General features: G+C 40.9%; 2 protein-coding genes across 5 annotated transcripts in view; both read right to left on the bottom strand.

The window, feature by feature from the left end:
* The window catches only part of dnah9l (dynein, axonemal, heavy polypeptide 9 like), a 317,674-nt gene extending 246,826 nt beyond the window's left edge, over positions 1–70,848 (bottom strand). The window contains 16 exon segments of the mRNA XM_063052593.1: positions 2,490–2,516; positions 4,605–4,771; positions 15,907–16,152; positions 24,925–25,257; positions 26,722–27,111; positions 33,201–33,305; positions 33,416–33,608; positions 33,713–33,860; positions 48,960–49,101; positions 51,382–51,498; positions 52,018–52,185; positions 54,961–55,194; positions 58,626–58,837; positions 61,153–61,252; positions 67,087–67,276; positions 70,735–70,848. Coding sequence (XP_062908663.1) covers positions 2,490–2,516; positions 4,605–4,771; positions 15,907–16,152; positions 24,925–25,257; positions 26,722–27,111; positions 33,201–33,305; positions 33,416–33,608; positions 33,713–33,860; positions 48,960–49,101; positions 51,382–51,498; positions 52,018–52,185; positions 54,961–55,194; positions 58,626–58,837; positions 61,153–61,252; positions 67,087–67,276; positions 70,735–70,802 — 2,840 coding nt within the window. The 5' untranslated portion in view covers positions 70,803–70,848.
* An 11,825-nt stretch (positions 70,849–82,673) lies between these two features.
* Positions 82,674–142,695, bottom strand: sp3a (sp3a transcription factor). Of its 4 annotated transcripts, none has more exons than XM_063052156.1 (7): positions 142,404–142,695; positions 142,158–142,249; positions 141,853–141,948; positions 124,812–126,273; positions 97,092–97,314; positions 93,031–93,230; positions 82,674–84,855 (listed from the first exon to the last, which is right to left on the bottom strand). In XM_063052156.1, exons 1-7 carry the CDS (start codon positions 142,408–142,410, stop codon positions 84,527–84,529), a joined length of 2,409 nt encoding a protein of 802 aa, XP_062908226.1. In that variant the 5' UTR covers positions 142,411–142,695; the 3' UTR covers positions 82,674–84,526. The 4 variants fall into 4 exon arrangements, with proteins under 4 accessions (XP_062908226.1, XP_062908225.1, XP_062908227.1 ...); XM_063052155.1 differs by having other exon boundaries at positions 141,853–141,957; positions 142,404–142,694; XM_063052157.1 differs by lacking the exon at positions 141,853–141,948.
* Positions 142,696–144,179: the final 1,484 nt, after the last annotated feature.

Below are 144,179 nucleotides of genomic sequence, written 5' to 3'. Positions count from 1 at the left end.
GGCTGCCAAAATGACCCAGACCTTTGCTGTCCAGTGGCTTTATACCAACTTTCAAAGGTTCACAGGTTCATTTATTCTCAAAGTATGTACACAGTATGCAACTCTGAGGCTCGTCTTCTCCAGACAACCAAGAAACAAACAAAAACCATGCGGTCACTGAAAGACATCAACCCCGTCCCCACCACCCCCCCCGCACAAAAGAAGAAATAAAAACTCGCAAACCTGAAACCCCCAAACCTTTCCCTCACATAAAAAAAACTAACATATCACCCACATGTTAAAACAGCAACAGGCAGATTCCATGTTATGGCTGAACTCATTTGGGGATCCCAAATAGCTGAAACAGTACAATGGAGGAGTCCTGGTCCTGAAATTTCAAACCACTTTGAAAGCTAGCAAACTCAACCTCTAGCTTTGCCAGTTGACAAAGTTGTGGGGAGTTTTAAAATATTTCTGAATTATTAGTAAATGCAGGAACATAAAAGTTAATATATTTTAGGAAACTTTTTTTAAATAATCAATTAAACAATTAAATATTTGAGCATTGATATAACCTTCTTTCTTCCCTAGAGCTCCATAACCCTAGTGAAACGAGTAAGTTTTCATATCTTATGCCAGGATCAAACTGGATCAAGATATAAGAGCCATTTCCCCAGCACAAATGTGTGGTACCTCAACAGCTCTCTCTGGAGAGAAGCAATGAAGCACACTTGATTACTGGTGATTAAGTCATCTGCAAAGACAAGTGTGGAAATCCCAAATTTATTTCTACTTAGATAAATACCAACAAAATCCATGTCAATTTGCCACTCTACAAATCTTTAATGAAAGATATGCACTTCAGGTTCAAAGCCACCTCATTTCCAATTGGAGCAGCTGATCTTGATTGATACTATATCTTATCATTTTTAATCTAAAATTACCAGGTATGCGATTCTAGTCCAAAAGCAGAAAACCTAATTGATCAAGTAGGTTAAATGTTAAATGCTAACAAGATTTAAAATTCTGATCTTTATATTCAGGCCACGTTGGAAATGTAACTTTTTAAAATTTTGGGTAATAACATCTCCAGTTATTTATGGCATATTTGTATATAATGGAACTGATTTATATGGTCAGAGGACATGGTGACATCATCTACCACACAGTGTATGCCTTATTAACAGAGTTAGTATTAATACACTGGTTCAAAGCCTTATATCCTGCAATTGTTATTTAAGAACATATCTGCACTCCAGCAGAGTCCAAAGTCCAACTTAGGATGCATTATGATTGCTTTGAGGATCAGAAAAGTTAAGAACAATAAGAAAATTAGCAGCATGTCATTAACAGAAGTGAGATGCCCTAATGATTCTGTGGAAACTCTATGTGACAAGTGAAAATGGCAAAAAAAATAGTTGCCATGAAGAATTTCTTGACAACGAGCTCAGTGAGTTCACCTGTACAGTGTTAAGCACCTGACCAAAGGAAGAAAGGCAGAACTCCAGGCAGCTTCATTTGCTTGTTTTGCTTATGGAATTTATAGATGCAGCATTCAGTTTTGAAGGCACAGAAGCCAGGAAGTCAGTTTAAGTCTGGAACATGCTACATACAGAGTACAAAAGTGACACTGGAGGCTTGAGTTCAGCAACAACCTTTTGGTGGAAAAAAGAAAATACAGGTTAACAAGTCTCACTTAGCAGTTGTAGTGTGTAGTGTCCATTGGTGGGTCCTCGGGGGTCTATGGACACCGATCTGGATGCACACATTCCGATGCAGTGTGGACAAGAGTAAAGTAGTGCCTGTGGTTAGTGGTTGGGTCTGTTGGTTGGTCAGTCCCTCCCTTTGCAGTTGCCTCTTGTTTTCTGCAGCTGAATGCAAGCCTCACTTATGGAGCGTGCAACAAAGAAATGAAACATTCACATATTACAGATCATGGAAGCAGATGTTGCTCACGACCAATAATAATCTAGAGTTGGAAAACAGCGCTAAAGATGTACAGGATTTGGATGCTGCGTAGAGGGATCACAAAAGAACTGCATTCAAACTCACCAACTTAGTAGCCCCTTAAAAAACTACAAGTACCTCATCTGCAGTGTTAGTTGGGGTGTTGGTAGAAAGTACCAATATGAAATAATGGCAGGTTCTAAAATTGAGACAAATATTCAAAGACTGATAGAAACTGAATGATCACTTTGTCACACTTAAGACTCAATTTTAACTGAAGTGTTTTTGGATCATATTTTCAGATGTGCATTAATGTGTGGCCTGGAAGATGAAAGGATTCAATACAAGCTGTTAAACACAGTACAACTGATTTCCATGGGAGATGTCAGCTAGTAATACAGTCTAATAATGGTAGGATATGGTAGGATGCAAAGCAATGTTGATAATCGGAGAGATTTGGGGATCCAAGTCCAGATAGATAGGGTGGGTGAAGAAAGCTATTGGTGGGCTTGCTTAGACAGGTCATGACATAGAAGATAAAAGTCGGGATGTTACAGCGAAACTTAAGAAAATGCTGGATAGACCCCACACTTGGAGTATTGTGTGCAGTTCTAGTCATCATACTGCAGGGAAGGATGTGCTGAAGGGAGTGCAAAGGAAATTCACAAGGTTTTGTACAGATTGAAGGATTTTTGTAATGGAGAGTGGTAGGATAGGCTGGGATTATTTTACCTAGAGGAAAGGAGGTATAACAGACAAGCAGTTTCAGTCATCTAACTTAATAAGGAATAAGGTTATTCTTAAGATTTACAAGTCAAGTTTTGAAATGGGCTGATGCAGTGCAAGTAATGCTACAAGTACTGTAAGTACCTCATGGACATATTATGGAAAGGAGATACTGGTTAACGTGCCTGGAAATTTTTATTTGGCAGGTCTGTTGTTCAAAATAATGCACTACTGAGATTACCATACAAATCATCTGAAATTAGAAGTGAAAAGTCAATTTCAGCCTGAGTACAATGCTTCCTCTCAACAAGAACAAAGGAAATGCAGAACAATTTCCAAAACAACAGTGCACAGCACAAATCTCTTTAAAGCATTACAGTCCTGTTTTCTGACTGGTGGACCAAAAGCGCCATAACAAATCTGTGTCGGGTAATACTAAGTTAGGCACCAGTATATTGATTTTTCCATATACTTATCTCCCTGCTTCCAGTGGGGCATATAGCTAAAAAAAATGTTGAATAAGTGTAGCAAGGTTATTCTAGCTTCATAATCAATTATCCACTAACTTCCTGATTAAATACCATACAACTCCACATTCTACCACTGGTCTTACTCCAGTGAAGCTGTTAATGAATTGTCATTTACACACACAATTGAGCTTGGTACAGCCTAACGCAGTGAGGAGAGAGGCAGTAATTGAAGCAAAGTGCCACATTTCAAGGAAAATAAAAGCAATTATGACTTTCTGAGAGAGTTAGAGTGATCAGGCCAATGAGCAATGGGACCTTGGTGAGCTTATCTAAATCTGTAGCCCAAGAAGATATTTAATGTGTATCATAAATCACGTCAGAAATGTTCATGTAGGTCAAATAATAGCAAAGAGATCAACCTGTAGATGCTGAAGTAATTCAAGGCAATAAATCTATTCCAGACATCAACACAGAGTGAACTACTGTCAAAAGTCACAACAGCAGTGAGTCAGGTCAAGAAGCTACACTTTCCTCGGTAATGAACAGGTACAATGTCAGAAACAAGGACACATCGGAGAAGATCAAACTGATTTAGGAGGCCAGTAAATGGACAGTTTGTAGTGTGCAGTGTATACTGCTGAAAGTATTTTCATGTGTTTTTTTTCCAAGAGGAAGCAGTTTAATGCAATTTATCTACAATTATGTTAAAAGGTCCTGTAGTCAGAAAACAAGGATTCTATTCCATGGATAATTTATGTACAATACAAACATAATGCAGAGAGTCTCTTACTATTTGGGTGATAATAAATATCCCAGCTTGTGAATTTTGTGTCTTGTAACGCTAACAATATCCAAAATCTACCTCAGGCTGTTTTACATCGTGCTCGATGTCATCCTCTGACAGCAAATAGACGTGGCTGCCAGGGACAGAGCCTTGAGGATCTCTGGAGGCAAGAGTGCCTGAGTGGAAGAGAAACCATTACTGTATTTGTACTGGGTGCAATCAGATCAAGAGGACTGGGACCATAAAAAAAAACCTCTCAAATAACCTGAACAATAGAGGCACAGAGGAAGGTGGGAATAATCAACCATGTTAAAAACTAATAAGAGGTAAAGTAGAACAGTTAATCATAAACACTTAAAGGATGCCCCATTTGTGACTACTGTTATAGGGACTTCAGTGCCATGACTGAGTTGAAGGAAAAATAGATCTGGACTTGAGAAATAACCTATTCAAGGACATTAAAGACAAAATGGAAATTGTCATAAAAATGCTTTGGCAACACCCATGAAGTAGAATCAATGTTACCAAGAAATATGATTGACTAAATAAAATTATGATGAAATTTCGAGCTCTAATATTGACAGTAATCTTGGTTTAAATAAGTCAGAAATTGCAGTTCTCTTCTGTATTGCCTTGCCAATATTGATATTTTTAACTGGGACAAAATTATACGTTTGGGAGTGGTACAATTTTTTTACCTGTTAATCACATGGTTCAAAAGATGCTCCTTCAACATCCAGCTCCATCTTTTTATTGTACTTAACAAAGATGATTTGAAGGGTTTAATAGATACTTGAAACCATCCAAAGCTATGGGTATCTTTAAGTGCATTAACTTGGATATATAATGTTTCATAGAAACTGATCTAGAAAGAGAAAAGTATGTTCTTACAGAATTCTAGTTTGCACAGTATATTCCTTTGATTACATCCCCCCCACCCAATAGTATCTCAGAAAAATATTGAATCCCAGTACAATTATCCAACAATGTCTTAAAACAGTGATCTATAAAGTGGGTTAGGTTTACTGAACAACATGATGGATTAAAAAGGCTTTAAATATTTGATTGTGTAACTCTCTGTACTATAAACACAAAGAATATTGATTAATAATGAATTGTACACTTAACTTATGTTTATTAATAATGCATGGCAACTGTTATAAATTTAAGACCTTGTCTAAGATTTTCTCTCAGCTACAGATAACTTTGCTGTGGTAAAAGCATTCATTCTCTTTCATTTAGACATGTGCATTGCCAGTCAACATGTAACCGCATGATAATTCCTTGCTATTCAAACTGGGTGTGTCTTTCAGATATTTCCATCATTTTAAAATTGAAGATGAGTTTTTAAACTACATTTATCAAAGTTTGAAAAACTGTACAATTGTGATTTCTTAAATTAAATCAGTGCAACTTTACATTGTAGCACAAAATAATCATACACACCAATTTATACAGTGCCAATTCAAAATCAGGTTACAACAGGTCAAGAAACGCAAAGGGCAGAAAGAGAGAGGAGAGCCTTAAACAGGTCAGAAGGCAATAGATATTCAGTAACAAAAGGGATGATGACACAGGTGAAAGGATTTCTGAAAAATTCAATCCCCCCAAAATACTTATAAAGATCCTGATATTACACAGTCAGTGTCTGGAAGGCTGCAACATACTAATCAAAATGATGAAATACTGTTTCTTTAGCTTACACACAGGCTCTCAGAAATAGGGTACAAGGTGAAGGACAAGATCAGTGAAGATGTGAAACAGTAAATTAATATAATAGGAAACAAAAGTTCTTGCTTGTGCTTCTGGACTCAATGAAAGTGTTTCACATAACAATATTCACCCATTCAATCAGTGCTGGTCTCCCACTGTAGAAGAGGCCACTCCTTCAACATCCAGCTCCACTGTATGAGCAGAAAATACAACAGACCACACTCAGTCAACACACATAAAAGTTGCTGGTGAACGCAGCAGGTCAGGCAGCATCTCTAGGAAGAGGTACAGTCGACGTTTCGGGCCGAGACCCTTCGTCAGGACTAACTGAAGGGCGAGCTAGTAAGAGATTTGAAAGTGGGAGGGGGAGATCCAAAATGATAGGAGAAGACAGGAGGGGGAGGGATGGAGCCAAGAGCTGGACAGTTGATTGGCAAAAGGGATATGAGAGGATCATGGGACAGGAGGCCTAGGGAGAAAGAAAAGGGGAAGGGGGAAGCCCAGAGGATGGGCAAGGGGTATAGTGAGAGGGACAGAGGGAGAAAAAGGAGAGAGAGAAAAAGACTGTGTGTATATAAATAAATAAATAAATAATGGATGGGTACGAGGGGGAGGTGGGGCATTAGCGGATGTTTGAGAAGTCAATGTTCATGCCATCAGGTTGGAGGCTACCCAGACGGAATATAAGGTGTTGTTCCTCCATCCTGAGTGTGGCTTCATCTTTACAGTAGAGGAGGCCGTGGATAGACATGTCAGAATGGGAATGGGATGTGGAATTAAAGTGTGTGGCCACTGGGAGATCCTGCTTTCTCTGGTGGACAGAGCGTAGGTGTTCAGCGAAACGATCTCCCAGTCTGCGTCAGGTGTCGCCAATATATAGAAGGCCGAACCCCATCCCATGCATTATTTATTTATTTACACACTTTCTTTTTCTGTCTCTCCTTTTCCTCCCTCTGTCCCTCTGAATATACCCCTTGCCCATCTTCTGGGCTTTTTACCCCCCTCCCCCTTTTCTTTCTCCCTAGGCCTCCTGTCCCCATGATTCTCTCATACCCCTTTTGCCAATCAACTGTCCAGCTCTTGGTTCCATCCCTCCCCCTCCTGTTTTCTCCTATCATTTCGGATCTCCTCCTCCCCCTCCTCCTCCCACTTCCAAATCTCTTACTAGCCCTTCCTTCAGTTAGTCCTGACGAATGGACTCGGCCCGAAACGTCGACTGTACCTCTTCCTAGAGATACTGCCTGGCCTGCTGCGTTCACCAGCAACTTTGATATGTGTTGCTTGAATTTCCAGCATCTGCAGAATTCCTCGTTTGCATTTTTAAAGAGACTACACTCAGTAGCCACTTTATTAGGTACACTTCGAAACTTGAAGGGGATGGGCTACGGCAGTTGAAGACCACAAACGTACACTCAATGGCTAGCTTATTTAGGTATAGGAGGTACCTAATAAAGTGGCCGTTGAGTGTATATTGAAGAAAGGACCAGCACTGAGAAGTATATTGTGGACTGGTATGTTATGTAGGACTAGATGTTAATATCCCTTATGTGCACTCCTGAGACCTGCTGCCTAGACTCTGTGGGGTGGCCAAGTGAGTGGTGGCATCTTCTGGGTTTTCAAGTGGGCGCCCTCTTTCCTCGGTGTTTCGCTGATAGGCCCACGACACCTCCGGAGGGTTCAGCAGTGAATCCCGGCATCCTGGGCTCACCCCCTAGATGCCTTTCACTCACTTGGGGGCCCAGATGGAACCAATTCTCTTCATCCAGAGCCACTGACTACCCTTTTCAGCAGATCTGGAGAGGTCTGTGACTGCTTGTCGGTGTGTCTTCCCTCGCACTCCCAACTCCTGGAGTAGCCTTGATGTTGATGTGGCTACAAATCCTCTGCAGCCTCCTTCGACCGGTCCGACCCTTGCTTTCCAGTCAGGTTGTTGCACATTGGCTACAAGCTCAGCATACCTCAGCTTCTTGCACTCGTAGGCCTCCTCCACTGCATCCTCCCAGGGCACTGTAAGCTCGATGATGCAAACGAGATGGAGTGAGGCCGACCACAGCACAAGATCTGGTCTGAGGTTGGTTTTCGCAATTTCAGTTGGGAAGCAGAGCCTCTGGTCTCAGTGGCAGCATCAGAGATTTTTTCTTGCTGGTGCCACAGTGGGGCTGAATTATTCAGTGATGGTGCTGAGGGATGTACTGTATGGTAATGTGTATTCGCAAGGCCAGACACATGGCATTCAAAAGTCAGTTTCAAGCATTATGTGCCTACTATAAATGCCTCTGTTGATTCACAAGCAACAGCAATTGATAAATATAATATAGAAGTGAACTGTGACAGTGTCAACAGCATTGGAGACAACCCAGGCTACACAGAGCATAAACAAACAAACCAACAGAGCATCCGACCCACAGCGCATGTGAATCACGCACAAATCCCGCAATCAGTGTCAAATGCGTGTTTTTCAACTGAAAAACACAACACTAACCCACAATGTCCGCTGCTATTCACATTACATAGACAGACATTGGCAAAAGATATACCGTTACTGAAGTCAAATAAGACAACAGATGCAAGGCTCTACCAGGAGATGGACAAATCGTACTCGGACCATGAAATACCTCAATTAATTTGGCTACTGAATTTAAAACAAAAATCAACAGAATCACTGCTCGGAAGTCTAAGCAAAACCAGTAGGCTTAATAGCAGTAAATGTAATATTTTAGGATTCTCAGTATCCACCACAAAATAATAATAATAATCAGCATTAGTCTTGGCCCAAATTTTTAAAAAATCATTGATGTTTTCAGAGAAGCACAATCCGTCTGTTGTTGTGATTGGTGGCGAAAGCATCAATGATTTTCTGGCTGTCAAGTGCTTTATTCCTCCGGCTGTTTATGGCCAACAGGGTCAAGTTGCTGTTCTGAGCATCGCCACTGCTATTCCTCAGGTAGTTTTTGAGGCATCTAAGGCAAGAGAAACTCAGTTCGCATGAGGCAGATATCACAGGTAGAGTCAGCAATATGCAGATTAGTTTGTATAAATCTATAAATGCAACGTGGTCAGGTCTCATTAGAGCTAGAAATTCCACCGTGTCATTCACTGTCTGTCCTTGCTTTTGTTTTGTTTCCAGCAGACGCCGAACCTGATGTAGCTCTGCAGTCAGGTTCACTTCAGTCCCTCCATAGTATTGGGCCATTGGCCAAAGACAATTCTTGTCTAGGAAGAGCTTGTGTTTGGGACTCAATGCTGAGACTCCAGTCAGAACACCCCCAGTTTCAACTGAGAACCGTCTTTTCATTTCAGTCAGAAGTCTGTCTATAACCGGATAGAAACAGTGCTTGCAAAGGTCAGAGGATGTGCCAGGTGTGCGTTCAGTTTGGGCCTCAACAACAAAATCATGTAGGCAGCGGGGTGGCTGGGCCTGTCTCCTTTCATGTGGTCTGCTCTGTATACCGGCCTTGACGCACAGGTCCCCAGCTCTTGTCTGAATTTCACTCCATGATTCCTCTCCCCGTTTTGCTGAGAGTGATTCGATAACAGACTGAGCCAAGTCCACAGTGGATGAAAGCTCCAAACTGGGAGATTGTAGCTGGTCTGACATGAACTTGGTGACTCGGAATAAATCCTCAAACAGAGTGAGAAGTAAAGCAAACTGCTCGTCAATCAGTCCATTTACAGCTCTGGCCTCCATTTTCCTCTGTGCATTTGGTTGACCCATAATATCCTGTAGTGTAGCTAGAATGGCAGGGAGTGATTTCCTTATAGCCCACAAGGCTGTATACTGCCATGCCCAGCGTGTATCTGACAATTTCTTCAACTCCACGGGCTGTGCAGTTGATTCCAGTTCGCTCTGTTTCTTCATGAAAAGATCGTGGGCAGCAGAGTTTGAAAAGAAGTTGTAAAGCAGCTGCATAGTTTCAAAAAACTCACCCACTTGTTGTACATTGCTCACAACATCCACTAAAACAAGGTTAAGTCTGTGAGCATGGCAGTGTATATATAATGCCTGTGGGACCTCTTTCCTGAACCTCTTTTGTACCCCGTTATTGCACCCAGGCATCACTGCCACCCCATCATAACACTGACCTATACACGCGTTCTTATCAATAAAACACTGGGCGAGTGTCTGTTCAATGCTTTTAAGAAGTGACTCTGCATCCAACCCTTCTGCTGGAGTGAAGTGCAAGAATTCTTCAAGCACTGTTTTGTTATTCAAATACCGCACCACCACTGATATTTGCTCCTTTTTACTCAAATCTTTACTTTCACCCACCATGATGGCAAAATGTCCAGCCTCTTTGATTTCTGCACTTATTTGACGTCTGACCATATCTGCCATAATACCCATAATTTCATTCTGGATATCGTGATGGGTGTTTTTTTACATTTCCAGGATTGTCCTCTTTTTTTTTTAGTTACAGTCTTATCAAACTGCCCAATTACACTGAGCAACTCAACAAAGTTTCCCCTATTGCCAGATCCATTATCCTCCCGGTGTCCTCACTGGGCAATGCCTTGGCACGTAGTACAGCGTAGAGACTCAACCACTGCTCTCATATACTCACGATTTTCTTGGACAATCTTTGCACGTCCTTTGTCAAGCATATTTCCCAATCTTGAACCGTCTTGTTTTCTCAATCTGAATTTGGCCCATGCCTCCATAGCAAGCTTATGAGCTGCACTTACATGGTGGGTTTTGAAAGCTGTTGTAGCTCTCCGCCAGTTGCAGTAACTGGTGACAGTGAAGGTAGACTCAGAATGGAACCCATGTCCTCCACACAGGAAATGCCTGCATGCGAAGCAGAATGTAGCATCTTTTGTGATTGAATATTCCAGCCAGGAGTACAGGTCAAACCAGCCGCGAATAAAACTCCTTTGCTGGTTGCCAAACTGTTGCAAGCAGCAAAGGGTACTTTTTCAATGCTGGCCGACGGGGTCCTTCCTCAGGCTGCTGGCTAACATTGCTAACAGTATTCCCACAAGCACTAAGAGCAGGTTCATCCACGTTCTCTTTCGAATCCCGCTCCATTTCTTGTTCCTCTACTTCACCTTCACACTCCTTCGATGAACTGCTGTTGTCCTCATCCCCACTTACATCTTTCTGCATGTCACTTTCAATTAAGACAGGCTCAGGCTGAGACACCACTGATTCCCCTGGGTGAGGTCGTTTTCTCACTAAAAATCGATCTATTTTTCACGCCGGCCAAAATAATGCACGTACCAGGCCCACGCTAGCACAGTGTGTGTGTGTGTGTGTGTGTGTGTGTGTGTGTGTGTGTGTGTGTGTGTGTGTGTGTGTGTGAGTGAGATCCATTAGTCTCGCGAGACCATGGATCTGCGCCTGGATCCTGCACAATGTATGTATACCATCAATCTCTCGCGTGAGTGAGAGTGAGTGATATCACCACCTTAACTGACCTTAGATCAGCTTAACTGATCTGAGGATGGCAACGGCAAGGCATTGACAACAAACGAGTAAGCAGAAGTGTGGAGTGGATCTGACCTTAGACCAGCACAGTGTTTATAACTTTATTGCTGCATGGGTGCTATGGTAATTGGGGGCACTGTTTCACTAGATCATCTGGAGAAACAATCTGTATTCAAAACTATACAGAGAAAGCAAAGCAGCTGCAATTTGTATGTCAAATTTCAGTTAATTTCTTGGTGCTGCTATGGTGGTGCTATTGTAATTTCAAGTCGTCACTTTTTATTGTCATTTGGACCATAACTGCTAGTACAGTACACAACAAAAATGAGACAATGTTTTTCAGGACCAAGTGGCTACGTGAACAATACAAAAGCTACACTGAACTACGTAAAACAACACAAAACTACACTAGACTACAGACCTACCCAGGTCTGCATAAAGTACACAGAACAGTGCAGGCATTACAATAAATAATAAACAAGACAATAGGCACAGCGGAGGGCAGTAGGTTGGTAGCCCGATGGCTTGGGGGGAAAACTGTTACATAGATAAACAGCTGAATGGCGGCGTCCAGGATCACGTCCGTTCCTGTACTCCCGCCGAGTATTTGGTTGGAGTCGGATGTAGTCCAATTTAATGTCCATTGGACAGCAGAATGGACGGGAGAGCTGGCCGGCTAGGGCTTGTTTTTTTCCTGGTATGGACTCCTGCCCGCTTGCCTCGCTTCCACTTCCTCGCACACCGCTTACGACGTTCCCACCTCCGGCCACTGGCATCAGGCAACTCCGAGGACTGCGGGCCCGATTGTCTCAGCAAGTCGAGGTCGCGCAATTTATCCAGCAGATCTTCATGAAGGGTTGTTTTTGGGTGACCTCTGTATTGTAGCAGTATCTGGCGATGGCAGATAGTCACTCTGTTATCCATTGCCCTAAACCCTAATTGTGCCTTAAAATTAAATTTAAAAACTAAATTAAAGTAGCACCAAATCCGAAAGGCCGCTGCTGCCGTGCCGCGCCACCTGCTGAATCCTGAGATTTCTGCTGGTGCTAGCACCACCTCAGCGCTGCCCCTGTCTGGCCTAAGTCTGCCACCATCTTCCAATCACGTGCCCTGCCTAGCCGCCCGGTGTCTGCTCTGGATGTGTCAAATATGGCTTGACCCTCACCTTCCTGGATAAATGCTGTTAACGGCCATCGGGATGAAGGGGAGGGAGAGCGTTGACGCTCATCCGCCGACTTTCCAGCACTGCTGCAAGACACCGTAACACCTGGTTGTGCCACCAGGTGTATCGGCCTTGAGTAGGGCTGGTCTTGCAGCCCACCAGAGTGTGTTTCAGTGTTGCTGAAGTTGGGCAGAGGGAGCATGTGGGGTCCTCTCCATACCACTGGCTGAGATTCATGGGAAACGGCAAGACATCGTAGGCAGTCCTGATGGTGAAGCTCGCTCTGAATGTCCCCATCTCCCACAGCTCTTTCCAGGAGATCTTTCTTTTCTCCACTCCCTCCCATCTCATCCATTGCCCTTGCCTTGCCTGAGCAACGGCCTTTTTGCACATTGCCGCCTCCTCCTGCCGACGTATCTCCTGCGTCACAAGCCCGCATCTCTGAGACGGAGCAGCATTGTTCCAGGCTGGTGTACTGTCCCCAAGGCCGAGACCACTCCTCCCTTGCTGCACTCGGTCCACCATGTCCCTGTGCTTGAGTGCGGCCTTTGCTTGCTCGGTTGCTTCTGATGGAGTCCATTTCCTCCCAGTATCCAGGATGTGGGCAGCTTGTGCCACAAATGGATCACTCGCCTCTGTTAACATCATCTCCCGTCTCACTCTGGCACTCTTGTACTCCTCTGAAAGACTGGAACTGGGTCGCTCTAGGACTCCTTTGTCATAGAGCCCTATGCTGCTGAGGCACCTGGGAAGGCCAGGTCACTTCCTTACGTATGAGCTGATCAGTCTCTCCAGCTTTTCCACCTTCGAGATTGAAACTTCATACACGGTTACTGGCCACATGAGGCGTGGAAGGAGCCCAAATTACATACACCAGATTTTCAACTGTCCAGGGAGTGTGGTTCTGTCGATGCTCTCAAGGCCACTGACGGCATCCTTCCTGAGCTGACCTACCTGCTCTGTGTCTTTGAGGGATGGGTTATACCACCGACCTAGGCTCTTCACAGAATTCTCGAAGACTGTTGGAATCGTCTCATCGCCCATGTAGAAGCGTTGGTCTACCAGCTTCCCCTTGACGATAGAGATGCTACTGGACTTGCTCAGCTTGATCTTCAGCCGAACCTGCTCGATGTTCTCTTGAAGCTTTCTCAACAGGCGTACAGTACAAGCCTTGGTCATGGTGAGTGTTGTGAGATCGCCCATGCATGCTCTGATAGGCGGCAACCTCAGGCCAGGTCTTCTGCGCTGTCCTCCAACCACCCATGGAGATGCTCTAATGGTCACCTCCATGGCCATGGTGAAGGCTAGCAGGGAGATGGTACAACCGGCCATGATTCCCACTTCCAGATGTTGCCACACTGTGGTGTAATCTGCTGTTGTCAAACATAGCCACACATTCTGGAAGTAGGCCTTAACAAGGCTTGTGAGGGCCAATGGCACCCTGAAGAAGTCGAAAGCAGTCCAGAGGAGGTTATGATGGACCGAGCCGAAGGCATTGGCAAGCTCCAGGAACACCACGTGAAGATCAGTTCCCTCCTTCTTGGCGACCTGGATCTGATGCCAGATGGTGCAAGCCTGTTCCAGACAGCCAGAGAAGCCCGAAATCCCTGCTTTCTGGATTAATGTATCATTCAGACGGTTTCTTTGCAGATAGCTTGACAGCCTATGAGCCACCACACTAAAGAAGATTTTGCCCTCGACGTTTAGGAGACTGATCTGGCGGAATTGGCCGATTTCTGATGAACCTTTTTCCTTTGAGATCAGGATTCCTCCAGCTCTCTGCCAGGATGTTGGTATCTCTTGCTTACGCCATACCACCTTCATGAGCCTCCAGAGGAACTGCAGGACACCTAGTGCATTTTTGTAGAGCCTGTATGGCACTCCATTGGGACCTGGGGCTGATGCGACCCTTGCTCTATGCACAATGTTCTCCACCTCACTCCATCTAGTTGGTGTTCCAGTGGATGGATTGGTGGCATGTCAGGTGGGAGGGTGATCTTTTTGTGGCGTCGGTTGACTGTGTATAATTTTTCCAGGTGCTTTTCCAGTTCTGCCTTTGACACTGAGAGACTTCCACTTTTCTCCCCTGTGAAGAGACCCTTCACAAACTTGAAGGGATCTTTATAGAAGCTTGTTCTTGTCCGCTCCTTCTTCCTGCGCTTCCTTACCAGGTTCTCGGCTCTCCTCAGTGTCGTGAGCCTGCTCTGGATGTCTGCTTGCAACAGGTTTATGCCTTCCTTCTCCTCCTCTGTGGCCTTCCTCCATTGTTTTTTCAGCTGCCTCCTCTCTCTGACTAGACGATCTATTTCCTTCTGCCTCCTGGACTTAGTGGGGATTGTTGATGTAGTTTTCTTCCTCTCTAGCACTCCAAAGCGTTCCGCTCCATAGCTGTAGATTAATTCCCCCATTCTTTCCAGCTTCTTCATGGTGGTGCCTCTGAGCGTCTCTAAGATATTGGAGAGGTCAGCATTGACCTCCTCCCACATTGTCTTCTCGCAGGATTTTGGCCACTTGATCAACCGTTTTCGCCCCTGGAACTTCTTTTCCGTTGCAGGTTGTAATGGGCTGGGTTCAGGTTGCTCTCCTGTGCCCTGCTCTTCCTCCGCTGGGACAGGGGTATTGATGTCCTGCAGACTTTGGGTTTTGTCCTGCTGCTGAACTTCAGTCGACTAAATCAACCTGCTTCTCAAAAAAGTAGCTGTCGACACAAGGTCCTTGTTAGGTACAGGAGGTACCTAATAAAGTGGCCATTGAGTGTGTATTGAAGAAAGGACCAGCACTGAGAAGTATATTGTGGACAATTATATGGAACAAGAGGAAGATAAAAGATAGAACTACATCCAGAATGGCGAGTCCGTTGACATTTAAGTCACATTTGATTTGAAACTACCAATATTTTAAAAAGTTCAAAAGTCAAAGGAAAGTCAGCAGTAAGAGAATTTCCACTGGTTTTGAATCAATGTCAGCAATAAGCATTTATATTTTGCAAGTTAGTGGGGCTAGACATTGCTTCTTATACTCAATAATACTGGTGAACTTTATAAGGGGTCATGCATGAAGAATGGCAACTGGATATGGATTGAAGAGATGACACAGATAACCAACTCCAGTCAGACTACACACACTCAGAGGATGTCTAAATTGTAAGAGAAAACTCAGTACCACATCAGAGCCTGACGTTTCCAGATTACTTACCAGGAGGCTCCGACACAACCTCTTGGCAGCTTTGACAATCTCAAGAAGAATGTTGAAAAAGTACTGTAGGTCACGAGTCTAACAATTACTTTCTTCTAGCTTCAGCTGTACATCAGAAACGTGTGTTTATAAGACAAAGCTAATTACTGTGTGAAAAATGCTACTAGTTGGAAATAAATATGTTACATTCATTTCAGTATGTTCTTCAACAGCACACTGACTGTGTAACATTAGAATCTCAAAGGGTATTATGAATTAATGATAAAGAACTGAATCGCTTTCCTCATCTTTAATTATCACCGGTCCTAGTAAATAGGCAAGTCACTGTACTATTTTTATGCTTTAATCTCCCTTTTAAGCTTCATTTGTTACATTTTGATTCCCTTGATGAAATATACCATGCTCCATCTGAAAGAATTTAGAAGTTATCTCTTCACTTTGGAGACAGGCCATCCATAGCTATTTGCATCTTGGGATCATCACTTATTTAGTTGAGTTATCCCACCTGTTCCCTATACTGATCCAGCTGTGCAGGACATTTTGGTAATCCATAGTCCATTTGAATCTTCAGTTCCTCAGAAGAAAGAGAGCGATCAAAATGCCTTATGAATTCTAGTTTATCATTCATCCATAGATAACTGTAACTGTTAAATAAAGATCTGTATTCTTTTGCTTTATCAATAAGACTTTTCACTCTGTCCATGATCCTTTGACGCATCTCGGTCAGATCACTCATTTTGTTCAATTCATGCTGCAAGAAAAAAATTAAATATAATCAATCTTTTGCAACAATGTGAAAAGGGAAGTTTCTTTCTGAGCTATGCAACTTTTCTGAAAGTAGACTTCACCAATCATAAAGGTTCACAAGTTAAATATTAGATAAATGTAATGAAATATTTACCAAACATTGAGCAATCTTTCAACAACAAGAACATATGACAAATTCAGTTTCCATTGTTCAGCTATAAATAAAACTGTGCTCAATGCCATCGAAATGTTCCATTGAGACTTAAAGCTTGATAGTAACAGCTTCCTTTGTCTATGAATGTTAATGACAAAGTTGGGTTTTACTTCCAAGAGGACCACAATTTTGCCGTGGTTTGGAGGCTTGTGTGCCTCAGAGACCTTGAGAGTTATGCTGGCTGGAGTCAGGGCTTTATGCTTTGGCTCTTGGTAGGATCACCCATGCCAAACAGGTCAAAGAGTAGAGGCCAGACTAAAGGTGGTCCACTAAACTTCCAAGTTTGGGGGTTCAACTCAGGGCTTACAACCCTGACTGGTAAAACAAAATTGTTACAGAAACAGCAATGAAGAATCCTTCTGCATCTGAGTGCAACGGTATTCCTGACTCTCCGCCTGGGAATTGCATATTTGACAATAGTGAAAACCGAGACGAAGCTACTGACACGATGAAGGAAGCCCTGAACTCTGTCAGAGATGGAAGACCTTCAACGCCAGCAGCAGAACAGGTAGCAAGTAAGTGGGAGTTTCAGAAGTACTGTTTTGAGCTTTTTTTGGGTGCCTTACAAACTGATGTGAACTGGTGACCTTGAACTGATAGCTACTGCACCAAAGGCACTATCGCTCCTCATAGCATAAGATATAGGAGCAGAAGTACCCCATTCAGCCCATCAAGCTGCTCCATCATTCAATCATGGACTGATCCAATTCTTCTAGTCATCCCCATTCCCCTGCCTTCTCCCCATACCCTTTGATGTCCTGGCTAACCAAGGACTTATCTATCTCTTCCTTAAATGCACCCAATGACTTGGCCTCCACAGCCGCTCGTGGCAACAAATTCCACAGATTTACCACCTTCTGACTAAAGTAATTTCTCCGCATCTCTATTCTAAATAGACGTCCTTCAATCCTGAAGTCATGCCCTCTTGTCCTAGAATCCCCTACCACGGGAAATAACTTTGCCATATCTAATCTGTTCAGGCCTTTTAACATTCGGAATGTTTCCATGAGATCCCCCCTCATTCTCCTGAACTCCTGGGAATACAGCCCAAGAGCTGCCAGACGTTCCTCATACAGTAACCCCTTCATTCCTGGAATCATTCTTGTGAATCTTCTCTGAACCCTCTCCGATGTCAGTAGCCTCACAATAAAATCTGAGCTCACCCACTGCTCACAACAATCCACACTTTTGTTCTAATGTTGTCACTGTGGTGCAACTAGGTACCAGGTGCAGCCCAATTATGAATAAGGGAACTGCAGCAAAATCCCTGAAGCCCTGAAAATAACTGATTTGACAATCTACTCTACATTCAGCTTTGTTGGCCTCAAATGTCTTTTGGTTAGAAATCAATTAACTCTCAGTGATCTTTGATTACACTTTCTAAGAGCTAACTTGAGTAAATGTGGCTAATTTTCTTAAAGTTGTATTATATTTATGGATAATGAATTTATTTTACCACTGAAGACGACCTTGGATGTCTCATTTGAACTTCATGAACTTGTCATAATCCAAAAAAAAATGTAACCACTTTGAAATTCAATATTTATTTCTAACTGAAACAGGAACAATCCCAGAAAAGAGCACAGTCTGCATCATATCCTCCACTTCATGCCAACTACCATTGTGATGACTAGCCTTAATTACCATAACTAGTTAAATATAGATTTTGAATAATCAAGATACTCAGCATATATCGTCTGGCATAGATCACTAAATCAAAAGATAATGGGCATTATATATTTCAGTCCATACAAATGCAACACCCTTCTAACCTGGTTGCAAGAAGAGATTCTTTTAATTTTTTTTGTGTAATGTGGTTAGGTTATTCAATTTGTAGTCACCTTCTTCTCCTTCTGGAACAAAGATATTATTGCCCATTTCTAGTCTGCTAAACTAGTCCACTGTATTCAGATGTTTTCTCAAAACAGTACCTGCATCTGAAATCTCTACCTTTGTCTAAGTATTGTGCAGTGTCAATATCTCTGCTTCTGCACTTTAATCCATACATACATAAGTTTCGCTTTGCTAATCCAGCATTCTGGACCCACACAATGAAGGTTTTAAAATTGAATAATCGGCCTATTCTTCCTTTCTTTTCCCTGGTGGATTCAGGGAAAATTCAGTCTTGAATATTGAAAGGCCTACAGTGGATGTGGAGAGGATGTTCCCTATAGTGGGAGAGTCCAGGATCAGAGGGCATAGCCTCAGAATAGAGGGATGTCCATTTAGATCAGAGATGAGGAGGAATTTCTTTAGCTAAGGGTGGAAAATCTTTGGAATTCATTGCCACAGACAGCTGTGCAGGTCAAGTCTTTGGATATATTTAAAGCGGAGGTTGACATGTTCTTGATTAGTCAGACTGTCAAAAGTTAGGGAGAGAAGGCAGGAGAATGGGATTGAGAGGGACAATAAATCAGCCATGATGGTGTGGCGGAGCAGACACGATGTGCCAAAAGGCCTAATTCTGCTCCTATGTCTCATAGTCAAAACACAGATGCTGGAATTTCTATTAACATTCCATTAGAACTTCATTACACATTGTCATCAGATTTTCTTTTTATACCATCTATGGTTAAACAAAACAAAAAGAATCTGTACAGAAAAGGTGCTGCTGGTTGTCAGTTGGCATAAAATGCTTGGAAATAAATTTAAGATCACGTACCTATTCTATTGCAACTCCTACAAAATCAACTTACGAACTAGTTCCAATTAAGTAATCTCTTCAAGTTCAATTGTCCTTCAACCATGCACAGGAATACAGATAAATGAAATAGCATTCCGCTGGGACAAAGATGCAATACATAGTACCAATAGTCACACACTGCACATATAATTATTTTAGCAGTAAAACACAGTGATGTGTACTTAATATTTAAGAAATGTTTGCGTAATCTTGTATACATATAATAGGTTGATTCAGCATTCTTGTTCATTTAAATAATTCACTGTGGGTTATATGTATAAATACATGAATTTCATACATCATCACACGACCAAATGATGCATATATGCCTTGTTTAAAGTAAACACAAAGTTGGACCTGCATTCCTGGACTCCCATGTCTTCCTTTGAATTAGTTTAATGGTTCAAAGTTACAAAACATAACATTGGCAAAGAGGTTTTTTTTGAAAAAAAACCCAAGACAGCTGCCAACCCGTTGAAACACAGCGAAACATTCGAACTTAAAAAAAAACATCTCAGTAAGTGCAGAGACTGTCGAGTTAAAATGGGTAGTAAGTGAAAGAATTCACAGGTTTGTAAAGAGTGACAACAATCATAATCATAAAAACAAATCAGAACTGGTTGGATACATTGGAAAGATTGACACATTGATTCATCATACTGGCAACTGGCTCATGTATACTAAGCTAATTCAACAATATTTTGAAGCAAGTTAATAGCCAATGAGAAACAAGTACCAATTTTTGGGTTTAAAAGCATGCAGTTTGCTCTGCAGTTTAATTGCTGTATCCAAAATTAGCTTTGTTGCTATTGCCAAAGTAATGCAAACATTTAGAACCAAAGCCATTGATTGCTGAACACTTTAGGTTTCATAAGTGGAATCAAAAGGAAAGGGAGTCCATTTCAGCAGACATGGTTGAATTGAAGAAGTAACCTGTGCACCATCATTTCAATGATGGTCTTAAAGACAAGAGATTATTTAGTTTGTGGAATCTTACAAGGAAGCATTCAAAAATGTCTCCTAACTGGACCGCAGCTTACATTTAAAAGGGCAGTTGAAATCATTGTTTCAATGGAAACCACAGATAGAGACACAATTGATTTGCAGCCAGGAATGAAAGTGATTGTGAACAAATTTGCAACATCTGAACAGAATACCAGCCTGGTAATACAAATTGTGTTACCATAGTGGCAGGGGCTCACATTCACCAATCAAATACAGGTTTAAAGGCGAAACTTACAGAAAATGTTACAAAGTAGGACACATACAAAGAGCATATTAGATTAGATTAGATTATGAGGACATGCAGTCCTCTTTTATTGTCATTTAGTAATGCATGCCTTAAGAAATGATACAATGTTCCTCCAGTGTGATATCACAGAAACACAAGACAGACCAAGACGGAAAAACTGACAAAAACCACATAATTATAACATACAGTTACAACAGTGCAAAGCAATACCGTAATTTGATAGAAGAACAGACCATGGGCACAGTAAAAAATGTCTCAAAGTCTCTTGAAAGTCCCAACATCTCACACAGATGGTAGAAGGAAGAAAACTCTCCCTGCCATGAGCTTCCAGCACCTCAAACTTGCTGATACAGCATCGTGGAAGCACCCGACCAGAAAAATGGACTGCTCAGGTGGGAGAAAAAGCTAAAACGTCAAGATGCAGTTTCAAAAAGAGCACTACTCTGCGTGCTGTTGATAAAAAATCTGATAATGATAAAAATGGACTGTATAGCCTTGAGGTTTACAATGTGAAAACTAGCAATAGACAAGCAATATGGCTTATGCCAGAGGAGAACAGCAAATTAGTTAAAATGCAATTGGACACTGGTTTCGCTGTTTCAGTCAGTCCACAAAATGAGTTTGAATGGCTTTTCAAAGATACTGTGCTAAAGCCTGCAGATATCCAACTAAGAACCTATACTGGAGAGAAGATAACTCCTGTGGGAATGACATTTGTAACAGTGAAATACAACAACCAACAACCCAAATTGAGCTTGTATATGGTAAGAACAGGAGGACCAGCATTGTAGGTACGTGACTGGCTGAGAGAAATACAACTTGATTGAAGATCCATCCACCACTTGCATGCCACATTCCCTGCAACAGAATCAACTGAAAGCAAATTAGAAAAGATACTGGATGTACACAACTGTCTACATGCTGTACACCATGAACCATTGCCCATCAGAGGACAAAGAGGTATTGATGCCAACCTCTGTGCCTCTGGGTGGAAAGCATAGTGGACCAGGGAAGGACTGCGCTGCTCAGAGGAATCATAAATGTGATGAAAGCTGTGGTCTGACTACAATAGCTTTTATAGGCAACATATCTGAGAAAGCTTCTCATATATTAATCAGGCAGTTAGTTGTGAAATGCACCTTGGTTTTAAGCTGTCAGAGAGTTCAAGGACATTCGGGAAAGTTGCAAGCATTCAGCTTCTGTGAGTATAAAGAACCAGAATCTACTCTGTGTTCATTAAGGTTATTGCATGAACTTCAAGTGGGAGACAAAAAGCTGCCTTTAAAAGTAGATGCAAAGACCAAAGCCCAGCTGGATGAATGGAAGGCCAAAAAGAAAGGAGTTAATTGAGATACGAAAACAGAAGATTCACCAGATGATGTTGTGGTTGAGAAAACCAAGAGAGATCAGATCGTAAAGGGAGAAACAGAAGAATTAATAAGAGAATACTCCAGTGAATTAGATGCACCTTCCCAAGATCAAGATGCACAAACTAGAAGAAAGGTGTCTAGAGCTGTCAGAACCACTTTTTGCAGTCTCAGAATCAACTCCTACAATGGTCACAGTAGAGGCCCCAGAGCCTGAGGTTGTTTTCACAGCCATGAGTCTCACCTGTCAAGCAGAGTGACCTCCCTTGTCAAGAAAGACATTATGCCTCAAGAGGAAGAAATCCTCCTCAGTGATTAAATCTTTAGGCCAAAATGGAACATCTTAAAATCCACTATATTGTGAATATGTGTGTGTGTGTGTGTGTGTGTGTGATATATATATAGATATATATATACACACACACACACACACACACGATACTTGCATGTCTCACTTAAAGTAAACATCTGCATTATTCCAGGACTCCCATGAATTCCTTTGAAATAGTTTAATGGTTTGAAGTTACATAACATAGCACAGTTACAAAAAATATATTAAAAAATATAATATAGTCCAAGTCCCTGAGGGTGATTGATGGTGCACAGATATTATCCTGGAGCTATGTTTCTGCAAGAACAAGCCACAGCAGTTCCTCATTTCACGCATGTACAACCGGAATTGAACGCAATCCAGTTTGCCTTCCACAGAGTGAACACTGGGGGCGGGTGGCACTGACGGGGGTGGGGGGGTGGCACTGATGGGGAGTGGGGGGGCAGCACTGACGAGGGGGTGGTGGGCAGAAGTGACGTGGGGTAGGGGGTGGCACTGAGAGGGTGTAGGGGGTGGCACTGACGGGGGTGGGGGGCGGCACTGACGGGGGTGGGGGGGCGGCACCCTCCAACCCAGCACAGAAATCAGCAGCACACAGCCGGATCCCGCATCTCCTTCACTGGTGACTGCAACAGGTGAAGCAGATACATGAGGACCAATCAAGGCAACACAGCTCCCCTACCATCAGCTTTGTCAATGAACCAATGAATCTGAGTCACAGTATTCTACATTACCAATGTCCAACAGGGTCTTGTGATCACATGAAAAACATCCAAGACAATTATTTCCACTGTTAGTTGGATCGCGTACCACCTGAGTGTCAACACAGTGCGCAACAAGTCCGGCTCCATTGCCATCCAGCAATTTGCTGGTGGGGCAGACCTGCTCTACTTGATGTCCTTACTATCTAGCAGCGTCTTGTGAGCATGAAAAAGACACAAAGGACAAACAATTACATCTTTGTTTGGACCCAGAGTCCAAGTGCTCTGCCATCTTACCAGAAACCCCTTTCTTTTATGGCATTTATTAATTAAACACAAAATATACATTTTTATCAATTAGGAATAGTCACTACCTATTACTCTAAAGAGAAAGAACTCTCAACATAACTTGAGAAGGATGGGCATATCAACCACAATGGGTATCTGGCACTCACTGAGTTACCCAGCCACTGTTCTCTCAATTTCTCACCTGAATGAAGTAGTCCCATCTCCTTCTGCCTCAACTATTCATCAGCAATTTTCCTTCATGATTTCATTACCTCTAGATTTACCCCCTGTGCTGTACTGTCCTACATCTTCTGGATTTACCACCTGTGCTATACTGTCCTGTGTCCTCTGGATTTACCCCCTGTGCTATACTGTCCTGTGTCCTCTGGATTTACCCCCTGTGCTATACTGTCCTATGTCCTCTGGATTTACCCCCTGTGCGGTACTGTCCCATGTCCTCTGCATTTACCCCATGCTGTACTGTACCATGTCCTCTGGATTTACCCCTTGTGCTGTACTGTACTGTGTCCTCTGGATTTACCCTGTGCTGTACTGAGCCACGTCCTCTGGATTTACCCCCCGTACTGTACCGTCCTACGTCCTCTGGATTTACCTCCTGTGCTGTACTGTCCCATGTCCTCTGGATTTTATTGCTCCAGTGCTCTACTGGTCAAAATTCTTTGCTTAAGCCCCTGTAAAACTGAGGGCACAATCGCTCTGCTACTTGTGTATCAACTCGCACTGCCACCCACAATGTCAGCATTTATGAACATATATTGGCTTGTGTTTAATTAACTCCTCAATTTTTGAAGTTCTCATCCTTTTTTTTCTTAAAATCCTTCATATTTCTGTAAACCTCTCCAGCTCTTCAAATTGTCAGTGCAACCTTTAGTTTCAGCCATCTGGTCATCCTCAGACTAACTTTCTGCAAAAGGAGCTGCAGGGTTTTTCAGTTATTAGGGCCATTAACTCCAGAATTCCTTTTCTGAACTTCTCTGCCTCTTCTTCTACAAAGTACCTAAAAAATTAACTCAAATATTCTGACACCTCACTTCAGTGATAAATTTGATTTGCAAATTCTTTTTCCTGCTACGTTAAAGCTATATCTACAAAAATACAAAATCTTACTACTTCTCATCTTGTGAGGCGTTGGAAACACTGCACGATCTGCTTATCTTGTCAGTTTCAAAAGAAATCGCTACGATACTCAGCATCCGTGTACCGGACTCCTTTAAGGTTACATTAGGGGATTAATAAGAGCCATTTGTATACTGTCATAGATAAAGTGGCTACATTTTTTTTCCTTTTCTAATAAAGTAATCAAAAAGGCAGAAGTTGGAAGTGAGTTACAGAAACAGGTACGGGGCGGCACGGTGACGTAGCGGTTACAACGCCAGTGAACCAAGCTCAATGATGCCTTCCCTATGAAAACACGAGTTTCCTCTGGGTGCTCCTGTTTCCTCCTCCATTCCAAATACCAACAGGTTGGTTGGGTAATTTGCCACAAACATAATTGGGCGGTGCAGGCTCACTGGGGGAGGAGGACCTGTTACTTCGCTCTATCTCCAAACAAGTACAGAAAATGCAGCAGCTCAGGCAACAACGATGGAAAAGGAAATGGTCTTAATATTTCACATCAAAGACCTTACCAGAACTCTCTTAAAATCAATTTGGTCAACAGGATGAACTTTGAACGAATGTCAGTATTTCTCCATAGTGTAAGGTGCAAATGATTGCACCTGCATCACCATCCATGTACCCTTGACCAAGATTTATCTTTGACAGATAATTGCTTCACTTCTTCAGTGTCCAGCTGAATAAGTAAAAGAATTATCTGTCAGTGTATTTTCTTTAAGAGCGTATTAGGGATTCCTGTGTTCTTAAGTTCATAGCTACACGTTTCGTTTTTATAACTGACATTAACAGAGAAATAGAGTTACCTGATAGGTTTCAGTATTCAGATGTTTCGCCACTCTTTGCATTTCAGAGGCCATTTTGTAAACATCATTTATTAACTCTTCCATGAGATCATAGAAATTATTGCTCATTTCCAGATCTAAAGGAGGACTGAATGACAATTCACAGCCATTAAGAACCAGCTGCACTTCAATCTGTGGTGATGATTTTGGCAAAGTTTCTGTGCATTCAATTAGATACTGGAGGAAAGATTTGATAGCAATGTAGAATCCATCTAAAACGATGTGGTCAATTGACTCAGTGTACACCTTCCATTCATCAGCTTGTGGATTTGCACTGAACAGGCGAAGATTTTCCTGTAAAGTGGGAGAAGTACCAAATTAATTTATTACAAAAAGTAATGATTAGAGATAAATGAAGATGAAGATTTGAGAGGTAAAGAAAATATACAGGTACTTTGGTGTTTGTAACCGACAAAAATAGAGATCACTGCTAATAGTTTGCCTAGTTATTCAAGTCTATGGTTCTATTTAGTCCTTGGAGCGTAGAAGAATGAGGGGAGATTTGATAGAGGTATATAGAATTATGATGGGTATAGATAGAGTGAATGCAAGCAGGCTTTTTCCACTGAGGCAAGGGGAGAAAAAAAACCAGAGGACATGGGTTTAGGGTGAGGGGGGAAAAGTTTAAAGGGAACATTAGGGGGACTTCTTCACACAGAGAGTGGTGGGAGTATGGAATGAGCTGCCAGGTGAGGTGGTAAATGTGGGTTCTTTTTTAACATTTAAGAATAAATTGGACAGATACATGGATGGGAGGTGTATGGAGGGATATGGTCCGTGTGCAGGTCACTGGGACTAGGCAGAAAATGGTTCGGCACAGCCAAGGAGGGCCAAAAGGCCTGTTTCTGTGCTGTAGTTTCTATGATTCTATGGTTCTAAGTCCCATTGACTTAAATGTTTCAATAGCTGAATATTAGGCAAGTTTAATTTCGAAGATCAACTCAGATTGCAGTTTGGGGAAGTACTTCAGCTAAGTCATAAAGTGACAAGGATGACTTACGCCTGTGGTATAAATACCATATTATTTTAAATAGGAAAATAATTTTCAATTTGGGAGGCAGGAACATAATAAATGTATCTCAGTGCATTAAACAACAACAAATATAATCTAAAAATTCATCAAATACTGTATTCAAGTTGAGACATGCTGCAGACAAAATTCAAAAAGTTATATCAATGAATGTCATTAAATTTAAATTTAATTTACAAAGAAATTTCCAATCCTTAAATAGTCCCAGGCAAGATTCACAAAGACATAGCCGGGGAACAGTTCAGTGCTTTCTAATGCATAGTTTTTAGTGCATTGTCCATGTTGTGAGCAATCATCCTGTCTGTGTTAGCACGTCGCAGAATTAATCTGGAAACACGCGTTATAGCAGAATTTTATATATATATCTTTATGTATATATTTCTGAATCATTAGATCGCAGACCAAACAGATATCCTGCAAAAAATATGCATTTACTATCTTTACTAACCAAAGTTTTCTTTTCAAATTATCATTTTTCCCTCCACTTCCTACAACTGGAATGTGGCTTTTATATTTTTTGTTAATAATGAGATGATTTCAAAAGCTAATGATGCAAGGACAAAATAAAAATTCTTTACCATTGAATGGGCAGTGAGAACTTTCCCTTTGTCTGCTTGTCAATCCAAAACCAGGTCACCTATGCCACAGAGCATTATGCATTCCAAGCTTTCTTCAATTAACTACATCAAAATGCACATTTATAGAATATGATGCATAACAACTCTGACCTCGACTAATTGGTGAATAGTCTTCCCTCCATCTTCAACTAATTTATAGTATTTTACCATCATTTTCCTTCCATCAAGACAGAGTGAAGCAATTTCACATTTTCTTTGCCAAGATGACAACATTTCATTCCAGTCACGCACTATAGCATGTATTGTCTCCACGTTATACTTAATTTTCTGCATCCTGCTGTTCAGGTCTTGGATCAGATCTTTAGTCTGCTGAACATATGATCCGGGGTCCTCAGCCTCCCATGTCAGGGATGCTGTAGCTGGTTTCAACTGCTGGTTTATTTTCTCCAGTTCACCTTCAATGAGTGGATATTCTACCTCCAGTACTGTGGTATGCAGCTTGTTGTACAACTCGGCTATGATCTTCCAGTTTCCAAAGGACTACCAAAGAAAAACACTGAAAATTGAAAAAAATCTGCAGATACCAGAAACCTCAGAGTAAGTTCTGAAAATATTCAGCATGAAATGTAAATTCTGTTCCTCTTTGCACAGATGCTGCCTGACCTGCTGAGTATTTCCAGTATTATCTTTTTTTCTAAGATAAATTCTTGCTAGTTTGACAAATAAAGCAAAATTTTTTCTTAAATTATTTAATGATTAATTGTGAATTTTCCTTGCTAACATTTAAATTTAAAACTTAAAAGGGATTCACACTAATAGTACCATTTACATTTGTCTTATCATTAATCTAAAAATTTACTTCTGGATTACATATAAAAGGAGAGGTAAGTGTGCTAATCCATTATTTTTCTTTCCATTATTCAGTTAAATTAACCATTAAGGTCATAAGATAAATACAATTTACCTCATCTATAAAATGCTATTTCTTAAAGTCAAATGGTTCTTTTGCTAAACAAACTTAACAGCAACCCTAAATTGGAACAACCCTGTTAGGGATTAGGGGGACAGATAAGAGGTTCTGGGGGACAGATAAGAGGTTCTGTGGGAGAGATCGAGAATCCCGGATGGTCTGTTGCCTCCCTGGTGCCAGGGTCCGTGATATCTCGGATCGAGTTCTCGGATTCTCAGGAGAGAGAGTGAGCAGCCAGATGTCGTGGTCCACATGGGTACCAAAGACATAGATAGGAGTAGGGATAAGGTCCTGAAGAAGGAATCTAGGTAGTTAGGAAAGAAGTTAAAAAGCAGAACCTCAAGGGTTGCTGCCTGTGCCATGAGACAGAGAGGGTAGGAACAGGAAGTTATGGCAGATGAATGCGTGGCTAAAGAGTTGGTGCAGGGACAGGGGTTCAGATTTCTGGATCATTGGGATCTCTTCTGGGGAAGGTCTGACCTGTACAAAAAGGACGGGCTTCACCTGAACTGGAAAAGGACCAATATCCTGGCGGGCAGGTTTGCTAGAGTTGTTGGGGAGGGTTTAAACTAGCTTGGCAGGGGGGTGGGAATCAGAATGTGAGTGCAGAGATTAGGGTAGAAGGACAAGGGCATGATGCTATGTGTTCTGAGTTGGCGAGAATGGACAGGTAGGGGACAAAACATAAATGTAGCCAGTTAGAGAGGTTGAAATGTGTCTACTTCAAGGCTAGGAGTATTAGGAATAAAGGGGATGAACTTAGAGCATGGATCAGTACGTGGACCTACGAAGTTGTGGCCATTACTGAAACTTGGCTGGAGGAAGGGCAGGATTGGCTGATGCAGGTACCAAGATTTAGGTGTTTTAAAAGGAATAGGACGGGAGGTAGAAAAGTGGGGGAGTAGCATTACTGGTCAGGGATAGTATCACGGCTATAGGAAGGGAGGACACTGCAGAGGGAGTGTCCACTGAGTCGGTGTGTGTGGAAGTCAGAAATAGGAAGGGATCAATCACTGTGCTGGGAGTAGTCTATAGGCCCCCAAATAGCCCTCGGGACACCGAGGAGCAGATAAGCAGGCAGATTTTAGAATGGTGCAGGAAATACAGGGTTGTAGTTATGGGTGATTTCAACTTCCCTCATATTGACTGGCACCTCCTGACTGCAAGGGGGATAGATGGGGCTGAATTTGTCAGGTGTGTTCAAGGAGGATTCCTGACACAGTATGGGGACCGTCCTACGCGAGGAGAGCCTATACTGGATCTAGTTCTGGGTAATGAACCTGGTCAGGTGGCAGACCTCTTGGTGGGGGAGCATTTTGGTGAGAGTGACCACGACTCCCTTAGCTATGGAAAAGGATAAAAACAGACAAAATGGGAAAGTGCTTATCTGGGGAAGGGCTAACTATGAAGGGATGAGGCAGGAACTAGCGAGAGTAAATTGGAAACAAATGTTCAAGGGTGAAAGCACAGAAGTAAAGTGGAGGAAGTTTAGGGGCCACTTGTGCTGGGTTCAGGATAGGTTTGTCCCACTGAGACAAGGAAAAACTGGTAGGAAAAGGGAACCATGGCTGACGAAACACGTGAGGCAACTCGTCAAGAGGAAGAAGGAAGCATATGTTAGATATAAGAAGCAGGAAGCAGGAGGGGTTCCTGAGAAATATAGGGTAGCCAGGAAGGAGCTTAAGAAAGGATTTAGGAGAGCTTGAAGGGGGCATGAGAAGGCTCTGGTATGTGGGATTGAGGAGAACCCCAAGGCGTTCTATGTATATGTGAAGAGCAGAAGGATGACAAGAATGAAGGTGGGGCCGCTAAAGAATAAAGGCGGCAGCATGTGCCTGGAGGCGGAGGAGGTTGGGGAGGTCCTAAATGAATACTTTGCTTCAGTATTCACAAGTGAAAAGGATCAAGGGATCAGGGTGAGGTCGAAATAGAACAGGCCTGTGTGCTGGACAATGGGGAGATTAAGGAAGAAGTAGTGTTGGATCTTCTTAAAAATATCAAGATTGGTAAGTTCCCAGGGCCGGACGTGATATACCCCAGGTTGCCGTGGGAAGTGAGAGAAGAGATCGTTGGAGCAGTAGCTATAATCTTTGAATCCTCTTTGGCTGCAGGGGAGGTGCTGGAGGATTGGAGAATGGCAAATGTACTTTGTAGTTCCCTTGTTTAAAAAAGATAATAGGGAGAATCCTGAGAACTATAGACTGGTGAGTCTTACATCAGTGGTCTGCAAACTATTGGAAAGGATTCTTAAGGATAGGATCTACGAGTATTTGGAGAAATACAGTCTACTCAAGGATAGTCAACATGGCTTTGTGAAGGGAAGGTCATGTCTCACAAGCCTAATTGAGTTTTTTGAAGAGGTAACAAAAGAAATTGTTGAGGGTAAGGTGGTAGATGTGGTCTACATGGATCTTAGCAAGGCATTTGACAAGGTCCCCCACGAGAGACTCATTCAGAAAGTCATGAGGCATGGGATCAGTGAAACCTTGGCTGTATGGATAAAAAATTGGCTTACAGGAAGAAAGCAGAGGGTAGTAGTGGAAGGAAAGTATTCTGCCTGTAGGTCGGTCACCAACTGGTGGGGTGCCACAAGGATCTGCCCTAGGACCCCTGCTCTTTGTGATTTTTATAAATGACCTGGATGAAGAGGCGGAAGGATGGGTGAGGAAGTTTTCAGATGACATGAAGATTGGAGGAGTTGTGGACGGAGTTGTAGGTTGTCGAAGGTTACAAGAGGATATAGACAGGATGAAGAGTTGGGCAAAAAAGTGGCAGATGGAGTTCAATCCAGATAAGTGTGAGGTGATGCATTTTGGAAGGACAAACCAGAAGGCTGAGTACAGGGTTAATGGTTGGTTACTTAAGAGTGTGGATGAAAAGAAGAACTTGGGGTTCAAATCCATACATCCCTCAAGGTCGCTGCACAGGTTGATAGGATAGTTAAGGAGGCCTATGGGATGCTAGGCTTCATTAATAGAGGGATTGAGTTCAGGAGTAGAGAGGTCACTTTGCAACTCTGCAAATCTCTGGTGAGACCACACTTAGAGTATTGTGTTCAGTTCTGGTCACCTCATTATAGGAAGTATGTGGAAGCTATGGACAGGGTGCAGAGGAGATTTACCAGGATGTTGCCTGGATTGGAAAACAAGTCTTATGAAGCAAGGTTAGCAGAGCTGGGACTTTTCTCTTTGGAGCGTAGAAGGATGAGAGGGGACTTGATAGAGGTCTACAAGATTATGAGAGGCATAGATAGGGTGGCTAGCCAGTACCTGTTTCCCAGGGCACGAATAGCAAACACCAGAGGGCATATGTACAAAGTTAAGGGAGGGAAGTTTAGGGGAGACATCAGGGGTAAGTTTTTTTTTTTTGTTTTTTTTTACACAGAGGGCTGTGGGTGCCTGGAATGACTTGCCAGGGATGGTGGTGGAGGCTAAAACATTAGGGGTATTTAAGAGCCTCTTGGACAGGCACATGGATGAAAGAAAAATTGAGGATTACGGGGTAGTGTGGGATTAGTACTTTTTTTTAGGAATATATGGGTTGGCACAACATTGAGGGCCAAAGGGCCTGTACTGTGCTGTAGCATTCTAGTTCTAAGCCCACTTTGATCATGTTGCCTTTTTCAAATGACAATGGTTTCACATTAAATATCAATCGCAATCCCAAAGGAAACAATACCAATCTTACATTATAACTAATATCTGCCAGTCCTGGAAACATTTTGATTGAACACTTGTCTAGGATTATTCCATTGTTTCTCTAATTAGGTGACTAAAGCCAGCATTTTAAGCAGGTCCAACTTGACCAAATCAAACTACTTTTTCAATCTGTCAACGTTTGTCCATTCCTTTTCAATTCAAGAAAGGTTTATTAGCTAAATTCCCTAGAATTCATCTCCCAGAATACACCACACGCGTGGCCATAGATTGAATTCCACTGACATTTTTCTATCCCCTGACCAGTCTTCCTGTAGTCTACAGTTTAGATTCTATTAACCACATAGGCTATTTTTCTATCTTCTTTCGAAGTTCATAACCACAGGTTTCTGAATTATCTTATAACACTTACCAGGGCTGAAGACCGAATGCGACATTCTTTGATACTCTCAAAGCCACAATCTATACCTTGTACAATACCTCAGGTGTGGAGTGCACATCATGAATACACACTAAAGTGATGTAATCATCATCGTATGTCTGCACTGTTACATGTGTGGTACATGCAGACCATGGATCACCCTGTGATTGGATCTTTCTATCTTTAGACGTGGTGACCTAAATGTGACTCAAGTGATACCCTCTGGAAATTTATAATCCTTATACAACAATGTCAATGGCTGTTCATCTCCACATCTGATACTGCTGTCTGGAGAGAGGGTTATTGGCAGCATTTTAGAGCTTACAGCATTTTGTTTCATTCAGTGAGTCACAGATGCTCTTCAAAAGAACGGGATATTTCTCCACTGTCAAAAGGCGCTGCCAGTGCATGCACGAACACTCATAAGGATTGCAAGTTTCCAGATGGCACCACTAAAGGTAATTTAGGACACCAAAACTAAAGAGAGAATGATCTGATCACAAGGAGATCCATTAGCTGAACGTACAACACATGCAAACATACAATGTTGATTATGTTTGCTGTGCATTCTGATGTGCTCTTCACAGTTGAGCTATCACACCAAACATAGAATCGTAGATCCAAGCTATAAATAGCACCCACATGAACATGACAACTGCACTTTAGTTACTTTTGACTTTACACCTCCTTCAATAATTAAATAGCTTAATTATGAATTCATTTAGGTCAAAGCAATTAATAAATATTCATTTGGTGTACCCATATTTCACATCTCATGTTTCATTTTTTTTTAAGCAGATCAGTTAAGTGACTTTAAAAGTTACTATAACCCCTAACCAAAAGGAATTTTCAACAGGTGACCCATATCCCTGTGTAACCAGCACAATTGTTTCAGCTGCCGCCACACACAAATTCACACATGCTGCAGTAGATGATAGCTAATTGATCATTTCTTCATAAATGTATAACTGAAAACAACCGTGTTGCATTGAAACAGTACTTGGGCTTTTGGTGCGAACCTCCATGTAGACAACATCACACTGACAATCAAAATTACTTCAGAGCTGCTCATGCAAACGTGAACATACTAAGTAGCCTGGAGGTCCTCACAGCTGACAGCACTCCAACAGTTGGGAAACTAGCAGCTGATTGCAAGCTTCTTGGATTTTCTCAGCAGCTGCTGTAAACTGATGCTGTACCTAGTGCAAATTCAACAGTTCTATTCACGGAAAGGAGCAGTTACAAAGGATGGAGCATGTTTCAGATAATTTTATTTTCTTTTTACTTAATTCATTTAATTGTTTAAAAGAGCTGGCTTCATTGTTGAGCTTTATTTAAAATAATGTCACATATTAGCAATTATCATCATATACATAACTTCCTTGAATTTTTAAAATAAATATCACATACATTACCAAGTTCTCTGTAGGCCGCCTGTTAACTAGTTTACTCATTCATATTTAAGTTTTCAGAAAGAATATGTAATCCAGTTAGAATTCCTGTAAAAATCACATCAGCATTTCTCTGCCACAAGAAATTATATATTAGTAACCAGATAAAAATACAGTCTATATATACTTACCCTATGAAGAATCTCTCTTTTCATATATAAATTTAGTGCTGTGTCTGATATGTTAAATCCTTTCAGTAATCCAAGGTATTTGACCTCTCGAAGTATAGATGAAAGCTGAAAGGAAGTTATGAAATGTTTTAGCAATGTAATTGCCTTTTACATATTAGAAAATACCTGTAACATGATCACGTACAAGATAACTCCATCCTCTGGCCAGAAGTTACCTCAGGAGTAAGATTCACGAAGTATAAACCAGATTCTTTGTTCCAACGAAGAAATGGCTGAGTCAAGTTTGACTGGCAAATAACATCTAAATTTTCTGTCCACAATGTGTAGATTTCTTCTTCATAACGATCAATCACTGTCAACAATCTGTCACATTTCTGGAAAACCAGGTTTGCTTCCTTTGTTTGAAGACTTCTAAAAATATTACACAATATTAACTATATTAGACAATCTTATTATAATTACAAAAATAATTTGTTGAAATAATGGTTTCTTAATTTAAAAGCAGTGTTTACTGATGAATGTGTTGAAATTCTTTCCTCTGACTTAATATTCTTTCGCGAAGCTCTTGAGACCACTTCAGGTTGCCTGCTATCACTGGCATGTTCTTATGCAATACATTATTCCTCTTTACCTGTTGAAAGGGTATTGTTAAACCAAAAGCTGTTGAATGATGTAAGGTCAAACAAATGCACAGGACATGTACTTTTATTACCAGAAATAAACAGAAAACCAATGAAATATTGAAGTATTGAAGCAAACACTGAATACCAATTAATTACTGATTAAAATTTATTTTCAATTGTTTAACTTTTTTTCCCCCCACATTCAAGTGTTATGTTCAATATCTGAGAAATGTTTATCATGGCCTGGACTTGACCCAGGAAGGTAAAAGCAGATTAGTAATAGCTATATGCACAAAATGCTGGAGGAACTCAGAAGGTCATCCACCATCAATGGGAATGAAAAAACAATTGACGTTTCAGGCTGAGACCCTTCATCAGGACTCATGATGCTATTGACAAATACATTTCAGGTTAGTTAAGAGATGCTGCATATTTCAGCAGCAAAAAATAAGCAAGCCAAAAATAAGTGTCTACATAGGGTAGAGCCTATGGGATACATGTATAATTCAAAGTAGGAGAGTCATTGCTAAAAGGACAGAAAGTTAAAGCATTTCCTTATGATACATACAGAGAGCGTTTGCTAGACAACATTTGGAAGTCATTTTACTCTAAAATTCTGGAATCAGCAGAGAAAGTACAAAAGATTTAATAAAATGTTACCAGAACCTGATTACATCCATCAGGAATTCAGGATCTCCTTTCTCCAGAAACTGAGGTAACCTTTAGAAACAACACCAAACTGGCATCTAGCCCACTGAGCCACTGATAGAACAATAATCCCTGCTACTTTCCCCCAATAATCCTGTTAATTATTCTCTCTCAGCTGCCTGTCAACCTTTCAAAGATGTCAGTTATTTCTGTGCCTGCCGTCAGCTGCTCTTGGTTTAACAGATCATTTTCATCATCATCAAATTTTCATCTTGCAGCTTCTTCCCAAATTTTAACCCATTTCCCTTATCCTTAAAAGCAATTCAATAATGGGATCAAGATCCCTCTCTATCAACATGATTTTGTACCCATCTATCAATCCTGGGTTCTCCAGTCCAAAGTTACAGATGAAATCTCTTGTTTTAGGAGCCATGCTAGTAATTTTAGTAATTTTCTCTTTACATGTAAACACTCTGTCTAGGACAGTGTTTATATACAAACTGAAACTACCAAAATTAGACACATTACTCCACTTTGCACAACTTCAGCACGATTTCCATTTCTTTAATTGACACAATTTGTTCTCGAATCCATCGTGATTTACAATCTACTTTTTCAGTGGTTTATGGACAAATGTGCACACAAGCACAGGCCCCTGTTCTAACACATCCTTTGGAGCAGTGCCATTTAGCCTGAATTGTCACTTCAATCGTTCAACATTACATTTAGACCATAAGACATAGGAGTAGAAATGGGCCGTTTGGCCCCTCGAGGTTTTCCCCTCCTCAACCCCATTCCCCGGCCTCCTCCCCATAACTTTTGATGCCATGTCCAACCAAGAACCTATCAATCTCTGCCTTAAATACACCCAGTGATGGCCTCCATAATTGCCTGTGGTAATAATTTCCACAAATTCACCACCCTTTGCTAATGAATTTTTTCTGCATCTCTGTTTTAAGTTGATGCCCCTCAATCCTGAGTCTGTGCCTTTTTTTCCGAGACTCCCCCACCGTGGGAAACATCCTTTCCAAATCTACTCTGTCTAGGTCTTTCAACATTCAAAAGGTTTCCAAATTCCATCTTTCTAAATTCCAGTGAGTACAGACCCAGAGCCCTCAAACATTCCTTGTATGACAACCCTTTCATTCCCAGAATCATCCTTGTGAACCTCCTCTAGAATCTCTCCAATGCCAGCCCATCTTTTCTCAGATAAGGAGCCCAAAACTGTTCACAATACTCAAGATGAGGCCTCACCATTGCCTTTTAAAGCCTCAACACCAATCCCTGCTCTTGTATTCAAGCCCCCTTGAAATGAATCCTAGTATTACATTTGCCTTCCTCACCATCAACTCTACTTGCAAGTTAACCTTTAGGGTGTTAACCCTGTGAAGACCCTTCAGAATTTTGTAATCTGGAGAGAAGTCACTGTTTAAAAATAAGGGACATCAGGGTTTAGAATCCTTTTCTTCATTGGGCATCAGAGCAGATTTTGTTGAATACTAAAACATAGATTTTTGATGCAAGGACTTGAAAGGTTACTGAGACAACAATGTGGAGTTAAAGTTGTGGCTGCCCTGTTGTGGGGCAGCACTACAGGCCTGAAGATCTGAATGGTCTGCTCTTGCTCCTTATATACTTGTGGGAGACAGACTTCAGCCAACAAAGGTTAAATAAAACAGAACACGATAAAACAGTCCACGACTGTAACTCAGTCCCCTAATGCTTTAATTTTATGGGGTTGATTCATTAACAATAATTTTATGTGCAGGTAAAGACCAGAGAAAACTTACATGAAAGAAAATTAAGCCACTGTAGAAAGCATTCTGTAGTTCAATAAAATACATTGATCAAAATCTTCACAATTTTGAAAGTTATGAAATTGATAATTAAATGAACAGTTAGATCCATAATCTAATTGTACCAGCGCCCAAGAACATAGTGACCTGCCTCAATGACTACTGCCCAGTGGCAATTATATCCACAGTGATGAAGAGTTTTGAGAGATTGGTGATGAGACATATCAACTCCTGCTTCAGAAGCACCTTTGATCTGCTCCAATTTGCCTATTGAAGCAACAGGTCCGCAGCAGATGCCATTTCATTAGCTCTTCACTCAACCCTGAAACATCTGGACAACAAAGGTGCATACATCCAGATTCTCCTTATCGACTACAGCTCAGTATTCAATACCGTCATTCCCTCAAAACTAATCAATATTGGCCTCAATAGCTCCTTATGCAATTGTACCCTCTATTTCCTCACTTGCAGACCTCAGTCAATTCAGATTGGCAACGACATCTCCTCTACAAGACTGTATGCTTAGTCCCATGCTCTACTCACTTCACACTTAGGACTGTGTGGCTAAGCACAGCTCCAATGCAATATTCAAGTTTGCTGAGCAAATCAAAGGGTGATAAATCAGCATTTAGAAGGGAGATTGAACATCTGGTTGAGTGGTGCCAAAACAACAACCTCTCACTCAATGCCAGCAAGACCAAGGAGCTGATCATTGACTTCAAGAGAAGGAAACCAGTGGTTCATGAGCCAGTCCTCATCAATGGATCAGAGGTGGAGAGGGTCAGCAACTTTAAGTTCCTCAGTGTTATTATTTTGGAGGCCTGGCTGGACTCTTCACATGAGTGTAATTACAAAGAAAGCACAGCAGAACCTCTGTTTCCTTTGGAGTTTGTGAAGATTCAGTATAACACCTGAAACATTGATAAACATCTATAGGTGTTTAGTGGAGAGTATACCGACTGGCTGCATCACAGCCTGGTTAGGAAACACCAATGTCCTTGAACGGAAAATCCTACAAAAAAAATATAGTGTATATGGTCCAGTCTATCATGGGTATAGCCCTCTCCACCATTGAGCACATCTATAAGGAGTGTTGTCACAGGAAAGCAGCATCCATCATCAGGGACCCCACCGCCCAGCTCATGCCATCAGGACAGAGGTACAGCAGCCTCAGGACTCTCACCACCAGGTTCAAGAACAGTTCCTGCCCCTCAACCATCAGGCTCTTGAAGTGAAGGGGATAACTCTATTCCACTTGCCCCATCACTGAAATGTCCCACAACCTATGGACTCACTTTCGAGGACTCTTCATCTCATGTTCCTGATATTTATTGCTTATTTATTATTTTTGTATTTGTACAGTTTGTCTTCTGCACACCAGATAAATGCCCAAGTTGTGTGATCTTTCATTAATTCTGTTGTGGTTATTATTCAATAGATTTATTGAGAATGCCTGTAAGAAAATGAATCTCAGAGTTGTGTATGGTGAGATACATGTAATTTGACAATAAATTTACTTTGAACTTTAATATTTGTACTTCATTTGATCCCAGACAGGGATTCCACAGCAAACTAAGTCTTCAAGGCTAGGGATAGTAGCTGCTGAGTACATAGGTGAAAAATCTTTAATACAATCATGGTTGTGCTCGTGTGATCACACACAATAAATGAAAAAGTGTAGCCCTCAGGTAAAAATAGTTGAGATGACAACCAGAAACATAATTGAAAAAAGCATGAAACACTTTAAAATTCAGTTTAATAGCACAGATATTGCCCTTATTTTTTACTTTTGTTATATCTTTATAGTTATATCTTCATCTAGATAAACAAGCTTAAACTTGGGCAGGCAACTGGTTTGCAGCTTTCAGGCAGTCATTAATCCAAGCCACACATGCATCAGTCACTCTGGATGTTCCTCATTTGTGCCGCTATCACCTCTCCCTCAAGTGTACAGAACAGAGAGGATGAACGCAAGACGGAGCAACAATATAAAAATTTAGATAAAGGAATTGGTAGAAATATCTAGACGGACTTAATGGAATTGACCAATTATTTTTATTAAAGGCAGAAGTTTGAAATACACATCTGTTAGTTCATTTCTGCACAAATCTGGTTCAAATTTATACAAAGAATGATCCTTTCCAACTCCCACCACCTTCTCAACTATCCCACCATGAAGGACAGAAATAAAAATTCAGAGAAAAATATGGGAAAGAATAATATGTTCTCAGTACAGATCAGAGAAGAAATATACAACTTCTTCAGAAAAATTAAAATGCACCCAAAATTGCTAAATAGAATTATTTAATACTCAAACTCTGGCTGTCTTGAAATTATGCATCATTTAGCTAATTTTAGCATGCAAGTGAAAAATGGAAGAAAAATAAGCAACACGTGTTTATGAACCACATCTGGCAACAGCATCTTTTCATACATTTCCATTGTTGAAATAATAATCTAGATGAAGTTCAAGTTTAAATGTCATTCAACCACACATGAATACAGTCAAACAAAACAGCAAAACACAGTATCAACAATCACCCACAGCACACGGCACATATAACACATATAAGGTGGAAAGCACACAAGATATCAGTAAAATATAGTCAAGAAATCCAAGGCCAAGTCCATGAATGTTGCAGCAATCTTCAATCGAACACAATACCAAGTGACCGCCGAGGAAAGCACTGTCTCCAGTGTGGATGCCACAACACACTGACTCCGTTGGCGTGCACAGACTCCATAGCCTCCCTCTTGGACGGCTGTAAACAGACGACACCGCGACTCGAGGGCTAGTCCTGGCTAAAACCGAGCCCACACAGCTTCACCACTGTCTGCCAATAAATCAGTGAATGGCCGTTCCACATTAGCAACATCCAATGGGTTCTTGCAATCAAGGAAAGTGACTTGGATGAGTACTCACTGTTAGACTGCATACCACCTTCAACTTTCTAACACAGGCAGCAGCATGATCCGCTCCTTCAGTTTCTCTGCCAATGAGTAATTCACTGATGGGTAGACCTGCAGTACTTTAAGCTCTTAATATCCAGCAGGGTCGTGTGATCGTGAAAAATACATTTAAGGAAGATAACATCACCTTTGGTTGACCCTGTAGAAGCCGCTGCAATTGTACATGCCACCATCTTACTGGAAGATATACAAATCTAGATATGGATCTCCTCCCATAAAATATGATGAGGGAGGAGTTAAATATGGAAAACTGATGACTCCAACCAGTCTTCCATGCATTTGTCTTCTGAATATCAAGCTATGTAGTTTCAAATCAGCCCAGTATGTGCTACTCAAATTAGTCCTTTTTTCTTTTATATTATCAACACCAGCTCCATAGCAAAGAAAGCCCAGCAGCATCTCTACTTTCTGCAAAGACTGAGAAATGTCCATCTCCCATCCCCCAACCTCACCACATTCTACAGAGGTTGTATTGAGACCATCCTGAGCAGCTGCATCACGGCCTGGTTTGGAAATTGTACTATCTCGGATTGCAAGACACTGCAGCGGATAATGAGGTCAGCTGAGAAGATCATCGGGGTCTCTCTTCCCGCCATCACAGACATTTACACCACACGCTGCAGCCGCAAAGCAAACAGCATTATGAAAGACCCCACACACCCCTCATATAAACTCTTCTCCCTCCTGCCATCTGGAAAAAGGCACCGAAGCATTCGGGCTCTCACGACCAGACTGTGTAACAGTTTCTTTCCCCAAGGCATCAGACTCCTCAATACCCAGAGCCTGGACTGACACCAACCTACTGCCCTCTACTGTGCCTATTGTCTTGTTTATTATTTATTATTTACTGTAGTGCCTGCACTGTTTTGTGCACTTTATGCAGTCCTGGACAGGTCTGTAGTCTAGTGTAGTTTTTGTGTTTTTTCTTATGTAGTTCAGTGTAGTTTTTGTATTGTTTCATGTAGCACCATGGTCCTGGAAAACACTGTCTCATTTTTACTATGTTCTGTACCAGCAGTTATGGTTGAAATGACAATAAAAAGTGACTTGACTTGACTTGAATGAGCCTCTCCTGATCAGAATGACCAATATGAGCAGAGGTGCCACATAGGAAATGTTTCTACGGGAGTCCACATGAATCCCAAAGGAGGAGACATGCTCCACCAATCTCTCAAGGACGCAATGTATCTGCCCCTGGTCTTCCTCTCTCCTGCTGCAATCATCTCTCTTCCTCCACCAATGAACTTGCTGCACCATACACTCCCCTCTCCACCCATACACTCCCCTCTCCACCCATCCTACTTCTCTAGGCTTTTGCCTTCTAACACAAACTGGCAGTCTGATTGCCTGCCAAGGAGGAAACAAACAGACTGGTCCTCTGATTTAAATTCAGCACAGCCCCTGCAAGCCAAGTTCCTCAGCTGTTTTCTATTTCCCTATGGCTTCTCCAACCCGCCTGTAAATACTGGGACCCATACATTTAACTCATAATAAATATAAACAGGAGATTTTGCAGGAATTAAGAGGAATAAATGGATTCAGGATTAGATTAAGAAGTCTAAAGATACCAAAAGAGCAAGAGTTTGCTTTGTCACATGAATAAGGAGGATGAACTGGTGCGGAGACCAATTTTCTTATGGATAACAAAAAGATGATTAAATCAAATCATAAAATACCATTTGTTCATTTAAAAACCTACACAATTCCATGAAGTCCAATGAAGAGCATGAAAAATATAGATTTTATCCTGGTCGTTCTTAAAGTTTCTCTTAAACTACTCCTGGATCTTCAAAGGAAACTAATTAAAACAATATTAATAACTGATTTCCACTCTAAAACAGCCTGTCAGCGATACATTGCATTGCTCCAGTGGAATACACTGGGTAAATTAATATCATGAGCGGGTTGAATTTATAACATCCTCAGCAAGGGATGACTAAAATCAATGTTTCTGCAGAGAAGAATAGATTGACCTACAGGTATGATGTTAACCACTAGATTGTCACATTTCAGAATCAGGTTTATCACCACTGACATATCAGGAAATTGTTGTTTTGCAGCAACAGTTCAATGGAATACATAAAATAACCTGTGGATTGCAAGCAACACACATCAAAGTTGCTGGTGAACGCAGCAGGCCAAGCAGCATCTATAGGAAGAGGCGCAGTCGACGTTTCAGGCCGAGACCCTTCGTCAGGACTAACTGAAGGAAGAGTGAGTAAGGGATTTGAAAGCTGGAGGGGGAGGGGGAGATGCAAAATAATAGGAGAAGACAGGAGGGGGAGGGATAGAGCCGAGAGCTGGACAGGTGATAGGCAAAAGGGGATACGAGAGGATCATGGGACAGGAGGTCCGGGAAGAAAGACGGGGGGGGGGTGACCCAGAGGATGGGCAAGAGGTATATTCAGAGGGACAGAGGGAGAAAAAGGAGAGTGAGAGGAAGAATGTGTGCATAAAAATGAGTAACAGATGGGGTACGAGGGGGAGGTGGGGCCTAGCGGAAGTTAGAGAAGTCAATGTTCATGCCATCAGGTTGGAGGCTACCCAGACGGAATATAAGGTGTTGTTCCTCCAACCTGAGTGTGGCTTCATCTTTACAGTAGAGGAGGCCGTGGATAGACATGTCAGAATGGGAATGGGATGTGGAATTAAAATGTGTGGCCACTGGGAGATCCTGCTTTCTCTGGCGGACAGAGCGTAGATGTTCAGCAAAGCGGTCTCCCAGTCTGCGTCGGGTCTCACCAATATATAAAAGGCCACATCGGGAGCACCGGACGCAGTATATCACCCCAGTCGACTCACAGGTGAAGTGATGCCTCACCTGGAAGGACTGTTTGGAGCCCTGAATGGTGGTAAGGGAGGAAGTGTAAGGGCATGTGTAGCACTTGTTCCGCTTACACGGATAAGTGCCAGGAGGGAGATCAGTGGGGAGGGATGGGGGGGACGAATGGACAAGGGAGTTGTGTAGGGAGCGATCCCTGCGGAATGCAGAGAGAGGGGGGGAGGGAAAGATGTGCTTAGTGGTGGGATCCCGTTGGAGGTGGCGGAAGTTACGGAGAATAATATGTTGGACCCGGAGGCTGGTGAGGTGGTAGGTGAGGACCAGGGGAACCCTATTCCTAGTGGGGTGGTGGGAGGATGGAGTGAGAGCAGATGTACGTGAAATGGGGGAGATGCGTTTAAGAGCAGAGTTGATAGTGGAGGAAGGGAAGCCCCTTTCTTTAAAAAATGAAGACATCTCCCTCGTCCTAGAATGGAAAGCCTCATCCTGAGAGCAGATGCGGCGGAGACGGAGGAATTGCGAGAAGGGGATGGCGTTTTTGCAAGAGACAGGGTGAGAAGAGGAATAGTCCAGATAGCTGTGAGAGTCAGTAGGCTTATAGTAGACATCAGTGGATAAGCTGTCTCCAGAGACAGAGACAGAAAGATCTAGAAAGGGGAGGGAGGTGTCGGAAATGGACCAGGTAAACTTGAGGGCAGGGTGAAAGTTGGAGGCAAAGTTAATAAAGTCAACGAGTTCTGCATGCGTGCAGGAAGCATTTTTTAAAGAAAGGGGCTTCCCTTCCTCCACTATCAACTCTGCTCTTAAACGCATCTCCCCCATTTCACGTACATCTGCTCTCACTCCATCCTCCCACCACCCCACTAGGAATAGGGTTCCCCTGGTCCTCACCTACCACCCCACCAGCCTCCGGGTCCAACATATTATTCTCCGTAACTTCCGCCACCTCCAACGGGATCCCACCACTAAGCACATCTTTCCCTCCCCCCCCCCTGCATTCCGCAGGGATCGCTCCCTACACAACTCCCTTGTCCATTCGTCCCCCCCATCCCTCCCCACTGATCTCCCTCCTGGCACTTATCCGTGTAAGCGGAACAAGTGCTACACATGCCCTTACACTTCCTCCCTTACCACCATTCAGGGCTCCAAACAGTCCTTCCAGGTGAGGCATCACTTCACCTGTGAGTCGACTGGGGTGATATACTGCGTCCGGTGCTCCCGATGTGGCCTTTTATATATTGGTGAGACCCGACGCAGACTGGGAGACCGCTTTGCTGAACATCTACGCTCTGTCCGCCAGAGAAAGCAGGATCTCCCAGTGGCCACACATTTTAATTCCACATCCCATTCCCATTCTGACATATCTATCCACGGCCTCCTCTACTGTAAAGATGAAGCCACACTCAGGTTGGAGGAACAACACCTTATATTCCGTCTGGGTAGCCTCCAACCTGATGGCATGAACATTGACTTCTCTAACTTCCGCTAGGCCCCACCTCCCCCTCGTACCCCATCTGTTACTCATTTTTATGCACACATTCTTTCTCTCACTCTCCTTTTTCTCCCTCTGTCCCTCTGAATATACCTCTTGCCCATCCTCTGGGTCACCCCCCCCGTCTTTCTTCCCGGACCTCCTGTCCCATGATCCTCTCGTATCCCCTTTTGCCTATCACCTGTCCAGCTCTCGGCTCTATCCCTCCCCCTCCTGTCTTCTCCTATCATTTTGCATCTCCCCCTCCCCCTCCAGCTTTCAAATCCCTTACTCACTCTTCCTTCAGTTAGTCCTGACGAAGGGTCTCAGCCTGAAACGTCGACTGCGCCTCTTCCTATAGATGCTGCCTGGCCTGCTGCGTTCACCAGCAACTTTGATGTGTGTTGCTTGAATTTCCAGCATCTGCAGAATTCCTGTTGTTTGTGAATTGCAATATATACAGTATATTAAAAAATAAATTAGTGCAGAGAGAGATTAGTTCAGAGAGAGATAAAAATAGTGAGATAATGTCCATGGGTTTATTGACCATTCAAAAATCTGATAGTGGAGAAGTAGTGTTTTTAAAATGTTGAGTGTCTTCAGGTTCCTGTACCTCCTTTCTGATGGTAGTTGTTATGTGAATGAAATTGCCAGAGAAAATTACTGGTAAATACAAAGCCGCTTCTTTATTCGACAAAACAAGGTACAGCAGGCAACATATGGAGACGCTTTCGGTGGAAAGGTCTGCTGGCCCAATGTGGGACTCAATATTTATTTGCTAAACACAAAGGACAATTCCATATTTACAAAGTATAGACAATGTTTTCTTTTGAAACTACAAAATTCACACCTTCTGATTTGCATCCATCCCACAGATGCCAGCATCGTCTGGACTGGGATTCACAGCTTTTAGGAATCCATTGTTCCAAATTAAATCCCGGATACGTTGTCAGGGAAAAGAAGACTGGTAGCCAAAGCCATTTACTAAATGTAAGTGACCCTAAACCCAAAAGTCACTAACAGTAGCAGAGAGAAAAGAGATCATTGTTCTGGGTGGCATAGATGCCACCTTTTGAAAACGTCCTCAATGGTGGGGAAGTTTGTGTCCATGATGAATCGGGCTGAGTTTATAACCCTCTGCAACTTCTTCTGATCCTGAGCAGTAGCCCCTCCATACCAGATGACAATACAACCAGTCAGAATGCTCTCTGCAGAAAGTCTGTAAAAATCTGCCAGTCACAGACTGTCAAACCAAATCTGGACTGATGCATCTTCCCTCAACTTCCCCATCCTGAAGTCTGAAATCAATTATTTGGTCTTACTGACATTGAGTGCAAGATTGTTGCAATACCACTCAAATAGCTGATCTCACTCATTTACGCCTCCTCATCACGATCTGAGATTTTGGTGACATTTTTTTGTCATCAGCAGATTTATAGATGGTGATTGTGCTGTGTCTAGCCACAAAGTCGTGGGTGTAGAGAGAGAGCTGAGCAGCAGACTAAGCATGTATTCTTGAGGTGCAGCTGATCAGAAAGATGTTATTTCTGATCTGTACTGAGTGTGGTCTCCTCACAAGGAAGTCAAGGATCCAGTTGCAGAGGGAGGTACAGAGGCCAGACTGAGCTTATCCTATGACTAGGCAAAGCTAGTAACTTTTACAGCTGAATCCTTGCAGGCTGGTTTTTAACTAGCAGTTTCAGACGAGCAAGTATACAAGGTACCTTAAGTGTGGACCTCCCTTTCGAATTGTAGATGTGACATTTTGAATAGAGTTTAGCTGTCTAAACAGATGTTTGATTGGAAGAGCCACATTTTGGACAGCAGATTATGTACCTCCCTTCTGTACCTCCAGAAGTTTTGAAGCTTATTGATTAATTCTGAGGTGATGACAGTGTTGAATGCTGAGCTGCAATTAATAAACACTAGCCTAATAAGTATTGCTATTGTCCACGCCATCCGAAACCCTGTGGAGAACCAGTAAGATTGCATCTACTGTAAACCTATTGTGGTTGTAGACAAATTGCAGTGGGTCAAGAGTTTGTTCAGGCAAGAGTTAATTCTAGCACGATCAACCTCTCAAAGTACTTCATAGTAGATATGAGTGCAACTGGGCAATAGTCAATGCAAAGATACACACTCATCCACACAATCATTGAAGTTGCTCAATCTGCTTTTCTTGGGCAACTGTAAGATTGATAATAAAATTACATTGAATGTTGAATTTTACTTCTCAAAATACATATACAGTATACCATATAATACCCTGAGTTTCATTTTCTTGTAGGCATTCACAGTGGAACAAAGAAGTACAATAGTATCAATGAAAAACTACACAGACTGACAAGCAACTACTACGCAAAGACAAGCTGTACAAATACAAAACAATAATAAGTAAATAAATACTGAGAACAAGCAGGTGGGAGCTTCAACTGCAGCAGTGAGAAATTGAAGCTGTCCTCAAAACACTCCAGCTGGTTAGTTGGCACAGGTTTTCAATGCCCTACCACACTATCTGATGTTTTTGCGCAAGTCCACCCTCTTGAAAGATATTCTGACATTGGCCTCAGAGTTATAACCAGATCGCCAGATACTGCAGGGAGTTGCGCAGGTATAATTTTACTCTCCCTTTCAATGTGTATAAAAGGTGTTGAGCTCATCCATGAGTGAAGCATCATAGCCAGGTCACTGGTCTCCAACACCACAGATCTTTGCCCTTGGCAAACTGTGAACCTCAGGTTCACCACAGCTTCTGGTTTGGGTACGTCTGGCATGTTCTCAAAGGCACACACTCACCCTGACAAGGTCTTGAAGAAGTTGTCAAGGTCATACTGGTCTGTATATCTTGCTATTTTAAATGTATTGTCTCTGGTTACTGCTGTTACCAGTTAATTACTTCTTAAAATATTCATTAGAAATCCCACCATTTATCAATTTGTTTTTTGCCATTGACAGATACATTTAAATAGTTGGTCTTCAATAGTGAATATCATGTCGCTATGTAGCAAATGATAATTCATTTTATCCAGCCTTTATGAAATTTCAGTTACTGTCTTTCAAGAAGGCATCCTATTACAAATGAGGGAATTAGTGATGAAACTATTTACGATATTCTTCCGTCCCATTGAATTGAACTTTTCCTCTCGGCATGAATATTCAGCTTACCTCTGTTTATTTAGTTCTGGATTGAATATCATTCCACTTGACAGTGAATTTCAATGAACCGAAGTCAAGTCTACCACATTACAGCATGGTGAACTTTTGCAGAAGACCAGTCTGACATATTACAAGCTTGGCACTGGGCAGGAAGCTCTGTAGTCTTACGTCAGTCACCTGCAATGGCCTGTTTAGGGAGATTCACCCTCTCTTATTCCTTCACTTCCGGTTTTCAATCTTCATTTTCGGAACCGACAAGTCCTCGTGGTGATCATTAAATTTTATAAGATGTTCAATTGCTAGACAACAGATACAGCGGCTCTCGCCCAGAGAGAAAAAACTTCCTTTTCCTCAATTCCTGATTATATATTTTCTGCTTCCTAGAAAGCTGACATTAACTACAGGGAAACAACAGGAATTCTGCAGATGCTGGAAGTTCAAGCAACACACATCAAGGTTGCTGGTGAAGGCAGCAGGCCAGGCAGCATCTCTAGGAAGAGGTACAGTCGATGTTTCAGGCCAAGAAACGTTGACTGTACCTCTTCCTAGAGGTACTGCCTGGCCTGCTGCCTTCACCAGCAACCTTGATGTGTGTTGCATTAACTACAGGGCATCTTTTTCAAACATTTACCAGGAGCAACTACACAAGGTCTACTTATAGAAAATGTTCCCTCTAATTTTTTTTTAAATATACAGCTTCAGGGACCAACCATTGCTCTAGGAGGAGGAAATTTTTTTAAATGGTTTAATTTTTATTTTTACACAGCCTGAAAACTGGGTGGCATATTATATAAAAAAAATTGCAGCTGCGCGCCAAAGGCAATGTGCGTGGAAGCATTTCAGTTACCGCATGGCCACAGCTTAGAGGAAACGGTGCTTCTGGATCAACATGACCACATCCCTGGCGATTAATAACCTGCTGAAAGCTTTCTGCAGAAAAATATGGCCACTTCTCCGTTTTTACACAAAGGGCTAAAATAGCCTTGTTCTGTAATTGCTTCAGACAAACAAGCTTTTGAATGTACAACATCCCTAAAGTTAATACTATTGTTGTTAGCATTGAGCAGAAAAGAGGTCGAGTGGATTAGGAAGCAGAGTAACTGCAATATGATTTGGTACAGTAGATCCTGGAGTAAGGATTTTGGTGAGTGAGGAGTATGTATTATATTACTGCACTTATCCAATGACTAGGCAAGCTAGTAACTTTTACATCTGAATCCTGGCAGACTGTTTTTTTAGCCAAAGCTAGCAGTTTCAGATGAGCAAGTACACAACGTACCTCTCTTTCCAGTTGCAGTTGTGACGTTTTGAAATGAGTTTAGCTGTCTAAACAAGAGATGTTTGATTGGAAGAGCATCGTTTTGGACAGCAGATTCAAGTGCAATGGCACAGTGTGGGTTTTGGTAAGTACTATCAGCTGAGTAGTTCTACCACTCTTGTTTTAATTCTCAAAGTAAAATTGAGGGGCTTTGGCTCGTTGTGGGTGTGCCCCAAACAGAGGTAGTTATTTCCCCTTAGGGTACTAAAATAATTCAATGGTAATTCATAGCAAGAGCATCTGGCCCCTGCTGTGTGTTCCTCCTGTATGATGAGGGAAATCTGGGACACTTCTCAAAGTGCAAAGTATATCTATTATCAATAAATTATACAACCTTGATATTCATCTGCTTACAGGCAGCAACAAAGCAAGAAACCCGAAAGAATCCAATTTTAAAAAAAGACCAACACCCAATGCGCAGAGAAAGAAAAAAAACACACAAATCATGCAAACAATAAAAGCAAGCAACAGCATTCAGAAGGAAAGCGAGCCCATAGACTCAGAGCCCAGAGCATCCAGAGTACGCCCATAGCTTCAGTTTATCACACAGCAGTGCAAATTGCCAGAAAACTCACAGACACACAGCGTGTAGCAGCTGGAGCAGATTCACTGCCTCAGCACAGGGGCAAGAGGAGTAAACATCACGGTAAGGTGAGCAGAGTTGGCCTGATTCTCGCCTCAGTGACCAACTGCAGGTGCTGAATGACTATGCCGGAGTGGGAGATGGCAGGCACAGGCAATCTCACACTATGTAGAGTATCCAGATGACGACTTGCATCACCAAGATTATGAACACCATGCAGGCAGATGGTATTCATGGTCAGGTATGTGTATTGTGGACTGAGGAACTGTTCCTATGCCTTCGTGATTGTAAAATCTGACAAAATTAACCCAAGCTATTTCATACATTAAGTAGTATTAGATGATAGTTCACTTTACCTGCAGAAATTTGGCAGTATGCACTAACAGTTATATTTCACAATTAAAATGAAAACATTGCTTTACCTTTGTTTGATCAAGTATTTGTTTGCAGCTATTAAGTTCCTCTTCAAACATTGAGAGAAGGTTGGAATAATTTGAAGCAGTAATATTGGCTATCACCGGCCTTTCCAGTAATGCACCAAATATTGACAGAAGCTGCAGAGAAATAACTAATTATAAATCACAACTCAGTACCTTGGCATTTAACAAAGTATTATGAACAAACTTTTGCTGCTTTTTTTTTAAACATTATCGCTTCACCATTTCTTTACATAAACATGGCATCACAGAGAGATTTGCTATTAATGTCCCTTTTGATTGATTTACCTAAAGGCATGTGGATAAAGCAGTAAAACCAAAATATTTTAGATACAGGAATATAGCATAGCAGATGATCTGGTGGAGCAAAGCATTTAGACGTCCATCCAAACAAATCAATAAAATACATGCAATACTATGAAAATTAATCTAAAACGTTACAGAAATATTGGACAGACTCAAAGAGGAAGTGTTAGCCACATTGTTCAAACCCTATCAGGAATAGAGTTCAATTTTGATAACAAAATTTCAAGATATATTGACTTATGAGACAAATGACTGAAGATTTATCAGAAATCATGAGGTTAACCTCAACTTGCCTCATTTCCTCCACTGTGGAAAATCAAGGAACAATCTGTTTGAAGTGTTTAAAGATTAAATAAATACAATAGGTTAGGGAAGGAAATTATTTCCTCCAGTGGGAAACAAAATGCAGGGAGCCAATCTTAATGTTGGAGCAAACTATGAATGTTTCCCGCCGCCCCCTCCCCAAAAAATACACAAATAGTGGTCGAAACATGAAACTCCTAAAATATCATTGGAGAACTGAAGTTTTTCCAAGATACCTGTGTGTTGTTCGTCAGCATTATCAAGGGATACAGAACGAAAAGTGGAAATGGACACGAGATACCAGTCAGATGTAAACTAATTGATCAGAATGTTTAATTTTTCTCATGGAATTCCCAGATCTCACTTTGTGGAAGTAATTTTTCCTCCCAATGTGGATCTCCAGAGGAGGAAATACAGCAAACAAACCATCCCAATAGTCAAGCAGCAAATGTAGATGTGAGAAATCTGCAATAAAAGCAGGAAGCGCTGGAAATATAGAGCGTGTCTGGCAACATCCAACAAGAAATAGACAATCATTTGGGTTAATCTTCCATCAGGAGGAGGAAAATTTAGAAATTAAATGTGAAGGACTGTAGAGGAGGGAAATGATCTAATTTCAGATATAGCGTGAGGCAGGTGTGATGAAAGATCAGCAACCCGGAACGTTACCTGTCCATTTCAGATTTCCAGCAAGTGTTGTGTGTCCAGCACTTTTCCCCACCCCATGCACCATCCTGGCCATCTACCTCCTTTAATTTGCATCTCAACCAGACTGTTCATTTGCAATTAATAAGCTTTTACCACCGTTTCTCAGCCAGCCCTCTTATTTGCATCTTTTTCTCTTGTCCACACAATACCACAAACAATCTGTTTGTTCTGCCCTCCCACTTCTCCACAACTCCTAGCTTTGCCTAAATCCTGGTCAGTTAACCATTTCCCTCTCCCTGGTCTGCCAGGTATTTGCAGTATGATTTATGTTTTTCATAATATTCTTTGATTGAGATGCAGTGCTACAGTGTTCAAAATATTTAATTTCACCTTAAGTAACCATGGTATCTTTCTCTATCAGTGCCTTGAAAAAGTATTTTATTCATCAACATAAATTGATTATCTTTAATTATCAAGTCTACAGGATCTGAAACAAAATAACTAACTTGAATATTTTCTATTGTTTCAGAATAAGCTCAAAAAGACTACAAATGGCTGGACTGAACTGATGCTCAGTTTGCAGTTCATTGCCCCTCACACACCCATACTTGCATGATGTACAGGACTGATTGAGCAAGGAGGCATTTTTCATTGCTGTCTAATCCTTGTGTTACCTCAAGTACACTACAGGCAGTCAGCTGTCTGGTATGCTCTGACAGCCTCTGACAGGAGTCAAGGCAGTTCGTGCAGCCTTGCCTCATGTCTTCAAATAATTAAGTGTTAAAATAAAATTAGGTGAACTTACCCTAGCTATATTTTTCAATGTTCTCTACAAGACAGGGAATCAGCATTCGAGTGAATGGTTATACCTGTGCGGATTTGGCCGGTTTAGGATTGACAAAGCTAATTACTGAGCGCTTGGGCTCCATGGCCAAACTCCAGGTGACACAGCAGAGTGACAGGCACACCACTTCAGTAGCTGAAGGCTATTGTTCTTCATTTTCCTATTGCACGCTTTAAACTAAAATGAAAACCCTGATTTTAAATCCTACCTAATAGACCACAGCGTAGGCAATTCAAAGGAGCTTGGAAATGGGCTCAGTTTTCTACGCCAACTTAAACATGAAATTCTATAAATACCTTAAAAGCTGACTCCAGACTTCCACAATCATGAAATGCAAGGTTCAGCAATGAGCCCAAGCGTTGGTCAAAGTCATATATACAAGCCATGTATCTGCAGCGGTTAGACAAAAATTCCTGCACAGTGCATTGAATATATTTAGATTTGTGATTAAGGTAGCTTAGTTAATTTATTTTTAAAACATACTTTTATACTGAATGAATATGAACACATAACAAAATTCTTCAGTGTTTAAATTGGTATGCAGCCTATTACAATGTTCAAAAAATTAATTTTAGAAGGCAGATAATGCAAAATGCAAGTATATCTGACATTAAACGACAGGAATTCTGCAGATGCTGGAAATTCAAGCAACACACATAAGAGTTGCTGGTGAACGCAGCAGGCCAGGCAGCATCTCTAGGAAGAGGTGCAGTCGACGTTTCAGGCCGAGACCCTTCGTCAGGACTAACTGAAGGAAGAGTGAAACTTTCAAATCCCTTACTCACTCTTCCTTCAGTTAGTCCTGACGAAGGGTCTCGGCCTGAAACGTCGACTGCATCTCTTCCTACAGATGCTGCCTGGCCTGCTGCGTTCACCAGCAACTTTGATGTATATCTGACATTAACACACTTCGGGAAAAAAAAGAGCAGTACCATATTGTTGCAATCCAATGGATCATACTTGCTATCTCCAAACACTCGTCAACATTCCTGAAACTCCTCATGGATATCACCGATCCTTTCAGTGAGATCTTTCCCTCTGCAACCTCCTATTACAATTTTTTCCAATTTATGAAACTCAGTTGCAGTGATGAAGAGTTCCTGAAAGCAAACTTACAATGAGCAACTAACCTTAGCAACATGAACATGGAAACTTATGAATTTTATTTCATAGAATCATCAACTACCACAGTACAGGACATATTATTTTGCCTTCGTATCTGTGCCTGCCCTTTGGTAGTCCAAACAGTCCCATTTCCCAGCATGATTCCAGGAACAAAAGGGTTACCGTATGAGGAACGCCTGGCAGCTCTTGGGCTGTATTCCCTGGAGTTCAGGAGAATGGGGTTGGGGGGGTGGAGGATCTTATAGAAATATTCCAAATGTTGGAGGGTATGAACAGATTAGAGATGGCAAAGTTATTTCCCATGGTAAGGGATTCTAGGACAAGAGGACACAACTTCAGGATTGAAGGATGTCCTTTTGGAACTGAGATGCAGAGAAATTACTTTAGTCAGAGGGTGGTAAATCTGTGGAATTTGTTACCACGAGCGGCTGTGGAGGCCAAGTCATTGGGTGTATTTAAGGCAGAGATAGATTGGTTCTTGATTAGCCAGGGCATCAAAGGGTATGGGGAGAAGGCAGGGGAGTGGGGATAACTGGAAGAATTGGATCAGCCCATGACTGAATGGCAGAGCAGACTCGACGTGCCGAATGGCCTATTTCTGCTCCTATACCTTATGGTCTTATAACACAGACATTTTGCCCTCAAAAATTACATCAAAATTCTCTTTATAAAGTTATTTTCAAATCTGCCTCAGATTACAAGAGCATGGTTTATAAAAAGGATTATTATATCATTTCCTATTCCTTTGGGAATCACCATTAATCCAGTTTGCCGACCCCAAGGCTAATTGTAACTATTAGATTCTGCACAACCATCTTTCTGATTTTAAATTGCTCTGATTTCCTCCCTTCTATTGAAACAGTCCAAGCTACTGTTGTCCCTCGACCCAAATACCTCTCAACCTTAATCACAATCTAGTATACCACCAAGGTTTTTTCATTTTTCTCAACATGGTATCAAGAGCTGATATCAATATCTTGATTGAGGATTGCCTCTTTTAATGTTTGCACTTTTTTGTACCCTAGGTATCTATTACCAAAGCCACACTTATCTTTCATTTTTACAAATAAGCAGGGAGTAACAATTGGAATATTTGTATAATACCAAGATACAGTAAAATACCTGTGTGTAATTAACATGCAGTGCGTTCTGAAAGTATTCAGCCCCCACAACTATTTTCACATTTTACTGTCACATTTTCTAAATTTAAAATATATTGAAGTAGGATTTTTGTGCTAATCAACAAAACATTGTGCATGTCAAATTGAAACAAAAATTGCCAACAATTTACTCAAGATCAAAAACCAAAATTATGAAGCTAATGAAGTATTCCCCTGTAATTATTGTACTAACTTTCCTCAGGTGCAATACTATACATTACCTTACCATCTCACCCAATTTGATGAAGTGGAAAATTGGAGAATCACCTGCTTTCGTTGAATTCATGATAAATATCCCCTCTCTCTGAAAAGTCTAACAGTATGGTAGATTTTCAACAGGCCAAATCAAAATGAAGACAAAAGAGCATTCAAGACAAGTCATGGAATTGTCAATGGAGAGGCACAAATCCAGGGAAGGGTACAAGCATCTCAAAGTCACTGAACATATCCTGGAGCTCTGTGCAGTCCATCGTGAAAAAGTAGAAAAATATGAAACCTTGGTCAGTCCACTCCTCTAAATTTAATCACCGAAGAATAGCACTTGTAAGAAAGGCTTCTGAGATGCTAACAGTCACTCTGGGTGAGTCGCTGAAGTCGGTAGCTGCAACTGGAGATGAAGTTCATGGCTCCACAATCTCTAAGGCCTTGAACAAGTTACAAGGGCATTTATGGAAGAGTGGCAAGGAAGAAGCCCTGACTAAATATAAAGCACATCCTTGCCTGTAAAGACTTTATAAAGCATCACTTAGAAGCTACTACAGAATAAAGACGTGAAAGAAGGTCTTGTGGTCAGATGGGACTAAAGTGGAACTCTTGACCTCAACACTAAGTGGTATTTGTGGCACAAATCTAATACTGTGCATCACCCAGGTAACACTATCCCTATTGTAAAGTATGGCGGAGGTGGCATTATGCTATGGGGATGCTTTTCAGTAGCAGAGACTGGAAATCTACTCAGGATTGATGGGAAGATGAATACTGCTAAATACAGAGGTCCTGGATAAAAATTCATGCTAGCCTCTACCTCCGGGACAGAAGCTCTTCTTTCAGCAGGACAACAACCCAAAGCACACTGCCAGAGCAACCATGGAGTGGCTTCAAAATGAAGAAAATTGATGTGCTGGAGTGGTCCAGTCAGTCCTGACCTTACCCGATCAAACATCTCTGGCAGGATCACAAGAATGCTGCCCAGCGCCACTCCCCAACTAGCCTGGCACAGCTTGAGCAATTTTGTAAGGGGGAATGGGCAAATCTTCTCCATCTCATTGTGCAAAGCAGATAGAGATGTACTCAAAAAGACTACTGAATGTAATAGCTGAGAGGGGTGGTCAAACTAAGTACTGAGCGGTGGGGGGGGGTGAATACTCTTGAATTGCTGACATTTCAACTTTTTGAGTTTTTAGTGCTTTACAATTTTCCCTGTTTTGGGGGGGGGGGAAAGCAGCATGTGATTCACAAACAAAAAAATTCTCAGTTAAATTGGTTAAAACCTTCAGTTGTAATACTCATTTATGTGAACAAAAGGTTGGGGGCCGAATACTTTAACAACGTATTACTTTTGTCTATACATGTATAACAAAGTTTACTCACCTCAGTTTTCAACAATCTGTCAAGAAACATATCAAAATGAGCAAACACCATTTGTGATGGAAAGTCCCAGAGCTTCACTTCTATTGTGCTATTGTAATAGCAGGAAATCTTTAATCTGTGTTCATGAAAACTATTCTTGAAGGCTTTCAATATACGTATGGCAACTTGTACCTTCTCCAGTGCCTCTTCTATCTCAACTTTGAAAATCTCTTCTAGAACAAGATAGTTCGAAGCCTATTGAAAAAACAAGACAACGCTTCTCAGCTGAAATTCTGTTATTGTTAAAAGAGCAGATTTTTTTTCATAAAAGTTGCTTGAATTTCCAGCATCTGCAGAATTCCTGTTGTTTGAGATTTTTTTTCATGACCATTTAATTTTTTACTCAGCTGCTGAAGGAAAAAAGTTTTTGTAATAATAAGTTCAAAAATTACACATTTCAATTCGTGAAAAAAAATGTCACAGGACACATTCAAGAATGTCCTGAAACATAATTTACAGTAAAAGATAGCTGTAAATTGCTTTAAAAACTTTAAAGATTTTATCAAATATTAACAAATCCATAAAGGTATATAGAATACAGTAGGAATATTATTAAAGATCAACTGTGCCCACATTTCACAGCTTACAATATTTATACAGTGAAAACATTTCAAATTCAGATTCTTTTATTTATCGCATGTAGATCTAAAATACAGTGAAATAAGTCATTTGCATTAACAACCAACACAATGTGCTGAGGGCAGCCTCCCACACGTATTCTACTGAAATTCAACACCTTCCTTTACAGAAACACTGGTATTACAATTCATCATTGTTTTAATAAGCAAATAGTGTTTCAAGATTCAAGATTAATTATCAAAAATTGTATACATTATACAACCTCGAGGTTTACTTACTCACGGAAGCCCCAAAGCTAGAATCCAAAAAGAACCCAATCAAAAAAATAATAAAAACAAAAGAACACAATGCATAGAATTGAATTGAAAATACACGTGGACTAAGATGTTAACTGTCCTGTGCTATCACCAGTGGGATCATCAGTTGATCTGCGACCTGTCTTCAGGGGTTTCGGCTCGCTTATGATCAAGACTCCCTCGAGGTGGTAGGCCAGCAGTGCTAAAGCACCACCTCCCACTGGTGAGCTTAAAAACTTGGCATCTGCCTCTATCAGAGTTGTTGGTCGCTTCCATCCAACAGATAGTCTACTCTTCAGGTGTCTATGCAACTACTGAAGGGTTTGCAAAAAGATGGATACACTGTCTATCTGCCCCTCTGGACGTACTTGGTCCACACCCATGCTGATCCTGTCTCTGCTGCCTCAGCTACAGCCCTGCTGGTTAACTTGATCGTTCTTCAAGTGAAGCCAAGGTCACGCAGCCACTTCTGGAAAGTGAACGCAATAAACCCATGGCAGCCTACTTCGAATGGATAGCATGAGACCGTCCACCACACAGATCATGCGAACTATTGAAGCAAACAACAACATTCCAAACCACAACTGAGTCCTCAGATCTGAACCCTAGAGCAGCCTGGAGCAGGCCCAAAGCCTCACTTGTCAGTCCATCGTGTTGGTGGGCAGAGAGCAGAGCAGCCGAAGCAGTCTCGATAGAAACTCACGAAGAGAAGAGTACCATTGCAGACAGCCTATGAAATCAGCTCTCACACCAGATCCTGACACCCTGTCTTGTCAGACTATTTGGGCTGGTGTTTAAATTGAACAAACTACAGACAGCAAAAGGCTCTGGTGCCCAGAAGAGAGAAGTGACCATCATGGAGAGTGAGTGAAATCGGCTCTCGCCTCCTATCTGGGCTGGTGCTTAAAATGTCTAAACAGTATATCGTACTTCACATTGGGACTCAGCTACTGTGAAGGTCTCAGGGCCTGTATCACACTGCCCAGCAACTCACTCCTGGCCCAGTCGCCACCCTCAGGCTCTTCAAATCAGCTCGAGGCCCAAAGAAATCCACCTTTGCCCCTGGGTCAGTTATATGAGCATCAGATCTCCTCTGCCCAGGCCCCAACTTCTCTCGATGCCCAGAGTGATCAGATCTCCCACCCAGGCCATTTGCATGAGCATCAGATCTCCATCTGCAACACACCATCTCAGCTCATCCCCTGAACTCACCTTGCCATCGCTTGCTCCTTCACTTGCAGTGATAATTCAGCACAATTTACCTCAGAAAAGGAATTTTTGGTGATACTTTTAGTCGGATTTCTTATCCTTTTAGCTACCAGAGTACTGTCGCATGTGTTCTGTAGTGCCAACTCGATGGGCCAAATGGCCCAATCCTGCTCCTATATCTTGGTCTTACCTGGCTGCACTGAATTTGTTTCACTGCGACTATGGAATGTCTGCCATTCTAACAACTTGTATTTAAATCTGACTTGACCAAAAAATCTGACACTCTTGAACAACATTAGAAAAGCCAAATTTTTTGTTACACATTTTAAGTAATTTTTAAAATTATGTATATAGTTACATTAAGAAGGTGTTAACATGCTACGTTAACAAGGTATGTCAATTCATGAGGGGCACAGAGAGCATTCTTTTCCCCAGGTGAGATAGTCTGTAACTAGACAGCAGAGAGGAAAAATTTAAAAGGGACCAAAGGAGTAAATTTACTCACAGATATATTGAACAAACTGAGAAAGCTGAAGAAGTAGGCACAATAACAATGTTTAAAATACTTTTGGACAGGTGGTAAAGAAAGACAGACAGATTGAGAGAATGGGCAAAGAAATGGCAAATGGAATATACTGTAGGGAAGTTTAGGGTCATGCACTTTGGTAGAAGGAATAAAGGCATAACTATTTTCAAAATGGGGGGAAAATTCAAAAACCAGACATGCACAGGGACTTGGGAGTCCTTGTGCAGGGTTTCCTAAAGGTCAACTTGCAGGGTGACTCATTGATAAGGAAGGCAAATGCAATGTTAGCATTTGCTTCAAGAGGACTAGAATACAAAAGCAAGGATGTAATGCTGAGGCTTTTTAAGGCACTGGTCAAACTGCGTTTGGAGTATTGTGGGCAGTTTTGGGCCCCTTATCTAAGAAGAGATGTGCAGGCATTGGGGAGTGTCGAGGGGAGGGAAGATCCCAGCAATGAGGGGGTTGACATTAAAGGAGTGTTTGATTGCTCAGGACCTGTACTTATTTACATAATTCATGGGAGTTATTTGTAACAGTATGTAAGTGACATACACCATTACGCCACCATGTCATATGTGTGCGCCTCACTTAAAGTAAAAACGAAGTCAGGCTTGCATTCTGGACTCCATTCCAATTAGTTTTCTGTTTTGGAGTTACAAAACGTAACAGTGGTGACAAAGAAGCTTTAAATAAACCCGAGATGACGATCTACCTGTTGAAGCACAGCGAAATGTTGAGTTTCAAAAAAAAACAGCAAGATGTTACAGTTCTTTTTTAAAAATCAGTTATCATTGCTCATTATCATTGTAGTATTCTGTAGAAACATTATATTCATTAAAAGTAGTCTGGAAACTTTCTCCATTCTTGTCAGAAGAGCTATTCATAACTTGTTGCCACAATGGGAACTGCATAGGAAATATAATATAGTCACAAATTTTCCTAAATTGTAACTTTTCCAAGCTATTAATTAAGGATTTACTAAGGACAAGATACTCTCACTTGCATTATATTCTTACCTGGTTGATGATTAAATTGCAGAATTCTTGTAGCAAGACAATAATTCTTGATGGGAAACAATAATATCTGGAGTGGCTCCATATTAAGCAGATAGTGTGGAATAGGGGAGTAATTAGTCGCTCAATTTCAGGGAAGTTTGATTCTTCCAGTTGGGAAAGGTGATGTTTCAAAGGTCGAAGATGCAATTCAATGTCCTGAGCCTCTGAGACAGCTGCAAACATTTGAGGACTAATAATTATCTTGGTGATTGACTAACATCTCTAAGAAAACATTTAGATTTATTTAGATTCAACTTTATTGTCATTGTGCCGAGTACAGATACAAAGCCAATGAAATGCAGTTAGCATCTGACCAGAAATGCAAAGAATAGTGTTATTTACAAAATAACTGCGAATAAAAAGTAAGTGCTACAGCACACAAATATAAAAGTACTGAGACAGTACAATATGGGTGCAATACTGCTTAGTGCTGTGATAAGAGGTTCAGCAGTGTCACAGCCTCAGGGAGGAAGCTCTTCCTGTGCCTGCTGGTGCGGGAGCGGAGGCTCCTGTAGCGCCTACTGGATGGGAGGAGAGTAAGAAATCCGTGGTTAGGGTGAGATGCATCCCTGATTTAGAGGACATAAGCATGACATGTGAAACTTGTGATGAAAATGAATGGAATTGATTGCGGGCTTCAGGAAGGGAAGTCGAGCGAACACACCAGTCTGCATTGAGCAGTGGAAAGGGCAAGACGTGCCTGGGTGGCAACATCTCTAAAGATCTATCGTGGGCCCAACATATTGACCCAATAACAAAGGCGGCATGATAGTGGATACACTTCGTTAGGAATTTGAGGAGGCTTGGTATGTCACCAAAAGACTCTCACAAATTTCTATAGATGTACCATGGAGAGGATTCTAACTCGTTACACTACTATCTGGTATGGAGGGCACTGCACGGGATCAGAAAAAGCTGCAGAAGGTTGCAACCTCAGCCAGCTTCATCATGGATACTCGTCTCCCCAGCAGCCAGGACATCTTCAAAAGGCAATGTGTCAAAAAGGCAGTACGTCATTAAGAAGCCCCATCACCCAGGACATGCTCTCTTCTCATTGCTACCATCATGGTGGTGGTACAGGAGCCTGAAGGCACACACTTAACGTTTTAGGAAGAGCTTCTTTCATTCTGCCATGAGATTTCTGAATGGACAACTAACCCATTTACACTACCTCTTTTCGCTCCCCACTTTTTATTTGCACTAATTTGATAAAGCTATAAGGTATGTGTATATAAAACTATAAATTGCAATCTACTTTATTGCATTTCATAGTTTTTTTTTAAATTTTGTATTGCAATGTACTGCTGCCACAGAACATTTCACAGCATATGCCAATGATATTAAATCTGATTGTGGTAAAATTACTGTGTGCTGTAGGATAGGTAAAACAACCCCCCAGTTATTTTTATTACCATTTCATACCCGTGTAAGAGCAAAACAGACAAACAAAACTCACAAATTGTAAAGTGAATCTAGAGCAACATAGAAAAGTTGTACTTTTTTTTAGGGTGGTGGAAGCTTATTAAAGAAAATCCAAGGATTTACATAAATGCTTTAAAAACTTCAAATCACCACACTTAAAAAAGACAAATCCCAGTTAACATGTAATTTGTTAGTAATGATTACAGAATTTTGTATCCATTTTTCTAGGAATTATTTCATTTTGTCGGCCCTGCCTGGAGGGCTGATTATGAAACGTAGGCAAACAAACTCTATGAATAATATTTTTACAATACAAATTCCTACAGCATGTAACAAAATGCTGGAAATATATAACAAGTTAAATACTCTTAGACAGCATCAGATAATTTACATTTTGTCTGGGCTAAATTAGAAAAAAATTAACAAATTTATGATTAGAGATCAAGAGAAATAGATACTGTACTTGAGATTTGTTTGGGTGGGGGGGGGGGAGAGACAATAAATATTTAATTGACATCCTGAAAGTAAACATGGTCATCTAACAAAGAAACTACGTGGGAATAAATGTATCACACAGGAAATATGGTACTTGGATCTGAGGAGAGAAACTGGGTTAATATTTCAGAGCAATTCTTTTTAAATCAGAAACTCTTTCGACTGTTGAGTATTTCCAACATTTTGCTTTTAAGTTTCCAGTAGCAACAGCAAGTTTTTTTTTGCTTAGGAATAGTTTGGGCACAAGAAAATCAATAACTTGCCATAGTTCATCAATTTACTAATGCTGCCATCACCAGGCATCTGTCCAAATCTCAACATCTAACCTTTCAGTTGTTTTCCCTCAATACCAGTTGAAGTTATCCTCAATACTTCACACGTACTGCATTAACAATGCCAATAAATCTAAAAGTTACTTTAGATTCATCACTTGCATTTGTTTCAAAAAAGCTAAAATAAAGTTGTTTGCCTAAATATCAGAAAACCTTTTGTTTTAACATATCCAAGTCCCTGGTGATTTTTATCTTGCAATGTATACATTACATATTGAAATGTTATGGCAGCAAATTACCTTCTCTTAATTTCAAGATAATGCTTTTGAATGTAGTGTAGTAGCTGCTTTTTGTCATTTTCAGAATATCAGCTATTTTGCGAACCTTGGGATGCTGGAGCTTTAGAAACAATTGTAGAGTTATTATTAAAATTATATAGCAAAACAAGTCAATTCTTTCTGATCTGAAATGATTACATAATACCTCTTACCTTTAAGTACATATACAGTACACAGAGGCCAAATTTTGAGTAAAATTACTGGCACGATGCAATGCCAGCATTTCCTTATGCATTTGCCAACAAGGTTAGTGGTTCTAGTTATGCAAGCACAAGTGTACAAATTGTAAGTCAATTTACTGAGAATATTATCATGCTGGAGTCATGGATACTGGTCATACAGTAAAGTTGCATCAATTTCCCAAGGCTTACCCCGGTGAATACTACATCTGGGCTTACCTGTTATACAAGGTAACTGGAAACCACTTGACAACTGCTATTTGCAAATAAAAGAGGAAACAAAATCATTTCCAATATCGGAGCTTTTTGGCAAGAAACCATGGCAAACATAAATGGATCATTTCTGTCATAGTATCGGGATCCTGGAGATAGAAACATAGAAACATAGAAAATAGGTGCAGGAGTAGGCCATTCGGCCCTTCGAGCCTGCACCACCATTTATTATGATCATGGCTGATCATCCAACTCAGAACCCCGCCCCAGCCTTCCCTCCATCCCCTCTGACCCCCGTAGCCACAAGGGCCATATCTAACTCCCTCTTAAATATAGCCAATGAACTGGCCTCAACAGTTTCCTGTGGCAGAGAATTCCACAGATTCACCACTCTCTGTGTGAAGAAGTTTTCCTAATCTCGGTCCTAAAAGGCTTCCCCTCTATCCTCAAACTGTGACCCCTCGTTCTGGACTTCCCCAACATCGGGAACAATCTTCCTGCATCTAGCCTGTCCAATCCCTTTAGGATCTTATACGTTTCAATCAGATCCCCCCTCAATCTTCTAAATTCCAACGAGTACAAGCCCAGTTCATCCAGTCTTTCTTCATATGAAAGTCCTGCCATCCCAGGAATCAATCTGGTGAACCTTCTTTGTACTCCCTCTATGGCAAAGATGTCTTTCCTCAGATTAGGGGACCAAAACTGCACACAATACTCCAGGTGTGGTCTCACCAAGGCCTTGTACAACTGCAGTAGTACCTCCCTGCTCCTGTACTCGAATCCTCTCGCTATAAATGCCAGCATACCATTCGCCTTTTTCACCGCCTGCTGTACCTGCATGCCCACTTTCAATGACTGGTGTATAATGACACCCAGGTCTCGTAGCACCTCCCCTTTTCCTAATCGGCTACCATTCAGATAATAATCTGTTTTTCTATTTTTGCCACCAAAGTGGATAACTTCACATTTATCCACATTAAATTGCATCTGCCATGAATTTGCCCACTCACCCAACCTATCCAAGTCACCCTGCATCCTCCTCACTGCTAACACTGCCACCCAGCTTCTTGTCATCCGCAAACTTGGAGATGCTGCATTTAATTCCCTCATCCAAGTCATTAATATATATTGTAAACAACTGGGGTCCCAGCACTGAGCCTTGCGGTACCCCACTAATCACCGCCTGCCATTCTGAAAAGGTCCCGTTTATTCCCACTCTTTGCTTCCTGTCTGCTAACCAATTCTCCACCCACACCAATACCTTACCCCCAATACCGTGTGCTTTAAGTTTGCACACTAATCTCCTGTGTGGGACCTTGTCAAAAGCCTTTTGAAAATCCAAATATACCACATCCACTGGTTCTCCCCTATCCACTCTACTAGTTACATCCTCAAAAAATTCTATGAGATTCGTCAGACATGATTTTCCTTTCACAAATCCATGCTGACTTTGTCCGATCATTTCACCACTTTCCAAATGTGCTGTTATCACATCCTTGATAACTGACTCCAGCAGTTTCCCCACCACCGACATTAGGCTAACCGGTCTATAATTCCCTGGTTTCTCTCTCCCTCCTTTTTTAAAAAGTGGGGTTACATTAGCCACCCTCCAATCCTCAGGAACTAGCCCAGAATCTAACGAGTTTTGAAAAATTATCACTAATGCATCCACTATTTCTTGGGCTACTTCCTTAAGCACTCTAGGATGCAGACCATCTGGCCCTGGGGATTTATCTGCCTTCAATCCCTTCAATTTACCTAACACCACTTCCCTACTAACGTGTATTTCGCTCAGTTCCTCCATCTCACTGGACCCTCTGTCCCTTACTATTTCTGGAAGATTATTTATGTCCTCCTTAGTGAAGACAGAACCAAAGTAATTATTCAAATGGTCTTCTATGTCCTTGCTCCCCATAATCAATTCACCTGTTTCTGTCTGCAGGGGACCTACATTTGTCTTTACCAGTCTTTTCCTTTTTACATATCTATAAAAGCTTTTACAGTCCGTTTTTATGTTCCCTGCCAGTGTTCTCTTATAATCTTTTTTCCCCTTCCTAATTAAGCCCTTTGTCCTCCTCTGCTGAACTCTGAATTTCTCCCAGTCCTCAGGTGAGCCACTTTCTCTCGCTAATTTGTATGCTTCTTCTTCGGAATCGATACTATCCCTAATTTCTCTTGTCAGCCACGGGTGCACTACCTTCCTTGATTTATTCTTTTGCCAAACTGGGATGAACAATTGTTGTAGTTCATCCATGCAACCTTTAAATGCTTGCCATTGCATATCCACCGTCAATCCTTTAAGTGTCATTTGCCAGTCTATCTTAGCTAATTCACGTCTCATACCTTCAAAGTTACCCCTCTAAGTTCAGAACCCTTGTTTCTGAATTAACTATGTCACTCTCCATCTTAATGAAGAATTCCACCATATTATGGTCACTCTTACCCAAGGGGCCTCTCACGACAAGATCGCTAATTAACCCTTCCTCATTGCTCAAAACCCAGTCCAGAATAGCCTGCTCTCTAGTTGGTTCCTCGACATGTTGGTTCAAAAAAACCATCCTGCATACATTCCAAGAAATCCTCTTCCTCAGCATCTTTACCAATTTGGGTCACCCAATCTACATGTAGATTGAAGTCACCCATTATAACTGCTGTTCCTTTATTGCACACATTTCTAATTTCCTGTTTAATACCATCTCCGACTTCACTACTACTGTTAGGTGGCCTGTACACAACTCCCACCAGTGTCTTCTGTCCCTTAGTGTTACGCAGCTCTACCCATATCGATTGCACATCTTCCCGGCTTATGTCCTTCCTTTCTATTGCGTTAATCTCTTCTTTAACCAGCAACGCCACCCCACCTCCCCTTCCTTCATGTCTATCCCTCCTGAATATTGAATATCCCTGAACATTGAGCTCCCATCCCTGGTCACCCTGGAGCCATGTCTCTGTGATCCCAACTATATCATAATCATTAATAACAATCTGCACTTTCAATTCATCCACCTTATTACGAATGCTCCTTGCATTGACACACAAAGCCTTCAGGCGCTCTTTTACAACTCTCTTAGCCCTTATACAATTATGTTGAAAAGTAGCCCTTTTTAATGCTTGCCCTGGATTTGTCCGCCTGCCACTTTTACTTTTCTCCTTTGTACTTTTTGCGTCTACCCTCACTTTACACCCCTCTGTCTCTCTGCACTGGTTCCCATCCCTCTGTTGTGAACTAACCTCCTCACGCCTAGCCTCTTTAATTTGATTCCCACCCCCCAACCATTCTAGTTTAAAGTCACCTCAGTAGCCCCCGCTATCTCCCTGCCAGGATATTGGTCCCCCTAGGATTCAAGTGTAACCCGTCCTTTTTGTACAGGTCACGCCTGCGCCAAAAGAGGTCCCAATGATCCAAAAACTTGAATCCCTGCCCCCTGCTCCAATCCCTCAGCCACGCATTTATCCTCCACCTCATCGCATTCCTACTCTCACTGTCGCATGGCACAGGCAGTAATCCCGAGATTACTACCTTTGCGGTCCTTTTTCTCAGCTCCCTTCCTAGCTCCCTATATTCTCCTTTCAGGACCTCATCCCTTTTCCTACCTATGTCATTGGTACCTATATGTACCACGACCTCTGGCTCCTCACCCTCCCACTTCAGGATATCTTGGACTGAGGTATCAACTAACAACAAGAACATTGATGAAGAAACACAGTCTAGTATTTCTAGATTCCCTGGTGGTATTAAGCTGTTTGAGTTATAGTAAGGACAACAAAAGGGATAAAGTTAAATGATTGACATGACAGGACAAAGATAGGACAAAAGTTATGCAGTGCAAACCTGCCACTTTAAAAAATATGGGGAGGAAAAGTGAAAATAACTGAGGTAATTGTTGAGTAACTATTGGCATGGTACTGAGAGATGCCTGGACACAGATCTCAAAATAATAATATATAGGTAGAGCAATTAATTAACATGGTACTGTATATGGTAAGTCAGTCTTTACTGCAAGGAAGTTGGAGGGAAGTGTTGCAGAAATTATATACTAATGAGATCAGAAATTGAGTAATGTATAGCTTTGGTCTCAGTGCCTGTTATTGTTGGAACAAAATAGAGTTTCTTGAGATTAATATCCATTAGTGAGAAAATACTACTCTTTGAGCAGAATGTACTGTTCCTTAAGTTCCAAAGAATGTAGTTTAAAATGCTCTTAACGGTAGATTTCGAGAGGCTTTGCACTTTTTCCACTGGTTAGACAGTAAAATACTGGTCAGGCTAGTTCTCAGTAAAATACTGGTCAGGCTAGTTCTCAGGAAGACTAAAGCTCAAATCAAGGGAAATGCCTTCATTGTGGGCCGAAGGGCCTGTACTGTGCTGTACTGTTCTATGTTCTGTATAATGCAGAATTCTGTCCTGCAAAAATCTTTGCAGATACTCAGTTGATAAATATGTTCAAGTCTGAAACTGATAGATTCTTTAACACCAAACAATTCAAACAATTCTGAATGGCCTGGACATTTTTCCAATTCATTTTTCATCATTTTACAGAATAACAGAACAGGTTCAAAATAAGATACATCTTTCTTTAGGCCAATTAAGAGAGCTCTTTTTAATTCATTTGTGGTAGTGTGGACATGATTGAGAAACCCAGTATTTATTGTCCTTCCCTCACTGTGCCCATTGGAGCTTGTTGGGCAGCTTTGGACACTTTTGCTTAAATGGAAAGATGTGGCCCCTCCTATTCATGCCCAATGGTCACGTGATGTCATGTTTAAATTTAGAGAAGATTCAATGTTCAATCTTTGAATCTAATCAAGTCTTTCAAACATTGTGGGGACCCTTTCTGAATTATTTTCAGAATATTTGATTTGCTGTTAAAGCACAGATGATGACTAACAATCTTTTTTCTTTTTTTTCTACTAATCAGCTTTGGTCTTGGTAGTGGGTTAGATTTTTTTATTTAAAAAATATTTTTCAATGTTACGAACTAATTGATTTGTACGAATATAGGGTAAGGAGTCTTTATATGTGATTTGGTTTAATGTACTGACATTTTTTTCCTGTACACTGTATTCTTATATATAAATTAATAAAAATATTGGAAAAAGAGAAGACTGTAAGGATTGAATGACACTTGGGTCAGACCAGTTGAAGATGGTGGGTATGTCCCTCGAAGATCAGTGAAACACAGGTTTTTAGACTGCAATCTGGTAATTTTGCGATTGTCATCGCAGACTCTGAGCTTTTTGTTCTTAATAATTGGTTTAAATTTCAGTTTAGTGGATTCGAACTTGGATCTTTCAGTAGTGAGACCAAGCTTCTAGATTACATATGCAATAATTCACTCAGTACTTGCTATATACAGTTACTTTTACAAACTATATTCAAAATACTGAAACTTTTTTCTGAAACCATAAGGGAAAACACTTTACATTAGTGCTATGTTTTAAGTGACAGCAGCAATCAAATGCTACCAAAAAGGCACTGAATACACAGAGTTGACATACTAACCTGCCTATATATTCAAAGCAAGTTTCCTTTCCTTGAAATCCAGAAGTAAATTTCTGCACTTGGTACGGGATTGAATTCTTCAAACAAGACTTGGGCAGAATCTTGCTTGATGACATCCATTACCTGATGTGCCCACTGTATCACCATAGATTCAACAGAATGAAGTATTGATCTGTCCACTTGTGGAAGGCTACACAAATAGAGTCATTCAATAAATTAGACCATTGGAGACCACCTGGCCAGCTTATTTCAACTGCAACTATTTATGTACAATAGGAGGTTCCAGTCCAAATTCGTTAGCATCAAACAGTAGATTATGTATTAAACTTGGATTATTTGCACTGTTTAAACATTATGCTTTACAAGTAAATTAATACTTTGAGTGTAAATAAAACTAAAATATTTGATTAATAGCTGACTTTGTTGGAAGAGTGTCACAAATTTGGATCTTGGATATTTTCGGACAGTGGAGGGCTACTGTGCAGGATCAGAAGCAGCTGGAGGGTTGTAAACCCAGCCAGCAAGTCCACCATGGGCACTCGCCTCCACAGCACCAAGGGCATCTTCAAAAGACAAAGCCTCAAAATGTCAGCATCCATCATAAAGCCCACCCCACCCCCATCACCCAGTACATGCCCTCTTCTCATTGCTACTATCAGGTACAGAAAACAGAAGACACACTCAATATTTTAGGGACATTCTGAACATTTGGATTTGAATACATATGATATTATAAATCTTTAAATTGTATGATTTATATACCATTTTCCAGAATTGCACAAGGCAGAACAATGGCTAATTTTCTTGGCTAATGATTTCCATAGCTTTTTTTGAAGTTACTCTACACTCAGATTCGTCTATAGTACACACACCAAAGCCCGTATTTGTTGCCCATTCCTGATCGCTCTTGAAGACGGTGGAGAGTAGTCAGCTAGGACACTTCAAAGGGCAGTTAAGAGTCAATTACATTGTCGTGAACTTCAGTCAGAAAGCCACTCAACAGGATAAGGATACAGATTTCCTTTCCTTGAACGGAGAATCAGATGGATTTTCTCTTTTAAGTTTTCATGCTTTTTTAAATTAATAAAAAAATGTTCTTCTGTTGCTTTTATCTTGATGTCAATTTTGTTCCTTCCCTACCCACCATTTCTTTCTGTATTCTACCAATTGTCAACCTATCTAGAAATACTCAAGTTGCTTCAAGCACCTACACCATCACCCTGCATTCTTCCTGGCCAACCTGGAACTTCACTGATCACCAATAAAAATTCCACAGAAAATCTGATGCACCTCCATCTGAGAAATTTAAGAACAGAAATAAGTTGAAAACAGCTTATCCTCGTGGCAGAGGATTGAATTTTTTTCAAACATTCTCCCAAGGAATAAAAAAAGTTTAATATTTCATGTAAAAACAAAAGTAAACGTGAATAACAAAGAAGCAAAGACAGTAGTAATTATAAACGGAAAATGGAAATGACATATCAAACACTATTTTAAAGCAAAAGCATTCCAGTTCTTGCCTGTCCTCTCCCTGTGGCCTTGAAAAAGTTCCCTTTAAATGTTACTACTGAATCTATGACTGCCCCTCACCCCACTCATCACCCTCTATTCTTAGCAGTGCATTCAATACTATCTGCTGCTTCAAAAAATTTCAAAATGCCACTTTGACCTCTTTGCCTTTCACCTTGTTCTTGAAACCTGAAACTGAAGACCTCTGCTAACTAACTGGCTGGAATGTTTACGGACATATTCAACCTCTTGCTTCAGCAGTCTGAGATACCCACCTGCTTCAAGCAGGCTTTAATCATTCTGGTGCCCAAGAACATGGAGACCTGCCTCGATGACCGTCGTCCAGTAGAACTCGATGAAGTGCTTTGAGCGGTTGGCGATGAAGCATTCCAGCTCCAGTCTGAGGAGTGACCTGGATCCACTACAGGTCAACAGCAGATACCATTTCATTGGCTCTTCACCCAACTCTGAACACCTGAGCAACGAATCAGCATGCACTTCACTGACTACAGCTCAGCATTCAACACCATCAACTGCTCGAACCTCAGCACTGAGCCCCAGGGACCTAAACCTTAATACCTCCCTATGCCATTGGATCCTCGATTTCCTCTCCAATTAGTACTGATTAGCAACAACATCATCTGCTCCACAAATCACAACTACCACAGTCACACCACAAGGTTCTGTGCTTAGCCCCTTGATTTACTCACTTTATAATTATGTTACACAAACACGAGGAAATCTGCAGATGCTGGAAATTCGAGCAACACACACAAAATGCTGGCGGAACGCAGCAGGCCAAACAACATCCACAGGAAGAAGCACAGTCAACGTTCTGGGCCGAGATCCTTCGCCAGGACTTCATTTCACTCTCTCTCAAAATGCAACACTTCATATCTCTCAGCATTAATTGTCCATTCAATCTGTCAGCCTACATTTCCTTGAAATCTAGAAAATATGCCCTGTACACCTAAAGATAGTAGTGGTCATGGCACCATTCCCAGGGAATTGCACACCACACTCCTCTCCAGTCCCATGAATTAGGCATTCCAAATGTATGGTTTTTTACTTATTAACCTTGAGTTATACAGTAGAACTAGATATGCATCTTTTGGGAAAGCTGATCAGGAGAGTTCAGTTGTTAATCATAACATTACATTAACCAATGTAAAGGAGAATTGAGACAGAGATATAATCTTTATCACTCAGGTGGCGATTGACCATTGTGCTGAAATAACCTTGAAGCAGACTTTCATGATCAAGTTCACATCATCAGAATATAGAATGTGAGCATTTCATGTGTGAAGTGACTGGGAATATCAAGTATAAAATTATATTTCTGGTTAGATTTCATAAGTCGAGGGATAGAGTTTAAGAGTTGCGATGTAATGATGCAGCTCAATAAAACTCTGGTTAGGCCACACTTGGAGTACTGTGTCCAGTTCTGGTCACCTCACTATAAGGATGCATTGGAAAGGGTACAGAGGAGATTTACCAGGATTGTACCTGGTTTAGAGAGTATGCATTATGATCAGAGATTAAGGGAGCTAGGGCTTTACTCTTTGGAGAGAAGGAGGATGAGAGGAGACATGATAGAGGTGTACAAGATATTAAGAGGAATAGATAGAGTGGATAGCCAGTGCCTCTTCCCCAGGGCACCACTGCTCAATACAAGAGGACATGGCTTTAAAGTAAGGGGTGGGAAGTTCAAGGGGGATATTAGAGGAGGGTTTTTTTACTCAGAGAGTGGTTGGTGCGTGGAACGCACTACCTGAGTCAGTGGTGGAGGCAGATACACTAGTGAAGTTTAAGAGACTACTGGACAGGTATATGAAGGAATTTAAGGTGGGGGATTATTTGGGAAGCAGGGTTTGAGGTTCAGCACAACATTGTGGGCCGAAGGGCCTGTACGGTGCTGCACTATTCTATGTTCTATGTTAGTACTTTAATTTCTGCAACTTCTTTTATGTATTAAAAACTGCTTATCCATTTTTAAAAAAACGATTCTATTGCAGGAGTTTGGAAAACCTTCAAAATTGACACGAAGGATTATCGTCTCGAGAATATGTTTATTCCAAAAAACAGACAATATTTGTTTACGACTATCTATGAAGAAATAAAATCAGTGAAGGAGCATACTCATCTGCTTTTTTCACATCTTGACTTTCAGGAAGCAGAAGCATTGGCAAAATAGTTTTTCCTTCCATTTGTCTGTGGACAACAAATATTTTGCCCTTTATAGTTTCAACCTGTTTTTGGATATCATGTGATACAGCCTGTGGCCAACCTGAATGATTATTTGTATTGGACAGAATAGGAGCCAGAACCTGGATGAAATGCACAAAAGCAAGAGAAAATATATCAAAATAAAAACAACTAGAATTCAATGATGTCAGATCTAGTCAAGTTTATTGACATTTAACTATATACATGTATATAACCACATAATACATATAGAAATGAGACAATATTTCTTCGAACTAGGGTGTAACTCACAGTAGTATACATAACACATGATAACTTATGAAGTTAAGGATAAAATCTAACCCAACTCAAGTAACTTTTGACAAAAAGGCAAGAAACCTAGCTGTTATGCTGTAAACCTACAGAACAAAAGTGATCAATCTACCTCAGACAACCATGTCAGCTGCCGATTACCAAACACAAGTAAATGAGTGAACAATGTTACCAGATCTATTCACCGATAAGCATACAGGATCACCAGAACCACTTAGCACTGGACTTCATTGCAACTTTGAACCAGATACTAAAACTCTACATTTTAAAGCTAGGAAAAAAGACTAAATCTAGATCTTGTCTTAATATTCAAACAAGTGTGCTGCCCCACCTGTTTGAATATTGTCAAGACTGATCATTTTGGCTCAAATTGGGTTTGACTTTGCTGTATCATATCTTTTTTGCATCACTGGCCTAGTAATCCAATGGCTGTTTCTTGCCATCTTCAATATTTCTTAAAATCAATGTCTTGGTGTTTCATGTTAAACATCATTTAAAAAGGGCTCTGGTGGTGGAAAGCACAAAGTTTACTCCCATTGGTGGACATCAATGTGTATCACAAAGGGGGGCTCAATAACACCAGTCACAGCGGCTTCCTTTGGGACCAAGGGTGACAGAGCTAACAGAAGGGAAGAGATTACTGTCCACATCCTCCCTGCTGACATCTCACAGATGCATTAGACCATGGCAGAATTTGTGGAAGCCAATACTGTCGCTGGGGGAGACAAAGTCCTACCACTACAGTGCAAGTCTTGTGACACTTCCACATGAGATCCAGGATATAGTTACCAATTTAAAACTAGGCATTGATGAGACCTGCAAGGTACTGGCAAAGACTGAATTGTACTCACACACAAAATGCATCATGCACCCTGGCATATTTTTTACTGTCAGGACCTTAAAGCTTAGCAACCAGCAGCTCAGTTTTAAACAGCAACGGCAATCATGTCTGGCCCACTAACAGACAAAGTACCAACCTGAAACAACAAACAGCTACTGCCTCACACCCAAAGCAGCCAATGTTTAACCCTAACCTAGAAGTGTCGCTTATGGAATCCATATGTTCCTCCTGTGAATGTACGGGTTTCCCTCAGGTAGCCCAGGTAGTTCCCGCATCCCGAAGACAAGCAGGTCGGTAGGTTAATTGGCCAATATAAATCAATGCTACTGTGTGGATGAGTGGTGGGATCTGTCGGGAGCAGGTAGGTTTGTGGGATTGGGTCTAGGATTAATGGGAATGGATGCTTATTGACATTCTTTTGTGCTGTCATAACTCAATAACTCCATGCAGGTTTAAGAAAAAATGAGGAATGCTAAACAACAGAGATGAGAATGAAGTTCTGTTTTACTCTTGTGTCAAGTTGCGAACGGTAGTAAACAATTAGACAGAGGTGGGAAAGATCACACAGACACCATATTTACAATGTACATTATTCACCAGCTTCTGTACCAACTTATTAATTTTACTACAGCTACACTTCCTTATCCTGTGACTTTGCTCACTACATGGGGCATGTGTCATTTTATCAAATAAAAACAAAATCATGTCAAATCAAGCTCACCGTCTTAGATCCAATGAAGATGAACCTAGCTTAAGTCCAAATCTGGGAGCCAAGACATCAGAAGGATTACTCCAACCTGGAAAAAGTTCACCCAATTCCTCCAAGACAAGTAGGAATCTTAAAAAAAAACATCTTGCCTAGGCAGCTCCTCTTTTCCACATATTTTACCTGTTTTCTCTACTGGTTCTCCATTTCATTTGAGTTGAAATAGGTCTGCAGACTTCATTCTTTTATCAAGGACACTCACTCATTTGAGATGGCAGAGTAGTGCAGTGGTTAGCACAACGCTCTACAGTGCCACCAGCCCACTGTCAATTCCCACCACTGTCCGTATTGAGTCTGTACGTTCTCCCCGCGACCGCGTGGGTTTCCTCCTGCAGTCCAAAGACATTCCGGTTGGTAGGTTCATTGGTTGCAAATTGTCCGATTAGACTAGGGTTAAATCCGGGGGGGGGGGGGCGGTTGCTGGGCAGCACAGCTTGAAGGGCTAAACAGGCCTATTCCATGCTGTATCTCAATAAGTAAATTGAGCTTTGACAATTTGACAAACTTGTTTGTATTGTACAAAACACTATTCTCCACTTACCTATTAATCCCATTATTGTATTCCTTCATTAACAGAAACATGACATATGCAGTAATTGATATTAAGACTTTTGAGGTCCCACTCTATAAATTATCCTTCAACCTGAGACTCTATTCGGATTAGATCATCTCATTTTTTTTCCTTCTTCAGAACAATGCATCATAGAATTTGGAAAATCAAGTCTTTTTGTTCACAGAGACAAATGGAAAATGCATATTTAACCAAGTTAGTTAATTAAGACAATCGCATCACAATACATTATTCACTGTTATTTGATACCAGTGATATTAGGTTGCTTTACCAAAGCCATTCCATTTGACGAATGGTTGACATACATGCATCTCAGCCTTTTCAGTCATTTAGTGTTTTTGCTACTGGCAATGTTCAGAAGTTTCTCAATGTCCTCATGGAAATTGCAATGTCAATTTTGCTGTTTGGGTGATTTACTTTTGCCTTATGCAGCTTGTTGGCACGTGGCCAAGTGGTTAAGGCATCGGTCTAGTGATCTGAAGGTCGCTAGTTCGAGCCTCAGCTGAGGCAATGTGTTGTGTCCTTGAGCAAGGCACTTAACCACACATTGCTCTGCGACGACACCGATGCCAAGCTGTATGGGTCCGAATGCCCTTCCCTTGGACAACATTGGTGGCATGGAAAGGGGAAGACATGCAGCATGAGCAACTGCCGGTCTTCCATACAACCTTGCCCAGGCCTTCCAAGGCACAAATCCATAGTCTCATGAGACTAATGGATGCCTATTATTATTAGGCAGTTTGAAATGTTACTTAATTCAGCCTATATTATGTAGGGCTGTTGCAAAGAGTAGTACAAAGTACTAAATTTACCACATGCCATAACAATACTATGTATACTAGTACTCATGAATTGTTTCTTTTTATATGAATACTGTGGTTAGTGCACCAAAAAATGCATCCGCCAAGATGATTTAGGATCAATAACACTAGTAAACAATATTCACTCATTTTACTGACTCATGCAAAAGTGTGTCCATTCTGCTTGATCAAATCCACAGAAGGTATGAAATTACAGAGTAAACAAAGCAGTTAAGGTAGTCAAACAATTCATGTTTATCAGTAGAATTGGAACACTGTACAAACTTATATTCCTTAAAGAAAACTGCACTGGGTGCATTTACTGCAAAGCCGTCACAAAAGACAAACATGCAATAACACTTCGAAAGTGGTATCTCAATAGCCTCTTCAGTACATTGGCAACTGATCAAGAGGTACCTTCTCGTTTAATGAGCAGATGCTATTCACCAGGGCAAACATTATACTTCCACTCAAGAGACAAACAACTATCCAATTTGGAACAAATTATTGAATTATGTTACCTCATTGAATAAAATGGTCAGGTGATCCACTGGGTGTTGCAAGATCTCCCCTAGCACCAATTCACTTGGGAGTTCATTTCTCAAGGATTTTTCATCACAGTTTTTAAAAATATAAAGCATTTTGCTTTCTGATGGAAACGACTGTTAAAAATAAGAATTAAAGTTAAATCAGCATTAAGGACTTTATTCATAGTTCATTTCAAAAAGCAATTTAATTAGTGTCACTCATTTTCTCCCTTATATTTTCTTCTCTCTTACTGCTGACATGTATTAAAACCACCACTTTCAAATGCATCTCTTCCTTGTTTAAAAATTTTCAGAATTTTGCCTCGAGTTCTTTTACCTTAACTTTATAAATTCTGGCCATCAATCCTATAATATTAAAAATAGCTTTTGTATTTATTTTAAACACTGTGATTTTAACACATTATAAAATCTCTTGGGCTTCTCTGTCCAATAAGAAATTCCGTACAAAATGGAAATTATGCTGAACTTTAATTTCTGCAAATATTAGTCTCTGTATCGACTGCTACCAAAAAAACCGTCCTGAATAAAATCAAAATTTCGGAGTGCAAATTTAATTTTCTTTACTTTAATTTTAAACAAGAAAATCGTAGGCATGATTGAAGTTTGAAAGGTCTTCGTACTTTTCATTCTAGTGTTTAAGGTTAAATACGATATGCTTTCTATTCGGCAATTCCTTTGTACCTGAACATCAGCGTGCAGATCTCCTCCGGAGCCGGTAAATAGCAGTAGCCTTCTGTGCTGTTTCTGATCAAGGAAGTCCAATAATACTTTCTTGTTTTCATCCACAGCAATAAACCTATTCCATCTCTCAGACTTCACTTTTAAGGACTTAAATGCCTGTTTTTTAATAAAATCTATTCGCTCTTCTCTAATACGACCGGCGGATACAAGGGTATTTGTACCTACTTTTTCTTCAGCCATCACACCCGCCTCAAAAGTGTGTGCCGGGATGAAAGAGAGCACAGTATAGATGATGGAATATTGCACAACCAGCATAACCAGAATTCCACATAATACCAAGCATTGATTGATTTAACTAAAATCTTCAGATTACACCCGCTCTGTGCCGGCGCAGGAACTACCGCCTGGGACAGTAATTTTTAAAATAAAGATGCATTCAGGCTTTCCCAAAGCACCAACTCCAGAGAAGACACAAATAATTGGTACGGGCTAAAAAAAAACGAATATTAGGTAGTATTTTACCTGGCACCCACTTCAGCCGGTGCGATGAGATTCTGGCTGCCTTATACTAAACGAATTTGCTGTACTTCCATCGCTGAATAGCTAGCGCGCACCTCTCCGCGCCCACAGCACCCACCAGCACGCGCGCCTCTCCGCGCCCCCTGCACCTACCCGCCGCGCGCCTCTCCGCGCCCCCTGCACCTACCCGCCGCGCGCCTCTCCGCGCCCCCTGCACCTACCCGCCGCGCGCCTCCATCCACACTCCTGCACCGACCAGATAGCACGGTAACGTAAATCAGCTGTTCTCCTAACTAACTGATAATCCACCGCCAGATGCACACTCTGTTTTAGTTGCAATTGTAAGTGAATAAAGATAAAAAAGTTTTATTGGACTTTGACCATCTTCAAGAATACATGAAATCAAAACAATTCTATTGGGTGTTCAGCAGGCTCGTGGATCTTGCTGACCATTTACAGCACTGCAGTTTTTAGATTTTCCGTTTCCAACACGAGGACACGACCTATTTTGACGAAATGTCATGGACTTGCCACGCCAATCCTGTTTTTCTCTTCACAAATAGCACCTGACCTAACGATAATTTCCAACAGCTGCACAATGCACCGATAGCTTACAGGCCAATTAATAGCGAAAGTGTTCTTCATTTGCCTTCCTCTACCTCTAACAACAATTGCTCAGAGGAAATAGATTGCATATACTTCTGGGTGGATTCCAAAGTATACGCTGAGTGCAGGGACATAATGCTCCAACACTATTTTCATTTCCCTCAACTAAATGGTGCGTTATTTAGTGTTTCCCTGATGGTTATCATTGTTTTGAGAGGTTCCCTTAAGAGATGAGTTGTTATTTAAGTCGGGTGACATAACAAAATTAAATTGTTCGAACACACAAGGATATGGTGAAATTGCTGAATTGCAAGTTACTTTTATTTTTTAAAAGACACTAATGGCATTGTTACAATACCTTCTCACTGTTCTGCCTTGAAAATGCAACTATTGTTTTTTTGTTAAAATTAAGCCATATACAAATATTCCATGTGCATTAAATTTAACGGTATCACTTTTGAATAATTTTAGATTACTGGAATCCTATCTTGTTAATCTTCCATTCTTCCCTTGCCTCTCGTCCTATAGTTTACATTAAAGATCTCACAGATAAGATATACTTCAGGAGATTTCTGAAAATGGGCATGAGCCTCAGGACTAAACATTAGGTATACCCAAAAATTTGTCTGAAAGAATGGGTATTGAAGCAAGTTTAAGAAAATTGCTCCAGAGAATGAGTTACAGGTAGCTTTAGGTAGAAGAAAATTAAATGAAAATCTAGCCAGAATGGGGGGGGGGGGGGTTGGTAACAGAAACCAAAAAAAAATGACTGAAGGAAAGGGTATGAGGAACATTCAAAGTACCATTTAAACATTAGATATGCTAAGGATTCAAAAATCAATGTAGATGGACAAGGGTAGGGTTGATGTATTCCTGGACAACTGTTATCTAGGATTAGGAAAGGACAAGACATTTTAAACAAGTTTGTTTCTGGACAGAAAATAGCCAAAGCATTAGTTCATGATTGCAAAACAACTTAATAACATCAAGATTCCACCTGAAACTGTGGCTGCATATAAAAGATGCAGAAGGGTAGTAAAGATCATTAAGTCTACCACAATGGACTTCTCCTTCTGGTAAAATGGCAGTGCACTCGGATGCTTTGTCTTCTATGGGGCTAACCAAGGATGTTACTACCCTTGTTAAATGTATTTTTTATGATTGCAAGACCCTGCTGGCCATTAAGAACTTAGTGCTGCAGGTCTGCCCCATCAGCGACTTGCTCATTAGCAGAGAAACCGAAGGAGCCAGACTTTGGTGCGCGAAGGTGGTGTGGAGATGATCAGCAGCTGATCATCTTAGTCACTTTTTTTGGCATCGCAAGACCCCGTGAGACATTGGTAATGTGGAATTCCACAAGTCCAGTCCACTTTTTTTTATTGGTGAATAGTGGGTGTGGATGGCAGGGAAGCTGCATGGCCTTAGTTGTAGTGAAGACTTGGCCTCAAACCGCAGTGTTGCCTGTTTGCAGCTGCCCAGGGAAGAGGCGTCAGTCAGTGCACTCGACTACAGTGTCGAGGGTGGTGTGGCGTGGTGTCCATGCTGGAGTTAGTGCTGTTCTCCAGTGTTCACTCAGCAGAAGACAATATGGATTGTGTTCGACTGCAGACTGCTGCAATATTCATGGACTCGGACTTGGGCTATATATATTTTTGTGTGACTGTTTTTTATTGCTGTCTTATAGGTGCTATGTGTGCCTTGTGCTGTGTATGACTGCTGATACTGTGTTTTGCACCTTGGCCCCAGAGTAACACTGTTACATTTGGCTGCATTCATGTATGGTTGAAGGACAATTAAACTTGAACTTGCATGTTGCTGGAACCAAAACAAATCTTCTAAATATTTAGCAGAAGTAAATACAATAAGATGCGAGACAAGGTAACTGGTAGAAAGATTAAGAAAAATGATGCAGTGATAAGGCTGGATACCATCAAGCTGCATGTGGAAATTAATTCCGCATCACAAAAGAGCAGGAAAAAACATAGCCATTAAGCTAGATGTTAGGAGTGGATGGCATGGGACAGCAAAAGGAAAACACAAAGGCACCAATAATTTTCTTTCAATGAGTTTAGTAGCAGTAAGAGGATCAAATTTTAATTGAAATATTTAATTAAGTTGCTGGAAAGGACTTGAAACAATTCATAGTTATTCACAGAGAAAATAGAGTCTGGAAACGTCATAAAATAATTTTGAGAAAAGTGGTAAGCAGTCTGAGGGATTGACACAATGGTTTTAGAGTCATTGATGATGAAACCAATTTACAATTTCAGTTGGACTGGGTGCTGGGAAGAGATAAGTGGTGACTTTTTAAGTGAGATCATAAGATATAGGAGCAGAATTAGGCTATTCAGTTCATCGAGTCTCCTCTGCCATTCCATCATGGCTGATTTATTATCCCTCTTAAGCCCATTCTCCTGCCTTCTCTCTGTATACTCAATGACTTGCCTTCCACAGCAATTTGTGGCAATAAATTCCACAGATTCAGCACCCTCTGGCAAAAGAAATTACTCGCCATCTCTGTTCCAAATGGAGAACCCTCTATTTTGAAGTTGTGCCCTCTGGTCCTAGACTCCCCACACTATAGGAAACATCCTCCCTGCTTTCTCTACATGTTCAAAACATTTCAACAGGATCCCCCTCATTCTTCTACACTCCAGAGCCATCAAATGCTCCTCGTAGGTTAACTCTTTCACTCTCGTGAACCTCCTCTGGACCCTCTCCAATGGCAATACATCTTTTCTTAGATAAGGGACTTAAAACTTCTCATAATAGTCCAGTCTGATCAATGCCTTATAAAGCTCTAACATTGCATGCTTGCTTTTATATTCTCGTCCTCTTGAAATGAATGCTAACATTGCATTTGCCTTCCTTACCACCGACTTAAAGTGCAAGTTAATATTCAGGGAATCCTGCACAAGGACTCCCAAGTCCCTTTGCACTTCTGATTTTTAAATTTTTCCCCATATAGAAAGGCCTACACCTTTATTCTTTCTACCAAAGTGCATCATCATACACTTCGCTACATTATATTCCAACTGCCATTTCTTTGCCCATTCTCCCAATCTCTCTACGTCCTTCTGCAGACTCCCTGCATGCTCATCACTACCTTCCCGTTTACCTATCTTTGTCTGGTCGGCAACCTTAGCAAAGCCATCAGTTCTGTCATCCAAATCATTGACATTTAACATGAAGTGATCCGAAACCCAACCTTTAAAGAACATCCCTAGTCACCGACAGCCAACCAGAAAAATCCCCCTTTATTCCCACTCTTTGCCTCCCGCCACTCACTAACCTTGCACGCATGCAAGTATCTTTACTATAATACTGTTTGCTATTTCCTCAAAGAATTCAAACAGATTTGTGAGTCACAATTTCCCATCAAGGAAACCATGCTGACTCTGACTTAGTGAGAATGGATAAGGAGCAGAATCTCAAATACACCGGGAGACGAGAGATCAACAAGACCAGTAAACGCATCCATGGTCATTTTGAGGGCAGCTAGAGAAAAGTGTGGGCTGCATCGCGAGTAGGTGACTAGATCGTCCAGTTAGAGAGGGTGACAATGGAAAGAAATTTGGGCAGTACAGTGCGGGTTTGTAGGAATGCTGACTCACAGCATCAGGAATCCAGCTTCAGTCCTGAATTCTGATGCTGTTTGTAACTGCATGGATTTCCTCCGGGTGCTCGAGTATCCGTCCACTTTTCAAAGATGTGAAGTTTGGTTGGTTAACTTCCTGCTGTATATTACTTCTGGTTTGTAGGCAAGTGGTAGAATCAGTACTAGTTATCAAGGAGAATTACATCAGTGTATAATTTGGTTCTTCATTGTCAGCATGGATTCATGGAGGCATAGATCCAATTTTTGTGCTGGATGAATTTAAACTATGATCAACAGGCAGTGGTTTGGTTGTGCAAGTTGATGAATACATAGGAATTTTATTAAAGATCAAAAACTAAGCATCTTCTCTCCAAACAAACAAGTCTGTTTATATAGGTTAATAGTCATTATGGAGAAATTTTGCACCCAAAGGCACTCCTAGAAATCAATCAATCATGAATGCAAGATCATTTGCATATTGATCAGTTATAGCTCAGAATGTTTTAATATAAGCAAGAGGGTATGATCTTGCAAGATGGCTATAACTGTGGCTCCGCATACAGCCTTTAAATTTCTCTGTTACGCTCAAATATTTTCTGCATAATCTAACATCCTGAAACAAAGGCAGAAGTGGTCCAGCCAATACCTACCAGATTTTAAAATATATGTATTTGGGACTTCATAAACACAACTGTTTAAGCTACTTGATGGATAGTCAATGCAAGGGTATAAGAAGTTTCAAAAGTAGTGCAGTTCACTTTGTATGAAGATTTCTAAAAACTTACAGATAGGTCAGATCATTATTCTACAGGATTGAAGAGATAGAGAAAGATCAATGTATGCTAGAGAATGGGTGAGCGTGAAAGTGATTTATCAAACAATTGACTTTTCTTTGAAACAGCATAGGCATTTTGAACCCTGTCAAAACAGTACCTAAATTCAAAAGGTTAAAGCTCTTATGAAAAATGAGTAAGGTCATTAGAATGATCTGACTTTAAAATATATTATTTACCAATATATGCAGGAACAGAGTGCAAATATTCAGATGATTAACATGTAGTGCGTCGAATCACAAACATTTCCCATTTATTTTTTCCTATTCTGTTTTCACAGAATAAATTACTGCTTGGTATGTCTTACTGGTACTATACAGTACAACTTATGTAGTCCTTTAACTATTTGTTCCTATCTTAAGTAAACAAAATGACTAGTTCTTCCCACTTGTATTAAAATCTGATAAATTTCAAAAGGAGATAATATTGTCAGGTATCTCTGGTTAGAAATTCCCACTTTAAAAGCCATGCAAGGAAAGAGGCCCTTCAAACCAACTGACCAAGATTCTGATCTATGCTAGTCCCATTTGCCTATGTTTGGCTCATATCCCTCAATCTTTCCTATGCTTGTACTTGTCCAAGTATCCTTTAAATGTTGTTCATCCACCTGCCACAAACACTGCCTCTAGCATTTCATGCACCAACCTCCCTCCAGGTGAAAAAGCTGCCCAGCAGGTTCCTATTAAATCTCTCCTCTCTCACCTTAAACCTGAGCCCTCTAGTTCTTGATTCCCTAACCCTGGGAAAAGTGTGTGTGCACAGTTTATTCATGACATTATACAACTCTTTAATATCACTCTTACTCTAAAGAAAAGTCCTAACCTTCTCAACCTCTCTCCATAATTCAGTTCCTCAAACTCCTGGACACTATTTCCAGCTTAATGGTTATTTTCCCATAGCAAGGTGATCTAAACTGAACACAATATTTCAAATGAATCTCACCAACTTGTTCAACTGCAACATTATATCCCAACATTGATACTTAATGTCCTGATGAAAAGTCTTCTTCACCAGTTTACCTGCAATTCCACTTTCATGAATCCATATACGTGGACTTAGGTTCCTCGCTTCTACACTCCCATCAATTGTGTAAATCCTACTCTAATCTGTATTCCTAAAATACAACACCTAACACTTATCTGAATTAAACTCAATTTGCACTTCTCAGTTAAATTACCCAGCTGATCAAGTTTATCAGTAAATCCTGATAACCACTTTTGTCATTCCCAGTACGATCAGCTGATGCCCACAGTACAATGTTAATATTATGTTGAAAAAGTGCAAAATAAAAAGTGAAGAGCAGTGTAAGGTTTTCTAAATGAATTACATGCAAGACTTAAATACATGTACTGGCATAAAATCAATTCAGATTTAGACCAACTTCATGGTTGAGTGCATTAAATCCCAATACAAGAAAATTTTGCATAACAGCAATATTATAAAAAAAAACAATCGTTGTGTTGGACTTCTTTCTGGGAAGTACATCCTCCAGGTTTAGATAAAACAGGGTCATTGTCCAAGCTTCAGATCTATTTTTTGCCTTCGAGTCAAGCAACATAGAAACAGATTCTGCAGCCCAACAAATCCACACTGACCATCAGCTGTTCAGTTTAATCTCATTTTCTTCACACATTTCCTGAACACCCCGTTTTTATCAACCTACACACTAAGGAAAAATTACAGTTGCCAATTAACCTATCAACCCACACATTTTGGGTACGTGGGAAGAAACTAGAGCACCCAGAGGAAACCCATGCTGAATAGTGATGACATTTAAATAAGGTCAGCAATTTGATAGTATAATCTTACTTTATTAGCATTTTAATTTACATTTGGAAGGAACATGTAACCCTAGACACAATTTCCACATGGTATGTATATATTTTTATTTAATTTTAAAATCAAGTTTCTTCATTGTTTCAAAGAATAGCTAACTTTTTTTGGGAAGGGAAGGGAGAGGGTGGAAGAGATAGGAAAAATAATCTAAATTAGCTCTAGAATGCAAAAGAATTTTGCTTGACTCTTAAAACATTAAAAGTTTCTTTTAAAAGCAATTACTACAGAACGGTACTATCTGTTATTTTCACATATAACACACGTTATCTCAGCTGTTGCACTTGCACATAACATATCTTAGTTTCAGGGCCATATATCCAATACAATTTAACATTTTTGTGATGAGTGAAAAACTTTTAAGGAATTATACAAATCACAATTCTCACTGAGGAAAACCTCAGGAGATCTCAAGTCCTATGCTGATGTGCAATCTATTTTTTGGAGGGAGCTTTGGACAATCATATTACACAGACTAACGAGTAACTGGATTAAAAATGGAAACAATGATCAATAGATTCATCATAAAAACATTTCATTCTATAGTTGTGCTTTTATGCACACAGTACTATTTCACTTGAGGAATAATGTTAATCACGTGACACTGATAATCCCTTCATAGCAGTGGTTCAAGCACTAAGAACCAAAATAAAAGTAATGAAACCACAATATGGTTCATCAAAGCTGGTTTATATTGCAATCTGAATGTTTATTCCGCAAAATTGATTTCATTACAATAAGGGCAAGACAGTTAAAAATAAATTTCAAAAGGGTACAAACTATGAGGTGATTCAGTACTTTAAAAAAATGGCATAAGATACTGCTCATATATTTTGGGGATAAATGCTGTGATCTTTACTAGTACTGCACATCAACGGTTTGGAAAGAAAGAAATGTCAAAAGGTAGCATCTTTATCCCCATTTCTCTGGTGCTGAAATGATGATGAAGATTAAATAGTTAAGCAATACCTCTGTAGCCTTAACAAATACATAATAAAAATACAAACTGAATATATATATATATGCGCAACAAATAGTAAAAACTTGAATATAGAAAATTACAAAGGGTAGATGCATAAGGATCTGCAAAGTGTCAAAGAAGCTTCATTTAGTAGCCGCTTTTTAACTTCAAGGTTAAATATAATCAATACAGTTATTTGGCAGATGATCCTTAACATTAGCAAAAAATGGCTTTTAATAAATTGAAAAAATAGATTAAGACTTCAGTTCCCATTTATACAATATTCCTCTTTTATAAAGAGCTTAGTAACACACAGAAATGCGTACTTACTTAGACACTGAACTGACAAACAGCTAGTTTACTAATCACCTTATAGAATGAGACCAGTAACCCTTTTATGTTTGAAATGCTTATATCAGAAAATGTAATGTGTGAATTAGAAAATTGCTATGAAATTTTATAGAAAACAGATATATCACAATAGATTGTGTTCGAGATGTACATACCCATTAACTTTCCCATTCTGGACTGCATCAACCCCAAATCTTAATTTCAAGAATTCCCCCAGTCTTGCATAGCTATTTTCCTGTGTTTATAATCTATCATGAGTGCTATATTTGAAAATTGCTACATGTGGTGAGCATCTGCAAAATGTACATGCAACGTTGCCAGTGTTCAATAATTATGAATACTGTATTACAAATACATAGAAAATAAGGCATTTTAGTGACATTTCACTTTTCCATAATAGATGAAATTTTTTTTTATCACACTGATAAAAAGACTGCAGAAAAAGCATAAAATTTACTCGCCATTTGCTCTTATAAAATCACTAACACATCATTTCTCTATAAATTTTAGTCCATACAGTCATCCCCGCCAATCGTGACTAACTGTATATCTGTATTATGTAACATTTCTTCAGTATTTGCACCATCAGAATGATCAGTTCCAATCCCTTCCATATGGCCCTGCTGAATGTTTGCTATTACAGATGACATAATAGTTCCTCCTGTCGCAAGGATACCAACATCTGAGGCGGACGTCACTTCCATTGATGATATAGCTGCACTATTATGGCTGGAAAGGTTGCCCCTCTTGTTCTGGTGTGTTTTAATGTGCTTTGAAAGATGGTCACTTCTTATGAAGCGTTTGGAGCATTCTGGGCAGACAAATTTTTTCTCACCTGCATGTGATGGGGAGGGGGAAAAAAAACAAAATCACAAATCTTTGAAAGAAATACTTGCAATTTTTATATTATTGAGCAGTTTAGAGATAAAATAATATTTTTAAAGCGTTGCTCAGTCCTGCAGTGCAGGAAACACCCAATGACATGCTGATCAGTGGTGCACTCCAGGGCTGTGTACTCAACTTGCTGCTGTTCAGACTGACTCATAACAATACTAGACCCAGCTCAAAACACTTCAAGTTCACTGAAGATACAACAGTGGTTGGCCTCATCGGCAGCGATGAGCCAGCATGCAGAGGAGGGAGAGAGGCTTGTCAAATGGTGTGAGAACAATAACCCGAGTCTCAATGTGAACAAGACAAAAGTAGTAATTGTCAACTTCAGGAAGTGCAGGTTGACCACTCTCCATTGTACATCAATGGCTCTGTCATGGAGAGAGTGAAGAGCACAAAGTTCCTGTGTGTCCGCGTAACAGACAATCTAACCTAGACCCACAAGACCTCCATTAAACAAGGTGGTCCAACAGCATCTACATTTTCTGAGGAGAATGAGGCATGCAAGGCTCCCTACCCCCATTCTAACAACTTTTTACAAGAGCACCATCAAGGGTGTCCTGTCTGCACACCAATGTGGTGGTACAGAAGCTGTAAACCATTGGACCGCAGCACCCTACAGAGGAGAGTAAAAACACCGAGAGGATCACTGGGGTCTCCCTGCCCCCTATTAATGACAATTTCTGCCTGGGGGGAAATTCACTGGCTGTCTACTCTATTTAAGTGTTAGAGAGAGTACAGAGAAGATTGGCCAGGATACTGCCCGACTTAAAAAACATGTGTACTGAGGATAGGCTGAGCTGACTAGGGCTTTTCTCTTTGAAACAAAGCAGGACAAGAGGTAACTTGGTAGATAAGTACAAGATACAGATCCCTGCAGGACATCATTGGTCACCAACTTGCAGGTAGAATATGCATCATCTTATATATGTCTATCAAGTTACCTCTCGCTCCCCTTTGCTCCAAAGAGAAACGTCCTAGCTAGCTCAACCTATCCTAACACATGCTTTCTAAACCAGGCCTGGTCAATATCCTCTGTTACCTCTCTAATGCTTCCACATTCATCCTATAATGAGACCACCAGAACTGAACACAATACTCCAAAAAGGGGTCTAACCAGAGTTTATAATTATAAAGCTGCAACATTTACTCATGGCTCTTGGACTCAATTTCCGCATAATTAAGGCCAACACACTATACACCTCAACAAACCTGCACAGCAACTTTGAGGGATCTATGGGTGTGGACCCCAATATCCCTGTTCTCCACAATCCTAAGAACCCCACCACTAACCTTGTACTCTTTCTTCATCTTTGACCTTCCAAAGTGTATCACTTCACCCTTTTCTGGATTGAACTCTATCTGCCAGTTAGCCAAGCTCTGTATCCTATCAATGTCCTGTTGTAACCTACAACAACCTTCGACACTATCCACACCACCACCAACCTTCGTGTCATCTGTAAACTTACCAACACGACCTTTCCACATCCTCATCCAAGCCATTAAATTAAAAAAAAAATCACAAATAGGAGAGGATCCCAGAACAGATTCTCGTGGAACATCATTGGTCACTGATCTCCAGGCAGAATATACTTCATCTACTACCACCTTGTCTTATATGGGCAAGCTAATTCTGAATCCACGCAGCCAAGTCTCCCTGGATCCCATGCCTCCTGACTTTCTATCACGGGGAACCTTTTCAAACACCTTACTAAAATCAATGTACATCGCATCCTCTGCTCTATCTTCATCAATTTATTTTGTCACTTCTGAAAAGAATTTGTTCAAGCTCATGAGGCATGACCTGCTCATCACAAAGCCAAGCTGACTATCCCTAATCAGACTATGCTTAGAAACATAGAAAAACCTACAGCACAATACAGGCCCTTTGGCCCACAAAGCTGTGCCGAACAGCCCTTACCTTAGAAATTACCTAGGGCTTACCCATTGCCCTCTATCTTTCTGAGCTCCATGTACCAATCCGGGAGTCTCTTAGAAGACCCTATCATATCTGCCTCCACCACCGTCGCCGGCAGCCCATTCCACGCACTCACCACTCTCTGTGTAAAAAACTTACCCTTGACATCTCCTCTGTGCCTATTTCCAAGCACCTTAAAACTATGCCCTCTCGTGCTAGCCAGTTCAGTCCTGGGAAAAAGCTTCTGACTATCCACACGATCAATGCCTCTCATCATCTTATACACCTCTATCAGGTCACCTCTCATCCTCTGTCGCTCCAAGGAAAAAACGCTGAGTTCACTCAACCTATTCTGATAAGGCATGCTCCCCAATCCAGACAACATCTTTGTAAATCTCCTCTGCACCGTTTCTATGGTTTCTACATCCTTCCTATAGTGAGGTGACCAGAACTGAGCACAGTACTCCAAGTGGGGTCTGACCAGAGTCCTATATAGCTGCAACATTACCTCTCAGCTCCTAAATTCAATCCCATGATTGATGAAGACCAATGCACCGTATGACTTCTTAACCACAGAGTCAACCTGCGAAGCAGCTTTGAGTATCCTATGGGCTCGGACCCCAAGATCCCTCTGATCCTCCACACAGCCAATCTTCTGTCATCATATTTGACCTACCAAAATCACACTTATAAGACCACAAGACACAGAAGCAGAATCAGGCCACTTGGCCCATCAAGTCTGCTCTGCCATTCAATCATAACTGATCCTTTATTTTTCCCCCTCCTCCTCTACCCCATTTCCCAGCCTTCTCCCCATAACCTTTGATGCCATGTCCAATCAAGAACCGATCAATCTCTGCCTTAAATACACCCAACGACCTGGCCTCCACAGCTGCCTGTGGCAATAAATTCCACAAATTTACCACCCTTTGGCTACAGAAATTTCTCTGCATCTCTGTTTTGAAAGGGTGGCCCTCTATCCTGAGGCTGTGCCCTTGACTTAGACTCTCTCACCATGGGAAACATCCTTTCCACATCTGCTCTGTCTAGGCCTTTCAACGTTCGAAAGGTTTCAATGAGATCCACCCCGCACCCCCATCCTTCTGAATTCCAATGAGTACAGACCCAGAGCCATCAAATGTTCCTCGTATAACCCTTTCATTCCTGGAATTATCCTTCTGAACCACCTCTGGACCCTCTACAATGTCAGCATATCTCTTTTAAGATGTGGAACCCAAAAACTGTTCACAATACTCAAGGTGAAGCCTCACCTGTACCTTATAAAGCCCCAGCATCACATCCTTGCTCTTGTATTCTAGACCTCTTGAAATGAATGCTAACATTGCATTTGCCTTCCTCACTGCCGACTCAACCAATCTTCTATCTTCCCACTAATTTTTGTTTTGATGTACGCCATTTCTTTTGCTTTTACAATTGCTTTGACCTCCCTTGTCAGCCATGGTTGTACTATTTTACCATTTGAGTATCTCTTCATTTTTGGAATACATGTCCTGCACCTTCCTTATTTTTCCCAGAAACACACGCCATTGCTGCTCTGCTGACATCCCTGCCAGCAGTTCCTTCCAGTTTACTTTGGCCAACTCCTCTCTCATACCACTGTAATTTCCCTTACTCCACCGAGATACTGCTACATCAGACTTCACTTTCTCCCTATCAAATTTTGAGTTGAACTCAATTATATGGTAATCACTGGTTCCTAAGGATTCTTTTAGCTTAAGCTTCCTAATCACCTCCGGTTCATTACATAACACCCAATCCAGTATAGCTGATCTCCTAGTAGGCTCAACGACAAACTGCTTTAAAAAGCTATCTCTTAGGCATTCAACAAACTCACTCTCTTGAGATCGATTACCAATCTGATTTTCCCCATTTGACCTGCATGTTAAAATCTCCCATGAATACCACAACACTGCCATTTTGACTCGCCTTTTCTATTTCCTGTTATAACCTGTAGTCCACCTCCCAGCCACTGTTAGGAGGCCTGTATATAACTGCCATCAACAGCCTTTTACCCTTGCAGTTTCTTAACTCAACCCACAAGGATTCAATATCTTCCGATCCTATGTCACATCTTTCTACTGATTTGATGCCATTCTTCACCAGTAGAGCCACACCACCCCCTCTGCCTACCTTCCTATCCCTCCGATATAAAAAGTAAACTTGGACGTTCAGCTCCCAACTACAACCACCCTTCAACCACGATTTAACTCATCTGGGTTGAAGTCCATCTGCCACTGACCGCATCCTATTGCTGTCCTGCTGTAACCTCTGACAACCCACAACACCCCCAACCTTTGTGTTATCAAATTTACTAACCCATCCTTCCACTTCTTCAACCAGGCCATTTATAAAAACCACGAAGAGAAGGGGTCCCAGAACAGATCCCTGTGGAACACCACTGGTCATCGACCTCCATGCAGAATATGAACCATCCACAACCACTCTTTGCCTTCTGTGGGCAAGCCAATTCTGGATCCACAAAGCAAGGTCTCTTTGGATCCCATGCCTCCTTACTTTCTGAAGGAGCCTTGCATGGGGAATCTTATCAAATGCCTTACTGAAATCCATATACACTACATCCACTGCTCTACCCTCAATGTGTTTTGTTACATCCTCAAAGAACTCAATCAAGCTTGTAAGGCATGACCTGCCCTTGACAAAGCCATGCTGATTATATTAATAGCAAATGGACAGGAAGGATCAAAATTGATGGGGAAGATCTTAAATGGATTTTTTGAATCTGTATTTATTTGGGAGATACACACAGAGTCTATAGAACTGAGGCAAAACAGCAGTGAGACAGAGGAGGAGGTGCTTGCTGTCTTGAGGCAAGTTAGAGTAGATAAATTCCCGGGGCTGACAAGGTGGGAAACTAGTGCAGAAATTGCAGGGGCGCCAGCAGATATTTTAAAAATGTCCACAGGCAAGGTACCAGAGGATTAAAGGAAAGCTAATGTTGTTCCATTATTTAAGAAAAGCGCAATGAATAAGCTGGAAAATTATAGGCCGGTGAGCCTGACATCAGCAAAGTATAAATTACTGGAAGATATTCTAAGTATTTAGATACACAGGGCCTGATTATGAATAATCAGCATCTGTTTGAAGATGATAGGTAGCATCGATACAATCTTAAGAGTTTTGAGGAGGTTACCAGGAAAGTTGATGAAAGAAAGACACTGGATATTGTCTCATGGTCATTAGTAATAAGGTCCTGCATGGGATGGTCATCAAGAAGGTTTGGTCACTTGCCATTCAGGATGAGGTAGTACACTGGATTCGACATCGGTTTTGCAGGAGAAGCTAGAGAGTGGTGGTAGATGGTCGTTCCTCTGAATGGACTAAATAGGCCAAATGGCCTGTTTCTGCACTGTAGTGCTCTGTGACTGACAGCAACGGACCCTTCTGGCCCACTCAGCCGTATTGTCCAATTACACCCAATTAAGTCATTAACCCGTACATCTTTGGAATATGGGAGGAACCTCAGAGCAAATTCACCAGGTTTTGTGGAGAACATACAACTCCTTACATGGAGGGGTAAAGCTGAACACGGGGCAATGGCGCTGTAATAGAGTTATGCTAACCACTGCTACCATTCCGTTTTTCTGCAATACCAACCGGGGTTCAGTGGTAGCCGGAGCGCTCTGGAATGTATCTGGCACCTCTAAGAAAAAAGCCGAGATAAACAAGCTAATTAATTAGGTGCCACCCAAGGTGATTTGAGTATCTCAGAAACTACTGATCTCCTGGGATTTTTACGCACAACAGATTCTGGAGTTTACAAAGAATGGTGCCAAAAACAAAAAAAAATCCAGCAAGTGGCTGTTCCGTGAGTGAAAACCGTGTTAAATCCACTTGCTGGATTTTTTTTGTGGACCCATTGATTGAATGTTTCAAAATCAGCTATACTACTACTACGTCGACTCAAGCCTAGGGGGCCGGTGTCGGGCAGAATGACGGACTCTCCACTTCTCCCTCATCAGTGTGTTTAGTTCATCTACATTAGCCACGCTGCTGTCTTCTAGGAGCGTGTTGACCATAGTCTTGGGAGGGTGCCCAGGGTTCATCCTCCCATGCTTGGGCTCCCATATGATGACTAAGCTGGCAGGTAGCTCGGTGTGGCATAGACGGTGTCCCGCTAGTTGCAGTCTTCTCGCCTTGATTTTAGTGGTGAGCATCGATAGGTCATCATAGAGCTCGACATTCGCCATGTGCTCTTGCCAACTCACGTCAAGAGCCATCCGAAGCATTCGTGTATAGCAACCATCTAGAGACTTTTGCATAGTCTTGGGAGTGTCCACGTCTCGCATCCGTATGTGAGAATGGACTCTATCACTGCTATGAAAATCCTCTTTTTTAAGCCCTCTGGTCAGGTTTGACTTCCAGATTTCCTTCATGTCATTCATAGCCCTCCACGCCAGTGCCTTCCGTATCTTTATGTCCTTCTCCGAACTCATCATTCTTGACCCGAGGTACTTGTAGTCAAAGACTTTAATGGTATCATTCTTTATGGTCTTGAGAGTACCTTCGTCGCAGTTAAACGCCATGTACTCTCTTTTTAGTGCTTAGGTGAAGTCCAACTTTATTGCACTCAATTTCCACTTTTGTTAGTTGCTGCTGTGCTTCCTCCATCTAGTCAGAGAGCAGGACTATGTCATCTGCAAAATTGAGATCTGTAAGCATAACTGGTCTGACCCTTTTGGTTCACCCTGGTTTTATTGTAAAACCAAGCTTGTCACGATCTTTGGTAGCTTGACATAGAGCATAATCAAGGACGATTATAAAGATGTAGGGTGCCAGAGTGTCTCCTTGCAGCATAGCAGCTAGGAGCTCGAACACTGCTGTTTCTCCGTCTGGTGATACAACTTTCGCCATGGTTTTGGTATAGCTGGACTCTATTGCTCTCAGTAGATGGTCTGGCACTCCGTAAGCTTTCAGGATCTTCAGCATTTTACCTCGGTGAATGGAGTCCTCGATAATTTTACAGACAGCAAGTATCTGCACTACTGTTGTGCGCTTCTGCCGAAAACCATTCTGACTAAATCTTAGCTTAGGGCCAATGGCAGTGCGAATCCTGTTCAACATCACCCAATTGTATAGCTTTGCTAAGATGAGGTCAAGCTGATACCGCGGTAGTTATCTGTCTTCGTGAGGGATCCAGACTTGGAGACTGGGATAATGTTTGAGAGCAACCACTGTTCTGGTTTGTCGCCTTTCATCAGTGCCGTATTACATATGTCCAGCAAGATATCGCCCAGGTCGCAGTTCTTTAGGACACAGCGCTCCTGCCCTGTTTGAGTGCATATTTGGCCTTCTTCAGTTCCTCAATGGTGAATGGGCCATCATCGATGTCCACTTGCGTTAGTATTGTGGGTATGTCCTCTTCTTGTTCTGTGATCGTTGGAGGGCTTCCCAGCAGGTTCTTAAAGTAAGTAAACCATGTCTGGACACGGTCTATACGCAGAAGGGAAGCAGGAGTGAAAAAGAACCAATGTGACTCAACTTCTTCCAAAAAAAAAAGGGACAGAGAATTCCAGGCCAGTTAGATTACCATTCACTGCTGGCAAGATGCTTAGATCATTAAATAAAGAGGGAATTACTATTTCAGGAAACTCAATATAATGAAAAGTAGTCAACATGGATTTAAGAAAGGTAAATCATATTTGATAAAACAGCCTAAATTATTTGAGGATGTAACAGGAGTCGTAAAAGGGATACATATAGATATAAAGCTTTTACATTTTCAAAAGTCATTTGGCAAAGTGTCATGTAGGAAGCCATAGCATAAATTAAGAGCTCATGGTGTTGGACGAAGTGTGTTAACATGGTTTGATAACTGCCTGTCACATAGAAAACTAGAATCTGTAATAAACTGTTCCTTCTTCAGACTGGAGGGATTTAACTCCAGCTGAAAAATATTTAGCAACCTTCACTGAAATTTAATCTTATTAGTTCACAGCTGACTTAGCATAAATAATCTAATTAGAAAAATTATTTTTGATGTTTAGCCATTGTATTGCATGCATAATGGTGCCTGTAAAAACAAATTGCTAAAATCTAAATCCTAACGAGAACTCTGCTGGGAACAAGTGGGAAGTCATAAGGGATAACCAGTAACTTATGTCAAGATACTTGAAGTTCCACTACATCATTATCTTAAAAAGGCAGAAATATGAAATTGACCTGTGTGTGTTTTTCTGTGACGTTGTAGCTCATCACTGCGAGTGAATCGTTTCCCACAAAAAACCCAGTTACACACAAAAGGTCGTTCTCCTGTGTGCCATCGAAGATGAGCTCTAAGGTGGGATGTTTTTCCGTAAGTCTTTCCACAACCTGGAAAATGGCATATATGCTGTTTCTTCTTTCCCAAGTTACCAGAGGATCTGTGGAAAAGAAACAAGTTCAAATATTATTGACAGATTTCAGTCCTTTTCTATGAATTCTGAATATGTTTAATAATATTTTTAAGTATTCTTACAGATTCAAAAGCAACTGAATTAAATAGTAACAGCAACTGATATCGACACACATTCTATACAAGTACTGAAATTCAGCTATTTACCATCAACACAAAACAGTGTAGCACAGGAAGACCCACCAGCCCACACCGTCTATACTGAACATGATGCTGTTAAACTAATCACATCTGCTTGCATATTATTTATGTCTCACCTTTCCCTGCCTGTACACACGCCTGTCTAAATGCCGCTATCATATCTGTTTCCACAACCTATCCTGGTAACGTGATCCATGTACCTATCACCATTCCAAAAAGAATTAAATTTTTTTTTTTTTTTAAATTGCCTTGCCTCCTTTACACCTCCCTCACACGTCAAACTACAGGGTCCCCAACATTTTTTTTAATACCATGAAGCCCTACCATTACCAAGGATCCGTGAATACCAGGTTGGGAATCCCTGCCTTAAAGCCATGCCTTCCAACATTTAACATTTCCAACTTGTGAATAACATCCTAACCATCCAACCCATCTACATCTTGCATAATTTTATATACGTTTATTCAGTTATCCTTATGCTTTTACTGCTCCAGAGAAAACAATCCAAGTTCGTCATAACTCTGCTTGCATGTAATACAACATCCTGATGAATGTCTTCCACATCCTATGATATAGACTGGATACAGAAAATTCAGTTTGGTGCCCAGAATGATGGACACTTAGCATGATACTGTGTCCTTGATGTACAGAACATGAAGATCTGAGGAAAATAGGCAAAAGATACACGATTAAATCTGATTAGGACTAACAGTTGAAACCATATCACCATTTGAAATTGAGGAACAAAACTAAAGAAGAATTAAAATGAGAGATGAAAATATGGAAGGATTTAAACAGTGGACTGGGACTAAGAAACTGAACGAAGGACAAAGATTTTGGATGACCAAAGTAGGAGGGGACGAGCACTAGAGGCAGGGTCTTGGGAGTAAATATCTACAGATGTTGAGAACCTAAAACAAAAAAAACGCAAAGTGCCAGAATCATGAAGCAAGTCAGACAGCACCAAGTCAGAAACAGAATCCGTCTTTAAGGTCAATGACACTGCTTATGTAGAAAAGTGAGAAAATAAGCATATTTTCTAACTCTGATAAAGGTTCATTAATCTGAAACATTGATTAGAGGGTGGAAGCATTTCAGTGTCAATCAGATGCTACATAACCTGTCAAGTTCTTTTGAAACTCAAGTTTCCATTACGTAAGGTGTCTACAATAGTTTACAAACACTCAGTTCTAATTGATAGCAATCAGAGTCAAGTCTCAGCTTGGAATTCAAATGGACAGTGAGGTTATGTGGGGAAAAAGCCACAAAAAAAATCAGTGGATGTATTTCAGTAGGCAAAACATAAGCGCTTTCATCATTCTAATACCTATCTACAAGTTACAACTCATCCAAAACTCCCCCCAAGTCAACTGACTAATATTGTCTCAATGTTGAGAAAGGTGCAGTGAGGTAAGTTTTACCACATATGTAGAAGCCATCCCCTTGCTTGGAAATGCTTTGATTACAGAACAACTGAAATGGGGCAAGTTTGACACTTGAGGGACAATGGGGATCATGTTGCAAGCAAAGGTGGAGAGGGCTTTTCCAGAGAAAGTCCTACTGATAAATGAAGTGAGGATTATACAATAGCAAGAAGGAAAGCTATGAGGAAAAAAAACTCACAGGGTTTGTTTGGGAATTGCAAAGACATTAACTTTCTTACAATGATTTGAGTGACGGGGAATCAAAGTAAAAGGATAAAATGAAGAAACTGGGGTGGCTTCCATGGAGCAGAGAAGATATATAAAAGTACATAAGATTATGGAAACATTGAATCAAAATCTTTTTGCCATGCTAGGGATAACAAAAATAAGGGGGAATGGGTTTAAGGTCAGAGGAAGGAATTATAAAAGAGATCTGAAAGGCAGGATGATGTTGATATCTGGAATGTGCTGCCAGAGGTGGTGGAATCAGTGTAATTACTAAGTTGAAGCAGCACTTAGACAGATACTTGAATAGGCAAGGCACGAAAGATGCAGTCTCAATGCAGGCAAACAGGATTAGTGAAGATTGACAAGAAGGTCAGTGTGAACCTGGTGGGCTGAAGGTACTGTACGATTCTGAGATATAATGGATGCATTTAAAATCAAGGGACAGCATTCAGCCTCTAGAGGTGCTGTTCATTTTGTATGCAGTACATTCTATACAAACACCACTTCCTATTTACAAGCTTTTTTTAAAAAAAAACATAATTTCCTGTTAATTTGGATTTCCACTTGAAGCACACATGGTAGAAAGACATCCAGCTCAATCCACTTTATTTGCCCTTGAAACAGCAATATCTGAGTCTTGAGTTTCTCAATATTGGTAAACATTTTGTAGATGTACTTTGAAGGAAGTATTAAACTATCGTCATGCCACAAGTCCACTCTAGTCCACGCAATAGCTATAGAATGTTGTATGTATGTATTGCCTCGTTTAACAGTGATTATGTAAATAATTGATAATGTTAGTATATTCAGACATGCCACAATTCTGTATGGAATCTAATATGTGTTTAACTTGACTTGCATCAGTTTCATTAAGTTTTCTCATTAAAAAGCTTGAAGAAAGCATCTGGCTCAGGTGAGCTTTGAGAAGATGTTTAACTCCATGCCTAGCTTCGTACACAACACATTGTGAGCACAGTAGAGGCAAAATGCAGTAAAATGAGGGGTAGTGGAAGCAGATAGAATCCAGCCATTCAAAAAGCACTGATTTAGTACTCTGAAGCAAAATCTTTTATAGCTGCGAGAGTAAGGTATGGAATTAATTGGATTGATTTAACTTTGGATTGAACTAATATGGATGAGTTGAAAGCTTTCTTTCCATCTTGTAATTAGTGAGTTTAAAAAGAAACTGTAAAAATGAACATTTTGTTTAAGCAATGAAACTTAAAATCTCAAAGAGCTGGCTCCTGTGACAATTTAAGCAGAGCTGTATTCTGAACTGCTAAAAAGTGTTTTGGCTGAGCTTCAGACTTTAGCATTCCAATGAAAGGCAATCTCAATGTGTGTCTGAACTTCCAAGAAGTCCATGCAAGATAAAATTTAAGATTGATGATTAAAAAGGACAATGTTATTAAAATGTTTATATTTCAATTTGTATACAATAGCTTATTTGCATTTGATTTACAGTAGTACTCTGAAAATCCAATAGTTGGCAATCTAACTGCCATGTTATTTTGAAAGTGCTGCACAGTAGCCAAATTCTAAATTAGCAAATACCCAAGTTTAGCTTATACAATATAATTTAGGGTAATGATTTTCACTTTAGAAGGAAACATTTATTATTTCTCTAAATCTTGAGGAAGAATGGGACCCTCCAGATAATTTAATTCAGCACTGACCAATAGCTATCGCCAACAATGGATATCCAATAATCACATTAAAATCGTTTTATAAATGACAGATTTTGATGGTACAACAAAAATATCTAATAAAAGGAAAAAATTACCTAAACCCTTAAAACAAAACAAAATCCTCTGTCTTTGACAGCTTGACTATGCATCATCAGTTAAGACCAAATTAATTCACTGTGGACTTTCTAATAAAGTCTGAACAATTCTAAAGGAGCAAGACTAATTTCCGTAACAAATCAATATAGTTCTAAAGAGTTAATTCAGAACTGTGAGCCCAGTGATGAAGCAGTCAAGGCAAAAGAGAGTTTCAAGGTAACAAATAAGAATTTGTATTAAGCATAATCGTACCTTCCCAAGACGTCCTTGCAGTTAGGACAGGTACACGCAACTCGGCGGAGCCGTTTTCCTGGTTGATACTGCTGGTCACTTCCATCCTCATCCAGGTTCACAGATACTTGTGATAACTCACTGGAACCAAGGACTGATGCATTTCCCACATTAGTCACTGTAGAAGATTGTGATGCTAGTTGCCAGGATTCGGAATCATCCTCCTCTTCTTTTATTTGAATATCTGGAATAAATAAGGCCATGTTCAATCTCACCTATGTATTTTCAAGACAACAAAAGTTCTTTTAATAAACTTTCATCAATCAATATCCCATTAAAATGTGGACACTTTATTCAATAGTTTTCATTTTAAAAAATTATTGGCAGACATTGAGCCTTTCAATGTAATTAAATCTGACATATTGTCATAAAATTCATGAAATCAACTTAATTGCAAGTATTTGGACACAAAAGAAAACTAATCTTCTGTTGCAACTGTACAAACAAGATTGAGCTTGACATCTAAGATTGTCATCTTCCACTTTCAGCAAATGACTGCACTCAAAAAACAGCTAGTTTTAACCTAAAATTTGGTAATGTTATCTATACTCTCAGTGCAATAATCAAGCAACTTAAATTCATGCCTGAATAATGCATCGTACATGAAGATCTCAAAACAGATTCAAACATATTTAGTGCTGGATATATAGGGAAAAAAGCAGAAATGCTCGAAATACAAGTTAGTCAGCACCTGTCGAAAGAAAATTTGTTAACATATCAGAACGGTGACTGCTGGAGTTTTTGAAATAAATGTTGATACAAATACTGACAAAAGGGACAGGATAAATGATGAAAGGATGGATGGCAGAAGAAATAAAGAGCTAAATGAACGAGAGGTATTGGGAGGTATAAATAGCAGATGTATACACAACTGAAACTACAGGCAAAATCATGAGCATTAGAAATGTGATAATAATGGTGAATCTGGAAGGCTATAATATGCCTCATCTTAGAACAAGGTGCTGTTTCTGTAAGGCTTTATAAGGAGTTGAAAACATCTTGGAACAGTACTGTACCGAACTGAAAGAACTTGTAATCACTCCCTTATTTGGCATTTGGTTTTTGCCAATGGCTATTTATTTATTTATTGATTGATTGATTGATTGAGATATGGTGCCGAAAAGACCCTTCCTGCTCTTCGAGTCACACCACCCAGCGATCCCCGATCTAATCTTGGCCTCATCACAAGACAATTTACAATGACCAATTAACCTACCAACCTTTGGACTGGACTGTGGGAGGAAACTGGAGCACTGATTAAACCAGAAACCCACGTGAGAACATGCAAACTCCTTATAGGCAGTGGAGGGATTTGAACCCAGGTCACCTGTACTGTAAAGCATTGTGCGAACCATTACGTTACCATCCACCCCATTACAGTTTGTAGTGTGTGCAATGTATTAAACAGAAAGGTGTAAATGCCTGTTTGATCCTTAAATAAAAGTTCAGGTTCCTAGATAGTAAGAAAGGTGGCGGCAAAAGTGCAGCTATAGTATACCCTTTGATTACACGTGTTGGTGGCATAGATGTTAATAGAAATTAGCAAAGCAAAGCATCCTGGAGGAAATGGTCTTTTAAAATTGTTGGAAGTGTATGGGAAAGACAGTTTGCTGGTAGGCAATAGACAATAGTTGCAGGAGTAGGCCATTTGGCCCTTTGAGCCAGCACCACCATTCACTGTGATTATGGCTGATCATCCACAATCAGTACTGTTCCTGCCTTCTCCCCATATCCCTTCACTCCGCTATCATTAAGAGCTCTATCTAACTCTTTCTTGAAAGCATCCAGAGAATTGGCCTCCACTGCCTTCTGAGGCAGAGCATTCCACACATCCACAACTCTCTGGGTGAAAAAGTTTTTCCTCAACTCCGTTCTAAATGCCCTACCCCTTATTCTCAAATTGTGGCCTCTGGTTCTGGACTCCCCCAACATTGGGAACATGTTTCCTGCCTCTAGCGTGTCCAATCCCTGAATAATCTTATATGTTTCAATCAGGTCCCCTCTCATCTGTCTAAATTCCAGTGTATACAAGCCCAGTTGCTCCAATCTTTCAACATATGACAGACCTGCCATCCCAGGAATTAACCTCGTGAACCTCCGCTGCACTCCCTCAATAGCAAGAATATCCTTCCTCAAATTTGGAGACCAAAACTATACACAGTACTCCAGGTGTGGTCTCACCAGGGCCCTGTACAACTGCAGAAGGACCTCTTTGCTCCTATACTCAACTCCCCTTGTTATGAAGGCCAACATGCCATTAGCTTTCTTCACTGCCTGCTGTACCTGCATGCTTACTTTCAGTGACTGATGAACAAGGACACCAAGATCTCGTTGTACTTCCCCTTTTCCAACTGAGCCTCAAGCTCATCTGCTTTATTTCTTATACTTCGTGCATTCATATATAATACAGGTTTCTCCCGCCATCCGAAGGTAGAGCGTTCCTATGAAACGGTTCATAAGCCGGAATGTCTTAAAGCGAAGAAGCAATTACCATATATTTATATGGGAAAAGTTTGTGAGCGTTCGCAGACCCAAAAATAACCTACCAAATCATGCCAAATAACACATAAAACCTAAAATAACAGTAACATATAGTAAAAGCAGGAATGATATGATAAATACACAGCCTATATAAAGTAGAAATATTTTTCCACAATCATTGCCTGAACTGTTCTCTGTAGCGAAAATCTCACGCAAGCGCTGTCGACAAAAACACGGCGCAAGTGCTCTCCAGTAACCTTTAAGCTATGAAGCTGCCAAATCATACCAAATAACACGTAAAAATACACAGCCTACATAAAATTGAAATAATGTATGTACAGTGCAGTATCACTTATGGGAATCGGGAAGACAGCGAGCACACTGATGGTGGTGTGTCAAACTGAGTCGGAGTTTGGGTGGTGCAGTGGCCCCCACCCTCCAGGCAGCGAACTGATATCGATCTGCGAAGCATGCAGTGGTGCAGCGGTAGCCGGGAGGCACACAGCACATCTTTAAGAAAAAAGCCGAAATAAACAAGCTAATTAATTAGGTGCCGCTCGGCACGTAATTGTCGGCCCAGATCAGAGGTGACACAATTGGCAATCGCCTCTGATCTGGGCTGACACTTACGTGCCGAGCGGCACCTAATTAATTAGCTTGTTTATTTTGGCTTTTTTCTTAAAGATGTGGTGGGTGCCTCCCGGCTACTGCTGCATTCTCCACGAATCGGTATCTGTCTGCGGCCTGGGGGATGAGGTGGTGGGACACTGGGGTGTCATCTCATCGTCGTCTGTTTCCATTAGGGCAAGCAGGTCATCTTCTTCTATCTCTGCCTGCCTCGATGTGGAAGGTCGAGGTTCGTCGTCTGATGTGGAAGGCTTGCTTGACTGCTGAGCCTCGCACATTTTTCTATCATATAGTTCTTTGTAAGGACTCAAACCATCTTGCAAATATGCACTAAACCGTACTTTATCATTACTCATTCGGTTTCAATTGTTATCCTTTCCTCTTCCAATTGCATCAGCTCTTCATCTCAGTTCTTGGTCATGGAATGCCAAAACCTCTTCAACATCATCTTCCTCAGCTTCCACAAGCCAAACTCACTTTGTCCTTACTTCGTTCACCACGATCGAAACGCTTAATTATGTCTAGTTTTACGCTAAGTGTAACATCCTTACAAGCTCTTTCAGGCTTTTCCAATACCTTAGAACTCATCTTGCAAACCGCTGCTCACAGCATGTGCTTAAGCAATGCCTGGCGAGAATGCAGTTCCGAATCCGAGGGAGAGCGGCTGTTCGGGGCGCACGCTGCCTTTCTTCATAACAGTGAAAACACCTTCTGTTAGTGAAAACAGGGAACTAATGTAGGTCTTTCTTTCGTAAAGCGAACGTTCGAAAAGCGGGGGACACCTGTACTTTTAATTCATTACTCCCCTCACCTTTCACATCGATTCCTATTACACTTGGCCATACTCTCCGATCCTTTCCTGAGCTTTCTGCCCCGCTAATTCTGTTGTCTTTCTTAACTTTCCTGATTCTCTCTTTCCCTTTAACTCTATCCTTATATTTCCTCTCCTCCCCCCCACTATATAGTTTAAACACACCCATGTAGCAGTGGCAAACCTGCCTGCCAGAATGCTGGTCCCCCGCCTGTTAAGGTGCAACCCGGCCCTTTTGTATAATTCATCCTTACCCCAAAACAGATCCCAGTGGTCCAAGAATCTAAATCCCTGCCTCCCGCACCAGCTCCTGAGCCACACATTCAGATCCCCTATCTCCCTGTTCCTGCCCTCACTAGCACGAGGAACTGGAAGCAAACCGGAGATAACCACCCTGGAGGTCCTGCTTTTCAGTCTTCTTCCGAGTTCTCTGAAGTCACGCTGCAGAATTCCTTTCCTCCTCTTCCTGATGTCATTTGTGCCAACATGTACTACTACTTCTGGCTGTTCACCTTCACCCTTGAGGATGCTCTGCAATTGGTCCGTGACGTCCTTGATCCTGGCACCAGGGAGGCAACACACCATCCTGCCTGTTGCCGCAGAAACCCCTTTCTGTACCTCTCACTATGGAGTCCCCTACTATCACGGTTCTGCCTGACGTCTGTCTCCTTGGCTTTGCTTCAGCACCAATTTTTGACTCACAGACCTGTCCGCCTCTTAGACTGGCAATGACTTCTGTCCCGACAGCTTCCAAGAGGGTGAACCTGTTTTCAAGAAGTACATCCCCCAGGGTATCCCGTACTCCAAGCCTCCATCCCTTCCTCATCGTCGCCCCCCTTCTATCTTCCGGTGTCTTCGATGTAACGATCTCGCTGTAGGTCCTGTCCAGAAAACTCTCGTTTTCCCGGATGAACCTGAGGTCATCCAGTTGCTTCTCCAGTGACCTTGAACATCACATCAGAAACTCATGACATTTCTACTTGGTGGTAGAACTGGAGTACAGATACACCATCTAATACACATTGCTAAGGTATGATGAAATACAGTGGGAAGGGTATCAGTATGGTACTAATGAATAGTATACACTAATTAAATCAAGTGGCTCACTTTCATTACCAATTTTATGTCTTTGAAATAAAACAAAAATAGCTAAAATTTTATATGCTTTTTTTTCTTCATCATATCACTAAGAGTTATCTTAAACCATATATTTGAAAAAGTAACAAGCAGGATAGACAAACCAGAATCAGTTGGTGTCTATTTGGACTTTCAGAAGGCCTTAGACAAGATGCCACACATGAGGCTGCTTAACAAGCGAAGAGCCCATGGTATTACAGGAAAGATTCTAGCATGGATAATGCAATGGCTGATTAGGAGGTGGCAAAGAATTTCTGGTTGGCTACCAGTGACTAGTGATGTTCAACAGGGGTCTGTGTTAGGACCGATTCTTTTATATTACATGTCAATGATTTGGAAGATGGAATTGACAGCTTTGTTGCAAAGTTTGCAAACGATATAAAGAAAGGTGGAGAGTTAGGTAGTTTTGAGGAAGTAAAGAGGCTATTGAAAGACTTAGACAGATTTAAAAAATGGGCAAAGAAAATACAGTGTCCAGAAGTGTATGGTCTTTGGTAGAAGAAATGAAAGGGCTAGCTATTTTCTAAATGGAGAGAAAATACAAAAAAACTGATGCACAAAGGGACTTGGGAGACATTGTACAGGATTCCCTAAAGGTTAATTTCCAGGTTGAGTCTGTGGTGAGGAAGGCAAATGCAACGTTAGCATTCATTTCAAGAGGACTAAAATATAAAAGGAAGGATATAATGTTGAGACTTTATAAAGCACTGATGAGGCCTCACTTGGAGTATTGAGAGCAGTTTTGGGCCCATTATCTTAGAAAGGATGTGCTTAAACTAGAGAGGGTTCAAAAATTGTTCGCAAAAATGATTCCAGGATTGAATGGCTTGTCATATGAAGAGTGTTTGATGACTCTGGGCCTGTATTCACTAGAATTCAGAAGAATAAAGGGTGACCTAATTGAAACCGATTAAATGGTGAAAGGCCCTGATAGAATGGTTGTAGAGAGGATGTTTCTCAAAACCAGAGGACACAGCCTCAGAATAAAAGGGCATTCTTTTAGAATGGAGATGAGGAATTTCTTTAGTTTCTTTAGTTTAATTTCTTTAGTGGTGAATCTGTGGAATTCTTTGCCACAGGCAGCTGTGGAGGCCAAGTCTTTATGTATATTTAAGGCAGAGGTTGATAGATTCTTGACTGTACAGGGAGAAGGCTGGTAATTAGGGCTGAGAGGAAAACTGGAACAGCCATGATGAAATGGCAGAGCAGACTCAATTAGTCAAATGGCCTAATTCTACTCCTATATCTTATGGTCTTATTTGCACTCTTGCCTAACCATTACTCATTCCTGTGTCTGATAAGCCTCATTGTTGTTGTATCTTGGAAGTTAACTACCCTGTCCTGTTTATGGCAAGTTATTTAGTATTACAACTTTCACTCCATCAACAGCTAAATGCAGCAAGTGCACTATACACGAATAATAGCAGTTTATTCATTTGTGTACAAATACCAAATTAACCTACAATTTAATAAGTTACAGTATTCAAAGTATTAATGAAAAATCTTGAGTGGATTTTATAAAGCAAATATAATCTGTGTCATCCAATCAAATTAGAATTTAAGATATATTTTGTGTCAGGAATGCTAAAAAAAGTTATAAAATACATTGATAATAACAAATAAGCCAGAATGCAATATATAACGGAGATGGCCAGATTTAAGAAAAACCTCTCTGGTACACTTAGTCCCAATTAAAGGCCTTGATCTTAAAATCATGGTGTCTGCAAATAATCCTCACCAGTTTAAATATTGAACATTTTATGAACAAATGTAGGCTATGTGATTAACAGGAGTTACAGCGGATAGCTGGACACACTGAAAACCAACACCACAGAGCAGGATTAGAAATACCAAAATTGTCGTACCTGAAACTAAAGTCTAGCAGAAATCTCATGTAGTACAAGAATTGTGCTAACAAGCTAAGATGTTCTTTCCCAATATGAGAACATTTACTGAGTCTTATTCTAGCTTCATAATACATGCCAAAATAGATAAACCATCAGCTTTAAGAAAAAGAATCAGTTGCATTCGCACAAATTATTATTTTTTATTTGGGACGCAGGCATCTCTGCCAATGACAGCATTTATTTCCCAAAAATAATTGCCTTTGAGAAGTTGGTGGTGTCACTACCATACATTAATGGTGATTTTTATCCTTCTGCTAAAAGTATTCCCTCAAAGCTGTTGGGTTGAGTTTAGAGTTCAGACAAAGCAAAATCTGCCACTTAGTACCCTATTTCACAACAAGAAATCATTATTCAAGAGAGAAAATACCCAACCCAAATGATTACACAGGTTTACAAATAAACGAAAATAGCCAGTATCTGCAACCAAGACTATCAGAAACCAAAGCACATCAAATAAATTCCTCCCCCAAAAAAGTGAAAACTAGATACAACATCTTCACTGGAATAATTTTTTTTCATTTTATTCCAACTGTGCAGGACAATAGACAATTTTCTTGGACAGTAAAAGTATCAACTCCATATAATAGAAAGGAATAATTTCCACAAATTATTAACCATAATTAGTTAAGATAGCATCCTCGAATGACTACAATGGTCAAATAATGTGAACTGAACATGTGATGACCAAACTAAACTCATATGACCAATTAAGACTGACACCCACACTGAATAAAGATAGTGGGCCTTTCAAATCAAGTTGGAACTGGTATAACCCTATAGAAAACTCAAATCAGAAATCAGCCACTACCATTAAATGCAATTTTAGTTAAAGTAACCTCTCAAATTTGTTATCTGGTCTGAAAAATCATTCTAGCAATCTGAACTCCTATAACCCACAGAAACAATGTGACAGATGTAATGTTAATTCTTTCGCTCTGTCTTGTTAAAGTAACTGCCTTGTAGAACCACCAATTAAGGGACTGGGTGAAACCCAATTCATAATACCCCAGCATAAATTTAACATGAAGTCCAAGTATTACATGATGTATATTTGGTAGCATTCTCACCAAACCATGATGCAAGAGTTTCAAACACACATTAGTACAAAAACTTAAAACTAACATCTCACTCGAACATTCTAAAAGACATGATCAGCAAGGCATTATGCCTCACCAACATCACAAGGTCATAGTTTTAAAATCCTACTATAAAAATAAAACATTTTTGCAATTTTACAATTATCATGCGCAATTTGGTTGCCATGTTTGACCATAGTTACATTCCAGTACCTCTCTGCTCAGAAAATAAAGCAAGCTTCTGAAAGGCACAATGCAAATGATAACAAGTCCATATTCCATTAGCAAACAGAGGTATAAATGCCATGACTGTGAAAGGGAATATGAGAGCAAATTGATATTTACTTGCAAACACTATTCTTCAAACCTTCCAGCAGCTGAAATGATACAAATCTATCATTTGCCACGATGCTTACAAGAATCTATTCCTTTATTAAGTGACATTAACCCATGAATTGTTGCATGTCATTACCAGTTCGTTATTTGCAGGCACTTCTTCCAAACATCTAAGGTTCTTAATCAGGCCATAAATTCAATATTAACATTTTATTATGCAGCCATGTCAGAATTAGGAATAGTGAATATTTTAATAATTTCAAAAAATGTATGTTTGGAAGTGATCTAATGCAGCCAATGATTCTATTCAAAGAATGTAGCTAGCCTTTCATGAAAGACAGTCAATCTTTCTGGCATCCAGGTTACTTAGCCTGAAGTCTGTGATAGGAAGTGTACAAAAATTAATCATCTGTCAATAAATATAGGCAGGGAAAAGATATATATCACAGTGCCTGTAATATTGTGGTTTCATCTGAGAGACTCTACGACCCCAAAACATAGAAGAAATAGGCCATTCAGCCCGTCAAATCTGCTCTGGCATTTCATCATGGATGGCCCATTTCCCTCTCAACCCCATTCTCCTGCCTTCACTCTGTAACCTCCACACCCTGACAAATCAAAAACCGCTCAACCTCCACCTTAAATACACCCAATGACCTGGCCTCCACAGCCGCCAGTGCAAACGAATTTCACGGATTCATCACCATCTGGCCCTAGACTTTCCCGCCAAAGAAACATCCTCTGCACTTCCATTCTATCTAGGCCTTCCAACATTCGATAGGTTTCAATGAAATACACCCTCATTCTTCTAAATTCCAGCAAGTAAAGGCCAAATGACATCAAACACTCCTCATACAATAAGCCTTTCATTCCTGGAATCATTCTCGTGAACCTCTGAACCCTCTCCAATGTCAGCACATCCTCTCTTAAACTAGGGACCCAAAACTGCTCACAATACTCCAACTGAGGCTTCACCAGTACCTTATAAAGTGTCAGCACCACATCCTTGTTTTTATATTCTAGCCCTCTCAAAATTAATGCTAACATTGTATTTGCCTTCCTTATCCCAAACTCAACCTGCAAATGAACCTTTAGGTAATCCTGTACAAGGACTCCCAAGTCCCTTTGAACCTCGGATTTTTGAATTTTCTCCGTTTAGAAACCAATCTTTGCTTTTATTCCTTCTACCAAAGTTCATGACCATATACATATCGACACTGTATTCCATTTGCCACTTCTTTGACAATGCTAACCTGTCCACGTCCTTCGGCAGCCTCACTGCTTCCTCAACAGCATCTGCACCTCCAGCTATCTTCATATCATCCACAAACTTTGCCACAATTCCTTCATTGACATACAATGTGAAAAAACAAGGTCTCAGCATTGCTTAGTCACAGGCAACCAATCAGCCAATGCTCTATCCATACTAGTAACTTTCTTGTGAATACCATGGGCTCTCAATTTGTTAAGCAGCCACATGTGCAGCACCTTGTCAAAGGCCTTCTGAATATCCAACGACACAACATCCACCAATTCTCCTTTGTCTATCCTGCTTGTTACTTCCTCAAAGGATTCCAACAGATTTGTCAGGCAAGAGTTTCCTTTCAGGAAACCATGCTGACTTTGGCCTATTTTACCATGCACCTCTACGCACCCTGAAACCTCATCCTTAACAGTCGACTCCAACATCTTTCCAATCACTGAGGTCACAGCAAGTGGCCTATAATTTCCTTTCTTCCACCTCCCCTCTTGAAGTGGTGTGACATTTGCAATTTTCCAGTCCTCCGGAACTATACCAGAATCAGTCTTGAAAGATTATTACTAATGCCTCCACAATTGCTTCAGCTGCCTCTTTTAGAACCTTGGGGTGTATACCATCTGGTCTAGGTGACTTATCTGCTTTCAGACCCTTTAGCTTCTCAAGCACCTTCTCCCTAGTAATAGCAACTGCACTCACTTCTGCCCTGACACTCTCGAACTTCCAGCATACCACAAATATCATCCACAGTGAAGAATGCAAAATACTTATGCTTTTTCCTATCTCTCATTCCTACCTCCAATGTAATCGTTCAGCTGTCCAATATTTACTCTTGCTTTTTTTAAATCCTTTATATCTTGAAAAAACTTATGGTAAACTTTGATATGGATGGCAAACTTACCTTCATACTTCATTGTTCCCTCCTCAAGGCTTTTTTAAATGACCGTTCAGGTTTTAAAGAGTTTCCCAATCCTCTAGCTTTCCACAAATTTTTGCTATTATATACCCTTTCTTTTGTTTTACATTGGCTTTGACTTCCCCTGTCAGCAACAGCTGTGTCATCCTGCCTTTAGACTATTTCCTCTTCTTTGGGTTGTATCTATCTTGCACCTTCCAAACTGTTTCCAAAAACTCCAGTCATTGTTGCTCTTCTGTCCTCCCAGCAAGTGCCCTTTCCAGTCAACTTTGGCCAACTCCACTCTCATACCTCTGTCATTCCCTTTATTCCACTGCAATACCAATACAACTAACTTTAGCTTCTTCTCAAATTGCAGGGTGAAGTCCAACATATTATGATAGCAGAAAGCAGGATCTTCCAGTGGCCACACATTTTAATTCCACGCCCCATTCCCATTCTGAAATGTCTATCCACGGCCTCCTCTACTGTCAAGATGAAGCCACACTCAGGTTGGAGGAACAACACCTTATATTCCGTCTGGGTAGCCTCCAACCTGATGGCATGAACATTGACCTCAAACTTCCGCTAATGCCCCACCTCCCCCCCTCCGTACCCCATCTGTTATTTATTTATTCGTTATTTTTTTTCTCTCTTTTTCTCCCTCTGTCCCTCACTATATTCCTTGCCCATCCTCTGGGCTTCCCCCCTCCCCCTTTCTTTCTCCCTAGGCCTCCCGTCCCATGATCCTCTCATATCCCTTTTGCCAATCAACTTTCCAGCTCTTAGCTCCATCCCTCCTCCTCCTGTCTTCTCCTATCATTTCGGATCTCCCCCTCCCACTTTCAAATCTCTTACTATCTCTTCTTTCAGTAGTCCTGACGAAGGGTCTCAGCCCGAAACGTCAACTGTACCTCTTCCTATAGATGCTGCCTGGTCTGCTGCGTTCACCAGCACTTTTTATGTGTTGCTTGAATTTCCAGCATCTGTAGATTTCCTCGTGACTGCCTCTTAGGGGTTCCTTTATCTGAAGCTTCCTAATCAAATCTAGTTCATTACAAAACACTCAATCCAGAATTGCCCTTTCCCTCGTGGGTTCAACCACAAACTGCTCTAAAATGCTATCGCGTAGTCATTCTACAAATTCTCTCTTGGGATCCAGCACCAATGTGATTTTCCAGGGCTACCTGTATACTGAACCCCCCCTTTTGACAAGTTCATCTCTTTGAAATTTGTAGCTCATATCCTGGCTACTGTTTGGAGGCCTGTATATAAATCCATCAAGGTCTTTATACCCTTGCAGTTTCTTAACTCAACCCATAAGGATTCACCTCTTTCTAAGGATTCAATTTCATATATACTTTTAACCAAAAGAGCCACACAACCCTCTCTGCCTACCTGCCTGTCCTTTTAATAAAAAGTGTACCATTGGATGTTAAACATGGACAATGGTCAAAATTACAGACATGTTAAATTACATAGGTTATCATCTAGTCTATTAAAATGTTATTTCTTAATGAAGTAAATTATCAGCAGCTTGAAATGGAGGGCACAGTATTTCAGAGAATTCTTAACTAAAAAGGGAGAAGTGCAGAAATCTAATTAAGCTTGAATATGAATTTTAAGATCACTGCTTCTCATGGGGAACATTTAAGTTCAAGCACCATCGTTTTAAATGTTACTGCAAAATCAAATGTTCTTTATTCTATTGTTCACAAGTTTGAAGTTCAATTTCTTCATGCTTCCAAAATGTGAGTTTCACTGGATTCTACTAGATAGTCAAAATGCCAAAGACCAAATTAGTAAATTTGTCAGGGTGGTGTGAAAAATCTTTTATCAGCTACGTGTGGAAGTTTAGAAATGCACTGTGGAAGCTATTACTCAGAATGATGCAAAATTAGGAAGAGAGGCTATCCATCAATATTTCTCAAAAGATCAGATGAAAACAGGTCTATTGTTTCAGATCAAGAACCCTGCAAAGGAACCAATGCAGGGTCAGTGACCTAAACATTCCGTTTCACTCACCAAGAAATGCTACCGGATCTGCTGAGTATGACCAGCAATGTTTGTAGTAATAAATTCCATCACACTTAAATCAAAAGTTAAAAATATGGAAGCATTTTGGCTTTGCAATTTAGCCTCCTTTTAAAGAGTTGTGCATCACTGATTTAGACAATGCTAGACAGAGTTTTAGACACTGATATTAGTTTATGAGAAAGGATCTAGTGCTTTCCTGGCACATATGACTGATAAACTCTTCTTGGGCTTCCAGCCGGTTATAGGTATCGATTATAGCTGAAGTTTCGCTGACAAACTCCACCATCCCTGATGAAGATGGTGGAGTTAGTCATCAAAATGTCAGTTATAATCGATACCTGGACCCAACTGGAAGCCAGAGAAGGAAATAGATAGTTTGTGACATTTTATTGCCTACTGTTTTTGTCCTTCTAGTGGAAGGGGACACAGATTTGGAAGAAACAGCTAAAGAACCAATAGCAAGTAACTGAAGTGTGTTAGCTTGTGGAATAAATTCCTAATATTATGCACCGCTACTGAAGGAAGTATAAGCTTAAGGTGGTCCTGGGTAGTCCACTTTATCCTGGATGATAGCAAGTGTTGAAGGTACACTCTTGAGCGATGAAGAGTATTCTCTAACTCCTGAACTTGTGCCTTTTAGTGGTGGAATGCATAAAAGTTGACAAATTCTTTACAAGCACCCTGCAATGCAAGTTCAAAGTGGCTTTGAACAATAATCCCTAACAATTTCCAAATGAAAGCCACAAGATAAGCACACAGAAATATGACAAATTACCAGGCTAAGAAATACAAATCAGTCTTGGTGCTCGAGTCCAATGAAATACACATCTTCCATAACCACCACCCTCTCCCACCCCCACCCCCCATGCCATGTCCACTTCTCAGAATTGAAAAAGACCCAAGGTTCTCCATTCTTTTATTTAGTTTTAAAGCTACTTCATAAAATAATCTCCATGCACATACTGAAAACCAAATAAAACAAAGAACATAAGTGAAGCAGGGATGCTTTTATTAGAAACATAAAATATGCATGCACCATTTGGAAGATAAACATGACAGCCCATCTCTAACGGCCCCATGAGTTGTTGAAGTTGGTTCCTTGAACTTCCACATCCATTGTGATATTACTCACCCAGCATATCAGGAAAGGATTTCTAGAATTGTCACCAAGGCAAGATTATTTATTACTATATTTTCAAGTTAGATGGCAACATGTAATCTAACTACAAAATCAGTTCCAAGGCACCTACTGCTTGTGTAGTCAGAGCCAGAGTTATACAGCATATAAACTACTCCTTTGGTAATTAAAAACTTCATTTGCAGCACTTTCCCCCTTAGCACTAACACCTTGATGTACAAGTTTGAAAGGGGCTTGTCAAGCTTCTGTTTGATGTGTGGTATACATCATTAGAGGCAGTGGTGGAATCAGATACAATTATTAAGTTTAAAGTTCAAAGTAAATCTGTTATCGAAGTGCACTTATGTCACCATTTACTACCTTGAGATACATCTTCTTGTGGGCATTCACAGGAAAACAAAGAAATACAATAGAACCAATGAAAAACTACAGAGGCTGACAAATATCTTTGAGCCAACAGCCAAAGTATTGCCTGGTCTTACAGCCTTTAATGCATCCAATGTTCCTTGTTTATTTATCTTTTGGAGTGAATTGAATTGGCTTTCAGGAGGAAGCAGGCAGTTCATCTCAACACCACTATTTGGAAGATGAGGTTGCAAATGCTTCAATTGTGTCTTTAGATTCACTGAATCCATGCTCAGTAAGGATGGGAATGCTCTTGAAGCTCACCATGCTGGTTACTTTTAATTTTCCTTCGCAGCTGAATGTGACAATACTTCAGAACTTTGATCTGATTTTTAGGTTTTCAGAATCACATAGATCTATGCACAATACTAGACAAAACTCGACAGTGTGGCCTCATGTTACAATTGTAACAAGACTTCCCATTTCCAAACTCTAATCCCCTAACTGAAGGCTAATATGTTACTTACCTTTTCAATTAATTGTTGGACTACGTGAAAGAATCAGTAGACCAAGGGTAGATTTTTTGATCATTCCACTGGTTAAGATTTACAGTCTGGGGAAAAAACTCAACCATTCTTCGCTACAATAACTGATCTTCAATTCACATAAACACATTCACCCCGACCCCCCCACCCCGAACATCATGATGCACTTTCATTAAATTATTTATTTTCATAATTTTTATTTATAAATGTACCCATGTGTTTTGCAGCCTGCTTTGAGGGGCTGCATTAAGAGAAAAGTCCAAAGTCACCTGTTCACTCGTCAAGAAACGCAAGCTGGAAGTAGTATTTGGATTTACTTTTTCCACAAGTTCCAAGAGTGTGAATTTTATTCTGTACCTCAGATTTTTATGAATTACTTAAAGATAAAATTCTGTAATCTAAACAGCAGTAATGTAAGGGTTATCTTATCTTTTTTAAACACTAATAATTAATAATCACTGAGTGCCAGACAACTGAAAGCTAAAAGAAAATAACTGCCTACTCTGAGCTGCAATGTTCTAAGTTTTTATATAGAAGAATAAAGGACAACAGGAGCAGGAATAGGTCTCCTGGTCCCGCAAACCTGAGCCAACATTCAAATATAACACTGGGTAAAGATTTTGGGCTGCTGATCATTAAAATTATCATGACATTTCCCCATCATTAACTTTTTTTTTGGAATCGCCTACATTTGTCATTTCAATTCATAATTCAAGTCAATTAAGATGTCGGCCACAATTTAAGTTTTTCTCTCTTGTCCAGGCATGCCTGGGCGTGCTTTGGGTTGCCAGCATGACCAATAATGGTGCTGTCCATCCTTCAATACCAATCGGCCATGCAACACATGAGAGAAAACTACCAACATTTGGAAGTCTTGTTGAAACACAAACAGTACAGCAACTACAACTGGAACAACTATGGTGATCTGAAAGTAGTAGTGCTGTTACTAGGAATGCAGCTCGGATATACCACATACTGTGATTCCATTTGCAAATGGACCAATCGTGCTAAAGAATCTCATTACTTTAAAAACCACTGGCCACACAACAGTGCACCTTAACAACTTCACCATTGTTTTGGGAGATTTTAACAAGGCCAGTCTGAAAAAAAAAATCACTAACCAATTACCATCACCAGATCACTTGCAGTACCAGAGGAAACAACACACTGGACCGTTGCTACACCACCATCAAGAATGCCTACCGTGCTATTCCACGCCCTCACTTCGGGAAGTCTGATCACCTGGCTGTACTTCTACTCCCTGAGTAGAGGCAGAGACTGAAGACTGCAGGACTAGCAGTGAGGGCCAAGAAGGTATGGCCAAGGGAAGCACAGGAACGGCTACAGGACTGCTTTGAATCGGTGGACTGGACTGTATTCATGGATTCATCTTTGAATCTGGATGAGTATGCTGCAGTTGTTACCGACTTCATTAAAACCTATGTGGATGAGTATGTGCCTACAAAGACTTACCGTACATTCCCAAACCAAAAGCCGTGGATGAACCAGGAGGTACGTCGCCTGGTGAAGGCTAGATCTGTGGCATTCAAGTCTAGCAACCCAGGCCTGTACCAGAAAACCAGGTATGATTTGCAGAGGGCTATTTCAAGGGCGAAGAGACAATTTCAAACAAGGTTGGAGGTACTATCAAATGCACGGCAACTCTGGCAGGGTCTGCAAGACATTACTTCCTGCAAAGTGAAACCTAATAGTGTGAATGGCAATGATGCTTCACTACCAGATGAACTCAACACCTCTATGCACGCTTTGAAAGGGAGAACACAACTACAGCTGTGAAGATCCCTGCTGCACCTGAGGACCCTGTGATCTCTGTCTCGGAGGCCAATGTTAGACTGTCTTTAAAGAGAGTGAACCCTCGCAAGGCAGAAGGGTCCTGATGGAGTACCTGGTAAAGCTCTGAAAACCTATGCCAACCAACCAGCATGTATTCAAGGACATTTTCAACCTCTCACTGCTACAGGCAGAAGTTCTCACTTGCTTCAAAAAGGCAACAATCATACCAGTGCCTGAGAAGAATAATGTGGGCTGCCTTAATGACTATCGCCTGGTAGCACTCAGATCGACAGTGATAAAATGCTTTGAGAGGCTGGTTATGACTAGACTGAACTCCTGCCTCAGCAAGGACCTGGACCCATTGCAATTTGCCTATCGCCACAATAGGTCAACAGAAGACACAATCTCAATGGCTCTCCACATGGCTTTAGACCACCTAGACAACACAAACACCTATGTCAGGATGCTGTTCATTGAATATAGCTCAGCATTTAATACCATCATTCCCACAATCCTGATTGAGAAGTTGCAGATCCTGGGCCTCTGTACCTCCCTCTGCAATTGGATACTCCACTTCCTAACCAGAAGACCACTACCTGTGCAGATTGGTGCTAACATATTCTCCTCGCTGACAATTAACACTGGCGCACCTCAGAGGTATGTACTTAGTTCACTGCTCTACTCTCTGTATACACGTGACTGTGTGGCTAGGCATAGCTCAAATAACATCTAAATAACGACACTACATTGCCTAATCTCAAACAATAACAAGATGGCCTACAGGGAAGAAGTCATCTCTCTGAAAGTGGTGTCAAGAAAACAACCTCTCCCTCAATGCGCAAAAACAAAGGAGCTGACTATGGATTAGAGGAGGAATTAGAGACAGGCAAACCGCTATTGCCATCAATGAATCTGAGGTTGAGAGGGTACACAGCTGTAAATTCCTCAGCACCCACATCACAGAGGACGTCACATGGTCTGTACATACCAGCTGTGTGGTGAAAAAGCCACAACAGCACCTTTCACCTCAGACGGTTGAGGAAGTTTAGTATGGGCCCCCAAATCCTAAGAACTTTCTACAGGGGCAAAATTGAGAGCATCCTGACTGGCTGCATTACTGACTCTTATGAGAACTGTACCTCCCTTAACCGCAGGACTCTGCAGAGAGTGGCGCGGACAGCCCAGCACATCTGTAACTGTGAACTTCCCATGATTCAGGACATTTACAAAGACAGGTGTGTAAAAAGGGCCCGCAGGATCACTGGAGACCTGAGACACCCCAATCACAATCTATGCCAGCTGCTACCATCCGGGAAACGGTACCACAGCATAAAAGCCAGGACCAACCGTCTCCGGAACAGCTTCTTCCACCAGGCCATCAGACTGATTAACTCACAGTGATTTGAGTGCATTCTCTGTTACACGGAGTGTTCTATTTATTATAAATTACTATGATTGCACATTTAGATGGAGACGTATGTGAAGGATGTACGAAATAAAGTCAATTCAAAATTCAGGAGAAGGAATCTAATATTTCAGACAAATGTTTCCAGGAATAACTGAAACCAAGATTAAGGAAGGCATTTTCGTTGGTCCCCAAATCAAACAGGTCATCAATGACAGGCAATTTAAAGAATTTCTAGTTGGACCAGAGAAAAATCGCATGGAAGGTATTCAAGAATGTTGCTGAAATTTTTTTTGGCAACTACAGAGCACCAAGCTACATGCAGCAGGTTGATAACATGCTTCAAGCATGAAGTGCAACATGTCAATAAAGATTCATTTTCTGCATTCCCATTTAGACTTCTTCCCTGCCAAATCTTGGCGCCGTCAGTGATGAGCACAGTGAAAGGTTTCATCAGGACATTGCAGTCATAGAGAAATGGTATTTGGGCAACTGGCATCCATCAGTGCTGGCTGGTTATTGTTGGACACTTAAGCGAGAAACCTCAGACACTGAGTACAAAAGAAAATCACCAACGAAACATTTTTAGCTTAGTTGAACCATTCAAAATGTCAGCACCATTATGCAAATAAACACATTATATTGAATAAAAGTTAATTTCTCATTTCTCCAAATTCCTAGGTGATATAAGTAGTCTGAAATTATACATGTTCAGCTTCAAGCAGTCCATCATAAACACAAAATATTTCTGAGAAAGCAACACTTTTGGAAAAAAAAATTGCTGTCCAGTTTAATCATAGCTGATCTGTCCTGGCCTCCTATATGTCAGTTCCCTAGAACCTTTAATTTTCTGATCTTTCACAAATTTTTCTGCATCTCTAAATACCTCCAATGACTTATCTTTCACAACAGCCTTTGACAGAGAATTCCAGAGATGAACTACCCTAAAATTACCATGCATTTTATTCATCCTTCATCTTGTAATTATGCCCTCACATCCAAAATTCTCAAACCCGTCATCCCTCAGAATTTTTACCAAGTATTACAAATTCCATTCCTCATTCTTCTAAACCCTAATCTAGACCTAATTTCTTCAGTCACCCATGTAGAGATTCTTAACAAAGGGGACCAAAACTACGCATGCACTGCAAGTGTGGCATCATCAGTATCTTATATAATTGTAACAATATTTCTCCATTTTCTAAACTTCAATCATCTTGCAATAAAGGCCAATTTGTCATTTGTTTTCCCAACATGCTGCACCTGCCTAACCTTCTGCAATTCATGCACAAGTTCACCTAGATCCCCCATTTGCAATCTTTTTCCATTTAGATAAGAGTTATACTGCACAGAAACAGTTAGTTCAGTCCATCAGGTCACACAAAGCAGTGGGCACCCATCTGTATGAACTCCATCTTCCAGCTCCAGGCAATAAAGGCTAAAATAGCCCCTTTCATATTTGTAGTACTTTCCACACATTAAACTCCATATTCAAGTTGACATCCACTCAACCAATTTATATCCTATTGTAGTCATAATATCCTCATCGCAAGATGTCCTCCCATATACTATTACCCCATTTGCAAATTCAGATACCCTATGCTCTGCTCCCTTTTCCAGTCATCAGTACAATCAAATAATTGAAGACCAAGGACAGATCCGTGGGACACTCCATTCCTTACATTTATTAGCCTGAAAAACACCTTATTCTAACCTGGGTTGTTGCAGTGAAGTCAATTTCCAACCCATGCTAATACACTTCACCCAGTACCATGAGCTCTTAGTTTGTGCGTCAACCTGTTGTACCTTGGCAAGGACCTTTTGAAAATACCAATTCATCTACAGGTTCCTCTTTCAAATCTGCTTGTGTGTACATGCACACACACACAAAATGCTGGAGGAACTCAGCAGGTCACACAGCACCTATGGAAATGATTAAACAGTTGAAGTTTTGGGCTGAGACACTTCTTCAGGACAGGAAAGAGGAAGAAGCTAGAATTGTAAGGTGTGGCGGGGGGGGGGGGGAGAGGAGAGGAATATGACCAGAAAGCGATAGGTGAGGCCAGGTAGGTAGGAAAGTTAAAGAGCTGGAAAGGAAGGAACAGGAGAGGAGAGTGGATCATACAGAAAGGAAAGGAGGAGGGAACCCATGGGTAGGAGATAGGCGGGTGAGAAGTAAGAGGCCAGAATGGAGAATAGAAGAGGGGAGGGGAAGGGGAAGGGGAAGGGGAGGGATTTTTTTTAAACCAGAAACTGCCATTAGGTTGGAAGATACCCAGATGGAATACAAGGTGTTGCTCCTCCACCCTGAGGGTGGCCTCATCTTGCACAAGAAGAGGCCATGGATCGACCGGTTGGAACAGGAATGGGAAATTGAATTAAAATATTTGGCCACCAGGAAGTTCCACTTTTGGTGGACTGAGCTTGGGTGCTCCAAGAAGTGGTCCTCCAATTTATTCTGGGTCTCACCAATGTAGAGGAGACCGCATCGGGAGCACTGAACACAATAGAGGACCCGAGCAGATTCGCAGGTGAAGTGTTGCCTCACCTGGAAGAACTATTTGGAGCCCTGAATGGAGATGAAGGAGGAGGAAATCAGATGTAGCACTTTGGCCAGTGGGTGGGAGGGAAACTGTAGGGAGGACGAATGGATAAAGGAATCACGAAGGGAGTGAGCACTGCGGAAAGCAGAGAGGAGGGAAGGAGGTAAAGATACAGTTAAAGTCAGTTTACATACACCTTAGCCAAATATATTTAAACTCAGTTTTTCACAGTTCCTGACATTTAATCCTAGAAAACATTCCCTGTCTTAGGTCAGTTAGGATCACTATTTTAAGAATGTGAAATGTCAGAATAATAGTAGAGAGAATGATTTATTTCAGCTTTTATTTCTTTCATCACTTTCCCAGTGGGTCAAAAGTTTACATATACTTTGTTAGTATTTGGTAGCATTGCCTTTAAATTGTTTAACTTGGGTCAAAGGCTTTGGGTAGCCTTCCACAAGCTTCCCATAGTAAGTTGCTGGAGTTTTGTTTCATTCCTCCAGACAGAACTAGTGTAACTGAGTCAGGTTTGTCGGCCTCCTTGCTCACACACGCTTTTTCAGTTCTGCCCTCAAATTTTCTATCGGACTGAGGTCAGAAAATTATGTCAAGTCTAGTTCATCCTTGGGAGCAATTTCCAAACGCCTGAAGGTACCATGTTCATCTGTACAAACAATAGTACGCAAGTATAAACACCATGGGACCATGCAGCCATTATACTGCTCAGGAAGGAGACACATTCTGTCTCCAAGAGATGAACGTACTTTGGCACGAAAAGTGCACATCAATCCCAGAACAGCAGCAAAGGACCTTGTAAAGATGCTGGAGGAAACATGTAGACAAGTATCTATATCCACAGTAAAATGAGTCCTATATTGACATAACCTGAAAGGTTGCTCAGCAAGGAAGAAGCCACTACTCCAAAACTGCCAGAAAAATGCCACACTACAGTTTGCAAGTGCTCATGGGGACAAAGATCTTACTTTTTGGAGAAATGTCCCCTAGTCTGATGAAACAAAAATTGAACTGTTTGGCCATAATGACCATTGTTATGTTTGGAGGAAAAAAGGTGAGGCTTGCAAGCCGAAGAACCCCATCCCAACCGTGAAGCATGGGGGTGGCAGCATCATGTTGTGGGGGTGCTTGGCTGCAGGAGGGACTGGTGCACTTCACAAAATAGGTGGCATCATGAGGAAGGAAAATTATGTGGATACATTGAAGCAACGTCTCAAGACATCAGCCAGGAAGTTAAAGCTCGGTCGCAAATGGGTCTTCCAAATGGACAATGACCCCAACCATACCTTCAAAGTTGTGGCAAAATTGCTTAAGGACAACGAAGTTAAGGTATTGGAGTGGCCATCACAAAGCCCTGACCTCAATCTGATAGAAAATTTGTGGGCAGAACTGAAAAAGCGTGTGCGAGCAAGGAGGCCTACAAACCTGACTCAGTTACACTAGTTCTGTCTGGAGGAATGGAACAAAATTCCAGCAACTTACTGTGAGAAGCTTGTGGAAGGCTACCCAAAACATCTGACCCAAGTTACCAAATACTAACAAAGTGTATGTAAACTTCTGACCCACTGGGAAAGTGATGAAAGAAATAAAAGCTGAAATAAATCATTCTCTCTACTATTATTCTGACATTTCACATTCTTAAAATAGTGATCCTAACTGACCTAAGACAGGGAATGTTTTCTAGGATTAAATATCAGGAATTGTGAAAAACTGAGTTTAAATGTATTTGGCTAAGGTGTATGTAAACTTCTGACTTCAACTGTATGTTTGGTGATAAGATCCCATTGGAGACTGAATAAGTTGTGGGCAATGATGAGTTGGATGCGGGACTCATGGGGTGGAAGGCAAGACGTACAGTCACCCACTCTGACCTCCTCCCTTTCTGAACAAAGATATTTGAGGGTTTCTAATCCACAACATTTCCTGAAACACAATGACTTTTGATAAATACTAACTACTGACTTCCCCATCTCTGCAATCACTTTAAATACTTCATAGGTTGTCTATCAGAGCCTGGCAACTTGCTTAGCTTCAATCCAGTTTTTTTTTCCCAATACCATGCCCCCAAAGATATTATTACAAATTCTTCTACTTGGCTTAAAACTAGTCCATCAAATATCTTTGGGATACGTGTTACGTTCTCCACCATGAAGACTGATACAGCGGATGGTGAGCATCACCTGCCGTATCTTACCCGATCCCTTCATATCTCACAACATTCAGAGTGTGTTGAAGAATAACGGTAACTCTCCTCTGACCACCACTGTTGATCCTGATCCAGAAGATGTTATGAGCCATTTTGAACATGCTTAAGTCAACATGTTGCTTGACTAACATAAAGAGTTTTCCCAAATTGGCACATCCTTGGAGCTGATTTGATGGGCTGAATGGCATAATTCTGCTCCTTATGTCCTATTAGTGTCAATAGGCTGGGTTTGTCTTTGTCCTGTCCTGGAGACGAGGGCAGATAATTCTGCCTGATCTGTCTACATATATTTGTAGTAAGCAATTTTTTGTTATGTCATTTAAAAGTAAAGTCAAAAGAGTAAACAAGATGATTCAGGCTTGGAGTCGTAACTATTAAGATGATGTGAAAGCACACATTTGAGGAATTTGGAATAGTAGCTCAAAATTACTGATCCCTTTACAATTCTCTTTTTTTTTGGCAAATTAATTTAGCCCAAGTCTCCCAATTGGTGCTCCAAGATCTCCAAATGGGATCTAAATTTAGTATCTTTGGGGACTACATCTTGAGTTGCTCAGAACAGGACCTACATCAGGGGTCAGGGGTTCCCAACCTGGGGTCCACAAACACCTCTGTTAATAGTAAGGCTCCATGGCATAAAAAAGGCTGGGAATCCCTGACCTATGCTGTTCTTTGGGCAACAGTGGGTGTAAGAATAATTGACAATTTTGTGCATTCCAAAGACCGATAGTGCTTTTGAGAATGAAACAAAAAAAAAAGGAAGCTGGAGCTATACACAGAGGATCCATAGGTAACATGGAATATTAAGCCAAGGATTTTTGGAAGTGGGTGGATGCAAATAATGCAGGAAGCCCAAGGTATTGCAGGAAAGATACTACCAGTGTGGATAGAGCATTGGCTGACTGGTAGAAGGTAAAGAGTGGGAATAAAGGGAACCTTTTCTGCTTGGATGCTGGTGATGTGGTGTTCCACTGGGGTTTATGCTGGGACTGCTTCTTTTTATGCTATTTGTAAATGACCTGGATGACTATTTTCTAAGTGGAAAGGAAATTCAAAAATCTGAGGTGCTTGGAAGTTGAGTCCTCGTGCAGGATTCCCAAAAGGTTAAGTTGCAGGTCTAGCATCAGAATGCACAGCCTCAGAATAGAGGGATGTCCTCTTAGAACAGAATGAGGAGAAATTTCTTGAGCCAGAGAGTAGTGAATCTGCAGAACTCGTTGCTACAGGTGGCTGTGGAGGCCAAGTCACTGGGTTTATTTAAGACAGAGGTTGATAAATTCTTTAATAGTCAGGGCACGAAGGGCTACAGGGAGAATGCGGGAGACTGGGGCTGAGAGAGAAAATGAATCAGCCATGATAAAATGGCAAAGGAGACTCAATGGGCCATATGGCCAAATTCTGCTCCTATATCTTATGGTCTTATGTTCAAACCAAGACAGAACTGTCTGAACTTGAACATGAATTGCGGAGCAGGCAGGACAAAATGTTTGTAATGAATTTATAAAAAGGTAAAAAAAAATTTAATGCAAATAAAAATGTGGAGTGATGAGCCGGAAGTAAAAACATAAAAGGGGCTTTAGGCCCTGAAGCAACTGTAGTCATAATGGTGGAAGTGACTAAACCCTACAAATATGTTTAGCAAAAGTTCTGTCCAATGTCCTTTCTTAAAGAACATATTCTTTTCCCAATATCAATTCTTAAAGCATTTTAACATCCTAACTTACCTAATCTTACATATTCATGGAATTACCTATTTGGAGCAAGATATTACTTCAATATTCACTTTCAGTGTCTTTCCATGGAAGATATACAACCACCTTTCTTCAAAATATATTACTTCACACTCTTAATCAATTTGTACTTGCCACCTCTTAGGTGGAAACAAGTTTGTTATAGTTCTTTTGAATGCAATTAAGCCTTTTTGTCACATATCTCAAGTCCCATAGTTGTGCTCACTATACCAAATCAGAATTCAAATTACTTAAATACAAAAAATATCTTGCACAGATCTTGGATATACAACACTACCAACCTCTCTCCAAAGCAGGATCTCTTTAATTCAGCTTAAATAAGGTCATATTTATTCTCTCGCCCCCTCCATCCCCAAAACATGCAAAAACAAACCATGTCCAAATGATAAAAGATCAAAGAGAGATTTATTCAAACTCTATGGGATATGTGCAGAGAAAGGAGACGTTATCCTTTAATTAAAGTGTTCTTAAAATTAGAACTGCGTTAAGATGCAGATTGATAGGAAGACTGAAGCTAGAGTACCAAGACAAAAATGTACAATGCATTTTGATCATAGCAAAAAATGTTGCTGAGACATTGTCTATATTGATCCTTTACAACAAAACTCTAAAAATCAGATGGAAAGTGTCAGACAAAATGCTAATCAGACAACAAAAAAGAGAAAGTCTGCAGATGCTGGAAATCCGTCCACCAGAAGAAGCAGGATCGCCCAGTGGCCACCCATTTTAATTCCACTTCCCATTCCGATATGTCCATCCATGGCCTCCTCCATTGCTGGATTAAGGCCACACTTAGGTTGGAGGAACAACACCTTATATTCCATTTGGGTAGCCTCCAACCTGATGGCATGAACATCGATTTCTCATTCCAGCAATGCCTTCAACCCCCCCCCTTCATTTCCCATCCCCTCGTCCCTTTCTCATGTTACCTCCTTGCCCTGCCCATTGCCTCCCTCAACCACCCCGCCCCTTCCTTCTTTCTTCCAAGGCCTTGTCTCTTTCGCCAGTCAACTTCCTGGCTCTTTGCTTCATCCCTCCCCCTCCAAGTTTCATCTATTGCCTGGCGTTTCTCACCTCCCCCCACATTTCAAATCCAGTCCTCAAGTTTTTTTCTCCAGTCCTGCCAAAGAGTTTCAGCCCGAAACGTCGCCTGTACTTTTTTCTATAGATGCTGCTTGACCTGCTGAGTTCCTCCAGCATTTTGTGTATGATGCTGACAGACAGGTCTGCTTGGGATTTTTTTTTAAATTTACACTAACAGCAGTTTGTATTGAAATATTATTTAAAAGAAAGTGCAGTGATAGTCAATCTGGACTTTAGATAAGGTGCTGACCACTTAGCATTGTAAAATAATTGTATCAGCATTTTGCCACTCTACTTACCTGCAAATGCACAACTTGATGAAAGACAACTCTCCACAACTTCAACTCTTTGCCTTTAGAAAGGCTTATTGGAGTATTGAATCCAAAAACAGCCCATTAGGATACATTAATCCATGAAAGTACAATGGGTTCCAGATTAGAACAAAAACTAATTGAGAAAATAGTCACAATTACCTTCATTTATTTGGGACACTATGCTTCTTAAATTGAATGGAAGACCTTTGCTGAACAATTTCTAACTATCATCAGTTGCATGCACTTGTGTGGCTATTAGACACTACGCCGCACTTGGAGTGGACAGATTTAAATAGCATCAATTGTGTGAGGTTATGTTCACAAAGTTGCGATTTTTGTCACTGATAGTCGGCGAGAAATAAACAGTGAGTTAATTTAGAACTGCTTTACTCATTGTGGTTTCACGCATTCAGGCTTGGAGATGCTAGAAATAGCTGGGAGTGAAAATAAAATTATTTCACTACTTCAGCAAGTTAGGAATTACAAAGAATTTGAAGGATGCAATTGTCCAAAGTATCGTACGAAGGCAGTTCATTATTTGCACTCGATGCTTGCACTGATTTTGGTCATTTACAGTCAAAAGAACACAATAGCATACAGTGGACGACTTCCTCTGTCAATAACTATTAGGTACTAAAACCATTTTTCAGTACTGAAGTAGCATTAATGTTCTAATTTGATCTGCATTTCATTTAAACACATAATTTGCTACTTAGGTAAACAGTACATTCTACACCTTTTTAAGCTATTTCCATGAAACTTTGACTAACTTGGGGCAGCTACTTAATTAGTCCAAAATGTACCTGGACTTGATATGACCTTATTAACCAGAACCCACTGTATTTGAATTTTGGAGCAATTTTGCCTTCTCATGATCGTTTTAACATGAGATTTTATATATTGACAGCAACATTTTTGATTACTTTCTCTCTAACACCTATGCATTTTGCAACCAGGCTAAAACTACAAAGGGAATTTTCCAAAAAAGATTTCAGACACATGGAGCATTTCTATGTAATGGTAACATCAAAAATTGACATTTTTTTCTGTAACTAGATTAATTCATCTTATTATCCTTAAGACTCATCAGTCTAATCCTCAATTCATTTTATACTTCACACCAGAATTGCCCCCACCCTAGGTAACACTGACATTTAATTTGTGGACAAATGTTTAGTTAGAACACATTGCACTTATATGAGTAAAAATGCACATGGCAATGAACAAAATTAATGAACTCTTTCTCAAGGTTTGATAAGTTAATGCACAGCCCCTTTCAAAATTCAAATCTAAAACTACAATGCAAAGAAAATTTTATCTTGGGTGTCATGCTGGGTCAAATATGAAGCTGTTTATAGAAATACTGACTGAAGATTTGAGAAATAAACAGGTGGCACAGTGAACAGAAACTCAAGCGTGTTCTCCTAGAATACTAAAATAGTAGTTTAAACCAGCATAGGAATTAGACATCCTTATCCATTTTGTAGTGAAGGTAGTCTTCATCCTCACTGAGAGAAACATTTGATACACCCAGTATTCAATTTTACAGTAGCAGTTAGAAAATCATGGCATTATATTACACACCTGCTGACAGCAGCCAATAAATTTGATTCATAACTTTAAAAAAAAAATTAGAGATACAAGGCAGAACAGGACGTTTTGCCCCAACAAGCCGCACCGCACATCAATTCACCTACTTAACCCTAGCCTAATCACGGGACAATTTACAATGAGCATTTAACCTACTAAAAGGTAGGTCCTTGGACTGTGAGAGGAAACCCACATGCTCACAGGAAGGACATATAAACATCTTACTGACGGTGTCAGAATTGAACTCCGCGCCCCGATCTGTTAACAGCATCATGCTAACCGCTATAATCCCACCAATATATAGAAAAATAAAAGATTTACACATCCTTAGCATCTAACTTAGGAAACTGCATTGCAATATAGACCTAGCTCAATCAATATACTTACTTGAATTGTGCGTCCCTTGTTGTAATTGAATGCCTGAAGTGAATGAATTTACAGTTGCCGTTTGTAATTGTGGGCTACTAACTGTTAATGGAGCTGGTGCAATTGGAGTCAATGCTCCACTGGATGCTACTTGGCCCAATGTGACAGTATGCACCGGAGTAAGAGTTATCTGCTGGGTTGGCGCACTCTGAATTTGCACATTTTGCAAGTTCTGGATGTTCTGCACCTGAAAAGTTTGCCAGGTAATTTCTCCAGATGGAGTTAACGTTGGGGCTCGCAATATTAGGGAACCTGCATTTTGGACTACTTGTAGTTGAAGATTCTGCAAGGGCTGCTGAGGAACAGCTTGTGGAGCAATGGTCTGTCCTGCAATCGTTTGTATTGCTTGCTGTGGAATAGTCTGAACCATCTGTGGCTGGACAGCATATTGCTGATGTGACTGAAACTGAATTTGGTGGTCAGCTGGTTGTGAGGCTGAGCCTTGTAAATCTTGTAATTGTGTTTGATCAACAGTAGACTGGTTCACATGAAGATCAGTTGCTGCTTGTACCTGGTCAGAAGTTGCAGTAGAACTACCACTGGAGGTTTGTTGTGCAGTATTGATATGATCATCTGGAACAACCATATGACCCACTGAGGTTGTTGGCACAAATGAAGCTATATTAGTGTTAGAATTACCAGAAGCCGAATTCTGCACAGCTACAGAAATATTCTGGTCATCTGTCCTTGTTGAGGTATCTATAGCATTTATAGCTTCTGATGAAACAGGTATCATCTGGCTTGAAGTGGTAATTGCAGTAGCATTACTCGGAGTCATGGACTGTGAAGTAGGTGTTCCATGTGAATCAACATCAACATTTCCAATGGGCACAAAAGCAACATTTCCTGTTAATCCAACAGGAACATTTGTGAGCAGCTGTGTTTGACCAGGGTAAGTACCACCACCATACGCAACTCCCTGGATTTGCACAGGGACGTGTGCATTACTCTGCTGTATTTGAACTGAAACAGTTGACGACATAAGGTTTTGGGCGGCCAGAATGTTGCCTGAAGGAGCCTTGCCGCCAATTAATGCTTGGCTGGTGCCAGGAATAATTTGAATTTGGCCATTCCCATCTTGCTGCAATGCTGCTGCTTCTGTATTCGATGAGGTTAAATTCAGTTGTAAGTGTTGCCCATCTCCAGTCTGAATTTGTGGAATAACTTGATATTGAACACTAGGCCCTACACCCGTTGTAGCTGTGGATGATCCTGGAGCCACAGCGAAGACTTGCTGGTTCTGAAGTCCATGCAAAACATACTGTCCACTTGTTGGTACAGTAGCAGTGGCAGGAGATCCTGGAACCTGCCCAGTAATTTGCACAAAATTACCTGCAGTATCTTTTGTTACTACAGTGGGCGCTGAAGTTATTAGCTGCCATCCATTCGACGCTGCTAATTGCGCAGAAGCCAAGTCAAGCGGCTGGAAGAAAGAAAGAAGTGCATTATTTTAACATTGTCTAAGTATTACAAGATGTTACAAAAGCTTTGCATTTTTTGATGTCTGTGAAGAAAATTAATTAACCAGTAAAACAATTACAGAAAAATGATTTTGACATATACTCCTTGCAATATATATATATATAAACTTCCATACCAACATTCACAGCCATCTCCTGATCTTGCCAACTCTGTCATGTCAATTACTGGCAAAGTACCTCTAAACGCTCTTCTATCGCCGACAGCTCTCTACAACTGACCCTGGCAGGGAAAAAGAACTCCAAGTCACTTACAGCTCTTTCAAAATGACTAATGGCTACCATTTGGCCTGCCATTTTATAACTGCATTAGAACAGCTATCATTTTATTAAATGGCTTGGGGGCGGGGGGGGGGGTGGTGGCAAATAGCCATCTCCTTGCTCATGTTCTACTAGCTTACTCAATTGCATCCCAACAATAACCTTTAATGCATCTGCTGCCATTAAAAATACTCTGCTATCCCTTCAACCCACCACCCAGGGGCTCTTTACCCTGATATAGATTAATTCCAAGAGTGATGAATCTGAAACTTCTAGTCGGTGATTAGTTTAGCAGTTTGGACACATCTTGTTGCTGCTGGGTGCTGTCATCCTCTGCCAAAACCACACACTATTCCAGGGTGATTCCGAAATGGAAAGGTAAGCCTAGCTACACTTCATAACTAACCTTCACAATTTGTTCTCCAATTCCTCTTTCACTGTCAGTTTCAAAACTTTGCTGCTTCCCACTTTTAACCTGACTCACCAGACGACGTTTACAAGTTATTGGTTTTCAGAAGACTGATCTGCACGTGCCTCAGACCAACCAAATGACTGGTTAAACTGCTTTTGAAATAACTTGGAAGATTAAGGTTGGAAAATACCTCATTCATCATTGATATGCACATTACGCTAAACTTTTAAAAATTCTGCCTCGTCAGATCACTAAACTGGCATCCACCTTCCATCATATTCTCAATGAACTTGGCTTATGTGTGAAACCCACTGTCTAATGCACCAAAATGCTATCCATCCTCCTCTCAACTGTTTCTGAACTGGTTAATCAATAATAAAACAATCATGAATGTTATAAATGACATTCGACAGTGACCTTAACCATCACCCCTTCAATTTTCTCAGCTGATTTGCAGCCTTGGGATACAGGTAACCACATTATCTCCTTGTAGCAACTCTCCTTCCTTATCCAAGGATTCTGCTTTCTGCACTTGCTTACACTTCTTCCTGGTCTTGCATTGTCTAGCAATTCCCTCAAATGCTTCACTGTCCTCAACTCTGGAAACATTTCTGCCTTGTATCTCTGATGTCAGCTCATCCACTACTAAACCTTCAGACAGCCTCCAAGAGTGCCTCAATGACCTGGAGAGCTATGTTGGCTGTAGTCAGGGCTCTATGCTTTGGCTCTTGACCAGGTCACACATGCCAAACAGGTCAAAGGGTAGAGGCCAAACTAAAAGTGGCCCAGCAGTCCTCGCAGTTCAGGGCTAACAACTCTGACTGCTAAACAATTAGTGATACAACGATGAAGAATCCTTCTACATCTGTGTGCAACAGTATTCCTGCATTTCTACCCGGGACTGCATGATTGACAGTAGTGGAAACCAAGGAAGCTACTGACATGATGAAGGAAGCCCTGGACACCGCAAGAGATGGAGGACCTTCATTGCTGCCCTAAACGCTAGTGGCATAATGGGCAGTAAGTATACATCATACATATTCAGCACTCTGTCTCATCAAACTTTCTGCAGCAGAGTCCTCTGCCTTAGATGTCTCGAAATTCATCACGCCACCTCCAAAGCACCTTATAAATCTTTTTTGAGCACGCAATTTTCAAGTTAGTTCCTTCTCTCAATTCATATTTAAGCAGTTACATCCAATGATCAAGCTCTACCTCCCCTTTAGAAACAGGTAGTTCAAATTCATGGCAAGCATCTTTATCAATTCCACATTTTAAAAGGCCACAGATTAGTTAATTTCAGGAAACGTATTTGCATGTTAATCATCAGTAACATTAAAAATGCAACCATCCACCACCTCTCCCATCATAAGAGTGTCAACATTAACCAAAGAATAAATGCAAACAAACACATTAAAGATCAATTACCGGTGTAAAAATTTGATTAATTCCCAGGAAATTGTTCATCTCCTTCATGAGGAATTCTGCAGATGCTGGAATTTCAAGCAACACACATCAAAAAGTTGCTGGTGAACGCAGCAGGCCAGGCAGCATCTCTAGGAAGAGGTACAGTCGACGTTTCAGGCCGAGACCCTTCGTCAGGACTAACTGAAAGAAGAGCTAGTAAGAGATTTGGAAGGGGGAGGGGGAGATCTGAAATGATAGGAGAAGATGGGGGGGGGGGGCGGAGGGATGGAGCCAAGAGCTGGACAGTTGATTGGCAAAAGGGATATGAGAGGATCATGGGACAGGAGGCCTAGGGAGAAAGAAAGGGGGAGGGGGGAAGCCCAGAGGATGGGCAAGGGGTATAGTGAGAGGGACAGAGGGAGTAGGAGAGAGAAAAATAATAACAACAAATAAATAAATAACGGATGGGGTACGAGGGGGAGGTGGGGCATTAGCGGAAGTTAGAGAAGTCAATGTTCATGCCATCAGGTTGGAGGCTACCCAGACGGAATACAAGGTGTTGTTCCTCCAACCTGAGCGTGGTTTCATCTTTACAGTAGAGGAGGACGTGGATAGACATGTCAGAATGGGAACGGGACGTGGAATTAAAATGTGTGGCCACTGGGAGATCCTCGACTCATAGGTGAAGTGTTGCCTCACCTGGAAGGACTGTCCGGGGCCTGAATGGTAGTGAAGGAGGAAGTGTAAGGGCATGTGTAGCACTTGTTCCGCCTACAAGGATAAGTGCCAGGAGGGAGATCGGTGGGGAGGGATGGGGGGGGGAACGAATGGATAAGGGAGTCGCGCAGGGACTGATCCCTGCGGAAAGTGGGGTGGGGGGGGGAGGGAAAGATGTGCTTAGTGGTGAGATCCCATTGGAGGTAGCAGAAGTTAAGGAGAATTATATGTTGGACCTGGAGGCTGGTGAGGTGGTAGGTGAGGACAAAAACCCTATTCCTAGTGGGGTGGCGGGAAGATGGAGAGAGAGCAGATGTGCGTGAAATGGGAGAGATGCATTTGAGAGCAGAGCTGATGGTGGAGGAAGGGAAGCCCCTTTCTTTAAAAAAAAGGACATCTCCTTTGTCCTGGAATGAAAAGCCTCATCCTGAGAGCAGATGCGGCGGAGACGGAGGAATTGCGAGAAGGGGATGGCATTTTTGCAAGAGACAAGATGAGAAGAGGAATAGTCCAGATAGCTGTGAGAGTCAGTAGGCTTATAGTAGACATCAGTAGATAAGCTGTCTCCAGAGATAGAGACAGAAAGATCTAGAAAGAGGAGGTTTTGGAAATGGACCAGATAAACTTGAGGGCAGGGTGAATGTTGGAGGCAAAGTTAATGAAGTCAACAAGCTCAGCATGCGTGCAGGAAGCAGCACCAATGCAGTCGTCGATGTAGCAAAGGAAAAGTGGGGGACAGATACCAGAATAGGTTTGGAACATAGATTGCTCCACAAAGCCAACAAAAAAGCAGGCATAGCTGGGACCCATACAGGTGCCCATGGCTACACCTTTAGTTTGGAGGAAGTGGGAGGAGCCAAAGGAGAAATTATTAAGAGTAAGGACTAATTCCATTAGACGGAGCAGAGTGGTGGTAAGGGGAACTGGTTAGGTCTGGAATCCAAAAAGAAGCGGAGAGCTTTGAGACCTTCCTGATGGGGGATGGAAGTATACAGGAACTGGACATCCATGGTGAAAATAAAGCGGTGGGGGCCAGGGAACTTAAAATCATCGAAAAGTTTCGGAGCGTGAGAAGTGTCACGAACATAGGTGGGAAGGGATTGAACAAGGGGGCTAAAACAGTGTCAAGGTATGCAGAAATGAGTTTGGTGGGACAGGAGCAAGCTGCTGCGTTCACCAGCAACTTTTATGTGTGTTGCATCTCCTTCATGTTGGTTAGGAGAACAGCATATTCCCTTGGATCAGCACAACTATCCACAAATGGACAACACAATCCTATACTTAATCAATACTTTAGTCACTTGACCCAATGTCTTACCCTTCCAGGAGATGTAGATGCACAAAGAATTTGATATGTATAACTTACACAGCTATGCACTATGGCAACTCTATAAGAACACACAAAATGCTGGAGGAACTCAGCAGGCCAGGCAGCATCCACGGAAAGGAATAAAGAGTCTAGGTTTCAGGCAGAGACTCTTCATCAGGACTTGGCCTGAAATGTCAATTCTTTATTCCTTCCCATAGATTCTACCTGACCTGCTGACTTACTCCAGTATTTTGTGTTACTCTGGATTCCCAGCACCTGCAGAATCTATAACATGGCCTCTATTCTCAAGGATATCAATGCTTCCAAGTCTCATTCCCAGCCACATACCACCCTGACCTGAACATACATACATATATATTTTTTTTTAAAACAGTTCTGAAGGAACCTTTTTAGAACTTTCATCTGTGATTAATTTACATCAAAGAATAACAACTTCATTTATTCAAGCATATCACAAAGAATAGTTATAATGATAATTTTGTCAAAATTTTCACAATAAGTTCCATAGAAGTATGCATTAAGAAAGTCAACCATTTTGGTTCAGTATTTATGTAATTCAAAGATCTATGCACAGGGTTTGTAGAATTCTTTTTCAAATTAACAAAATAAACTATGGTAGTTAAGGTGATGTTCCTTCCTCATTTAGAGACATGACTATATAAGACAACTTAAACCCCACACACATCTACACAGGAATTTTAACTTGGTTAAATCCCCCATCTCTATCTACAACAGAAGCTACCATGTAAACTTTATCAGACATTCAAAAGCTGACACTCAAAAATAGTCACCCATAATTACGATTCACCGATAGGGGTAATTTCATAGACTGATGTTTAATTAATGGCAAGAGGGACAACAGCAGTAAAACAAAGGTAATTTTTTAAATGGTAGGTTGAAACCACAGGAGTGCCACAAGTCATTGCTCTGGGTCTCAGCCACTTAGAACCTGTACTACCAACTTGGATAAATTATATTCCATTTTTGCCAAGAAGGCTGAGAATACATTTATCTTTTTTTCCCAAGAATAAAATCAAAGGCATGATAATTTAAAGAGATTAGTTTCAGAGAGTTAGGCTCCTTATACATAAAGAATGTTAACAAACTGGTGGAGCAAAGATTTAATGTCATTCTTTATTGCAAAGGGGTGGAATACGGGAATAAGGAAGTCTTGTTTCAATGACAGAGCATTGGAGAGGCTATGCTTGAAATATTCTGTAGTTTCGGTGGTGCCCTTAGCCAGGAGTTTACTTGCCTAAAATGAAAAGATTACTTTAGAGGACAGAAAAGTGGAATGCTCCATATTTAGTTTGCAAGATAGAAATAGATTCTTTGAAGCACCATCCTAAGAGCACAAATCAGTCATTTAATGTGTGAAATTCTTTTAAATTGGATAGTTGTCAATTTCTCACGTTCACCAAGCTGTTTAAGATAATAGAATTTTGGATTAAGGAAATTAAGGAACACGAGTTTGGACAAGAATGCAGTGATTTATTGAAAGGCAGAGTGAGCCAAGGAAGTTAGTGCTCTAACCTTGCTCCTATTTCTTTTGCTTGAAATACTATAAAGTGGCCTAAATATAGTTCAGATTTCAGAAGCAAAGTTTTAAATTTATAATAAAGATAGACAAAATACAGCAAGGAATAAATTGCAAAATCGGCATTTATCCAATAATCTTACTCCCTTAAATATGCTTCACCGCAAGGCTAACCAGTTGGGTCACCTAGTCAGATATAGAATTTTGGATTCCTGCCATATATAATTCTTAAATGTTCTTACAATTGTTTAAAGCTGTAAAAAGACCACTACTGATAAAATATGAATAAAAACTGGAAGCAGGAATTAACATTAAAAGGAGATGAAGCAAAAACTTGGTTATGATATATACATCTGCAACATCCCAGATTACCATGGTTACTAAATGCTTTATTTATCACCACATCTTTCATCATTCCACTACCTTCTTCTTGGACGTGTTCTGGTTCTTAAGAATTTACCACTAAAACTCTGAGAAACTAATACCAAGACAATATGAAACTTGTAATGTAACCAGTCAGTCAACATGGAAAGGAATTTTATAAATCTCAAAGTGATTTGATAAAACGTGTGCATGTGTACATTCAACATGCTTTCTCAAACAATGCAATGCACAAGGTAACTACTCAAATGGATAGAGGATTAAAGAAACAAAAGTAAATTGAATACTTCCAGGTTTACTAGTTTTATCAGCCAAGTGCTATTAAGTAGAGAGAGGTCTCACATGAATGACAAGACAAAAGGACAAAACTGTTAACGTTTTTTGTTTAAAAAGTCAGTGAGTAAAGCTTGTTGAAAACAAGGAGCAGAGTCTGCAAAGGCACAGAGTAGATACAATGAGTAAGCAAGAAATTGGCAGTTGTGGAAAGATGTGGAAAATTGAGGGTATCCATTTCGCTACTTTTAAACAGTGTGTCAGAAATAAAACATTGCCCATGTAGAGGGACTTGTACAGAAAACAAAGTTAACATTCAGATGCAGGAAGAAATTGGGAAAACTGGTATGTTAAGTCTTTATTTCAAGGGAGTTGGAAAAAGACTCATTGCAATTATCAAGGCTTTTACAAGAACACTCCTGAAGAAGTAGACAATGTTTTCATTTCCATTCTGAAAGGTACACGTGTTCAAAAGAATTCAATGTGAACGGATTGTTGGAAAAAGGTTTTGTCCCTTGAAGATCAAGACTAAACAAAGAAAGTCAACAGTCACTGAAATTTACCAACACTTGATCCTTGAAATATGCACAATACTGGAGGGAGCATGATAGAGTAGGTGCTAGGGTCCTCAAATATTCAACAAGGTCAAGACAACAAGTTACTCTATTAAGACTAATAAAAAATTCTTTCGTGAATATTCAATCAAGTATATTCAAAGTGCAAGTCAGGCCTCTATATGATAGGTAACGGAGTTAAAGATCAAACATGATTGGCAGAGCATCTAAGGACTACTGCGGCATTTTGTGGGTACATTTTTCTTATGTGATGTGAAATGTTTTGCGATAGCAGGGCAGAACAAAGACAAAATCACTATCAATTACAAATTAAATAAATAGTACAAAATAAAAGGGTTAACATAGGATTCATGAGCCATTCAGAAGCCTGATAGTGGAGGTCATCACTCCTCACACACCACGTTTTAAATTTCGCTGGAAATAATTCCAAAGACTTAATTTTGAATAAAATGGTAAACATCTTTGCAGTTCCATTGACATTCACTCACTAGGCTTTCAATTAAATTTCCTATGCATGTCAATCTCCAGACATTAAATTATATGCACGGCAAACAACATGCATATCATAATTAATACTGTGCAAAAGTTCACCATGAAAGCCACTGCCATACTAACGCTGTTATTTTTGGCATGTTCACGCATCATTAAAACATATATATCATATTTCAAAAATCTTACATTCTACTTAATTAAGAAAGTTACAGGCAATATGTTACCCAACATTACACAATGGACTCAAGTTCAGTAGCTTAAAAGGCTGGCTTTTTTGGCCAGCAAATTAACCATCTCAATCTGCCTTTTTTTTAAAAAAAAAATTCCTTGCTTCTACCACAATCACTGATTTTGTTGAAATTCTGAATCTACATTATCTTTTGTAGCAAATCATTCAAGATAGTAATTGAGTTTGGAGGTCAGCTGACAGTCAAAAATATTGCTTTATTTTGAGATTGCAAATAGTAGATTCCAGTTAACTGGGACCAGTAAATTTTCGCCCAATTAAGCAGCTGCTCTAATTAACCCAAGTTTCATAGAAATAGTTAAAAAGGTATTGAAGACAAACTACCATTGAACTGAAAAACAAATTAAAACATGACCAATACAGTACGATAGAGCTACAGTACTACAGAACTATGCAATCGTTCCTAATAATTATCGACAGAAGAATTCATCCACTGAACACTGCTGTGATCTTTTGAATGACTGTAAATGAACAAAATCAGCGCAGCCACCTTGTGCAAATAGTGGACTGCTTTCATTGCCTTCCTGCATGAAGTAGTATCATATTCCAACAATAAATTTCCTGGCATCCTGTGTAGTCACTAGCACAAGTTTAGACGTGTCATCTTCATCACTTTCCTCATCTTCAAATTTACTGCCTCAGCATTTTGATACACTTTCGATGACTGCATCCATTCAATCCGTCGGCCCAAATGTTTAACATTAACACAAGCACAATCAGAACTGACGCCATTTATAGAAATAATTTGCTCTAAGCACAGTGTTTGTATAAGTGCATGCAACTGATGCTAGTTAGAAACTATATGGCAATAGGCTCCTGACCCAATTAAACAACAGTGTCCCAAATTAACAAAGGCATCCCAGCTAGTTTCACGATTAATTTTTGTTAACAGTTGTCCGAAATAAGCTGAGTAATTGATGGCCCAATAACTGGAATCCACTGTATGTTAAATTACCTTCAGTCCAGTACTCTGCAGAATCCCTCCTAGTACCAACTGGTACAGATCATAAGAATGAACTAGACTGGAGTTCAGCATCATTGTTCCTTACCATTTGATATTTTTTACTATTGAAAAGCTAATCAAACAGTGTTACAAAAGTTCACAAATTCATTGAGATTACATTCCAAATGCTTGATAACAAATCTGTCAAAAATAACCCATAAACCCTCCTCTCTCCTTTGAGACTCCTTAAATAAAAATACCTTGTTGACCCAAGTTTTTGACCTCTCACTCCCATCTTCTATTTTCCTCCATATATTTAAATAATATGATCAAGACAGGGAAGTTTCTTAAAAAAAAATGCACTCTTTCCATTTTCTGAAGGCAATTGATAACTCCAATTAAATATAGTCAACTGTTAAGGTTTTACATGAAATGTTATTTTACCCACTTCAAATCACTCAATATCAAAGTGTACAAACTATAGGGCTGTTGTTTCTTTAAATAAAGGTTATTGCTGATTGACCAACACTCAGTCATAAAACCCATCTTTCCTGTTTCAGAATCTTCAATCCGCAGATTTAGTTCTTAATCTGAAAATCCAAAAAAAATTTCAGCTGTCCCCCTATATGTAACAAAAAACCCTGCAAAATTGAAACTAATCATTCTTTCTTTCTTGGACTGTATTGGCAATTCCACTATACACAACAGGTTAGTAAAAACAGCAAATGGAATTAATTTTAACAATAGTTTTATCTTGGTGCGTCATATCAGGTTTTTCAAACTAATTCAGCGAGCAAGAAACAATGTAATTAATCTCCCCCACCACGGCAATCTAGCAAATTTACGAACCAAAAATAGTTATGAATCAAAATAGTGTGATTATTCCTGAAAGTCAATTCTGTGGTCCCCAAAGTTTGTATATTAACCTTCTAAGCAGAATACATATAACAACATAAAAGAAAACTCATTAAATACACTCAGCTCTTCTACTACCTTTGAACATTTGATTCAATTGAACCAGAATTAACCAGTTAGCAAGCCAAGAAGAAAATAATCACAAGTATTAGTATAACTTTATTCATGAAGGATTCACAATCAGGTATAAAAACTGATTAAAGTTATGGTTACTTGCCAGATTTAAAATGTCAACTGACTACATTAGCAGCCGAACAGATTTATGCCATAGAATTTAAGAATAGTGCTTTTGTATAGTGCTCATCTGCCACACAGACGGAACAGACCAATTGTTGAAAAATCCCAATTAAGAGTTTTAATACCTGTACTATATTGTGAGAAAAATAATGGAGAAGCAGCTCAGTCGGGGGACATTTTAAGTCGAATACTGAAATGCGGCCATTTACTCTCCCCACCCCTACAGATGCTGCTCCATTTGCTGAGCACCTCCAGCAAATTGTTTATTGTAGCAGATCCCAACAGATAGATAGATGGATAGAAATCTACAATCTCTTGGGTGTATGTGGGGAAACTAAACTGCGTAATGCCATCACCAGCACCTTCCAGCAGGATCCAACATTATACTTGGTAAATCTGGCGTGGTGGGGCAACACTGTCATATGCTGCATAGCATTGACATGGAATCTAGTTACTGGACAGTGTTTCAAAATGCAAGACACTAGATTGTTAGATTGTGAAGTGTCAGATAACCAAACTTCTACTGTACTTGAAGTTCAACAGCATTTAAATTGAAACCATGGCCATTTGTATGAGCAAAAAATTAATATGCATCTGACTTTGGTCATCTAACAGAAGGTTTCTATCTCAGCAGGGTGGGGGGAAAATGTAATTTTAAATCTTTTTTTATTTAGGAAATCCTTTATTTTAAGTGTTACTGCTCAACTAAACACAGCCCTATTTAAGTATGACCATCATTCTTACGTTATTGCATTTGATTGTGGAAAAAAACTGCTGTGAATACATGTTCTGGAAAAGATGCAAATGCATTTAAGAAATAAATTCCACAACTGTTCAGGTACCTTCCTTGAAGCAACAAGATCCTACTTTTAAAAGTGAGTTATTTTGCTTGTTACTCTGTAACTTATAAACCTGTGTTTTTATTAAAGCTGGAGATATTGAAGAATCAGGTTTAATATCGCTGGCATATGTCACACAGTAACATTAAAAATCTAAATTAAAGCATATATAAAAATTAAATAAGTAGAAGAAAAAAGGGAAGGAAATAAGTGAGGTAATGTTCATGGATTCAGAACTCTGATGGAAGAGGGGAAGAAGCTGTGTCTGAAACATTTATTTTAGTGTTTGCTTTCAGGCTCATGTACCTCCCCCTTGATGGTAGCAAATGAGAAGAGGGCAGGTCCTGGGTGAAGGGCACTCATGACCACAATGACAAACAGTGAGCTAGTAGATCTGCAGCCTCATGGCACCAGAGACCTGGGATCAATCGTGCCCTCAGGTATTGCCTGTGCATTCTTGAGGCGGTCAAGTAACTTCCTCCAAATTTCCTCCTGTGTCCCAAAAACATATGGCTGGTTAATGGCCAGTGTAAATTGCCCCTCATGTGTAGGTGAATGGTATAATAAGGGACGATGAAAATGGGAAGAAAAAATTGGGATTATGTCGGATTAGTGTAAATAGGTAGTGGGTTGGTGCTGACCTGCAAGGCTGAAAAGTATGTTTCAATGTCGACTAATTAATTATTTTGTAGGCAAGCTTCCTACATTAAGAATTTGCTTAATGTAATTGAATAGTTGGGGGAAGTAGTAAGGATAAACTACCACTACCTGTTAAATGCTCCGAGTGACGTGCATCTCTAACAGCTTCTGACAACCAAGTCCAGCTCCTGGCGTTCACCTGTGGTTTAGCCAGTAAGCCCAGCTGAACAGTTTCTACCGACAAATGAAGCGGCTTAAAACTAGTCACTTCGGGCAGATGGTGCCCGTCAGCGTCAGCCTTGCTTTGGCAGTTCACCTGGAAAGAAAATTCTGATCTCAAACCTTCACTACCTTGGGGCTATATCCACTCATGGGGAAGGCTTCAGTAGTAAACCCAGAGGAAAAATCCAGAGCTGGGGTTCCTGCCTGAGTTCAATGCTGACTGGCAACTCCTGTGACTCCAGTGGTGCCAAACTGTATCGGCCCTGCCATTCCTTTGGATTCATCAGCTACATTGGTGGGGGGGGGGGGGGGTAGCCTGCCTCAATGGCAATAGTTTGCTTTCCATATTGTACTGCCCTGGCTTGCGTATCACATAGACAGCTAGGATGCAACATCCATTGTCCACCGCGAACAACAGAGGGCCTCAGTCGAATAAAAACAATTCAAGAGCTAGAAAGACATCTGTAACAGGTTGTTCTTTCAATGCAAGATTGTGACAAAATTTTATAATGCAACCATTGGCTGAGAATCACTGTCCCAAATATAACACAACAAGGTGGTAACAAATATATGCAAATTAATATAAAGTTTTAAAATGCTGAGATTCTTCTGTGGTCTGTGGCATACTTCCATTAAAGTTCAATTGAAAAAATTCTCAAAGTCAACTCACTTGCTGGAGGTCCTTTATTCCCTATGGAGGCAATTTTACTTAGTCTAACATAGCAGATACTTTTCCCCAAAATCCCATGTTTGGTTTACAAGCAGATAGGCGTAATAAGAGGTGCTATATTTGTTGAACAAATTCAACAGAAGAAACGAGCTAAAAAATAAATTTTGGTACTCCAACAAATTACAATAAGGATCAACACACATCAAAGTTGCTGGTGAACGCAGCAGGCCAGGCAGCATCTCTAGGAAGAGGTGCAGTCGACGTTTCAGGCCGAGACCCTTCGTCAGGACTAACTGAACATGTAAGGATCATGTCTTTTCCATTAATGGTTCCGCTATAGTTTCAAAAATCTTAAACTGCTTGGGAAAAAAATTACATCAGATATTTGGAAATGAGAAAGAAATGTCATTTTATTCCAAAGGAAACATTTACAAAGCCTCAGATCCCAAGATTCATTATAGATCTATCATAATAAAAAAAAATTGAAAACTAGTTCCTCATTAAATTTGGGCAGAGTGAAGATAGCACCAAGCTCATCTGCAGAAACAGCTTAAATTCCTCTCTTTAATGTCTTTTTTTCTTTTCAAGGTGGCTAGGTTCCACTGAGGTCCACAATCTGCAACTGCATTCAAAAATTGGCTTTCACGGGAGCTGAGTTCCCGCTCCAGTGGTTTGCCAGCCGGCTGTTTTCCCACATTCTCCAGGCGCGGCTTGGAAGATGGCATCTCCAGGGTGTGGTCCTGCAGACAACTAATTCGAGGTCACTGTTGCTGACAGAGGCAACGCAGCAGAAGAAACATCTCTGTAGTTGAGCAATCACATTCTCTCTCTCTCACACACACAATGGTGGAGAAAGTTTGCTGCCGATTCTCAAAATTAAAAGCGACACAGCAGACTGACACCACAAGAGCGACGGTTAATCTTCTCTTTAGCTGTGAAATGGGTGGCATCTCAGTCTCTTGTTAGTGGGAGAAAGCTGTGGCATGTCAAACTGTCAGGTAAACAAGTTTTTATTGATTGCAGATCATAGTCTGTCTTTGGGTGCTTTGCTTTTGCTCAGGGGGTGGTGGGTGCTGGTGCTTTTTGACTGAAATAGGTGGGGGCTGATGCGCTAATGCTTGCTGCTGCTTGTGTGGGGAGGGGGCAAGGGGGCTTTGGGTTCTAATGTTTTTCTGTCGTTCATTCTTGTGGGGCTCATCTGTTTTCGTGGACATCTGCAAAAACCAAGTATTTCAGGTACTGAAATGAGGTAATGCCTGAGTCAGTGGTGGAGGCAGATACACCAGTGAAATTTAAGAGACTACTAGACAGGTATATGGAGGAATTTAAGGTGGGGCGGTTATATGGGAGGCAGGGTTTAAGGGTTGGCACAACATTGTGGGCCGAAGAACAGTACAGCATAGTACAGGCTCTATGTCCTCTATGTATACATTCTCTGATAACAAACGGTACCATTTGAACTTCCATAGTTCCTGTTATCAGACTTTGCAAATATGCTTCAGAGGTAAAGGGACCAGAAAACTTTTATTTGGGATGTCACACACAAAATGCTAGAGGAACTCAGCAGGTCAGGCAGCATCTACAGAAAAAAAAAAGACAGTTGACGTTACAGTCCTGCTGAAGGGTCTCAGCCCGAAATGTCAACTGTACTCTTTTCCATAGATGCTGCTTGGCCTGCTGAGTTCCTCCAGCATTTTGTGTGTGTTGCTTGGATTTCCAGCATCTGCAGATTTTCTCTTGCTTTTTTCTTTGGGGTGGTGATTTGAAAAGTATAAAACTCAAATCCCTCCTCAAAATGCCTTGACATTCCCCCAACCCATGTCCAATCAAATGATAACAAGAATATGAAAAGCACGGTGAATTTTTACCATTTTAAAAGGTACCACCCAACCTCCAGACTAGATGTCAATTCGTCCAGGGCTGACATGAGAACTGTACACATTTAAATTTAAACATGTCATTCTCAATACCTTCAATGGCTAAGTATAGTCTGAGTGAACACAAACAAAACCTTTATTTAGAAGGCACAGATTAATCAGAGACAAAAACTAACATTGCTAACGTTAAGGGAAGGACTAATTTGAGTTAATTATCAGATGTTCAATCAAGGCAATGCATTTGATGTACAAACACAGATTTTAGCAAGACTACTGACCAAGACCAGCGTAACAGGCTAAGTCAAAGCAGTTCACATGACCCAAGGGATTGTGGCAAATTGCATTCAAACTTGTCCAGTGGCACGAAGGATAACAGCTGATGACCATTTTTGTGACCAGAAGACATAACTAGCAGGGCTGTACAAGACTCAGTATTTGATCCTTGCTTTGAATCAAACCTAAATATAGTTCGTGCTATGATTCAAAAGTTTGCTATGTGAATTATTGAGAGCAGGGGTGCTTTAGACTGCTGGAAGATTTAGATAGGCCAGTCTTGTGAACAGAAAAATGGAAAACTGTAATTTAATATAGAATTTTAAGGTGATGTGCTTGGAAAACTGCAAAAAAAAAGAGAATATACAACAAAGGAGTGAATTGTAAGATATAAAAGAACAGACGGCCCTGGGGTGTATACACATTTAAAACAGACAAGTAAACGGACAAAAAGACATTGGGATGCTTCCCTTTATTAGGCAAAATATGTAACAGAGCAGAGAGGCATACATGTTGGACAACATCCTTCAGGTTGTGGATAGTTTGAATCATGTCACAAAGATACCTCATCACTGGAGAGGATACATAGGGGCTTAATAAGGATCCTACCAGAACTGGAAAACTGTACCTACAAAGGAAATATTGAATAGTATCTGACGTGGAGATGTACGCAATTATGAAGGGTCAAGGTAGAGCAAGTAGAAAGCTCTTTTTTAAACCCAAAAGGAATACACAACTAGAATAATTTTAAAGCAACTGATACACCATTAGAGCAGAGGAATTAAAAAGCTCCTTTTCAACCAGCATAGCTACAAGGGGTTGAATTATATCCTTTTCTGTCCAATTTTTAATAATACAAAATGGAAGTACTTGCAATATGAAAGTTACAAATTGCATAAAATTTAGTTTGCAGAACTCAAACACACGCCTGATGGACATGGACAATTCACAATGAGTTGAATCACAGCAAAACTGTTGAATGACTTTATTCCACCAGTTAGCATCTCTGTTGTGCGAAATAATATTTTCCCTGAAGTTTACGTTATCCTCATATTCACGTAGCAGTTTACACAACAGACTATGCCAGCCAAATCTTTTTAAAAATGGCACCTAGAGTATGTCGCCAGCAAAGGCCGAGTTTGCAAGAGTGCACTGTACGGATAATGAGAATTTTTTGGTAATGGTGATTTTGGTACTGGGGGGGAGGGGGGACAAATCAAATAAATATTTGATTATTTGTTGCAATGCTTGTTTATACAATGATCTGACAGACTCACCAGCCCGGTTCCAACCGTTGTGGTAGCTCCCGCGGTCTCCGATGGCGGCGACCCGATCTTGCTGCACGTAGCTGCCAGCAGTGCAAGCGGTGACGGCTGAATGTTCTACCCACAGGGGGCGGGTTTAGGAGGAAAGTGGGTGTGAATTAGTCCGGGGCTTACACAGGAAGTAGCCGTACACATCAAAATTTAAACATGTGAACACACACACCAACATATAGTGGTTTGTTTACGAGTAAACTGCGAGACAAAAGAAAAGGCGGCGCGGGAGGAGAGGAAAGAGCGCGGCCCGGGGCCGAGCTTACCTGCGCCACGCTGCTCCTGTGCTGGAGATACTCGCTCTGCTTGTCCACGTCCAGCGCATCCATTTCCTCCTGCTTCACTGGCTTCTCCGGAGCTGCAAAGAAGCGGGCGATGAGAGAGAGAGAGAGAGAGAGAATGAGATGAAGAGCGCACCGAGAGCGAGCGAGAGAGAGAAATGGGCTGTAGCGCCGGCCTAACTCGGGCCGGGCCGGGCTGGGCCTCCCCGCCGGGACGCCTACACAACCTACCAGTCATAGCGGGCGGCTGGGCGATCGGTCGGTCTGTCTGCGGCTTTGGCGGGCAGGATCTACACGGTCAGCATGGTGCCTGGTCGGGGCGCGGGCGCCGGGCGAGCGTCGCCAGGGGTAATTTTTTTTGTTCGTTGCCTTTGATTGACGGTGCAGGAAGCGGCGAAGGGTGGAGCTTCGAGCCGGGACCGTCCGGGGCTCGCCGAAAAAAAAAGCGCCCGCACGACGTTTGTTGTCGGCTCAACCCAACCTTACGGCGGAAAGCCCGCCCACGGGCCGACTGCTTATTGGTCGCGTGTGCCGGCTCGCCGCGCCGAGGCAGCCCACGATTGATAGGGGAACTGTCAATCACGATGCTTTCCGCTCATCAAGCTTCGTTGAGCGCCTGCGGTTCCTTTTCCGGGGGTGGGGGGAGAGGTGGTGGTGTAGATAGTCGGGCGGGGGGTAGCGGGTATTGGTGTGGAAGGCAGCGGCACTGATCGGTCCCCTGATGGCATTCGCTGGGTGGGACTCTTCCGAAATGAATCACTAGTTTGGACGGAGCGGGGTTCCCGCTTCCCCCGAGCCTCGATCTGGGGCCAGTTCAATGGCAGCTCAGGTTAGAGGAGGCATAAGACTGGGCCCAGGAGTGCGATCGTCCAGAGCCCCACACACTGCAAAGAAAGCTTTCGATGAGCATTTTAGGGTGATATTTTGGGCAGACCGAAACCCACTGTCCGAAAATGACATTTCCATTGTTTGTTAGTCGTTTTCATCAATGTAGGCATTGCTAGGTTATTTTAAGGGTAAAGCCGAACACCCCTGAGGACTGTTCAAAAAATATAGTTAATTTAGTAATCAGATACTAATATTGTCATTTTTTAGAGGTGTAAATATACACCAAGTACTATTTGCCGTGAGAGACAGTTAACATCTCTGGTTAAAGGCCTTAGTACACTACTGACTGAACAACCCATAACTGCAGTCTTACCTGCAGAATATTTCCAGCAGTTTGCTTTATTTCAGATTTCCACCACTTGCAGCATTTTGCCAACATCACCTATATTCTCAAAAGCCCTGTGTTACTCAATAGTCCCATCAAAATGTTACTGTCACTGCGACCTAGTGGATGACTATACATTATCCAGAGGTAAACTATACATTGAGAGGTAGACTCAAAAGGCAACACTCCAAGCTGTTTAAAACAAAGCTTTTATTTTCCCCTTCACCCACACTTGACAAATTTCACCCATGCCCGAGATCAATACTTATGGTACTTTGCACCATCAGCATTAGTTGATAAGATTGCATCCATGTTCATGATTAGCAATTCAAGAGCAAACATGAATCACAAAGAGATGTTCAATAACTGTGCCATCACCTTCTACCAAGCAAAACAAATGACAATGAGGTTTTGCTCCAAAGATGAGGTCAATGCCTTTTACGCTCACTTTAGCCAACCAAACATGACGACAAAGATTCCAGGAATGAAAGGGTAACCGTATGAGGAACGCCTGGCAGCTCTTGGGCTGTATTCCCTGGAGTTCAGAAGAATAAGGGAGGATCTCATAGAAATACTCCAAATGTTAAAAGGCCTAAGCAGATTAGATAAGGCAAAGTTCTTTCCCATGGTAGAGGTAGAGGATTCTAGGACAAGAGGGTACGACTTCAGGATTGAAGGACGTCCTCTTAGAACAGAGATGTGGAGAAATTACTTTAGTCAGAGGGTGATATAACTGTGGAATTTGTTGCCATGAGCGGCTGTGCAGGCCAAGTCATTGGGTGTATTTAAGGCAG

The sequence above is a fragment of the Mobula hypostoma genome, chromosome 6 (assembly GCF_963921235.1).
Source record: "Mobula hypostoma chromosome 6, sMobHyp1.1, whole genome shotgun sequence".
Classification (NCBI taxonomy): Eukaryota; Metazoa; Chordata; class Chondrichthyes; order Myliobatiformes; family Myliobatidae; genus Mobula; species Mobula hypostoma.
Note: the sequence above shows the minus strand (reverse complement) of the source record. Positions and strands in the feature narration are given on the sequence as shown.

What these genes read in the sequence shown, in the direction of transcription:
- sp3a (XM_063052155.1), bottom strand. An exon ending in CAACGGTTGGAACCGGGCTG is followed by an intron (nt 126,274 to 141,852) that starts GTGAGTCTGTCA and finishes TCTTTCTTCCAG; the next exon opens with CCGCTTGACTTGGCTTCTGC. An exon ending in TCACAGAAAAACACACACAG is followed by an intron (nt 84,856 to 93,030) that starts GTCAATTTCATA and finishes CATCACATGCAG; the next exon opens with GTGAGAAAAAATTTGTCTGC.